The 143,061-nt window shown below is 45.3% G+C and overlaps 4 protein-coding genes across 5 annotated transcripts; 1 reads left to right on the top strand and 3 right to left on the bottom strand.

The window, feature by feature from the left end:
• Window positions 1-5,122: 5,122 nt before the first annotated feature.
• SLC35B1 (solute carrier family 35 member B1) lies at window positions 5,123-12,180 on the bottom strand. The gene is made up of 10 exons (XM_090044701.1): window positions 11,994-12,180; window positions 10,071-10,328; window positions 9,894-9,997; window positions 8,859-8,989; window positions 8,311-8,341; window positions 7,792-7,952; window positions 7,323-7,449; window positions 6,292-6,398; window positions 5,841-5,994; window positions 5,123-5,452 (listed from the first exon to the last, which is right to left on the bottom strand). The coding sequence occupies exons 1-10, from the start codon at window positions 12,032-12,034 to the stop codon at window positions 5,400-5,402; spliced, it is 1,167 nt and encodes a 388-aa protein (XP_089900827.1). The 5' UTR covers window positions 12,035-12,180; the 3' UTR covers window positions 5,123-5,399.
• Window positions 12,181-15,061: 2,881 nt separating this feature from the next.
• Window positions 15,062-50,504, bottom strand: FAM117A (family with sequence similarity 117 member A). Of its 2 annotated transcripts, XM_090044699.1 has the most exons (8): window positions 45,863-50,498; window positions 24,974-25,140; window positions 20,575-20,670; window positions 19,797-19,910; window positions 19,295-19,429; window positions 18,054-18,276; window positions 17,526-17,646; window positions 15,062-16,803 (listed from the first exon to the last, which is right to left on the bottom strand). In XM_090044699.1, the coding sequence occupies exons 1-8, from the start codon at window positions 45,987-45,989 to the stop codon at window positions 16,494-16,496; spliced, it is 1,293 nt and encodes a 430-aa protein (XP_089900825.1). In that variant the 5' UTR covers window positions 45,990-50,498; the 3' UTR covers window positions 15,062-16,493. The 2 variants fall into 2 exon arrangements, with proteins under 2 accessions (XP_089900825.1, XP_089900826.1); XM_090044700.1 differs by lacking the exon at window positions 20,575-20,670 and having other exon boundaries at window positions 45,863-50,504.
• A 13,617-nt stretch (window positions 50,505-64,121) lies between these two features.
• On the top strand, window positions 64,122-80,112 carry KAT7 (lysine acetyltransferase 7). The gene is made up of 15 exons (XM_090044698.1): window positions 64,122-64,444; window positions 65,672-65,819; window positions 67,498-67,674; window positions 67,886-68,125; window positions 69,268-69,350; window positions 69,567-69,656; window positions 70,641-70,739; window positions 70,911-71,021; window positions 73,320-73,511; window positions 73,878-73,967; window positions 74,805-74,945; window positions 75,297-75,390; window positions 76,404-76,550; window positions 77,585-77,691; window positions 78,268-80,112. Exons 1-15 carry the CDS (start codon window positions 64,430-64,432, stop codon window positions 78,367-78,369), a joined length of 1,836 nt encoding a protein of 611 aa, XP_089900824.1. The 5' UTR covers window positions 64,122-64,429; the 3' UTR covers window positions 78,370-80,112.
• A 154-nt stretch (window positions 80,113-80,266) lies between these two features.
• TAC4 (tachykinin precursor 4) lies at window positions 80,267-89,231 on the bottom strand. The gene is made up of 4 exons (XM_090044713.1): window positions 89,094-89,231; window positions 86,134-86,233; window positions 82,903-82,956; window positions 80,267-81,739 (listed from the first exon to the last, which is right to left on the bottom strand). The coding sequence occupies exons 1-4, from the start codon at window positions 89,217-89,219 to the stop codon at window positions 81,687-81,689; spliced, it is 333 nt and encodes a 110-aa protein (XP_089900839.1). The 5' UTR covers window positions 89,220-89,231; the 3' UTR covers window positions 80,267-81,686.
• Window positions 89,232-143,061: the final 53,830 nt, after the last annotated feature.

Raw genomic sequence — 143,061 nt, forward strand, 5'->3', positions numbered from 1 at the left:
ACAATACCCTAAGCTTAGCCTTACTTGCTAAATGCCTTCCCAAAGACGAAGGTCTTACACAGCATTTCTAGATGTCCAGGCTTGGGTTCTGGTGGGCATCAGTGGGCAGGGAGACTGGCAAAAACATGTGGAAGACCTAAGGAACTTGGTGCAAGGTTGGTGCTTGCAAACATTTGCTCTTGGCTGCCCTGTCTGAAGTTTGAAGCCCAAACTTCTATTTACTTTTAAGAAAAGCAGAAGTTTGCATTATATATGTACAGTTAAGCACAAAGCCAGACTGAAATCCCTAAGTCATTTAAAGAAAGGTGGCCATAAGATTGCATGATATCAAAGAGGTAAAAATCACTTTATTATCCTGTAACCAGCTGTCATTTGACTAAGGCCTCACTATAGCATCCCCAGAAAAGTTATTAACTGTATACAACTCAGTGTACCCCTCTGAACCATCTGCTTCTACGCTGCCACTTAGCTTCCTTTGAATGTTGTCTCCAAATGTGTGCCGTTTGGTTTTGTTTTTTAAACTCTGCTGATGGAGTTGCAGAGGGGACTTGTAAAGACAAGAGGAAGGGGGGAAGGAAAGCAGCTGCCAAGTTTTTGCCCACTATGGACGTGATGCCTCAGTCAGCTATGAAATAAAACGTCACCTTTCTTAGCTGATACATCAGCCTTTTCCTCCTGGAGGGACAGTAGGCACAGACATAGCAGCAATGTAATCTGCTGTTTATTCTGTGTATGTGCATGACTGTTCTCATCTCCCAGGAACCACCAAGAACTGACAAGTTTCCTAAGAGGATTCTGGCAGAAGCACTTCTAAAAACACTGTGGTGCCTGTAGCTGCTGCTTTAGTGAAACCAGCTGTTTTTGTTATCTGAGGACAAAGGAGCATGTAGATGTACATATACCTATTTCTATAGGTGCTACATGCAACTGTAGGACTGTTGCACTGAAAATACAGTCAGGAGTCAGTATTTGGTTTGAAGACTCATGGTGGCTTATCTTCCCCATTGCATCACAGCTGGGATTAGAGGCTTCATATACAACAGCAATGGAGGAAGAGCTTGATCCCCAAATTTGACTTCAGCTTCCAGCCTGTATACTTCAGAAGTACAATGATAACATTAACTGGACAAGAGCTTTTTTTGTTATCCAAGTGGACCTTGAACATGATTGAAAGGAGAGTTCCCCCTGGTGGCAACTTGCTTTTTGTTCTCAGAGTAAAAAAAACGGACCGTCTGTCCAAAACATGGAAATCAGTACCCACCAAAAGGAAGATGCAGGTTTTACTGACTTACCAACCTGAATCTTGGCTGTTTTCTGTCTGCTGTTCTGTCACTTGTCTAGTCATGAATTTGTCACATCTTCTAGGTAAATCTTTTTTTCTGTTGAAAAAAATTTTTTTTTCATTCCCAGCCTCTTGCTGTCACATAGGGAAACCCTTAACACCTTTGACAAATAAGCCAAGAGGGCAAGGGTTTGATTTCCAACTACTAGTGCTCAAAGTATCTCCAGCACTGAATGGTGATGCTTAAAGTCTTATGGAAGCTTCACGGGTTTTTTATTTGTTTCTTTTGTTTTGTTTTCTAAGAAAATACTCCACTCTCCAGGGGCACGGGAAAGATGCCTTGACAAATCAGGCACATAGCAGTGGCAAGATGAGGAAAGAGGCTAAGGTGGTGTCTGTGCAGAGCCCCTTCCCTGCCATCAAAGATTAAGGCAGAATAGCTCTTAAAGGAATGAGTTTCTCATAATACAGAGAAGCGACAGCCTGAGCTCTGGCAGGACCAGCCAAGCCTAAAGCGGCGTGGTGAAGGAACGTTTGTTCTTCTACTGAACAGCTGCTGCTGCAAGATGCCAGGTGGGGTTCAGGCTGCCAGAGAACCTGGGAGTTGCCCTTGAGAACCTTCAGCCCTGGAGCACAGCAAAAGTACTCGCTCACCTTAAGCACAGATCACAACACACTGCATTCAAGCTGCTTCTGGTTTAAGGGGCGCAGACTTTGCCACACCACTTACCCTTCCCTGTATCTTAACTTGCAAAATACAAGCTGGCAAGCATGGGTCTGGCAAGATGTTTCAGTTGTGAGACATCTATGTGGCCATACCCTAGAGGTCTTAACGCTTCTCATCTACCCTTACTTAGTGTTCTCAACCTGTAGCACATCTACCCGTATAACACGTGTGGCCAAGCTGAGTTAGAAGTGCCTCATGACAACTTGCCAAAAGCTTGAGCACATCTCATTTTAAACACTTTCATTATTTATAAAGAACCATACGTTTACATATCCCTTTACACAAGGCAATAAGGTGCCTGCCTGAAGGAGCTTACAGTCTAATAGAAAAGATACAATACAGAGGACAACAGCATTATTAAATACCAAGTTGAAACCTCCTTCATAGTTTACTTCTTTCTGTTTTTCTGGAGACATGAACAGCCAAGCAAACAAGTCAAGTAGCAATATAAACAAAAGGCCCAGCCAGATGTGGTGGTGACTTCACAAACAGGGCCAAGCTGCTGACAATCTTTTCCGGTTACAGAAACCCCAAGGACTGGTTATGGCAGTTTTATTAAAAGCATCTACCGTTGATTTGACAACAGCATTTTGGAATCTTTTGCTGGCCTCCTCTGGGATCTCTGATGATGTGAGCTCCATGGGGAAGTCAGCAAGCTGTTCAAGGAGCCCTAAAGATTTGAAGAGTGCATGGATGGTTCAAGATCTGCCCTTAATTTAAAAAACCTGCCTGATTGCCCAAGTGAGAGCAGGAGGGGCAGCAGGCAACAGATCCACCACAGGAAGGGCAGAGGGAGCTTAGTACAGATCTTTCCCTCCCATCTGATTTCCTAGGATCCAGGCTCTGCTGTGGGTGCAACATTAAGAAAAGGAAAAAGGGGAAGATATTGGTAACGACAATGCTTAACTCAGAGAATTGGCCTCAGGAAAACAGCATTTATAACTCTCTGAGGCTGCTGCAGAATGGGAAAGAGGAAGCGCAGGTTTGTGGAGCTTAGCAGGAGCAAAAGTATTTTTAATCCAAATGTTGGTCCTTGCTTCAGCTGCAGAGAAAGCCCAGAGCCAAAGTCCTAATTTCTCCTCTGTAGCCCCACAGAACTCCCAGTATGACACCTGAAGGGAGAGAAAAGCCCAATCCCCATGAAGAACAACCTTCAGGGAAAACCCAGGAGGAACCTGTTGTCTTGGCATAGACCCAAAAGTAGCTTGGAACCCCTACCTGCAATAACTGTTTGGCTTTGCAGGCTGCATCCAGAGGCAGAAAATTCCTCACCCCTGGACTAACACAGCAGTAGTGGGAGGTTCTGAAGGTTAGCAGTCCCTTAGCTGCCGATAGCTTACTTTCTGGAGAACTCTCATAGATTAGCTAAATTATGGAATTAGAACTGACCAGGCATAAATCCAGTGCTAGTAAGTGACTGACAGGAACATTTTGAACAGGCCACAGTGTAGTATGTTGGAACAACACTTGGCTGGATTTTGCTGTTTGGTTCAGAAATAAATGTTTTTATAGTGAGTGCTTGCACAAATTCAGTTATATTGGTGCCTGACACCCCAGTGTAAGTGATGGCTTTTTCCAGTGTACTTAACAGCAGTTTTGAAAGGGAAGAGCAAGAGACTCACAGTAACAGAACCTGAGGCCAAACTAGAACTGTTTTGGTGCCTCTTTCTTCCAGCATGGATTTGTGCCTTCTAATCACAAGCTTTTTGGAGGTGGACGTGCCAAACTCCTATGCTTGCTGAGAAGAAGACAAGACAGTTTTGTAGTAGGAGCTGAAATGAAAATTACATGCACATTTGTTTCCCAGGTCTACCATCAGTTCCCTGTGTGATCTGGGCCAATCATTTTCTTTGGCTCAATTCTCCCCACTGTAGCAATGGGGAGAATTCTGTTAAGGGTGTTATCAAAAACTCCCCATTTAATGGAGAGATGCTCACATTCTGTAAAGTACAAGGAATACCAAGAACAGATGCCAGTTGAACAAACTACATCCCATGGAGAACATGGGACACATGGAGTTAAGAGGCAGGAAGGTTTAGCTGAGGATTCTCCATTACAGAAAATGTTTGCTTACTACTAATCAGTTGACCTTTTAAGAAAATACAGAGAGTGAACAAGGAGGAGCTGGTGACATTAGAGAAAACCCTTCCCTCAACTTTAAATATCCTTTTCCTTACCAAGTTCAGTTGTGAAGGAAACTTGCCCTTTGGACAGAGCCATGGGACACAAAAGAGATTAATGAAAGCCAATTTGGGGCCCGAAAGGTTGGAGCAAAGGGGCAGGGGGGGAAGAGAGGGAGAGACTTGCAACAGCCATTCAGGAAGAAGATCAAGATCCCATCTGGAGGGGCAAGAGGCCAAAGCCACAGAACAGATGGAGACCAAGCGACAGCTGGTGGAAACACGCTTTCATGTGTAAAGTTTGCTCTTTGGAGAATTTTGCTCTCCAACTTTGAAGGCATCATTATGCTAATAGCTCCTCCCCCCTACAACACTTGGGAGCAAGCCTGAGCACTCAGGAGCAGGCATTCCAAAGCTCTCAATGAAGCTAGTTAATTAACAAGGGCCCTTTCAACATTTAGAAGCTGCTGTCACACAGCCTTGGCATAGCTTTAGTAGCAGAGGGTCTTGTTTCTTTACCAGCACGGGTGGGGGGGGCATGATGAAAAAGAATTAATTTGGCCCCCAGTGGTAAGGCAGGTTGCTTGCAAGCTGCAGAGCCTGGAACTTTGTCTAAAGTTGTTCTTCTTTTAAACAAGCCCTAATGAAGGGGATAAGATTCACAGCTGTATAAATTGATTAGATGAACCAGAAAGTGGGACCCTTTTTACTGCTCCATCATCCATGCTTTGGGGAACTATTCTTCTGAAGCATGATGGGATTTCTGTCTTTGTCAGGGTCACTTAATCCTGGTTTCATCCAACACCACGATAATGAGACACCTAAACCTTTTGAAAGCTAAGGAAACAGACTGACCCTTCCCTTGGAGCAAGGTAGAAAGAGGAAACCTATTTGTGCTACTTTTACACAGAGTTGGATGCTACAAGGTCTGCAAAGAACACAGCTTTTCTAAGATCAGAAAACCAACTGAAATAAAAGGTCAGAAGCAGCAACTTGTTTCCTTTTCCTTTATTAAAGGTAAAATGTTTCTCCCTTTTAAGGCAAGAATTTCTCCCTGCTGCCGGGATCCATTGATGCAGCTTTGAGTACAGAAAAAAAAGTTAAACTCTTGATTATTGTTAAAACTAAAATGTTACACTGTAAAACAGTTCATAATTAAAAAAAGAAATCCCATTTCAAGCACCCGGACTAAGTCCAGTTTCATAGCAGATGCTGAGGTACAAGACAATAAATTAAAAGTTCCTTCCAACCGTAGAGCTCACGGTTCTTCCTAATGTGATGTCTTCTTTGTTCCTTTCCCAAATTTGGCATCGAGTCCAAGACCTGCAGAAAAACAAGAAGGATTTGTGCCCGAGGAAAACTTCAGTACTTTCCACAGACAACTACAAACCAGTCTATAGCCCCACATACTGATCAGCACTTAATTACTCTAGAGCCAGTGGGTGCCACGTAAAAATTTTGGCATAAACAAAAATCCTTTAAGTCAGCTGGGTCCGTAACTGGAGTAACACCCTCCAGTAACTACCTGAACCTTTTCTCCCAAACAAGACTAGAGACATACTTTCACCAACAAATCTGCCCCAAGACAAAAATAATCCATTGCCCTCAGTCCTTCCCTTTCCTCCCCAACTCTCCTCCCCAGTCAACCACCCATTTCCATACTCCACCACCATGTAATAGCCAGAGCAAAGATTCTGAAATTAGGACTTACCCAAGAATACTAGGATAGTCCCTACCCACTGCATTGTACTGATTGGGTTGGCAAACAGAATGACAGAGGCTAAAATGGTGAAGAATTTGCGGGTTGTGGTAATGATGGAACATGTCAAAGGTCCAAAGTATACCACAGTCATGAAGATGAAACTCTGGAAGAGAAACAGATTTGGTGTGCTGGAGGAGACTGTCTTCCTAGATGCTAGATCCACCTTACAGTCTTTATAGAAACTGAATTCCAATTACATCTTAAAATCAGACTTTTATGGGAAGATTTCATGCACAACTGTGAGCCTATCTACAGTTGAGAGTGTTGGCTATACAGTAAGTAGGGTATAATCAGAAACAGCAGGAAGATCTGGCAGCTTCACCTTCAGTCATCCAAGTAAAGGAGAAATCAGGAGCGCTGCATGAAGGGGTTTAGAGTAAGAGAACAGAATGTTATCTACCTGACCCAATGCACTCGTCAGGCCAAACAGCAGGATGTTGTAGAGGATGCTGGGATAACGTTCTGCAAAACTCAGGAACTCCCAAAGCTCTCCCGTGAACAAGATCCCTGGGGACGGTTTAAGGACAGCATGAATTCCTGGCCCAGAGACACTCTGGGCAGTCAGCACCTCTCCAGTCACGCTCATATTTCACATTCACTACAGCTGATAAAGAATCTACTACGAAAGTGAAAGCAAACTCCACCCAGAGAAGGTCAATGGAAAAGGATCTGTAGTTACTGGTCCATGGCAGAGCTTCTGGTGGGAGGCAAAATATTAAGGAGGCTAATCCCTTAGGATTCAAAGGGATTAGCATCCAGCTGCTAAATCCATTGTGCAGCTACAATTCTGTTCTCTGTTGCTTCCCAGCTCTATCTCACTCAACCCTAACTTACTGAGCCTAAAGCCAGAGTAAGGGGTGTCAGGAGTTCAATGAGAGGAAGTGGATGCTACAGCAGAATGCAAGAACTTCTTCATTTGCAAGAACAGGACCACTCCAGAAATGGTCTGCAGTTTTACATTTGGACTCAGTCAAAAAAACATCAAGTGAAATGTCACCCTCCTAGTTACTCTTGTTGATTGCACCTTTCATTATTCCCAGTTCCCAACACATTAATCACGAGCACCATTTCTCAAAAAAAACAACACACTGCTACACACAAGGCAACCTCATTCCCTGTTAAAGCAAGGCAATGGTGGCAGAGATTGTTACTCAGTCCCCAGGCCCAGCCTGAAGGCAGGAATTTTTCAGAGATGCAGATGTACTTGGGTGACTGAACTGTGTGAAGAACAGTGTACTCTGCTGGCCATTTTAAAAAATGCACCCAGATAAAAACTGGGCAGGTAGGAGATTTCCCCACTCTAAAAAAGAAGGAAGTTCTGCAAAGTATGCCAGGCCCTTTACAGAAGGAGAGACAAGGTCCTTGGCTCAGAGGATGTTCCAAGTCAGTCTTCATGCCAGATCACTTGGCCTCTCTCAGCATGTTCCTTACCAGCACCAAGGAACAGTGTGGACCACAGATTAACATTTAGCATCATGTGGTTGGAACCAGTCTGGTAATGAGCTCTCATATGGTCCTGTGACACCCCAGTCAGTCCATCCAACGTCAGTGACAGCAGCTAAGGAAAGAAAGGGGGTCATAAGAGATGACAATACAGGACCCTTGTCAGCTATTTCCTCTTTAATGCACATCCAAATCCAATAGCCTCGTTTCAAACCGTTTATTAAATGGTAATAGATGAACATGAATTCTGGAGGTGGTGCCCGGCATGCCTGTGCCAATGCCCCATCCCACCTCACTGTGAGGTAGGGTGGAAGAACCACCCCTCCCAGGGCCTAGCAGACAATTACCCCTTTACCATCTTTCTACTATGGATTCTGGAGAACCCTGACGGTGGAGTAGTCTCCACCACCCACACAAACCCTTGGGATTCCTTGTACTGCAGTAGCCTGGTACTTACCAGGAGGAGTTCTCCATAGCCAAAGATGTGGTCATCAGCACTCTCACTTCCTTTTTTAGGTTTGTACATGAACAGGGCCACACCTGTGACTATCAGCAGGACGCAGAGATATTTGGCTAGTGGGTACTTCTTCCTCAGCACAGTCACGCCTAGAAGCATGACTGCAGAAAGAAGAGGGTTTGGGAAACTGCTCCAAAAAAACTCTGCTAGAAATTAAATGATTCTGTGCCACATTCTGGGTGCAACGGACAAGCACACAGCTATTCTCTCCACTCTGGCACAACCAGAGCTGCCCCAGGAGTAGAATCATAATAGGGAAGAAAGGGGCCTCAAGGAGGTCACACCATCCACTCACTCCCCCAAACACCTCAGATAGGGTCATCTATGCTTAGACACAGACATTTGTCAAGCCTCTCAAAAGCTCTGAGTGGAAATGTACTGTTTTTTATAATACAAAAAAACCCCAAGGGACTGGTTCAAACCAGGGTACAGACTAGAAAGCATATCATAACTGCTTACCTGGAATGGGTTTGCAGGACTTGCCCAAGACCTGTAAGTGAAAGAGCACCTTAACTAGCTGCCTGCCGCACACTACCCACAACCAGGCGAGGTGATCATAACAACGCAGGAATTGCTAGATGGGATGAGATCCAGACTCCCTCCACCCCCAATAGTCTTAAGTCCTGGAGTGTGAAGATATCCCCCCATAAATTTAGTTTTCATAGTTGACCATCATTCTGGATATTCCTGTTCTTAACTTTGTGTCTTTGTGACAAGGTAATATAGCAGAATTTACAGATTCATTGGAATCTGACATGGCCCTGCTTATAAGCGCTTCTGCTGTGGCCTTGAACTTGCAACTTCTGGGCTGTCAACCATGGGCCTTAGCACCTGTACCACTCCAGCCCTTAATCAGTGCGTCAGTGCATCCCTGCACTGACTTAACATCTTGGTACAAGGATGACAAGCTATAGCTTGCAACGGTCCTCACTAGGGAAAATGCATATCTACAAAGGAAAATTTTATAACTCAAGTTTCTTGCTGCAGACCAGCCTGCCTCTCTTCACCTGAGTTGGATAATTGACGAATTGCAGAGCTGAGTTGCTGGAAACCATTGCACCCAGATAGGAGAGGGAGCAAGCTGCATACAGCCAGTTCCGAGTCCGATCCACCCTGACAGTGTCAAAGAACTGGATCACTGGGGAGAAGTACAAAAAATACAGGTTGTCACCGGACATTATGGCATTGTAAAATAGATTTCTGATGCCAGAAGTACACAACACCCAACACAGTTCAGCTTCTTATCCACAACATGGATGAAGAAAGCTGTTGTCCAGATCTCTAGGGCTTGAGCGTCTGATCTGAAGAGGTCGAGGTAAAGGAGAGATGCTGAATTCCTGATGCCTGCTGTGACAGATGCAAGATGAAGAACAAGGGAACCTGTACCAGCACCTCTTACAGGAGGCAACAGCTCAGTTGTCCAAATACTCCTCTTCTCCTCCCAAAGGAGAAACTGCAGTATTTTAGCAGACATTATTAGGCTCTTTGCTTTGCTCCGCACCTCTCTCACAGGCTCTCTCAAACTGAGTGAGAGCCTTTGGGTGCAGCTTCCCAGTTAGCGGCCCCGGCTTGGGGAGGTGACATGCGGGGGGACCGTGGGGGTGGGTCCCAAGACTCCATGGTGTTGCCAGATCTGTGTGATCATTTCAACTCCTGTACAATGTACCACCAATAACAATAAAAGCATACAAAACATACAATAATTTCTGAGGCAGCCTATGCAAAACCCAAGTCACTCTCCGGGGGTCTTAGCCAACTTTTGGGTTTGCCGTCAGCACTTCCTTATGGCTGCTTGCCTCGAAATGAGAAACACTTTAGTTTGGATGATGCAGTTCTTGCTCGCTAGATTTACAGTGAGCAACATGAAGTAAATAAGAAAGAGGTTTATTTGCATCATATATTTTTTCAGTGTCGAATAATTTTTCACCAAATACGGCAATTTTGAGCATCCAAAGCGATCGTTTCACACTGAAGACCTGGCAACCCCGAGTCCGCCCGGGGCAGGGAGGCAGCAGAGAGGCCGCGGGACCCGGGGTACGTACGCAGCCGAGCGAAGACAGCGTTGATCACGCACTGGATGAAGACCAAGGACAGCGCGTACTTGAACGTCTCCTGCTGGGCGCCCTCCCCGTACTTCCCTCGCGTTCTGCAAGGAGCACAGCCACAGTGAGACGGTAGCCGGGCCCGGGCCGGGGGGAGGGGAGGGGGGTGGTGCTCACATGCTCTCCTGCAGGATGCCGTAGTAGAAGTAGCAGGCAAAGACGCCGAGGAAGCAGACTGGCAGGCGCAGGCGCTCGGGCGTCAGGGCCCCGCCCGCGCTCGCGCCCATGGCGGCGGCTGCCGCGCTCGCAGCCGGCGGCACGTCCAGGCGCACGTCGCGCGGCGGCGCAGGGGGCCTCATGCAGGCGGCCCGCGCCTCGCTGCTGCCCCGAGGGCCCGCCGGCGCCGGGTGCGGGCTGCCCGCGGCATCGCCAGACCTGCGGCGGCAAAAGCGAAGCCAGGCAGGGAAGACCTGGAGCCGCGGCGTGAGCCAGAAAGGCTCCGCCGCTCGCTCTGGGCCGGATACCGGCCTCACTTCCTTTTGGGCCGGCGCGGCGCCACCGCCATGCAGCCGCTTTGTGGCCAGGCACCGGCGCGGACTTCCCCAATGCGGGGGCCTTCCTCACCACCGGCGCCTCGTCTTTAGGTTTCCCAATGTGTAGGATGCGGATTGGCTCCGCAGCTAGGAGGCGGGGCGTAGCCCGGGGCTTGTATTCCATTGAAGCCAGCTGTTCTCACCTAACGGCGGGGTCAAGAGCTGCCGCACGCATGCGCCTTGCAGCGGCGGTCGGGGCGCGCTGTTCCGGTGGCGTGACGTCTCGGCCCGGCCCCGCCCTAGCCCATGCACCGCCCGCGGGGCTAGGGCCTGCCCTGAGCCACGGCCCGGGTCACCGCTTGAGCAGCTGCGTGCAGCACCGTGGCCGTGGCTGCGCTGGGGGCGGGTAGAAAGAGACCGCAGGCGGAACAGAGAGACCAGCCCAACTCATGCAGATTGAGGGATGAGCAAGGGCAAAGCCCAGAGCAGTACGAGTCGCTCCCATACCCCTTTAAAAACTGAAACGTGCCCCGAGACAGAGCAGCGGCCCTGCCAGCTGGCGTGCAGCCGTGCCGAGTCCGCCCGAGAGGGGGCGCTGGTTCTTGCTGCCAGGAGCAGGCCGCTAGCTTGTGTTGAAAAGGAACTAGAGGCAAATGATGACCCTGAGCTTTAAAAACAGGAGTCCAGGTTGTAGCCATATTAGTGTCGAGGAAAAAGCATCTTTTATTAGACCAACAGAATTTTTTTTAAAAATATTTTTTAATGCCAAGCTTTCAGGCACAAACACTCTTCATCATACAAGCTGTGAACTGCCTGCCCAGAGGAACTTTCCACCTATTGACTCCTCTGTGAAATCCTATGATAAAAGGAATTTTCATTTCTACCCAGAATTTTTACTATCTTTTCTCTGATGCCTGAGGAAGGGTGTTTGTACCCAAAAGCTTCCAACAAAATTGTTGGTCTAATAAAAGGTATCATCTCTACTAAAAACCCTGATTGCTTTAAGCTATAGGGGAGGTTCATGGTTATACCAGGACCACAAAATAGACAGAAGGCAGCCCCTGAAAATAGCCCCAGCAGCAGGCACCGCACTAGTTCTACAATCTGTTGGACCGGTTGGTAGAAGGGTTCCCAACACAGCCTGTTCTTTAGCGGTTCATAAAGCCTACTTGCTGCAGCATTACCTTACAACAGCTGACAACTGGTCTCATCCTGCATGTTCATCCCTCCGACAGCGTCAGGGTAGGATCACCTTCCCCACCCTTGGCCTCTAGCCCAGGGAGGAGTTACCCCCTCCCTGTCACCTCCAAGTATAATCAACACAGTCTAAAATTTCACTAGCTTTCAGCTGGCTCCTTCCTCCTGCTTTGGAAAGAGCACATCTGCCTCTGCTTGCTTTCACATGCACATGGGGGAGGGAAGAGATTTCCTCCCCTCCACCTTTTGTTAAAAAGAAAACCCACATCCAACAGGCACCTCCCCTCCCCACAGACCTGCCACCACTCTTAGTTAAGCTGTGGTTCCTCCCATAAAATGCAGTTTGGCCCATAAGCAGGGGGCACCTTACCTGTGTGGAGCAGAGGCTGGCTGGGGTTGTTCTGCAGACATTCAGCTCCAAGGCAGACTTTCAGAAGCCATTTCAGTAGTTTCCTGGGACTGGTGTCTTGCCAACTTGCACATTCAACTACTTGTTTATAAAGGGTAATTATAGCAAACCCTCTAATCTGCACTGCCCTTGCTGCCTGGCAAGAATGCTGACCTCCCCCAGGCCTGCAGCTCTCCCATCTACAAAAACATTGCATTTTTAATACTGCCTGCAGCTGAGAAAGGGATCTAGGCTTAAAAAGGCAAACCCAATGTGCATATTTGGAAAGAACACAGACCCCAAAACAGCATGCATGGAGTCTGAATGGGCTTACTTTGATTCGTCAGCGTGGTCATGCTGTTTATTAAAGCAGCACAAGGCTGACTGGTTTAGATCTAACTTTTATGGTTTGTAAATAGCATCGTATTACCAAATTCAGGAGCAACAACATTGGCTCCATAAGTTTAAACCCAATGAAAAATGTGTTTAAATATAAACATTCCTTTCTGTGTTTGCAACCCAAACAGTGCAGCACTGTGCTACCATGCAAGAATCAGCAAGTTACACTGACCAGAATATTTTCATTATCCAAGATGAATAGGCTGTGGGTGTGGAAAGGCATATTTATAAAATTCTGCTAATAATAAAGGGAAACTGCTTTGTTATTTTGGTAGCAACAGGATTCCTTTAATTTAGTCTGGCCTTCTAGCTTCTGGGCCTAGCCAAACAACCAAAGGGACTCCATTATAATGTTGTGTTTTTTTTTTACAACGAAGTGGGATGGAAATATGGATGCAGCAAATGCTTTTGAAATGTTGCCTGTCCCCGGTGTCCTCCCCTCACCTCCCCCAACCACAGACAGTCAGTGCTTGTACTTTATTTCCACTCATTAAAAGACAAAACAAGTTCCTATTCCTAACAGTTCCAAGATGCTGGTTCTACAATTGCAACTAGATTGCAAGTTAGTCTAGCAGATTCCCACTACCCATAGCTTTCTATTTCCATTGTCAGCCAGACCAGAAATAAGATGCTACTAAAAATGTGAGTCAGTATTTTTGCTTTAGTTATCTAAAACTACCATCTCTTGTCTGAACAGAACATAGCTCCCTCTTTTAAAGACTCTTAACCAATTCAGCTCGGATCTTTTTGGATAGGTATGCAGAATCTAAACATTTTACCATGTCAAAAGCTACTATGAGACAGCCCTGGGCTACTAGAAGGCTTTGTGTTCTTTTGTATGAAACTAGCACATGAAACCTCCCCTTCTCCTCTATGGTCAGAGGCAGGGATGATCAAGCTAAGTGGCTGTAGAGTTTACAGCTGATGAGTATACTGCAGGAACAGGGCCAGCTCTAACAAGCCAAACACAAAGCACCTTGGTTTTAAATGCAGGTCTCTTCTGTAGGCCTTTATTCCTCCTTGCTTCTGTCCCTTTCAAATGGTAGGGTTTTTTGTTTTTATTAAAATAATCCCAGACTTGACTGGAATGCAGGCTGGTGAAGGAGTGCTTCAGCACAGCATTACCATCAAGATTTAATTGCACCCTGCATAGGGGAGGGTTGAAGTATGTCATTCAGGCTGCAAGCAGGGGGTGCAGAGAGATGAATACAATAGCTATTTATGAAAAGCTTAGGGTTTCATCAGGCCAGATTTTTCCATTTTGCTTCCCTGGCTACTATGGCAGATTCATAACCCAGGGAGGGCTCACTGTGGCCACAATATCCAAGGTTCCTCCTGTTTTAAGGAAGAAGATACTATGCATTGAACAGGAGCAAAGTCCCAAAAGATTCATTGTAGACACCCTTCAGAGTAAACAATGAGTTTAAAGTCACATTCCCACGAAGGCTTTTCAGATGGCAGCACATGTACAGTTAAATTTCCTGGTATTTCAAACTGAGGCATAAATTGCTGTTTCTACTTCAATAGAACACAATACACAGCCTTTCCTCCAGAACCTGCAGGAATCACAAGTTGTGACATTGGCAGAGCTGTGGATGGAGATTTGCAAGATATTAATTGTATTCTAATTGACTTTATAAAAGAGTACTCAAAAATGCATCTTACTTCTAGGCATGCTATCTAGCATGTTAGTTTAAAGGCTCTTCCCCATCTTTCCCCTGCCAAGAGAGACCCTCAAAGTCTTAATTTTAGAGCATTTCATAAGAAGGTGACAACAGCCAAGGAGCTGGGAGCAGTTTGGAACTCCTTTGGGTAGGACAGCATTTGCTTGCTAGAATATGAAATCCCAATTTCAGGGCAGCTGGGCAGAGACACAAGGTTATTAAAAAGCTGGCACCCTGCTTGGTGCTTTTATCTAATCCAATTCGTGTGCTCCAAAATGGCAACTCCAGCCTGAAGCTTCTCCTCTACTTATACTTCAGTAATGTCTTTTTCTTAGTCCTCTACCTGACCAAGGGACTTCCTTGTACTTTAAGAAGCTGTTGGTATCGAAGCCTGCAGAGCTCCCCCACTACAGCACCAGGATTCAATGACTAACCTCAGGGGTTAAAGTGAAGTAGATTGTTTTGTAGCTCATACTGTAGGATGAAGCAGAGTTTATGTATGTAGGCGTTTTCCTCCCAGCCGGCTGCATTTCCTTTCCATGGCCTAATTTAGAAGCTGTATTCATACTGCTAAAATGAGCACATCTTTAATACATTAGAGAGAAGTGGTTTTAACGCTTGCTGCAGAGCTCAGCCTTGCTGAACCTAGTTGGCTACAATTTAGGAACAACCAATCCTAAACTTCAGAAAGAATAATGTAGGGACCACAAGTCTGTCAAGTCTAAGCTCAACTCCAGAGCAAGGACTATCAGAAGTCAACTACAAACTGGCCAAACAGTATTAACCCACTTCCTTTGCGGTACACACAGCAGTGGGTCTAAGATAGACAGTATTACAGTAGGAGATACAGGCTATCCAGCCAGCCTACTCTGGCTGCAGCAGCTGTCTGCTAAAGCCTTTAGAAGCTTTAGTTTCTAGTGACTACACTCAACCCCCAAAGGAAGGGGGGGCGGGGAAAGAGATAAAGTATTCTGGATGCCTGTAATATTTATTTTCTCACTGGCAATACCAGGATCTGCAAAAAGAAAACAAAACAACAAAAAACAAAAAACCCTCTAACAAGAGACAAGAAGAACTCCAAGGCTAACATTCCTCTTTTAAGCTCTGCAATACATACATAAAATACAAACTTCAAACAGCTGCAAAAATAGTGTCTTTGGAAGAAAATAGAGTTTCTACATCAGATACAAGAAAATAGGCTTCTTCAATACAACCCAGAGCCTTAGCAACAGAACACAAATCAAAATACTTTTGTTTTCTAGAGGCATTGCAACCAAAGTTCCCCATGTTAGTTTCACCTTGTAAGGCTTTGTGCTGGGATAAGCATTGCTGGATCTCAGACTCCTGCCCAGGTGCAGTTTCAATAATCTTATACCTGTGCACATTTTTCTGCAGTGAAACAAAAATTGTTATGAACTCCAGCTGGCCCACCCACCCCTCCCTCCAAAAATCAGAATCAGTCAGATTGTCCAGGGCATTCATCTGGAAAGCAGCATTCTAACATCTCTACTAGCAGCAACCTTCCAAGAGTGGAGATATTTGTATGCTGCTCTGATTTTGGTTTCCACCACCCTTTCACTGAAACAAGGTGGAGACCCTCACCTACCCACAAGGAAACCATGCAGCAAATCCCTCTTTGTTCACTCTCTATCATGTAATAAGCTTTCCAGGGTGCAGGTCTTCTGCATATACAGGTCCCTGAAGGTGCAGTGGCAGGTATCTATCTGTTCATCTGCATTCTCTACCCCTGTAGAAGCAAGGCTTTCCAAGATGCTCCTGAAAGCTGTGTGGTTGTTTCAAGGGGTCGGTTGGCCATTAGTGGCACTGTCTATAATTCATTACTTCTAAATCCCTTGTCAAAGCCTGGGGGCTGCAAGTGGCTCAAGCCATCTTCTAGAGGGTGCAGATACATTCAGACAGCTGGAGACAGCTGAAGCCCAGCTCTTCCAGTCTCCCCCAGAAGCAGCCAGTCTGCAGACCTCCCTCACCTTGGCAGAGGCAAGGAGTCCAGGTGACAGCTGTAGAGGGTGAAAAGTGCTAGGAAGCGCCATCTAAATCCCTTCAGCAAGGACCCTCATTGGCAGAGCCAGGTAGCTCAAATTTCCATTCTGTTCACAGCAGCAGAGCTCCAGCTGTGCTTTGACAGCAAAACAGAGGATAAAATGACTTTCAACACAGGAAAGGAAAGTGCTTGAGTATTGGGGGCTCCAAGAAATGAGCCACCCAGTGGTGAAGAGTCCTGTGGCACATTGTACTTTACAGTCTTCACCATTGCAGCGAGAACCCCTCTGGTGGTTTTCCCATCCCAGGGCTGTCCCTTTAGCCTTCAAAAAGTTCCAACTTCAAGGCACTAGTCTCCACAGGTTAAGATGCATTGAGGAGCCAAAGATGCTTTGTTATGCCAGGCCTCCCAAAGGCTTCAGACCATGAGGGAGCTGTGGAAGAGGACATTCTCTTCTGTCTGGTTGCGTTTCCAGTGTTCGAAGTTCAGGGGAGGTGATTTAGAGGCCTCGCTAAAGCCATCTGCTGCAGAATCCTTCCGTGACCCAAGAAACATACCTTGTGGCACAGGACTGGAAGTAGCTGGGAAGCCTCTGAACAGAAAACCCATGTTTGGAAAGAGAGGCTTCACCAGACTGACTGGGCAAAAGGCGGAGCCTGTTGGGTTGAAGTGGACTTTGTTCTTATCTGGACAGGAGGGCAGAAAGTTCTGACTGGGACTGGGGGACCTGAAGGAGAGAGAGAAACAGACCCAAATTAGGAATGGGTACACCACCTGGCTGCTAAGGCAATTGCAGCTTTAGAATATGCCAACTCCTCAGAGGACAGAGTTCCCAGTTTAAATTCTCCTGTATCAACCCTTTGAAAGGTGACTATTTTCATCATTATGAACCCCCGTGAAACAGGTTTTTTTCAGTAGCTACCTAGGAAGCATTGTGCCAATGGTTACTGAGTTATGGGCAGCTGAGAAATCAGGACTCTTGTCTGAATAAGACCCAGATCCTCCCCCTACACTGGTAAGCCTTCCTCACTTCTAGTGGAAAAGCAGCAGGCAAGAAGAGACTGGGAACAGAGGAGCAGGCTGAACAGGAAATGTGGGCCAGTAGCAGAGGTATGGTAAAGAACCCCATTCTGCTAGGAGCTGGAGAATGCAGATTCCGTTTCTCTCACAGTTCAAGAAGTTGTGCTGGCCATGTAAGCACATCAAGTTCTTGATGTTTTAACAGCACTCAGCTTTGCTTTGGCACAGACACAGAAGCCTCTGTCTGTGGGGGCCCAAGAAAATCTGCAACCTCACTGCTGGTCAAATATAAAATTGAGAGAGAGCAGAGTGCCCCAGCTTTGGGAGAAGGCATGCCATCAACTAGCAGTAGTTCCACTGCAACATGCTGCCTTGGTACTAGACTCATGTAATACACCCCCTCCCCACACCATCCCAGTCATCACTTACAAAGCTTCTTCAAAAGCCCGGACTTTCTCACATCCCTCAGGTGGCTCCCGTTTAAACATGTAGCTGTGGTTGGGTCGAGGAGATGAGGCAAAGGCCAGGACTGGTGAGGGGCTGCCATCCTCTAAGAGGGAAGGAAGACTTTGAGAAGATGCTAGAAGGATCCAACATAGCCACATCAAATCAATACATGACAAGCTTCCCCAGACCACTGTAGGCTTCACACTTGCACTGGTGTCCTAAACTTATGGCCTGAGAACTGCCTTCACTTCCCAGCCAGCAGTTTCATGCAAAGGCTCCCTGAATGCAGCAGAAAGCAGCATACAGGTCTACTGAAGCTCAAGTATAGCTCAGCACATATGCAGGATGCTATTAGAGCTTCAAGGGCGTCACAGCAGCCCAATCCAAAACATGCACTAGAGGGAATGAGACCTGTGAGAATTCATTGGCATTGTGCTACCACCCCTGCCCCCCCCCCCCAAGTCCAAAATCCAGAGCAGGCCTTTATTTAGCCTCCTAACTACAGTTTACCTTTCTCCTTAGGATCAGGCAGTGGCTCTTCCACTGCAGAAGTAAGCTCTTCTGAAGCCACTCTTGCAGGGGTGTGTGGAGAAGGTCGGATGGGCACAGAAGGAGAGGGGGAAAGAGAAAGGCTGCTGCAGCTGCTACTGCTGGGCTCCAGAGTTAGAGAGACGTCTCCATCACTTCTCTGGGGAGGGGCAGGGGCTCTATGGCCATCTGGAACATCCAAGATCTAGAAATAAAATAAATATTCATTGGAACAGGACTCAGCCTCAGTTCCCTTTCACACAAACAAAAGGAGTTAAGAGCATTAGAGCTCAGTCAACCAAAGGAACCCCGTTTTCCCTAGTAACAGACTTTAGTACTGTACCCAGGCATGGGCAGGTTGTGAAGCCACTGAGAATTAAGGAAGGGTACTGAATTATGCAGCCAATTCTCTACTAGCTTTTAAATTACTACTCTTTCCCTACTAGTTTAGTGCTGCACATCTTAAGCAATATTTCAACTGCTAGTGCAATAGTATCTGGATACTGCACTTACAATGGGGGCTTCTTTCTGCAACAGACCTTGGACACCCAGATATGACCCTCCTTCTGAAGGGTACATGTAATCTTAGTGGCAAAAATACGAGGAACGTGTCATCTGCATTTGCAGTGCAAGTGACTATTACACAGTACCATACCATGCTCCTTAAAGCTGCAAGCAAAGTACAGTAGAACAAGGATTCCTCATAGGTCTAGGCTCCTCACCCCCTTGCAAAGATGAAGATTTGCAAACTGACGAAGGGGGTGGAAGGTAACTTGTATATACAGCCATAGGGAACAGCTGTCTGGGACCACACAGTGCTCTAGCAGAATAGAGAAGCAATGCCCTTTGAAGCAAGAGCCAAAGCAGACAGCCAAGTTGCTTGTTCTTACTTCAGCAGTTCATTCTGAACCAAGCAGATTGTGAACCACCTGGGTTCTACTAAGTCTTCTCTGCCCACATACCCTCAAGCCATAATTATCTGATTTCTTATAGGTGTCGCACCAGAAGTGGTTTTTGAGGAGGCATTTGGCAAGGAAAGGCAGCTGTCTTTTGCCTCAACTCAGGGAGGATTCTGTGAATATACTGTAGCTTGGAAAGAGTAGTTATGTGGAACTGGAGCCAAGAAGGAAAGAAGATAATGGAAACGTCCCTGGCAAAACAGGAAGTAAAAATTTCAGAGACCATCCAACAAGTTAGTGATTGACCCTTGCAACTTCACTCACCCTCAGCAGCTCTTCCTCTCCTTGTTCCTTCACAAACACCTCCTCCAGCTCCTGGTTTAAGCCTTCAAGGCTCCTATGTAAGCAGGGGCTGAACCTCAAAGCAGGAGAGGCAGGCAGGAATCCAGAGGGAGAGTCCTGTAACAAGGAAGTCAAACAGAACCTAAGCTCCATTGTGTCCAAACAAACTCCTGCAGTTTTCCCAGCACAGCTGAATCTTATCCTACAACTCTGAAGTTTGTTCAGCCAAGGATGTTTAAGGAGTCTAACTGATTAGAGAAGGCCTTGACAGGAGTCTGCATTAAACACATCAGTTGCTGACCAAGGCATTCAGGGACAAGCAAAGATGACAGTTTTTAAACATCAGACATGAGAACTTAAGAGCACAACAACATGGATAACAGATCATCAATTCAGCAGCATAAGCTAGGAGGAGTAAGCTCGTTTCTTACGGGCACATTGCAAAACTAGGCTGGGAGGGAGGCAAAGGAGATATGGAACATACCCTGACTGATCCAAGGACAGCATGATTTCCCTGCAGTGGGGAGCTCCGCTCTTTCTCTTTGCCATTTCTTCCATTTAGCTTAGTTCGCTGGAGCTGCTGCTTCAGTTTAGCAATCTAGCAAACAAAATTCAGTTGATATAGAACCAGACAAGAAAACAACATATCAAGCTATAAAAAAGAAAGAAAGAAAAATAAAGGTCAACCTTCCCTATTGCTCCCCTCCAGGAAGTTCTAAGACAGAGGGCCATTTTTAACCAAACTTGAATAAACCTTGCCTGTTTCTCAAAAGGTAGGAAGGAAGTCATTCTGAGGGTTTTGTAATGGGCTCCTCTCCATTTTAGAATGGTGTAGGCAGCTTTCCCTCCCCAGCAGTCGTGGGCTATTAGTCTGCCAGTCACAATAACAGCTTTGAACCAAGTCACAGTGGAGCCTACACTGAAAGGCTCCTGTTACACATATGGAAACTCTGAGTGATGCACAGACCCTCCAGAGAAACACCTCACAACAGAAGCCAGCTTGGGGAATTTGCTTCCAGCTTGGCCAATAAGGGTGGTGCAAGGGGAAGAGCAAAGTTGACTTGCAGCAAAAAAATCTCTCTAAAATGACAGCACTGGCTGAGACTCCACAGTCCTCAAACTAAGAGATGCACAAAGAAGTCTAGTGTCTCCATTTCAACAGCTTCCTCTCCCCTGTGTCCCCACCTCCTCAAAACAGCAGGCCCACTACATACCAAGCAATTGTGTTAGTTGCCAAGTAGTGGGGAAGGGTCTGTTTTTACCTCTCTGCGGTGATCTGTGCTACCCCAAGATGCAGAACGCTTATGAGTACTGGAGCTGGCTTTCCCCACTTCCACTTCATGCCAGGACACTGGAGTCTGAAGGCAAGAGAGATTATTTAGGGTGTCACCCTCTAGATTTACTGTCTTTTAGACATGACAGAGCCCTAAGAAGGGGTGAAGAACTACCATCTATCCACACTGTTCCAGTCTCCCCTTTGGTTCTCTGGATATGCCCTGGATTAATGGTTTTGAGTCTCAGCACTATGCCCAGTAAAATGCATTAGAAAACAGAAAGCAAACAAACCACAGATGAAGTAATGTGTGTCTGAATTTGTGGTTCTTAAAATGCTTCTCCTAGTCAGGGACTCTGCCACTGTAAAACCAGTAGCTTCATCTTATAAGAGATTCTGATAAGGCAGTGATGAGTAAGAATACTGATAAACCTTTCTAAAGATAAGTTATACTTCTGCCTTTATCAGTCTCAGATTTTGCAATGTGACATAAGTTTCTTTTGTTTGTTTGGATCCAGACTGACTGCTAGCCTCTGTGTTCCAAAGTTGATAATACCACCAGCCACCAGAAGATGCTAAACTTGACAGCAGAAGAGATGCAAACAGAAACAGAACTTGGCCAGCAGCATCAACTGCTGAATGTGATGTTGTTGGGTTTTTCTATTGCTCACCCAGCCTGAAACTCAGCTTGCATACTATCTTGCACTGGTAGCAGTTAATACATTGACCAGATCAAATCTTGAGTGAAGGAAAACAGAACCTCAAATGCCATGGTACCATCTGTGTTCCAGGAGAAGTTTTTTCAGTTATCAGTAGAAATCAAAAAGGATTGTCAATCTTGGGTCAAGCAAAGAGCATAAAACTTTCACATGATGAAGTATATAATCATCTCAGTTCTCAGATAAGACAACAGGATCAGAATGAAGTCCCAAGGTATCTTGCTTTCAGATACAGCACTGGTTTCTAGTCCCATCTAGGCTCATTTTGCTTCGTCACCCCCCCAAGTCTACCATTTCTATAGAATGATGTTAACTTCCTCTTTGGTCCTCATCAGACAAGCTGCCAAAAGGTACAAGGGCCTGAGAAAAGTTTTTCTCCAAGCAGTGAACTGACCTCCCCAGAGGGGTCACTGCAAAAAAACAGCAGCTGTTTTAAAACAGCTTTGAGTCAGTCACACTGCAGAATCTTTGCTTTCCAAAAAGCTGCTTAAAAAAAAAAAAACAGTCTTGTCCTTCTGGCTGAGAGAAGCAAGAGAAAGGTGGAAAGTTTTCTGACAGATTAAGCTTTGTAACTAGATACAGCTGACTTGCAGGTAGTGCTCCAACTTTCTGCTGAAGAGCAGACACTAAAACTAAACCCCTCAGGACACCAACTGCTGGGAGTTTAGCAGGTTGATTCCACTCCTCTCCACAAACAAGTTTGCAGTTTCAAGAAGGGTCAACTTAATACAATGGTAGTAGCAACAGCATTTTCCCCAGGTGTCACTTAAATGGGGATGGCAGTTGCTTTCCCAAGAGTTTCTGAAGCAAAGTGCCCCCCCCTTGTAGGCTTATTATGTCGGTAGGTCTGATCCTTTCAGCCATCTCAAATTAGTGGAAGAAATTGTCCTTTGGGATGACTGAAACTGTTTGGTTTTTGGTGATTTCCATCACTCTAAATTCTAGTGGATTGTATCTCCCCTCCCCACCCCATCAAAAAGTCTACAGGATGCCACTGTGTTCATTGTCTTTGCAGAAAGGCCAGGGACTATATGGGCACAAGACTCAACAAGCCCAGAGTCAATACAGCAGACCAGTTTATAGAGTACCTTAAATTGCAGCTGCCAGGAACACAATTCCAGGATTAGTACAAGTCAGTTTTAGAGTCAATAGTCACCTTGTGAATACATGCTCAAACCAAGGCTGAAGTAGAAGTTTAATGGCAATTTATTCCAAGTCGTTTGCAAGACACCATTAGACCTCAACTCTGCACATCTAGAGGGTCATAGGCCAAAAACTCCACTTGAACCTGCTTTCTGCTCATCTGCTGGATTTCCAGTACAAAGACTCCCCCACTCATTTAGTTGGTTGAGCTTTCTACATTAGGCTACCATACCCACCACTGCTCAAAAGATAGTTGAGACCAGATCCCATAGTACTGCTCTAAAGCTTGCACCAGAAGAACAGAGCCTAAAAAGGAAGAAAACAGAAACCTGCAGCAGTGGGAAGGCTCAAAGATGGAGCCTGCATGTGCCTATCATCTCTAGGACAAGCCCATCAGCACAGAAGGAAATTACAGAACTTTTTTTTTTTTTTTAAACCAACTGTGGCAAAACCACTTCCTCAGAGCAAGTAGGGGCAAAACACTAGCACAGCAAGACAGATAAAATCACAAGCTCCAATCACATACTGTTGCCATCCTCACTGCTACACTGAGCACCTGCAGCTGTGACCTCTTGTTTAAACACCTAAAGCAGGCACACCATTTTGCACAACAGCTGGTCAATGGTTGTACAGGAGGAAGACAGATATGCCCTGGCTACCAAAGAAGGTCCCGTGGGCAATTTCATAATGCCTGAAAACAATGAAGAAAGTCTTCTCTGGCAACTTGGAGAACAAGTAATCTTGCAATGCATCAGAAGTCAAAATAGGGTGAGAAGCAAGAACACGTGGGCTTTATTTTCAGAACTGCCAGAGAGCTCAGCTCTTGATCCAAGGCAAGACATTTAATTTATTGCTGTTTCCATACCTATGAAATAGTGAAGGTGTCACTTTTAGAAGTCCTATGATAAAAGTCAATTCATAAATGTTTATAGCAGTAATTCTCAACCAGGGTGCCAGGGAACCCAGAGGCCCCACTAGATCCTCTAAAGCAGCGTTTCTCAGCCCAAAAGTGGATCACAAGAACATATGAAAGGGTCACGAGCAAACTTTAAAAATGCATCAACAAACTTTAAAAATGGATTATACTTTAAAGAAGATAAATGTAGGAAATGTTGGCTTCTCCCTTGCAGGCTGGAACAGCCTGCAAGGGGCTGCTTGGGGCCCTCCATACACCCACCTCCCTGCCCCACCCACTGGGGGCAGTGGGTTGCAAGTAAGGGGACTGGGTTGGGACTGGCCACTGATGTTTACAAATGGGTCCTGGTACAAAAAAAGGTTGAGAACCACTGCTCTAACAGGTGCTATGAGATGTGAGGAAATAAGCAGATAAGTAGATAAACTGCAGGCCTGAACTTGTCCCTGCCAGGCTGATTTCCCTTCCCCCCTCCCCCAGGTAAGCACTAATATATATGTTTTTTTAAATTGGGTGCCACAATTCATAGAAGTTATTGAGGGATGCTAGTAAGTCCAATGAGCCCACAGAAGTCCAGTGAGGGGCGCCTCAAGTCCAAAAGGGTTGAGAACCACTGGTTTACAGAGTGCAAGCACAGTCAACATGGAAGATACCATTAACCCATGTGGTATAATTCTCTTTAGAGATCATATTGGTCAAACTGATACTGGACAAAAGGGTCAGATGTGGCCCCAAGAGAAACATACAAGGATCTTAGATCCCCATAAGAGAAAGGCACTAAAACAACAGACAAAGGCCTAAATGCTGTGGGATGAAGCGTCCTTACTAGTACCCACCTGCCTGAAAACGCAATCTGCACTCATCTCCCTGCTTAAAAGCACAAGGCAAAGGAATGCCTTCCTTTTTGGGTTAACATACCCTCCAATCCCAGCAGAACTCCTGGGCCTGGGCATGTTGCTGAAGAGACAACAACAGGCAAGAATATATTTGCAAAGAAGAATAGAACTTAAAACCTGGTGAAGAATTTCCTGCAAAAAGCCCAGTGAGTAATAAATAGCTAAAGAGCAAACACCAAGTTAGACAGTTTTAATGGGCTAAATAAATGGCCGAGTAAGTGAATGGATGCTTTTCTCCTGAATTCTTATACCTCTGCATATGAAGAACCAGCATTTGCTGCCACATAGTAATATTTACAGGTTGCTAAGAGTTCCTCGAGGTCTGGAGCCATTCCATTCTCTAGAAGAGCACAGTGGTGTTCGTGAGTCCTTCTGTGGGAGCACCCTTGACTTTTCACTGTGTGGCACTGAGCCCGTGAGTGTTATATAAGAATTTGGCCAGAGCTGCAAGCCAGCAATACAAGTTGTAATGAGCCAATACTGAAGTGAAGAGCCAGAGGCCATCTGACTCCAAACAAGGATGAGGAAATTCTAACTGCACCAAACTGGAGCGAAATGAGGCCGAGAAGCAAAAGGAGGGGACGACCTTCTTCCTAGAAAGTTGCAGCTGAACAGACTGAGCTTGCGGTGATCTTTCCCTATTTCCGTATGCATTTACCCAATCCAGAAGTTTATAACCCCCTCCTATCCCAGACCCTTCAAAGGTAGCCTCTGTACCTGGGTAGCTTTGTCATTCATGCAGGAAGGAAAAGCTCCATCAGCATCCCGTGGCCATTGTCCGACAAGGTATGACCCAACTATGGTATCTAGAGAAGATGTGCGCCTCACTCTGGGCGGTCGGGTGCGGCACGTCTTTTCAACAGCAGTGGCACATGGAACGCTAGCTAGAAAGAGGAAAAAAAAAAAAGACAAAGATTGAAGCTCCTATAACAGGATAGCTACATTCTTCCAGGTCTTCATTTTGAAATGGTGCTGCCAAGACAAAACCCATTTCAAGGAGCATTGCACAAAAAGGAAACCAGAATATACAGACAGGGATAGAGAAGGTCCCAGAGGAAAAAGAAGCCCTATTGCTCCTAATCAGTCTCCTGTGGTGGCAGAAGCTCATCTGCTCTGACCAGCTGTTTCCCAACACCATTCAGAACTGTTACTCAGTTAGCTATAAGAGTCAGCACAGTTGCTAGCTACATGGCTCAGCAAGAGCAGGGAAGGGCAGTTTATTCACTCCTGCCCCCTGTACTACAGTACTTCATGTTAATATTTCCCACAGGAAGATTGCTTCTCCAGCACAGCACCTTTTATTTCAGTGAATGAGTGCTTTCTTGCAACTTACTAGACATTCCAATCAAACTTAGAGTTCAATGTAGTCACCACACAACATTCCTGGATCTCTAATGGTTTCGCTAATGTTGCATTGTACAGTCACTGAGCCTACAAAGCAATACTTTCTACTGGCTGATGCACATTTGATCAGCAAACCTAGGCTGTTATACAAGTTTAAGCCTCAGTCTCCCCATCTATATAAAGGGCAAGGTTTACCTAGGTCCACAGACCATTCTGAGGCCTGACATTCATGAAGTATTTTAGTTCTTTCCACTGGAAAATCCCAAGTGTAAATGAGATTAGTACATGCCTATCCCCATTTTAGAACGAAAAAGGAATTTGCTCATTGTGACAGCCAGTTGTTGGCAGAGCTGTTTTATGTTCAGTCCATTAGGCAACCATTCTGCATATATTGAGACAACAGTACATGCACAACTGCAACTTTGATGGACAGGAAAGCTTCCTTAAATAAAACCGGTTCAGGTTATATCCTTAACAATGCACACAGGACCTGCTTCTGTTTCATGTCAACAGCACAAAGTACAGAATGCCAGATTTTTCTCTGGGTCAAAACAGGAGGGATTAAATGTACACACTCCCACCCAAGCAGATTACATTCCTGTTCCAAAATGACTTAGGTGTGCTCCATGTGTATAAGAGTGGATAAAATGAGCAGTACAGTCTCCTTCCTTCAGTAACTGCTCTGTGAAGACAAAATTGAATGCTGGCAAATGAGCATTTTCCTATTCTATCAAAAAGCCAACTCCAGCCAGCATTAGGGTGTGTCTGTATCCAATTTTGATTAAACATGTAAATTAACATGCAAATAAGAAACAGTCATATGGTCTGTCGGCAAAATGCCAATGAAGCCTTGGACAGCTCTCCACTAAACCATTTACATAGACCACCCCTCCCCCCCAGACTCAGTAAGGAACAATTACACAGCACTTCAGAAATCAGCGTTAAAGTCCATACATGCATTCTGTTAACAAAATGATTCAGGGTATAAAGCCTTGCAGCCCTTGCCACGTGGCACTCCAAGTGTCAGGAACAGTTGCCATGTATTTACTAAGGCCGTTTCCAAAGAGATTACCTATCAACTTAATCCCAATAGCATCTAAAAAGTACTTATAAGGAAACTTTGTTTCTGTTTCTCAGGGGGAACTCAAAGCCACTTTGTCACATAGGCAAGTGGGAGGGCTGGAAGAGACTATTTACACTACAGTAGCATTTAGGAGCACTAGAAGGATCAAAGCCTTGCTGTGACTGGCCTTGCAGCCGCATGGACACACAACCCCTGCTCCAAGCCTCTACCAATCTTAGAGGAGCACTACCGTAATTCCAGTTCAACAACCCACTAGTGTTAGCAGCTTTTCTTTCTGACCACTGCATCACTGCTCTATAGACTTATCTGCATCTCAATTATGTCCAGCTTCAGCTGCCTCTTCTATCTATTAAACACCATGTCAACACTAGACAGTTTCACAGCTTTAGCTAGCAGATTTCTAGCAGAACTAAAAAAATGCAGTCCATTATGGAATGACCTACCACCTCACAGATTATTATATCCAAGAGAACCCAAAAAATCTAGGTACAATTCTACCCAACATCCTCTTTCACTTTAGCCATTATCTTTGGATCCATGATTGATGACATCCAACTGCAAACAGGCTACTGGTAAGCAACAGCCCTTTGCCTTCCTAATGTGACCTCAACAACCTACATATGAAATAAGCATAGGCATGGACATGGTCTCCCCATTAAATACCGCTATATGTGGTACACAGAAAGTTGCACAGATACCAGAGTCCTGAGGAAGAAGAGTCTTTGTCACTGCAAGCAACAATGTCCCAATTCCTTGTGTCAGGTGGATAATGCCATTACCAGAGAATCTGTAATGGAAGAGTCTGGTTCATTTGCAAGCAACAGAAACCCAAGATGGGGGAAGGGTGTGGATTGGTCAGATACAAAGAAAGAGATGTTTAGCCATGTTTAAAGTCAAGTAGATGGCAAGATAAGGGTAGATTTGTACCTTATAGACTACAGCTATAGATTAGATAAGCATTGACCTGCTTCCAGTCAAAGTGAACAAGCCTAAAAAAGACTGTAGACTGTAAAATAATGTTTCAGGCATGACAAAGAGGGTGCACGAGAAGCTGGGGCAGGGTGGAGTGTCCTGTTTACAGCATAGTTTTATTAGCATCCTACTGCATTAAGCCAGAACAGCCTTGCCACCTGGCTGTAGGCTCTGGATTTGGTCCAAGCTAACTGCACAGATGAGAAGTGCCAGGTTTTGGTGCTTTTGCTTTTTGTGCACCAGTAAAGCTGCTGAAGATAACAGAACTGTCGCTGTATCTCAGAGGACCATTTGGGAGTTTCTTGCGGCTGCACTGGAACTTTTGCACTGCTCTTGGTGTTCCCTTTCCCAGGTATAATCTGATCTGAGAATACGGAAAGAACTTTTCCAGTTTGCTTTAACGCTAGAGGGTTGGACTCCAAGCGCTTGCTAGTCCTTCCCTTTCACATTAGCATTGAAGCCTCAGCTCATCTGGCTTTTCAAGGAAGTGCAGGCAGAGAAAATAAGTGGTTCATCTTTTGTATTTGGACAGGAAAGACTGAATCTTGAATAAACTTGCTCAAATGCCATTAGAGTACAACTCAAGCTGATATCCCTTTAGCTAATGAAGAGAAAACTTCCAAATACACGTGCAATTTAAGATGGCAACAAACAAATTATCAAAAGATTCCCAGTACCTTTTTCATTTGTATAACAGTCCATTTCCAATCCCCCTGTAACTGTTTCTCCCTTGCTGCACTGACAGTTAAATATAAACAGGTGTTGGGGGTGATGTTTAAGGACACACACTTCAGATACAGGCATCTCTTGAAATACCAGCTTTTAAATTGGATGTCCCTTTAAATATCTATCTTAAAGCATAGATAAAAGTCAAAAGTTAAGGCTGAATTTGTTCTAAACACCACAATATCTAGCTGAGGAAGTTTTAATTATGTTCTGCAATACTCAGGCATATTAAGACGTTTCAGCTCATTTCTCAATTAAATACCTCAGAGAAGAGCCCAGCCATTTACTGTAGTTTGATGTCTCTTAAAAGGATCTCATATGAGCAACAGATTATCCATTAACTAACTGAAACCAAGTTGGAGCCCAAGCAACTGTGATCAAGAATGGATTTCTACAGCACCTCATACTCCAACATCCCAAAGCAGGCAGCAAGCTTTATTAGTTTCATATAAATAGATCAATTCACACACCTGGGTAGCAGCTCCATGCTGCATACAGCAACTACTCGATCCAGCTGAAGCCACAGGAGGAATTTTAGGCAGACAGATGCAAATACCCAGCTGGAATATCACTTGAAAGCCACAACAGGACTCTGGTTACAAGATGCATCTGAAAGACCCCTCCACATCACAGTGAAACTTAACACAAAGCTGGGTCACTAAAGGAGGATCCGAGATTACCTCTTGCTGAATTCACAGTTCCACTTCCTTAGCATCTATATTTTTATGGTGATCTATTAGAGGCCATGTCTACACTAGATAGTTTTGCAGCTGTAGCTAGAGCAGTAAAATTGAAATGTTGTAATGCCAACCTACCGGGAATCCAGTACATGTAATAAAAGGTGTTTTATAGAAGTACTGTATAGCTTCCTAGATGAAGGAAATAACATAATCAAAAAGGTACCTTTTGCCACTATAAATATGGCTACACTAGCTGTACTGTCATAATAATCGCATCCTTAACCAAGATGGTTATTGCAGTTGAAAAACTGGGTAGGTGAGACCTTAGTTCCATCTCCATCCTGTGCTGTTTGCAGTCCAAATGGGATGCATGCTCAAGAGATTTTGGGTAGAGCCAACTAAAATCTGCAGAGACTTCTTCCCAGGTAAAGTATACCTAGATTTTTGTATTAAAAATAAGTAGATAAAGAGAGGAAAACAAGATAGATGGAGGGCTGCCAGTGGACCACACTTTAGAGGCAACTCAGACACCACAAGTCAAATGAAGTGTTGCTTGATGTGACATCATGATTTTTCACTGCCTTCATTATACCAGTGTAAGAGTGATGGCCCTGCAAGACAGATGTCTTACAGTGATATCTTTTATTGGACCCACTGTGTCGTTAGAGAAGCTTTCAAATGCAAGCCATTTTCTTTTTGCATTATACCAAGATGGTAAAATATCTGATAGTCCTAGAGGACATCAAGACAGCCACTGAGCTAAATGTTTTATTTATACATTGCTAGTATAATGATCAGCAGTAACAGTGTTAATATTTTAATAATAAACGAACCAAGCTGATGCCAGTTTTACAACCTCTTAAATTGAAAGGAAACACTGATCTCTCATTTCTTGGCAAATTCAGAGCAGTAGTGCATCAGCTGAGCGATGGAGGCCTTTGCCACCAATAGGAATACACCACTTTGTAACAGCACAGGCTTATTCTCCATTTTTATTTTAAATGTTTTAGACTTTGCAGGCTTTGAGCAGGTACAAGGAAAATCCATTACTACATTGGAGTTCTACTGCAGTGCTGGTAAATGTTGATGTGAGCTGATAGGAATATCCATCAATTCTACTAGTTCCATCTATTATAAGAACAGAAACTAAATGTATTACAGGGGAGGAAAAAATTAACATCTTTCCTTCCTTCCTCTCCATCTCTTTCTTTTGTTATCTTTTTTTGGATTCTAGAAGTGATAGCAAATTTGTAAGACAATATGTTCTCCACCACTAACTTGTCACCCATGAGCTTTAATATAAAATCATTCATACACTGATAAACCATGATACGCTACATTAAAGATTCCTTTTTCTAAATTGCTACCAGACCACACCTTGGATCCAAGCAACCCCAAAACAATTTAGTGCCATACAGTGAACAGGTCTTTTGTTCTGGGAATCCCAAAAGTTACAGCTAGTGAATCCCTTAGTAATTTATTTCACTTTTGTTAAATTCGTCATCAAGGTTAAAATGGAGAAAGTTCTAGAAAGCTGAAGCATTTCATAAGAGCTTAAGACAGGGCCAGGAGCTGAAAGTCAAGGCATTAGGGCAGCGTTTCTCAACCAGGATGCTACTACAGCCTGGGGTGCTTGAGATCCTTTTAAGGGTGCTGTGGATTGCAACACAATATTAGCAACTGTTAGGTTTGGCAAACACAATTCACAACAAACTCAGCTATCTCAGAAAAAAAAGTTCTATTTTTCTGTAGTTTTTACTCTTTTTTTTTTTTGACTAAGAGCTGGCATTTTCAGAGGGATACTGAAAAAGGTTGAGAAACACTGGACTAGGGCAACATTTTTAGACTCAAGTCACCCTTTGGAAAAAGTGACAGCTCTTAGTTTTCATATGTTTTTTGATTACAGAAAATAGAACAATTCTTTCTGTTGCAAAGAACTCAAAGATCACATGTCATAATGTAGTGAACACTATCAAACCCCATTTGAAATCTCTTGGTTTATCTTGTAAACCATATTTGGTCACCTAACAGCACTAACACTGAGTGACACACCTGTAAAACCTCCAAAATGATCTCAAGGTACCCTAGGGTGCTGTGGCATACTGACTGATAATCAGTGGGTTAAGGTAAAGGGATCACAGCAGTCTCCAATATTAAAAACTCACATATCCCACAGAGAAGGCCAAGTTCTGTCCATGAAAACAGCTAGTGACTGGCCTTCCTAAGTAAAGAGATTTAAAGCCTTCACCAGACATGGAAGAAATAGTTATAAAAAGAGTATGCTGGACAATTTGGGTTCATGCTCACCCAGACCTATCTAGATAACGAACAACTAAATATTAAAGGACCTATGGCATGATGAAGAGGATCCATTAGGGCAGGTAAGAAGGTGATTAACTAGCAGGAAATCTCTTTGTTCTGAGAGCTGAAAAAGCAGTGAAGCAGTCCTATTCCTAGGGAAAGGAAAGCCATAAATCACTAATAATAAATTAGTGCAGGTAAGGTCCATAGGAATCCAGGTAGTCATAAGTTATACCAGATGTACAAGCAATAAGGGGGGGAAGGGTAAACAAGACGCCAAACTGAGTGGGAAGGGGGCAAGGGGCTGAAGAGACTAGTTCAAAAAGACAGGTTAAACCACTATTTCATCATCTCCTTCAATCCACCTGGATTATTCTCATTTCCCACCTCTCTTCAGCCCCTACCCCCCAAATAGCATTAAGCATTTCTCTGCAACACAATCACCTGAATCCTTCAGTGCCTCTTGATATCAAGTTCTCACAAACTAAAATCTCTGAACAGAATAAAAATGTTTCACCTCTTCACCTTAGCCAATATTTTTATAAATTAAAAATTATAATTCTAAGATTTATAAGTCAACAGGGTGAATTTGCACACATACCAGAGCTACATGTCAGAGCCCTTTGTTCTATTTTAGTAAACATTTATACAAACTGCACAACCCTCAAAGCTGAAATCTACTGCATCTTCCGGTGCACAGGCAGAAGCTGTGGTTAAACCACAGCGCCCCTCATGATTCTTGCACAAACTCTGCGCACACAGTTCAGGACACCCAGAAGAGTACCCTCAAAACTCAAGCTCCATAAAATAAAAGCCTGCAAATGCCCTTCCAGTCATCTAGCCCAGGAGGTGAGGCTAACATTTCACACTGAAAGCAGCAGCCCAACCCCTTGGATGCCAATCATGTGAAAAAAGTTACTTTCACCCATTTCTTAATGCAAGGAGCTTGACAAGGCTAGTCACCCCACCCCAACCCAAAAAAAATCAGCTTGCCCTATAAGGATTGCTGAAGTGGGCTGGAGTTTTAAGACCTGGCCCAAAAGCAAAATTAAAGAAATTCCAGGCTTTGTAATCATTTCCCTGGTTACAGACTGCATTAGAGTGCAGCTGGGGAGAGCCATCTGCAGATGTAACTGAAGGAAATTATTCAATAAGGGGTATTAACATTTAGGCTTTTTCTGTTGAACTTCGAGTCCAAAGAGTGCATTTAGGAGCAGCTCCCCAAAACCATTTAGCATCCAAATTGAAGCTAAACTCCCAGTTACAGGAGGAAACAAACTGAACTTTTCATCTGTATCATGATTATCTAAAGCATGGGGTTTGTTTGTTTTTTTTCATATGATAAAAAGCTGGAGGATTTCAGCCAAAGATTTGAAGTTGGAAGATGTTAAAGGCATTTTCTCAGGCCTGGCTAGGCACAAGGGCACCACTTCACTAAGGAGTCCAGGCAAGCTCATCTGAACCAGATACATAAGCATAGCTTTTCTACCAAGTTTTACACTTTGTAAGTGAAGGATGAGCTACCAAAACAGACAAGTGGTGTCAGCCGCTCTTCATGACTACTGTACAGAGACCACCCAAAATGGATGCTTCAAGGCAGTCTTTCACTAGTGATTTTTAACATTCAGGTCTCATTTACTCAGTTTTTACCTGAGAGACTACAGGTAATCAAAGAATTAAGAGGCTTACCAATATCACACACCAGGAAAGTGAAACCTAAGCAATGGAGACAGGAAACAATGTGTAGTCCATTAAAAACAGTGGGTTATTTTGTGTTAATATTTAATGAGACTCTATTTCCTAGTACAGGATTCAACATCAAAGTTAATTCTCAACCCTCACTGAAAAAGCTGATGAAGCCCCAATCCAATTCTCTGGTTCTTGGAAGTGGTTTCAGTAAAAATAAACAAGATTTGAACAAGACTCTAGGGTTACAAACAAGCAGCAAAAATGCATGAGACCTTCCAGGCCTCCCTTTCACTCATAACATCCAGTTTTAAGGGCAACCTCATTTCTCCCATTACTGGTCACCTTTGTTATTCTTACTGGGGTTGGGGCATCTGTTTTTGGGGTCTGACATGAAGTAGGTGAATCAGTTTTTCAGGGTGAGCAGAAACTTCAGATACAGCAAGACAGCTGTGCAAAAAGTACAAAGCAAGCAATTACAAAATAATGTTACTAAAACCTTCCTTGTGGCTTTATTAATTTGGGGAGAAGGAAATGGAGGCCAATAAGGTCAGGTTGCTGTTAAGCAAGCAACTAGCATAGATTGAGTAGTTCAGTATTTTTTTTTACCCATTAAATGCCACAACATTACATAACATGTATTACAGTACTGCCCAGAAGCCTCAAGTGAGCTCAGGTCACATGGGTCACTAGCGTGCACACAAAATAATGCCTCTTCCTAAGCATCCATCTAAAGCAGGGGCGCAGCCTGCCAGACCGTTCTATCCAGCCTGCGGGGCCCCTAAAAAAATTTAGAAAATGAATAATTATCTGCCCCTGGCTGCCTGTCACGCAGCCCTCGATGGCTTGCCAAAAACTCAGTAAGCGGCCCTCCACCCAAAATAATTGCCCAGCCCTGATCTAAAGGGACAGGGCATGAGACAAGAAAAACAGAGGCCCAAGGAAGTGAAATTACATGTCCAAGAGGTCAGTGGCAGAAGAAGGAATGCAAGTGTCCACTACTCCTTTAACTGGGGCTAGTCACAGAGCTAGGCCACCTTCTCCAAAATTTTCCTTCATTCCTCTGTACTCACTGTAGACTTCCAAGCAGCATGAACATGAAAACAAATGCACCTCAAACTGTTCTGGACAATCTAATGGAGGGGTTGGCAACATTTTTGACTGGAGTGCCAAAAACACCCCATCCACAGCCCACACCTCGACTTGGCAAGCCAGAGGCAGATGGTGGGGGAGCCGTGAGAAAGGAGCCTGACCCTCGTTCCTGGTGACAGGTGCATGTGCGCCTCCAAACAGATGGTGAGGGAGGGGCTGGGGTTGCAATGCCCTGGCCTGTTCCCTGCCATGCACACCAAATTATGCATATATCCACTGCTGCCATGGAGCCAGTGCCTGGACTCCAGACCCTAGTGCAGCTGTTTGCAGCCTGCCCACTGCCTGCTGTAGTTGCCCAGAGCCTGGGCCAGCTGTGGCAGGAAGTGGGCAGGCTGCAAATAGCTGCTCTGGAGCCCTTTCTGGGCTCTGCAGTGGCTGCATGGGCACCTCAGGGAACACAACCTGGAAGATGTCTGGGGCAGCACAATCCCAGTGCCATCCTCACTGGGCACAGTGCTGCTACCACACAGCCTGGCTGGGGCTCTGAAGCCCAGTGCAGCTGTTTGCAGCCTGCCACAGCCAGCCCAGGCTCTGGGCAGCTGCAGCAGACAGCCAGGAGACTGCAAACATCTGCACCTGGGTCAAGCTCTGGCACTAGCTCCATGACAGCAATGGTCCTGAGGCATGTGGTGCAGCCAACAGCAGGGGAGGGGCCAGGGTTGTACTGCCCCAGACCCGTTCCTGGCTGTGTGCCCCAAGGCAGTCGCTGCCACCACGGAGCCCAGCCAGGACTCTGGAACCCAGTGCAGCTGTTTGCAGCCTCCCAGCTGCCTGCTATTGCTGGCCTGGGCTCTGGGCAGCAGCTGCCAGTCACAGAGCCCAAGCTACTTGCAGCAGGGCTTGCAGCTTCCTGGCTGCCTGCTATGAGCAGCCAGGGCTCCCTAGCCAGTAGCAGCTGCCTAGAGCCCAGGCCAGCTGTTGTGTGGCTGAGCCAAATGGCCTTGCAGACCACGCTCTGACGCATGTTGGGGGTTGCCAATCCCTGGTCTAATGTAAATCCTACCACGGAGTATATTCTCAGGTTCAAACAGGTTGCTTTGCCAGCACACTTCACTTGTGAACATGACTAAACTGCTGCTTAACCATCTTAGCACCTTATATTAGTAGCCACACAAGCATCAAAATCAGGTTGTGGCAGTCAGTGTGGCTTAGCATTTTTATCATTTATGCAACATTTCAGCAGCATAAGTCTTGCATAAAGATGTCCTTCCACCCAGAGTGCTTCAAGTTATTTCCATTCGTAACTCGAGGAAGAAGCTATGCACTTTCACGCTGTCACATTAACCACATCAGAAAATGTAACAACACCTGCATATCATTTGTTCTTTTCTGCAGTTTTCACATGGTCACATAGACTGATACCCCACTGCTTCTGGTTTTATACTGTACCCACTGCAAAGTTACTAAAACATGTTGATCAGACATTCAAAATTCATTGTATAAATACCAATTGAAAACAAATGAACAAAGTATCTCTTCCCCTCCCACCTGAAAGCAGGTAGACTTACATAACTTGTACAGTACATCTTTCCTTCAGGGTGCACACTGGGCAAGAAACAGATCTCAAACTTACCCTACAGAAACTAAGTTTTAAAGATTATTGCCTGCATTTTTAAGGCAGGGAGGAGCTCTTTTTTCCACACTGAAATGTCAGTACAAAAGTCAAACAGTGATAGATGGAATCATGTGGCATTTGTTTCCCTTCTCCCACACCTATATACAGAGGCCAACAAGCTGAGAATAGCAAGTTTAGACTGAAGGTATGATTCATATCAGCTGAAGACAGCAATACCGTGAACAGGCTCCTATTACCCCTGTTCATGAGAAACTCTCTGCTGAATATAATGCCACCTATGTTTTGCATTTGGCCTCAAGTCAGAGCCTTATATTCTATTTAGCCATACCTTATGCAAGATAAAGGAAAGAGATTTGATGCCACAGGACAAAAAGGTGAATTACTTGCAACTACAACAGCAGCAAATTTGTCAAGCTTGTCTGACATCTCTTCATCTTCATTCCCATGTGCAAGGGAATGCCTTTTCCTCCCAAAACAGCTCCCTATGCTCCAGTTGTCAGTTATATCAATCCATGTAATCTTAAAGTCTTAAAGGGAGATAAAAGTATCTCATGGTGTTTTTGGTAATAATTCCATTTCCCTCCTATAACTTAGATGATCAAATTTTGCTGAAGTGACAATCTTCGTTGTCTGACATAACAATACAAGATAATTTATGCTCTATTATTGACCACTGACCTACAATTCATCCTATGACCTCAGTCTTCAGTTACCCTTTATACAATTAATGCCTCCTAAGGAGGAACGGAATACCCTATATTTGTATGGCTGAGGCAACCTGACCTGTTAACCACACTTGCGATATCCCTCATATAATATGGAAGCTGACAGGCAGGTTTTCAATTAGACTGATATGGCCCCCTCCACTCACCAACCCTGGGTGAAAACTTATATAAACCAAGGTTATTTGGGTAAATCTTATATCTTATTAGACCAACTCAAATAGTTGGAAAAATTCTTCTTTGCAAGCTTTCAGGTACAAATACCTCATGCGTCAGGCTGAGGAAGTATATGCAGTTGGTAAGAGCATAGACCAACTGCAGACACTTCCTCAGCCTAACCAACGGTACTTGTATCCAAAAGCTTGCAAAGAAGAATGATCCCAACTATCTGAATTGGTCTAATAAAATATATCAGGGTTACCCAAAGAACCTTGTCTGCCTTTGTTCTTAGACCAAAACAGTTACAACCTATACCCCTGACGCATAAAACCATTAAACTTCACATCCCCTGCAAGGCAGGATTCACTCTGTAGCCATTAAATTACCACGTGATATTTTATTATTAAACCTACCTACATGGACATGTTCTACTTGACAGTTACAGAGCCATAATAGATAACAAATAAAATAATAGAAGGGAGTAATGATTAGAGGAGGTTTAATTAAGATTAGTAAGATCCTAAGATTCCCAGCTACGTCCAACAAGTTATCAACATCACATTATGTCTTCCAGGGCACACAGGTACAAGGTACTATAGATTTAAATCCAGAAATCCTTAAGAGAGAATACTCAAGTTATCAGATGACCTACTAATTCCAGGGCTGTATGACTTTTAGCCAGCCTGCATTAGAACAGGTCACGCAACTGGCCACAGCTCCCAATTAAAACAGTAAGATCACAGCATGCACTGTTTTATTCGATCCAAGCAATCACACTCCTATGGAACAATTCTTCTGCATGGTGCAGATACCCATTTAAAAAAAAGATGTCTGTGAATGCCCATCTTTGGTCATTTGCATAAATGCACCCAGAAAGCTGCAGGTGTTAAAAGCACAAAGGAGAATTTAAGAAAAAAGACACCACAAGCACCTGGGCCCACTATTTTGGTAACAAGAACCTTATACATGTCCACACAAGAATTTCACTAGATATAAACTGCTAACAAACAGCAAAACCTGCTACAGTTGAGATGTGCAGATAGTAAACCCAGAAGACAGAGGGCCTCATGTTCATTTTCAAACTGCTATGACAAAGGAAAAAGGGAGGTAAAGGAGAAAAACAAAATTGAACACATACACATCAGGCTTTGCCTTCTCTGTAGACAAGTATACCCACAAGACTTAAGTGGTAAACAGGCCCTTTTCAGCCTGAATTGCATCAAGAGCATCCCAATGAGTCCACATCTACAATATACACCAGAAGAATGTTTCATGCAGATACCAGATAAAGACTTATTATGGCAAGCCACTCATTTATAGATTTCATAGACATCAGGGCTGGAAGGGACCTCAGGAGATCACTGAGTCCAGCCCCCTGCCCAAAGGGCAGGAAGTCAGCTGGGGTCATAGGATCCCAGCAAGATAAGCATCCAATTTACTCTTGAAGGTGTTCAATGTAGGTGCTTGAACCACCTCTGCTGGCAGACTGTTCCAGCCCTTGGGGGCTCTGACAGTAAAGAAATTCTTCCTTATGTCCAGCCTGAAACGGTCTTGCAGGAGTTTGTGACCGTTCGACCTAGTCATCCCTTGGGGCGCTCTGGTGAACAGACGTTCCCCTAGATCCTGGTGGTCACCCCGATAAACTTATAGGTGGCCATCAGATCACCCCTGAGCCTGCGCTTTTCCAGGCTAAAGAGTCCCATGTCTCTCAGCCTGTCATCGTAAGATCTGTTTTCCTGACCTCTGATCATGCGCATGGCTCTCCTCTGGACTCTCTCAAGCTTCTCCACGTCCTTTTTGAATTGTGGAGCCCAAAACTGGACGCAGTACTCCAGCTGCGGCCTCACCAAGGCCGAGTACAAGGGGAGAATGACGTCCCGGGATTTCCTCGAGAAGCATCTATGGATGCAAGCCAGCGTTTTGGTCGCTCTATTAGCCGCAGCATCGCATTGCAGGCTCATGTTCATCTTGTGGTCAATGATGACCCCCAAGTCTCTTTCTTCTGTAGTGCTATCCAACATAGCACTGCCTATAAGGATGCTGCAGGTTTTTCCTCCCAAGGTGGAGAACCTTGCATTTTTCGGTGTTAAACACCATCAGGTTCTCGTCTGCCCATTTGCTGAGCTTGTCCAGGTCAGCCTGGATCACCCGCCTATCTTCTGGTGTGGATGCTTTGCCCCAAAGTTTGGTGTCATCGGCGAACTTGGCCAGTCCACTCCTGACTCCAATGTCCACATCTTTAATGAAAATGTTGAACAGTATGGGTCCAAGGACAGAGCCTTGAGGGACCCCACTGGTCACAGGGCACCACGATGAGTGACTGCCATCAATTACAACCCTCTGGGTCCGACCACGGAGCCAATTTCCCAGCCAGCGGATCGTGGTGGAGCCAAGGCCACAAGTGGCCAGTTTGGCCAAGAGGTGATCATGGGATACCAGATCAAAAGCTTTTTTGAAGTCAAGATATATGACATCAACCTCTTCTCCCTTGTCCAGGTGACAGGTCACCTGGTCACAGAAGGAAATGAGATTGGTCAAACAAGACCTACCCGCAACAAACCCGTGCTGGCTATCCCTTAGGATGTTAGCCTGGGCCAGTCCCTCAAGGATGGCCTCCTTAATAAACTTTTCTAAGATCTTCCCCAGGATAGAAGTCAGGCTAATGGGCCTGTAGTTAGCCGGATCCACTCTCCTCCCTCATTTAGTTCATTGGGTTAGCAGGACATACAAAGCAGGAGGACCTGAAGCAGGCAAGTTCAAAGCAATTAGATCCTTGCTAGGCAGGTCACTTCAGGCAACTTCCTAAAGGGTTAAAATGTACTTTATAGTTTTATAAGCTCGCAATGCTCCAGAGAAAAAAAAAAGAACAGTGATACAGTCCCTTAAGCTAAGGCTTAGGTGGAATATAGGACTTGGAAGAATGCCATCGCTAACCAGCAGGTCCTCCCCATACATGCTTGCATCTTTACTAGACAGAGCTGTCCCTATCTGCACTTCCACTGCTCCCTCTCTCAGGCAGTGCAGCACCACCAATGGTCATCCTTCAGACCAGACACCCATCACACTCTTGTACCTCCATCTCTGCTGGCTTTCCTCTTCCAGTGGCCCAAGAAATTTTCTCCTCCGAGACCCTCCTTAAAAAACACCAGACAATTTCTGGGCAATGGTCGGCTAACCATTCAGCCCCAACTTGCCAAATGGGCCTTTAATACAGGTTACAGTATGAAGACATTTCATTATAAGCAAGTTTTTAATTAAAATCCTTGGAATAAGACAAACGTGAACACACTTTTTGATGCACCCCTCCATCTTCTCTTTTTCTATGTGTTCTCCAATTCAGAAAACCTTGTCTCTACAGTAACTTTCACACCAGTATTACCACATAAATTAAGATCCGAGGTCCTGTACAAGTTAGCCTCCTAAATGGTTGCCATTTTTACTGGTCAGTCTGACCTGGAGAAAGCTTAGCAATCTCAGCATTTTACTTTAGAAAAGTAGATGCCAAATTTAAGCCATCTGGTGCACGACCTATGAGCCAAGACCATTTGTTTCTCACTCCAGTAGATTCAAGGGCATGAATCATGTAGAAACGCTGTTCATGGGTCCCTGTGGAACTGAGAGTTTGGATTCAGAGTAGGGAAATTTTCTAGTTAATGTGGAGTTTTGAGCAGTCTTTACAGGAAACTGGAGCATCACACAGCACAGCATTGTGTACAGTGAACAGAAATAAACTTCAAAGTTTCCATGGAACCAATTCCGCCTTTGTAAGAACACAGGTTCTTGACAGTGTTGCAGCACCCGTGGAATTTTGATTGCACCAGTAATTCTCAGCCTGGTCGAACGGAGGGAGAAGGGGTGGATCTGGCTCCTATCTGAATAGGATCTTCAGAAAGGGGTGGTAATTGACCTGCCGTAACTGCACAAGCCACATCATTGAATAAAAATCATCATCCCTATAAGATTCTTATTTATAAGTCAGTCGAGGTGTGAGGATTTTGAAACACCAAGGCAGACATCTTTACAGTAGCCTCAGAACTGCTGTCTTGGCTCCTCTACTGCAGATCAGCTATGCATCTTAACAGAAGCTTTTTAAGGGACAGATTCAACAACTGCTCCTTATTTCATTTCAGCAGGATTTGAAGAGAAGAGAGCAGCTGCAAAATCAGACTTTGGGTCACTAAAGATTCTCTCTCCAACCCAGCATTTTGGATTCTGGGCGCACCAATCAAAAGCTCTGAAAACATAACTAATACTAGAGAAGCTGCCAGAACTAAGCATTTTTAAAAGCGTCACCCCCTCCTTCCTCTGAAGGCCAGCAGCCAAGCAACTCAAGAGCAACCCAGTAAGGCAATGCAAGGGATAAGGAAAAATCTGGTAACACAACAGAGCTCGACTCCAAGCTTCCAAAAGGATAGACTGCAAGTGTCAGATTAGGGAACACCTCAAGATTGTCAATTAAGCTGTAGCTAATTCCTCATACCAGTTCCCACACATACAGGTGGTAAATTGAGGGTATGAACAGGGACAGAGGCAAACAGTACTGGACTTACATGCTGTACATGAAATTTGTGCAATAAGGGTGGGGGGTGGAACTCCCTTGAGCTGCTGCACTAAGAACACAAGGCCAGAAAGAAAGGACAGCTAGCAATTATAAGTCATAAATGGATTGTCAGAGGATTTTCAGCCTTCTAACCTTCAGAAAAACCTAGAAAGGAGCACTTAGTGCCATGTTACAGAACAGCCAAAGCCACAAAAGGGACTCATACCAAGCTAGCATACAGACATGCAGGCTGGCTTTTAATTTCAGTTAAGTTTTGCGTTAATTTTCTTCCAGTGACAAACTACCATGTTCACAGCAGTCTCACTTCAGATTCAGATTTGTTCTTGTGCATGTGAATGTTGAAGGGAAGCAAGTGCTCAAGGAAACGTCCATTTATTTCATGCACTTGTTTCAGGAGTAAATTGGGCAAAACACTCATTTAATGGCTGCTCTGATCAATACTAATTTTGTCAGTGGCAAGAACAACACTGCTATCACTGTAAGCCTCAAAATAATGAAAGACAACACTTTAGGAATGGTCATTCTCACTTTAAAGCAGGGGTGGGAAAAATATGGCACTCGCCTATGGAGTCATTTTGCTTAGACAGTGGCAGGTCCCTCAGCCCTGCCAGGAGGCACCCCATCCCATGCCAGCCTGCAGCTCACCCTAGCATGGCTGTGCAACAGTGGCAGCCCCAGCCCCACCAGCTTGGTGTGGAGCATAGCGGTAGAGGGGCAGTGGCAGGAGCCCTGGTGAAGACACTGCACCTAGGGCCACATCACTACGGATACCATGTGCAGCCAGGTGGGGAGATGCGTCCGAGGCCTGGGACCAGTCCCCAGCCCTGGATACAGCACCCCACCTGGCTACGAGCAGTCTCCAAGGAGACTGGGCCCCGGAAACAGCATCCTCACTGGGGCTCCAGCTGCTACTCCCATGCCATGATGCCCCCACCAAGCCAGTAGGGCTGCAGGGTGCCACACTGGCATTCCAGGGCAAGCTGCAGGCTGACATGGGACAAGGTGCCCCAGTGCCACCCACCTCCCTGGGCCCAGTCCTGGCCTCCGCTGCCAAATGCATATGGGACACAGCCACTGCCAGATCCACTCCACTGCCTTGCCCACCTACACACCCTAGGCTGGGAAAAAGGAGAGGGGCTAAGTTCCCTCCCAATGGTGGGCTTGGCAGTGACATACAGCTGTCCTGTGCCACTGCCACCTCTGCTTGGCCTCCTGAGCCTCCTCCACAGGGGTCACACTCTTCCTCTCCCTCTTGTGGGTGTTGCAGCCTCCCCAGTGATGCCTAGTGCAGCTTCCAACCCTCCCCTGGCCCTGCGCTGTCTCTACTCCATGATTCCGGACCCAGCCCCAGATACTGCTCTAGGGAGTGGTGCGGGCAGGGTGCGCAGGCAGGTAGGGAGCTGTGTCTGGGGCCAGGGCCATGGGGCAGTGATAGCACAGGGCCAGGGTAGGGAAGAGCTGCAATCTGATCCCTGCATGCCCCTGCCTGAGGAACCTGTGCCCACTGCAGGGGCATGCATGCAGCAGATCATGGCTGACCCAGCCCCAGCTCTGCAATGTCATCATCCTGTGACTCTGCCCTCTGATCCCAGCCTTGCCTGCCCTTCCCACTCCTGAACATTATTCCCCAGGACACCATCCCACATAGGGAGTCTTGGTTAGTTGTTGCAGGGTGCTGCCCCAGCCTGCAACAGCTCACCAAAACAGCTTATATGGCTCTTGAGCCCAACTAATTGCCCACCCCTGAGTTAGAGGATGGGTTATAACAATCACTTCTCTAAGGCAGAGAAACAGCTAGGACATGAAACCATTTTAAAATGGTGGCTGTCAGGCCCAACATTTGGCCAACACACCTTTCTATTTGATAAGTCTGTGTAATCCTGTGGTTAGTCAAAAACAAGTGTTCCACTGCTCTTTTAGTGTTTCCTATAGTAAGAAAAATTTCAGCAGCAGTCTAGCACTGGTGAGCAATCCTACAAGTAAACCAGCAATTGCATGCATGGGAAGGAGGGATGGAGCAGAAAAAACACCCCGCATTTCTACATGCTGCAAAGAAGCCTCTAAGAAGGTCAGACTTGTATTTTTCCAAGAGGTTAAAAATAGAGCAGCAATACAGTTTTGAGACAAATAACGATTTATTACAAAATCAATTTAAATCATTACTTCTACATTGAGCCAAGTGACCTCTTTAATAGGATGAGCCATCCAATCTGAAATGACACACTTTTTTCCAGTTTTAGTTGTATATAGCAATGGGGCTTTAATCATGACCTATAGTCACCTTAAATGAGGCAAATGGTTGCAAGAGAAAGTCTGCTGCAACCCTGCAAATGTAGAGAGGAGCTCTGTTGAGCTCAAAAGGCCAAAGATCAAAAGTCACTATTTGCATATAACTGGAATGCACAGACAACACTTTAAACCTATCCCACAAGAACTTTAATGTAGTTTAAAAAACATCTTTTAGCTTAGCTCATTCTCTTTGCCCCTCTTCACTAACCACCCCCACAGATTTCCTTGTGCTGTATCTCACCTCTTCCACATTCTCCTATTTCTACTTCCTCAATTTCACACATTCAAGCAATCATTTAATGTACTTTTCCACCATAAAAGATTTCCCTCAGTGAACAAGCTGGGCAACTTTTCATATGTCACAGGTGTGGGAATCATCATCTCCCTAAGATCACCTCACTGGTTTAATTACAGCACAGATTTCCAAACTCCCCACAGCTGTAGCCTTAAGACCAGTGGCTCTCAACCAGGGGTGCCGCAGGGCACGTCACTCAATGTTAGCACTGGCAGGTGTGCAAGCATTATTCACAAGATAAACCCAGAGCTTCCAAAGAGGAATTTATCAAGTTAAAAACATTCTGACCTGTTGCAGTCTTCTGAAGTTCTCTGAAACAGGTGAATTGGAGTATTACTTTTCCATACTCAAAAAATCAAGTGAAAACCAAGAGCTGTCATTTTCCAAGGGGAGCCTCAAGTCTAAAAAGGTTGACAATTACTGCTCTAGGCGAGGCTACTTCCTTGATGCAGAGAACAAAGAAAATAACTATGAAAAGTATTGATATAACATTAATGAATGATATCCTAAGTGGGCCTTCTGGGTACCACCTTAATACAAACAATGACAGGGTGGTCCCAGTAAAACAATTCATCCTGGAGTATTTCACCCAGAGAAAAATTATTTAAAAAGCCTCTCAAGCACTTCTAATGTTATCAGAGGCTGCTGAAGCCTGCAACTTGTTTTCAGCTTCAGTCTCACAGTTGCAACGTCGGCCATCTGAAGAACTCTAAAGTAGTTGTGGCTGGTGCCAAAGGTGCTCCCCACTCAGCTTGAAGATGCAGGAAAAACGCAGGGCTTACAGGCCAAGTTCCACCAAGTGGACCAAATATTTACACCAAGATGCATTTGCTTCACACTTTGAGTGTAGCACCTGCTTCTAACAACTCAAAATTTAAATTTAAGCTTTGATTTAAACTGAAAACTAATTATGCCGCTGAAAAAGGAGGTTGTGCAAGGCCAACCCACAAGGACTGGTGTTATAATGCAACTAATCCAACAGAATCAGGACACTGGATATTTGACCCCTCATAAATTGACAGCCCCTTCTCTCTTCCCAACAGATATTTCTGTAGGAGATAGTACAGGTGGTGCAGCTTGAGCCATATGCTAGACAAGATCACTAGCTAGTTTGCTCTCCATCTTGCTTGGTTGATAGTGGCACTCAGTTCAGCATTTCACCTCCACAACACTTCACAGACATTAAACGACCCTCCCATCCATCCTAGGAGAGACTGAGCCTGGCTTCCATTTTAAGAGTGAAAGCTGAGCAGAGGTGAGCTGCTTGCAAAGATCCCTCCCTACAGCAAAACTAGGGTGAGAACATAAATACACATAGCTGGTGTCGAGCTACTAATCCAACCCTGGCAGCTGGCATGGTGCCGCTCTCTCATGCCCCTTCCTGCAACCAGCTAGGCACCTCATGCTTTCCCCTCTGAAGGGGTTGCACCTGAGGCAGTAAATGAGGCGAGGCCGGTTGGACAACAAAGATGAGGTGCAATGGGCTCTCGCATCAAGCAATTGCAACAGGAGCTTTCTTGCCCCAGCCTGAAGGGAAAGATTTGGGCAAACAACCCAGATGCCACACCACATTTGTGAGGCGGGGGGAGGGGGGCAGAGCCATGGACTAGGGCTGCCTCACATGCTTTGTTTACCGTGTAAGTGAACGTGAGAAAAGTGCACGTGGGGGGCAGTGTGCGCGCGCGCGTGTGTGTAGAGGGCAGTCTGCATGTCCATATGTGTGCGCCTGTGAGAGGGGGGAGGAGAAGTGTACGTGCGAGAAAGACAGAGAGGAGCCAAGGAAGTATGTGTATGGGGGGGAGGGGGTCTGTGTGTCTACGTTTGTGCGCGTGCGTGTCCGTGTGAAGAAGAGAAAGCGTGTCCGCGTGGTACTGGAGGACACCCGTCGGGCAAGAAGCGCATAAGACAGTGCGGCGGGCCCGGCCGACGCCCCCCCCGCGCGGCAGGGGGCGGCGGCCCGGCCGAGGTGGAAGGGGCAGGGGAGGACGGCCCGGCAGGGCTCCATCGGCGGGGCCGGGGGCAGCCGCTCGCGCCCCGCGGACCGCCCCCCGTCAATTACCTGCCCGGCAGCTGGCGTCGCCGCCCGCCCCGCGGCGCGGCTGCAGCTGGAAGGGGACGGTGGCTCTGAGCGGCTGCAGCCCCCCAACTCCGCCCCGGCAGCAGGAGCCCCCGGCTGCGCCCGCCATTCCTAGCCCTGAGCCCGCGAGCCCCAGCTGCAATAACCCCCGCCGTGCGTGGGCCCTTATCAGGACTCCGGGGGCCGAACTGTCTGCCCGGCCGCGCCACCCATTGGCGGACGCGGCGGCCAGCTCCGCCCCCCGAACAATGGGAGCCCGTCGTATCCCTCGCTCGGCTCCGCCCCGTCCGCAAGCCTCGGCTCGGGGGAGGGTGGCCTCTCACGACCAACCACGAGAAGCTATGCCGAGGGAGGTCCCGCCCCTTCTCCACGGCTCCATCAGAAGAGGAGGAAGTGCTAGCGGGCTACACCTCTTGGGCCGGTCAAGGGCGAATCATAAGGACGAGAGCTCCCTTCAAGGACCAATGACAAAGAGAAGCGAGACGAGAGCCCAGCCTTCTCCGGATCCAATCAAAGCGCCGCGCCAAGCCTCCACGCCTTCGCCCCGGCGACCAATCGGAACAGCGAAAGCTGTTTGTGTACTATCACCCCCCCCCAACCCCGGGAGGCGGCCAATCAGGGGAGCGGGAGAGACTGGGCCCGCCCCTTCCCGCGCGTGTTCGTGCAGCTCTAAGCGGCGGGACCATGTGGAGGCGGAGGAGGCCGATGTCCCCCGGCCAGTAGCGGCGCGGGCGCAACTCCTAGGTTGGCTTCCGCTTCGTGCTCCTTCAGCCGTGGCCGAGCGCCAGCGCTGCTGGTTGGGGAGAACAGGCAGCGCCTCGGGTCGGGCGTTGGGGACCGGCAGAACAAAACGAGAGTGTCAACCTACAAAGCAGACGGGGAGCTTGGCCTGTCTCCCCCTTTAAAACAAGGAGACGTTAGTAGCTAAAAGTTCCTGAGCTCACGTAGTGCTGTGCCTGGCTATGCTTATCTTGACCAAATGTCTAGTGCCATCGAAGCTGCCCACTGGCAGCCACAGGCCTCCTTTAGTACAGCGGTGGTAGTAAAGCAAATCCTATTGCCAGCCATGCCTTTATTGACAAAAGCAGCTCAGGAAGTAATGGGCCTTACAATAGGAGGCCTTGGGTTGGCAGTTCAGGAAGATTTTACTAATAGTTCCTGCAGGGCCTGGAATAAAATGCAGGGGAAAGAAGCAAGAAGCGATTGTATATTGTCCTGATTATTCTGCTGTGTGAAGTCAGAGCTGAGAAATAATGTGGCTGGACTATTTTCTGAAAGGACTATATGAAATAAGTGATATGGAATAGTACCTGTTGCTGAAACTTACCATCTTGAATTGGATTTTTGGTGTAAAAAGGAATACTTGTTTCACAGTACTCCTTTAATTGATGTCAACAGCAACTCTGAGTAAGGATAAAAAGCAGCAGTGGGACTATTAGAGCCAAGGCATTCACATAGCTGTACCCAATTTCATTTTTTTCTACTGAAGGGTTCCCATGAGATGGTAGGTCAAGAGACTGAAGTACTTTGTTCACAATGCAATTGCAACTGACATCACAGCCTCCTTAACTGCTGTTCTTGCCCTTGAGCCTCTCTGAGCAACTACCACAGAGTTCAGATATGTCTGCAGTACCATAATGAGGACAGTGCACTGGTATGAGGCATACTTGCAAAGGAGGGGAAGCAACAAATCAAATAGAAGTAATTACATAGTAATGGGGGGGGGGGGGAAGGAAATGTTCTGCACATAACCTGCACTAGGCACCAAACTGCCTGGCTGTAGACCAGGTACAAATAGAGCTCTTTCTGAAGCAACTTGCCTACTACTAATTCTATACAGGTTTGCCTCACTTTATGCTGTACATACATTCCTAGAAAACAGTGCATAACTCAAATTTGTATAAAGGGAACCCACTTTACAATGTAACAAATAGGGATACGTTTCAAAACCTTGATTATACAGACCCCCAGACCCATTTCTACCACTTTAACAAGACACTTTTGGTACTCACCAACAGCAGACAATACACAAAAGCACAAGGCACTATCATAATGGGGATGGCAAGTACAGAAACACATGGTCGCAGACCACGAGTGAGGAGCACAAATCCACACAGGAGACTATATTTTGGTGCATGTCACTCCTACAATGCACTGCACAAAGCAGCTGACTGCGGGCTTCCACCACACCCATGGCATAAGAGTGAATTTACCTCACATATAACAAATCGTGGATATAGAAAGGGTCATTGCATAAGAGCAATTTCACACATACAGAACCTGCATAAAGTGAGGGAAACCTGTTGTCACCTCTTACTGAAATTCAAAAGTAGGGAATGGAAAGGGGGGTAAAAGCTTAAAAATCTTTTTAAAGATACCTATTCTTAGAAACCTTTTTTAATTAAGAAAAAAACAACACTCACAGGAGGTTAGAGCCCACTTAAGCCCATCTTTTGTACCATGTTTTATCACTTGCAATATCACATATTATACTTTAGTATTTTCTTACAAGGAAGTCATTTTTTCATGCTGCTAAGCATCGTGAAATAGCATAATGCCACATTAAAATGATCATCAGTACTTCCTAGCACTATACTCTCAGACAGAAATTGAAATAATAGTCTAAGCACTGGCATCCAGATACAGGTTTTTCAGTAAAACAAGCCAAATAAACCCCACAACCTAAGTTTGTTCAGGTAGTTTTACTAGCTGTTAAAAACAAAGATTTCTAAAATGGTTAGGCTGAGTTGTCACCTACTGGTACATAATGGGTTGCTATTTATGAAAAATATAGTGTGCAAGAACAGAAATACCTAAAACTCCTTTTTCCTCAGAATAATTTTCTGGCATTTTGTAATGGGAAAGAAAGACAAAAATCATTCCTACAGCATCTGTTAACTGCAGGAAATCCATTTCTTAAGATATTTTTCTGCATCTATTTTAAGGACTTGTAGAAGTGTTTTATGAACATTCACTAATGAAAATACACTGTACAGTGCTTTGAAACAAACCATGATCCTTTCTGGATGAAGGCTTCTGAACATTAGCATTTTTTTTTGTTTATTTTTTTTTAAAGAGTTGCCAAAACAGAAGCAGGAAGATTTAAGATGGAGGTGCTCAAGGTCTCTTGGCAAGTTAGCAGCCAGGAGTAGAATTCAGAAGGTCCTGCTAATGTCTCTGTTCAGTCCATGGTACGACACTACCTCTTACTATATGGCTGAGGTTGTCATAAGCACTCCATTTTAGGCTAACTCCATTTTAGTTGAAGTCAGGAGGATGCTTATAATTGGTCTTTAAACTAGAAAAACCTGCTGAGGAGCAATAATAAACCTGTATTATAAATTATTAGATGGACCACAGATTTTTTCCCTTTGTCTAGCTGATATCTGAGACTAAAGGCCTCCCCTACCTTAAAGTAATACAGTTTTAAAAATTGTGCTGGCTGGCAAGGAAGAGAAGAACAAAGGAGAAGCTTAAGAAGCTATTTTGGATTTATGCAGCTGCCACAGTGATAAGCATGGCATAAATACTTTCATTAGATGGGCTGGAAGTAAAGCTCTGTGGGCTTGGACGATAGATTAGGGCTGGTCTGTTAGGAAAGTGCAAACCCTTAGCATAAATAAACCATAGCTGAAGAAGACTGCACTTCAACTTGGAATAAAGGGTTTAATTCCTAGCCTAGATTTTAGGTTATGATCCAGCTCCTGTTACTATTGACTTCAGTGGGAGTTGAATCAGGCCTTTTGCCCCTGCGGTCCCAATCTTGTAGATTCTGAGTCCTATCCCATATTGAGAACAGCTTAAATTAAAGAGGTGTAGAACTGAATCTCCCCAAAATGTTTTTAAATTAAATTCATACGCCACAAGATACTCTGCCAGTTTTAAAACCTTATGACTACAGATACTGAAAAGGACTCAAATAAAAATGTAGAAAATGTACCAAGTCTCCACACTGTCATCTCTCCAGATCTCCATAAGGGGAACCTGTCTTACAGTAGGGCCTTGAGAACAGGATGGTTAAGCAGAAAAGCCCCACGACATACTACACACAGAGATGCCTGGATAGAAAAGGAAAATCAAGCAACCACATATGGGGATAAGATGCATAGATCAAAGATTAAAGTACTGTTAAGATTTAGGATCAACCTTAACAGTACTTTATTTCAGCATCACCTAACTGCCCCAGCATTTCAGGTATCAAAATGTACAAGTATAATGCCACACCAAAAACAACATCCTGTAAATAAACCAAAAACATAGGGATAAGCTGACTGTGGCTAAATACACTGAACCAAATTTAGCCCCTGGTATAACTAACTGCAGTGGATGGACTTGATTAATTCTGCTTTATGCTACCAGGTTAGTGTCTTTGTCTCCTCCTTAAGAGACAGAAACAAATATAGGAAGTAAAGTGCTATTTTAAGATTTAGTCAAACAGCATTAAGAAACTATCAACCTCACAAAACTCAGCTCAACCTACAAAAGTCAGTTGAGGGACGGACTCTGTACTTCATATCTCCATGGACAGTGGTACTGTAGGAATTCTTAAGTAGTGAATTTTTTAACCCAGAATCTCCCAGCAATGATACTCAAAACACAAAAGGAAGGTAGGTTTTGAAACACAACTTCATTATGAACTGAAAATGTTCTTCCTGTGCTATAAGGTTGAAGACAAGTCGGGCCAGTTTGCTATGCAATGGCTTCTTCTTGTACCAGTTATCCACTTGCCATTTGTAGACTGGAATAATCCAATTCCCTGAAGATTGCTAGGAGTTCATTTTCTTGGAAAAATACTATTCAGTACAAAATGAGGCTTCAGTCCTGCAATTCTATGCATGCAGGCCCCATGCACTCACACAAAAGCCCAGGGATTTTGCATGGATGAAAGTTTTGCTCAGTAGAGTTAGACTGCAGAATTGGGATTGAGAAATGCACCCAATTCACATTCCTTCTCTCATTTGGACCAAAAATTTGAAAGAGCTCAACCCCCAGAGTAAGTACCAAGTTTTCCAAGTTGCTCAGAGTTCAGAATTATTTTTAAAAAATGTGTTCAAGTGTCACAGTGTGATCTGCTGGCTGCCAAAAATCTAACCCACCAGTTGTTGAACATTTGGAAAATCGGGCCCTGAGGTAGTCTGAAAGTTTGGCTCTCAAGCTAACCTCATCTCCATTCCTTCCTGCAGTCTGAGCTATTCAAATGCAAAGGAGAAAGGGCCTTGCATTTCCCACGGCCTAGAAAAGCCTTTCACTATCTCTCTGCCTCTGACTTTCTGCCATTCTCAAGTAAAATTTGGAATCATCTTCTCTCTCTTTCTTCCATCTGAGTTTTGTAATAATACCATATGGCAAGGCTTGTATAAAAAGAATACTACACAATGTGCAGCTTAGTCCTATTCCAAGCTACAAATGTAAACATTTAATTTGACCAATCCTCACTGCAAAAGGCAGTTATAAAAACCTAGAGGCTCTTGCAGTTCTCCTCCCTGCCTACCCTGCAAGCAGATTCTCTCTTTTATGGATACAGACATTTTTCTGCTTCCAAATGGGTACAGTTGTAGGGGAGGAATGGTCTGTCCTACTACAATGGGTGTGGCAGGCCTATTTCATACACAAGCAGCAGAGACTGGGCAACTGTGGCTTAATTAGATAAAGAGATGAGTGGGGAAGGAGTGAGGTGGCAAAGCAGCTTGGGTTCTGTGCCAGCCTCACTTGAGAACAGCATTTTGGGAAAGGAGTGAGCATCTCCCCTAATGGCTATCACAGCAGTACAGTACTCCCTGTTCTCTTAAAATATCTTAATGCTCACCAGGCCAGGTGTTTCAATTTGCATGTCATCAGAGAGCAGATGGGGTAATGCTTAGATGTGAAGACTTCATTCAGCCCAGTCTCATTTTGAGGCAAATTCTCTTGTAAGGCGTGTGGTGCATACACTGTAATATTTCAGTTACTGAAGCAAAGCAACACATGCTATTTATCTTCTGATATAATCAGACAGGAGATAAGGGCTATGATTCTTGTTACTGGAGACAAAATGCTACTCCTGCCACCTTGTAAAAAATGTAATAGTTCCCTCTTGCTTAGTTAGGAATTCTGTGGGATGACTCCCTGTGCAGAAGTTCCCAAGATGCAGCACTAGGACCACATTCACAATACTATTGTAAGGGGGGGGGGGCGAGGAATATTCTGAGACAGCAACAGCTTCCATTCAAAGAGAAATACAGGCTCTCAGTTCATCCAATACCTCACACCTGTATTGTAACTTCAGGTGCAGAAGACAATTTTGAACCTGTTGTCCTAGCAAACTGTACTGTCCCTTCTGTTCCACCAAAATGTAGGTATTAAAAAGTACATTTGTGCTAAATAGTCTAATTTGGATTGTTGCTGGATTTATGTAAAAAAAAAGTCTTCAAAAATAAGACTATTTTCTTCCCTGAAATAAGTCTTACCTCTTGAAAATCCACAGGGGCTAGTGAGAAAGGAACAGGAGATGAATGTGCTTGGCTAGGGACACTAAATATAAGAAAAAGGAAAAGGAATTACTATGGTGCACCTGGGTAAGAAAACAGCTCCAACATAAAAACCCAGTGAAAGATGGAATTATGAATGCCAGAGATGCAGCTACAGCTGTATTTTCTTGTTATGGAAATTAACTGACTAGTAGCTTCAGTGCCCACCCCCAACCCTACTTCCCCAGGCTTTTAGACCTTTCCATTGAACCCCCAACACCTGCCATTGGACAACTAAACATGATTGGTTCTCCATGCTTCTGCTTCACTCTGACATGAGAGATTAGTACAAATGCATCTCAGTGATTGAACTGACCAACTTTCATGCTATAAATACAGTCAAGGAGGGTGGCAAGCTGCCATGGGATGGAATAGAGCTTTGCTACTTTGAGAAGCACCATTCCAGACTGAGTCTCCAATCTGACCTAGTTTTTTCTATATCCAGTTGTTTTTCCCTTCCCTAGATTCTTAACTAAGAATCTCCTGGGTCTGTGACCTTGTTCATTTGGGCATTGCTTGCTGCTGGCAACTCTTTCAGGCAGAGCTCCCCAAGAACAGCAGAACTGAAGTGTAAGTAGATGGTACAGACAGAGATCAAGCCAGTCACTGGCAAGGCTGACCACATCAGTTCTTAGTTCTCTCAAAAGGAGATTTTGCAGTTAGCCCACAATGGGACAGATTGTCAGCTATTAACCATCCAGGGGGCTACAGCCATCTTAATCTCAGCCAAACACTGAGCTTCCCAACATCATCCAGCCTGATATTGGGTACAGAAACAGGCATTTGTACGCTGAATATTCTGGTACAAAGCTCAAAGCTCTCTTTGAGAGCTTGCTTCCCACCCCCCCAATTTTTATTTAAAAAAAAAAATCACTATGCTGGCTCTGAATGTGGCAGAAGTAGAGCACTTACATTTTTCATGTGCTAGTTCCTAGATACTGCACTCTGTTATTGCAGAGAAAATGCAGTCATCTCCCCATTAAGGCGGTTTCTGAATCCTGTGCTGTAAGATAAAAGAAGCAATAGTCTTGTGATAGCCATAGGTTAAGAACCCAACTTTTATTTATCATGCTATATCTGCTTCTTCCCATTAATCTTGCCATTACAGCCACTGTAACCCTGCACAGGCAAGCAACAGTACAGATCTATAGCAGACAGCTATGCAGAGAGCCAACTACCCACCCAGATCTGTGTTCTCAGACTACCAGAAACCCTGCTGCCTCATTGGTCACAGAAAATGCAGCAGAGCTTCAGAATCTACCATATCTGTCCTGTGGCATGTGAAGTAGATTGCTGACCTAGTCAATAAACTCCAAACAGAAGCCTTTTTTAAAGACAGAGTATATTGTGTGCTATGCTAAGCACTTGCATTCTGAGTGTGTAGGAGAATCTATTTATGTGCAACAAGTCCCCCCACACTGCTTTGAGTCACACCTTTAAAAAACCCTCCATTACATGTCTCAATTCCACTATCTGCTCTTCTTCAGCTCTGTCAGTATTGCTTGAGGAACTGAAAAGCAAATGGAAAACATCTTAGGACAAAAAAAGATCTAGCTACAATTTAATAATTCTGGTCCATCACTCAAAATCTAAAACGAGATTAAGTAAACATCTTGCTGTTTACTATGGGTGGGATGGAGACCAAGCTTAGGTTTTAAGGGGCTGAGCATAGAAGTGATAGATCAAAGACATTTTTTGTATGAACCACTTTCTGTACTCCCTGTATCCTTGACCAAAATTCTTACTGTAAACTGCAGTGTAGGAATGCCTCATTCCCTCCCCAAGCCCCTAGAGATGGTTGCTTCAGGTGAACCAAGAGAATGCATCATGCATCTAAGCTATTTCAGTACCTGATCCTGATCACAGTGAGATCAGTGGCAGTTAATGCCATCTACTTCAATACAAGCAGAATACAACCCCTATCAAAAGCAAAGACTTATGACAGGGACAGCCTGCACTTAGTCATGGAGAGGCAGCCCCCTCCCCTTATGGAATGTAATACAGCAGAAAAGGAAACTGCATTCTAGAAGATTAACTGAGGTTCAGTATGGCTAATGAAGTAAAGGAGCATGTAAATGAGGGGCAGGGGCAACACCAATGACTGGAAGCCAGTCAAGCACTGAGGAATCAATCCTGGATAAAGGAGGGATTCAGAAATAAGAGAAAGGGCCTGGTAAAGGAAGCAGTGTGGCAGTGCTATAATTCAGAATGATCCATGCATGGATCCTGTTCCTAGCTCTACCACTGCCTCCCTTTCAGAAAAAAATCTGTTACTCTTCCTGTATCACAATAAAATGGCTCTAAATGTCACCCTATATTAGATGCTTATCTAAAGTTACAATGCTTTGTAGTTCCCTGAAGGGGTGAGGGGAGGTGTAAAGAGAGAAACTACATTACATACAAAGTGAAAAAACATAACTTGCTTAACAAAAAAAAAAAAAAACTGAACAGTGGAAGACACATAAAAGCATTACATGCCTGGAATGGAGAAAATATTGTGTATGGCTTAATTTACAAGAGTTTATTTTTAATTAAAACTCTGGTCAACAGGGCATTAGCTGTTGGCCTGCTGATCAAATGGTGATGCCTTTGGTTGCTGGATACAAAGAAATTGCTAAGAAGTTAAATGTGCATTAATACTTTTTTGCTATTACTTTGCTTTATGTGGCACAGAAGTGTTATTTATCATGAAAGAAAGGTGGTCCCAGGAATTCTGTCTAGCAAGATGGAGTTCACATTACAAAAATAGCCCAACAACCCACAAAATTAGGAAATAATATAGAGCGAGCTGTTTTAGTAACTAGTAAAATTTAGTTATGGAGGAAAAAAAGTGGATATCAAAGGAAGAATACCACATTCAGCCCAGCTCAACAGTCTAAGAGTTCACAGTAGAAGTAATTTTTTTAAAGCCAGAAATAAACTGAAAAAAGAAAAACCTTTCAATTCCAGCTGGAACCTGGTCTTAAGGTAGCCATCATGCTGATGAGCATTTCTGGCACAGTGCAAGCAGAATGGAAAGCAGCATAATTGTTTGCTCACGTGCATTAATAATGGCTTGACAATAATAAGGTCTATAGCAGTGCAGCTAGTTATGCTCATTCAGCACTGCTCTGCCCTTCGTAGTCATGCTCATGGGTACAAACTCACCATCCCAATTTTGTAGCATTTTACCAATACAAAGTACATACAGATAGATGGTAGCAAATCAGAATGACAATGTTTTGCACACACTTTGTCCTAATGGGAATAACTTCACAAGGTGCAGGACAACAGTAAGATGGAGCTGCTGTTTAAGCAATAGAAGAGAGAAAGCCAGATTTTGCCTACAGTCATCCACCGACTTCAGGGACATGACCAGATATAATCTGTTCTTACAGCTTTTTTTACTAGTTATTATTCAGATTAGTTGAAAACTGGGTTACAGCCTCTACAACTGGTTGCCAACTTTACCAGAGTCAGTTTTAATGGAAAATAACTGCCCATGAGACAGGTTCAGAAATGCTTAGCAAGATTACATTTTTAACTTCACTTCCCACATGTCAGTGTCTTATTCTTGGTGACAAATGCTTCTTACCCTAATGAATGTTTGTGCCATTGGGCTGAATAAAGTGACCCGAGTTTTCCTTTAAAGAAGTGTGCAAAAGGACTTGATTGATTAGGAAAAAAGACCTCAACATCAGTGCCAGGCAGTTGGAAAGCACTGCTGCCTAGACTGGAAAGAATGTATTAAAAGGAGTAGGTCATAAATCCAAAATCAGCCAATATGATAGCAAACCCCCATTCAAACCTGAAGTTTGGTACAGCTGGGGCAAGGGAGGCATAAGAACACCTGGTCTAATAAGAAGGTTTTAACTCTATTTAAAAAAAATATTTGTGTTATGGCTTTATTTAATGAATTCGATTATAAGAGTAAGCACTTAAGGAGGGGGTAGGGAAGTGATTCAAGAAGTCTTGCTATATTCAGCTGTAGTTAAGTGAAAACTTTTCCGCTTTCAGCAAAACCCAGACTGGACTGCTTTCCGCTACACTAAAAAGTCAGCTGGGCCAAACTAGCTTGACCTTGTTCCTCGATGCCAGAAAATGCTGGCTTTAGTTGACTGCCTGCATGCCAGAGCCGCTGCAGAAAACTGACTGGAAGGATTCTTTTGGAGTTTACTGCAATACCTTTGTCCACCTAAAGCTAACTGAGTTCTGTAAACCTTCCAGCTCAGTAAGAGGTACATGGCCAAGACAGTCATTTAATATTGAAGCTTTTGAAGCTGTTGTTTACATTGCATGCCAGCATGCATTCAAATTCAAACTGGCTTGAAAAAAGGAAACTTGGGTTTGCCAGACAAGAAGATTCTGTGCCGTCCTGTGTTCCATGGGAGATCAGAGCAGGAGGGAATGAAAAGGGGCATCTTTCCATCCCAGCCAACTGTTTGCTGAAATGACTGTAGGCACATACTCCCAAAACCAAAGTCCCCTTTGCATGCAACAGATGATGAATATTTTAATGGCTAAATCCACTAGAATAGTATATTGTGATGATAAAGAAACAAATCCAGCAGTCTAGATGGTCTTTACCACTGCTACAGTCTACCTGGGTTATACAAGTTCACTCACATTATGTTTGACCCAGAAATGAACTAAGACCTCTTGAGAAGTTCTTGGCACCCCTGATTTCAGCATAAGTGGAGGCTAATGCATTTGCAGGGCCATGCATATTGTTATGAAATCTCATCTCCCCTTAGTCCAAACTAGATTCTCTACTACCTTGCACTTCCCAGCATTCATTTACACCCATGCAGAAGGGATGTAATATGCTACCAAATCAGAATTCCACCAACACAAATGCCACCAACGCAAGATTCAAGGCATAAGAAGCAGATTCAAGATGCCTAGTCAGCTGCGTCCAGTTGGCAGCATCAAGGCCTCATCATCTCTTACTGCAGTGCTGCTTTTGTAGAAGATGGTGACCACTTGTCACGTACAGCTTGATCTCAGCAGGGAAAGAAGAGCTGAATGTGGAAACTGTCCTCGTATGTGCTTGGGTTGAGAAGCTTTTCTGATGCTGCTCTGCTGGCCAGAGGTTTTGGCCAAGAGAAGAGAAGGACAGATTTTAAAAATGGAACTCTAGGAAGCTGGAACAAAATGCAACTGCAACCATCTGGTACACATTTAGGGAATTTGCGTAAGCAGGAGTGGGAAGCCTGTAGCCACTCCATATTCATAGCCGTAATTCACTGCTGTAACTCAAGACCATAAAAATATAGAGATAATGAACAATCAGTGAGGTTTGGTCTACGTGGCTGTTACACTAGAGCTTTGGGTAAATCACTTAATACTCTCATAGTAAGTATGGGAGGCCTCTTGCCCTAACCACTATCTATCAATGGCCCTGGTTATTACAAAGGCAGGTTTTTCTGATCAGATGAGCTACAATGTTTTACCAACAGAGCTTTCTTCTTTGATGCCCTTTTAGTTGCTTGTGCTGCTGAGATATGGACAATAGATCACTTTCAGACTCATTCAGGTAACATTACTGCCCAAGTCCCATTGGTTTTCCAAGACCATTTATGCTCCTGAAGCCTAGAGCAGCGGTTCCCAAACTGATAGATTGCACACTGCCAATTTAACATGATACAACCTTAAGTATCACCAGCAAATTTTTCAGTTCAACCTCAAGTACCATCAGCAAATTTTTGTCATATAAATTATAATAAATCTGTTAATGCGTACCACTGACGGGGTGTCTGCATACCAGTGGTGGTAAGCATACCACAGATTGGGAACCAGTGGCCTAGAGCAAAGGCATTTAGAAGTCTTACTCCTAAGCAAAGTGATGGGAGTTAAGCTCCTAAGTACTTCTGAGTATGTAGGCACTTAAGTGCCCAAGTCACATTTCTATTTTCACTCTCCAAAACTAAGTCAACTAGGTACTTCTAAAAACACTACCCAACATGACTCAAAAGTTATTCATTCTGGGCCCTCTTCATAAGATTCAGACCTGGTTAATGGAATAAAGCGCATCTCAAGAACCTGATAAATCCTTCGGTAAAAAATGTTTTTCCTTCATAAATAAATAATTCAACTCTCATGTGTGGAGGCAGATCTAGCCCCTTTAACTTCAGCGTTTCAGAGTGACATCTTGTGGTGAAGTCAAGTCAGAGTGAATGCGACACTGTCAAAGCACTGTTCCTAATTCAGAGGTGATGAAGGTAGCCCTGAAAAACAGAGATGATAAAAGCACCATCTTCATTTTAGACCCAGCCCACAGTTCTGTATGCAAGGAAATTTATTTAAACACAATTCACAGAAACAAAAAAGCAAAAGGAAATAGAGCACCACCCTATGTCCTCTTTTAAATGCATTTTTTAAAAGTCACTCAGTCTGCTTGTGTAAAAGACTGACTGCACTAGGTTGAGACAAGCACAATATGGGTAGGTACGCACACACACTTATATCATAATCTCTCTGCTACTGACCTTCAAAGCTGATCTGTAGCTCTTGGGCCCCTCCCCCACAACTTAACAAACGTCAGCAATGCTGGTGTTTTTGTGATATTGATCCCTGTTCACTAGGACCTGGACAGGAATTTTAGGAATATTCCAGAAACAAGTCACTGAATAGCCATCAGATTTTACCCTCCTCCTGCGATTCCAATCTTGGACTGAATTTTGAACTAGCAAGCTAAGTTGCAACCATTTCTACATCTCATTAAAAATCCATTGAATCACCCTGCCCGTAAAATTAGCACTAACGTAGATGCACACATGTGAGAAAGATTCTGGTAAGCTGTTGAACAAACAAACATTACCCAATCCCATACTCTTCCCAACAGGGGATGAAGCAGTTTGGCAACAAGGGCAACCATCTGCTTTTCTCATCAGGTTCCTGAACAGAATTTACAGGCAGAGAATATGTCCTTCTTTCCCCCTCCCCTCCCACCTTTTGTTAAAATAGGGGTATAAATCCATTTCCTTTAGATCACCTTTGTACTTAAAAAAACAATCAAGCCATAAAACAGTTATGGGTACAGCATACTGAACCACGGGATACTCTTTCAAGTTTTATCACCTCTGACAAAGTTACGGAACGGTATGTGTTTAAGTTTCAACATCTGTCTTCTGTAACTGAGTGTATATTCACTTTAGTCAAATACTCTGGAGATCCCCAACTGAATAACCACGGTGCAGAATATTGATATAGATTGCAGCCTGCTAAACAAAGGATCACAAGAACGGACTTTCCATTTGCTCTGAGTGCTAGGGATATGTACAGGTTTGGGTCCTTTAATTCTAAGTGAATGCTAACTCCAAAATTAAAGAGTAAGGAGAGTCTAATAAACTACTATAACCATAGAGTTTGTTGCTTAAAGATTTCTGTTACCATAACAACAAAATGCAACTATAACAATAAAGCCAGGGCCATCTTAAATATGGAAATGAAGGTCACAAAATGTCCTTTGTTCTCAACTAAACTTTTGTCTCTAGGGAGAAATGAGGGATGTACTAAAACCGGGAAGCACACAGCAATTTTATGAGCTATTTTCAAAATGTTGTTAGTTTGCCATTTAGCTCCAGTGGTTATTTTTAACTTTAGCTAAGCAACTGGAATGAACGCTGGTCATGGTTGGCTCATCCGCTCCATTTATTCAGTAATTTCCCTTCTGCACTTGCACGCCCTGTGAAGTATGCAACGTGACATTTGCAAGAAGTTAACTTGAGTATCATTTTAAAAAATCAAAAGTAATAAAGTATTTCATTTGTATATCACTTTTCATCCAGATGGTCTTGGAAGACTTAAACTGTAACTGATATGCAAGCTATAAAAAGAAACCACCAAGTCACTAAAATGTAGTTACTGGCTGGCTGTGACAGTGTTTAACAATGCACAGAAACATTATACTACAGTTTAGTAAAGTCTTCTTTATCCAATTGAAGCTGTAAGGAATTGGCAAGAGAATATGCCTACCCATGTTAGAACTGAGCCAAAAAATTGAAAATTCATACCTCCACACTTCTCCTGCGAAGACAGAAAGGTGCTATATGGTGTTAAATGATCAGGACTTTTCTAGACTGCTATACCTTTTCAAATAAATCAGCTGTCTTTATTACAAAAAAACCCACCCAGCTTGAGAACCTTGGAAATATGAAATCCTCCAAATCTGATATATTACAATTTTGGGGGGTGAAAAAAAATGCATTTTCCATTTTGTGAGGTTTAAGGTTCAGAAGAGATGGGTAACTCATCAGTATACACTTTAAGGCACTAGCTTACACAGGAAAGGTTTGCTGGTATAGCTCTCTTGCCAATATGACTTCTAATCATTCCCCAAATGAAACAAGCTATTATTATGCCATGTTACCATAGTGCTGAGAAACTCTAGTTATGGGCCAGGACCCTGTTGTACTACTGGCAAACAGACTTCATTGCCAGAAAAAATACTGTCTACATTAGAGCTTCTAGCCAATATTAAAAAGAGAGAGAAAGAGTGACAGAAAGAGTTTTAAAGAGTTGCAGTCTTATATATTATGCTGCCAGAAGTTTCTACTGTGGACTATATCTTATTTAAAATGTCTCACAAAGCTGTTGTGAGACTTTCTTTGAAGCACTTTGAGATCTTTAAACTGACAGAGAGTTGTAGAGCACAACATTATCTGTTATTGTAGTAGGAATAAGCAAATGCTTCACTAAGCTTTTAGCTTATCTGTTTTCCTACCCCATTAAAAAAAGAATGTCTGTAACTGCATAAAAGACAGAATAAGGAAGATGAAAAAGGTTGCAACTTAAAAACCTGCCATTCTTTTTTTCCCCCCATTGTTTCTGGCTGGCGCACTAGTTTTCTGAGAGTTACTCACTGGATTTGTAACATTAGAATATAAAAAAGTAAAGTTTGCATCATTAAAAATATTCAGCTGTACTATGCTCCATTAGGCTAATTCTAAAGAACATGAAACAAATACCAATTTAAGCCTATAATCCATATAGGAAGTAAATGTAAAAAGTATTTAAAAAACAAAGGAGGTTGTTATTTTGGTTCCTTTCTCTGCCCTCTAAAACTCTGTAACTTTGGGTAAAACTGTCAACAGTATCTGGTGACTGAAGTCCTCAACTCCCATCAGCTTGAAAGGAGACTTTCACTCTTACTGGGACTTATGAGCCCGAGTCGTTTAAGCTGCCAAATTTTATTTGTGTGTACTCCTCCAACAAGAACTGCAGACACAGGCCTCTATGATACTGAGTTCATTGCTGTATCGGAGGCCTGTGTTTGTACAACCTATTTTTGTGTGAAAGAAGAATTACATTCTTGTTACAGATAGGTACAAATGAAAACCACAAAAGCCTGGAGCAAAAATTGGATACTTTTCACGCCTCATGCATGTTACTCTGCTTTTTGAAATTACTGTGAATACTCAATTTTAAAAAAAAGGGGGCTTAATACATCTGCAGCCTGGTTATCCTTCCTCTAAGCCAATGTTTCTCAATTTGTGGCTCATAACCCAAAACTGAGTGGCAAGATTTTATGAAAAGGTTGCAAACAAACTTTAAAAATGCAGTTCCAGCCTGCAAGAGGCTGCTTGGGGCCCCCCATGCCCGACACCCTCCCCTACCCCACACACTAGGGGGGTTGGAGGCAAGGGATTAGGACTGAGGGTGCTGGGTCGGGAATGGCCCTTGATGCTTACAAATGGATCCTGATACAAAAAAGGTTGAGAACCACTTCTCTAAGCTGATTCTCCTACTAGATAGTCCACAGAACATTTGCTAGTGGCCCACGCTACTTTTCCTTCAAAGACAGAAAAGTACTATGTGGTCTTTCTATATTTGTTTCTGCACAATAAGCCACATCCAGGACTTTCCCTGGTATTTATTGAGACAGTGCTGCAGATGTCAAAGAGGTCCTATTAGAAGCAAAGAAGGGAAACAGCCACATGCTTAGGACCAGGAAAAACAGCCTGGAGGCAAAGCCACATGGCCCACACCAGGCAGGCACTTGTGTAGCCTGGGGATAGCCTCGCTCCTTCCTCCTCCTCAGTGCCAAGAAAGAACCCGACTGTGGTATCCCAGCAGTCAGCCCCAGTACAGTCAGGTTTATGATAACTATTGTATTTGTACAATAATTTCAACCCTCGTACCATGTATGATCAATAAAAGTAAGTGTTCAAAATGTACAATAATTTTTCAGGCTGCTAATTAATACAGCATATGCAAAAGCCAAGTCACTCTCAGAGAGTCTTAACCGACTTTTGGGTTTGCTATCAGCACTTTCTTACGACTGCTTGCCTCAAAATAAAGATTTATTATTATTATTATTATTATTATTATTATTATTATTGTGTTCCAGGTCAAATTAGCTAAATCAGTTCCAAATCCTATTGACTGAGCAGAACTCAATCGTTCAAGTCCATGTGGTGCTACCACCGATAAGTATCCTCCATGCCAGATCTTCAGATACTCACAAATCCACTGATAGGCACCCTGTGTGTAAGCCCAAGCCCAGAGATCTTGGGGTTCAGATACCCCTGGGGGTTTTTTTTAGTTTTCTGTATTCCCAGTCAAATTGGCCAAATCAATTCCAAATCCATGAGTCAGTCCAAAACCATAAGTGGCCCTACCACCAGCAGCATCCCCCACCTCCATCCAGGGTCTCACATGTTCCCAAAACCCTTGGTGGGCATCCTACTTGCAGGCCTATGCCCAGAGGCTTGGGTGCCCCTGAGCTTTGCCTGCCCCCCAACCACAAGACCCGAAAAGCAAGCCGGGGAGGCGTCCCCCATTTCCATAAAGTGGGCATAAAGCCAAGGTTAATTATGCATTACCTATGCAGGTACTATCCCATGCCAGCAGAGCGGTCTTCCCCAGGAGTGACTAGGAAGCCACCATGGTGATCATGGAATTTCCCCTAGAAAAGCATAGGCTATGCTAAATCTGAGCCTTCAAGAGACTGAAAAGCAGTAAGTACATGTCTACGTTTGATCTGAGCCTCAAAATAACAAAATACTTCAACTTTGATGACCCAGTTCTCACTCACTCACTAGTGAGTTAAAATAAGCCTTATTATTGACTTTATATTGCTCATTTGCATGCTTTTGTATATCTATTTGCATATTTTTCAGCAAATACGATCTTTTTTTGAGCTTCCGATACCATAATGTCATGTTTAAGACCCGGCAAGGCTGCTCAGCCCCTGCCCCACACCCCTCACCGCCCAGCGGGTAAGGCAGCGCCAAGGATCCTGCTGCTCTTCCAACCGGGAACCCACACTTTCCCCGAACAGCATGTGACCAGGAAGCGGGAGGGCGCGGCCCGCGCTGCCCACAGAAATACCAGGACGGCACCTTCCGCTTCCCAGGGAGCCGCCCGCACTTACCCGCGGCGCTTCGAGGCCGCACGAGCCCCTCGGTGTAGGTTCCGGGGTCCCCCACGCACACAGGCTGCGGCTGCGCTGGGCAGCGGGAATCGCCTAAGTAAACCGCTCATTGCTTCTAACGAAGGGAAGGCACCAGATGGGGGAGGGGGAACACTTCCGCCAGAATACAAGATGGCCGTCCAGAGCCAAGCTAAAGTTTGCCCTCGCCCGGCACAGCGTCTAGACTCACTGGTGAACAACCTGCCCCAACCCAAGATGGCCGCCTACGCCTTCAAGTCTTCAGTAGACCCCGTCAGTCGCCTCGTTCCCAGAACCACGGCGGCCTCCCGTCCCCTCGGAAACGCCAGTACCCAAAACCAAAATGGCCGCCGCAGCGTCGTTGTCGCGGAGCCCGACACCTGTCCAAGCCCAAGATGGCGGCGCCCGCTGGCGTGAGGCTCAGTGCGCGTCACGTGATGGGGTTGTGACCCGTGTCCCGGCGGAAGCGTGAGGAACCCAGCGGGGAGCGGGGACTACTGGCGGCTGCGGAGCGCGGGCTGGCGCGCCACTGGCTGTCGGGGACGGAGAGCAGGAGACACGGCTGTCACCACGGAGCCCGCCGGCACCACCACGGCGGCCGCCGCCGCCGCTTCTCGGGCCGGGGGCGCTGGGGACCAGGCGCCCCCGCTGCCTCCGCCCCCTCCGAGGATGCCGCGCAGGAAGGTAAGGGAGACTGCGGGGGCAGGAAAGGCTCTTGGGGAGAGGGCAGGGAGCTCGCGGGGGCTTACTCCCGTTCCCGCCCCCAGCGAACTTTCCCCCAGAGGCACAAAAACCGGGCGAAAAGAGCGGCCTTCAGCCCCCTGCACCCGCCTCTCTTGCTCCCTGAATGGATCCCGCTGGTGTTCGCTGGGCCCCGGTTGGCTGCCATTGCTGTCAGTCATCTCCCCCCAACGGTTACCTTTCTTCCTCCCCCTGCCGGAGATTTGTTCCACCTCCTTGCGGTTCCGATTGGACAAGAGAACGAAGGACCTGCGTGTGTTTGGCTTGTCCTAATGCCTCAGCTGGACGCTGATTGGCCGTTGCGGCTGCCACTCCCCGCCCCCACGATTACCTCCCGCGCGTGCCTTGTTTCTCGTGTTCCCTTCCCCCCAGCCGCCCCGATTGGATGTTTCTGTGGGAGCGAGGTTCTAGCTGATAGGCTGGGGTAGCCTATCAGTCACGCCTTAGAGCCGCGCCTCGCCTCTCTGGGAGTTCTTATTGGAGGGGATTCCTTTCGGCCCTTCCCCTCTCTGATGGTGATTGGTTGATGTAGAGGGAGGGCGGCAGCTCTGCAGCCGCGGGTGCAAAACAAAGCAGCGAGGACACCCGCCCTTCCAGCAGGTTGCCCCCTGTCGCCTGGGCTGCCCTAGTCTTCTCCCTCCTGCCCTGCCCCAGCCTAGCTCAGCTTCTCTGGCCTGCCCAGCCCAGCCCCTGTCCCAGCAGGACAAGGGCAGCAGTGACTTGTCCCCAGCTCTTAGTCCTGGGCTTGTCCTGTCCTCTCTTTACAGCTCAGCACCTGCCTTGCCTTCACTGTGGTGTGCCCACTTGCCTGTCTGTGCCATGGCAGAGTGGGGCTTTCCCAGGCCTAGGGCAGGTGCTACTCCCAGGCTGCCCCAGCTTTTCATTTCAAGTGAGGCAGCCGGTGCTTTGATAGTTCACAAGACTTCCTTCCAGTGAGACTGATGCAACCTGTTTGCATCGGACAAATTTGCAGAAGTCTGGAGTTACTGGTACCGCTCCCCGCAGCTTGTGTTTCTCGTGCTGAAGGGAGGCTTTTATCCAAAACGATCCGCCTTCGAGAAGTCTGAATCTGTTCTATAACATTCAGGCCTCAAATGTTCTTGTGTTAGTAGGAGTGGTATTGAAGTCTTAACTGTTCTCTTGCTAATGTTTGGGTCTGTGGTGCTGCAGAGGAACGCCGGCAGTAGTTCAGATGGCACTGAAGACTCTGATTTCTCTACTGATCCTGAGCATACAGACAGCTCTGAAAGTGATGGCACATCTCGGCGATCTGCCCGTGTGACTCGTTCCTCAGCCAGACTGAGTCAGAGCTCGCAAGGTAATGCCTTTCTTCTACATACCCCAAATGACACTTGGCAAACAGTCTCTATGTTCTCAGCTTGATATACTTAAATACATTTTAGGGAATCTGTTCCTTCAGTTTGGCTAACCCTCATTTGCTGGGTTTTTTTTCTCATTGAGTATAATAATACTAGGGTGAGGTACAAAGACATTGCAAGGATGCATTATCTAAATTAGGCAGCATGATCTAGCATTTTAAACTGGGATTGGAAGTCAGGATTCCTGTGTCCTGGTTTACGGTAGTTAAAGAGGGTCGGAACTGAACCATCGGTTCTGTGCTTAGCTTTGCCACTCATTTTCTGAGACCTTTAAGTCTTGTAGCCTTTCTTACTAGAGTTTCTTAGTGCATAATGACTCTATCTACATGATAGAGGCTTTGTGATGTTTAATTTTGAAGTGTTTAGAGATTGTTGACAGCTGTTATGCAGAAGCACAGAATATTTGCTTGAAGAACTTGTGATAAATCTCTGAAGTCATCTTTTGGTTATTTTTATAAATGACTTGTTAATTTGAAAACCTAATTTTCAAAACCTCTGAGCAGCTAATCATGCTTTGGAGTCCATTTTCTGCTAAAACTTCACTGTAACTCCAGTCCTGAAAACTGTACCTTTAGGCCTTTTCTCTTAAAATTTAGCCTGGTAAAATCACTTGGCTCTTATAGACTGTGCTTGTCACTAAAGTCTCCAAATAACTAAACCAAAAGTAAAATGTGGATAGTTGAGGGCTTTTAGGCTGTATAAATATGAAAGTTAGATGGTTGTGTTACGGGTATGAGATGTTTTCATATCGGTGGGGTTTGTTGTACAACAGTATGTATCCAACATATTGGCAGTTGAGTTCATGTTGCATGTTTTTACGTTTTGACATCCAGATTGTTAAAGAGGGGTTGTTGTGCTTTTCCACCTCCTCATTTTCTTGATCTGAGAAATTTTCTTGGCCGATAGTAATTACTGTAGAAATCAAATTCCATCTGTTTGTCTAAAAAGAGAAATGGCAACAAAGGGGTAAGATCTTCTGATTCCCTTGTTTTATCTGTAGGCTTTGCTAAGAGAATTTTTCAAACAGTTTTCTTCCAGGTAAGAAATTCTTGTAGTTCTTGACCAGTTTTTTTTTTAGAAAATAAGTTATTTTTGATTGGCATCTGAGGCATCCCTGTTTTTCAGCAGAAGAGAAACACTTTTTCTGAATAATTTGTTATAGACTCCAAAGTGGTAACAGTTCAAGACTACATGCAGGGTGTTAGATAATGGCATGTGCCAAAAGCAGCTGTAGTACATGCAAAGCCAGTCTAAACAGTATTGATTCTCATTCAGACTTGCTGAACTGGAATTGTTTAGTAAGTTCTGGATAAATAACGGGAGTTCAGAGTAGTTTGATTTGGTCCTTCATTCTTTAGATTGTTAGTAGGTCCTAGTGGCTATAAAACTGTCAAAGAATATGGCTCGGAATAATGAAACCAATCTCAAAGCTGGTAGATACACCTGTGGTGTGGAAGAGAAGACTGCATTTGGCATCAAGCTGCCATATATTATTTGATAAGAACTAGACCTGTAGTACCAAGAATTTGACCTTGGGATCAGACGGGAGACAGATCTGTGACTCATGGTGGTTGCCCTGAATGAAGCTGACAATTGGATCAACTGTTATTGACTTAGATTCCAGCCCTGTTCGGAATCCACCATCATTTGGGACAGAGGAGCCTGTATATTCTACCAGGAGGGTGACACGCAGCCAACAACAGCCCACTCCTGTGACTCCAAAAAAATACCCACTCCGACAAACTCGCTCTTCTGGATCAGAAACTGAACAAGTGGTAGACTTTTCTGATAGAGGTATGGAGGGGGGAGGTGTGGCTTTAAGTGGTTAAAGATATTCCATAAGCTTTGTGCCTTGTCTGTGAGGGTTGGGGGCAGTTCCCTAAGTGTGAAGGTTTGAGTTATGAGTGTAGGTTTGAGTTATGAGTGTGTTGTCTGAATTCACATAAGACATTTCTTTGTAAATTTCCATTTGTGCAAAATTTGTAACATCTCATCTTTTATTCAGACACTAAAAATGCAGCAGATCACGATGAGTCTCCACCTCGCACCCCAACTGGGAATGCCCCTTCTTCAGAGTCAGACATTGATATTTCCAGTCCCAATGTGTCCCATGATGAGAGCATTGCCAAGGATATGTCCATGAAGGATTCTGGAAGTGACCTTTCTCACCGCCCCAAACGCCGCCGCTTTCATGAAAGCTACAACTTCAACATGAAGTGTCCTACTCCTGGCTGTAACTCTCTAGGTAAATCCTTGTCCAAGAGAAGTCTTCTTTCCCTTCCTGCTGTAGCCTGCGTTTCACTGGGTGGAGTTGCATATTTGAGTATCATGGGTTTTAATGGGAATGGAATACAACAACAGGTATATGCTTTCAGGATGTTTTTTGGCAAGGAGCAATTGGGGTCATGCAGAAGACAGACAGATTGATGACATAATAGGACAACACAATAGGCTCCTTTTTCGTTTTTTCCAAGCATCCCCTTCCGTATCCAGATCAGTGAACTGCTTCTCTCATGCTATATCACTGTTAAAAAGCCCTGAATTTATTGCTGAATTCTACGGAGAACTGGCCTCGGAAGGTCAGCGTGTTGAAGTCTAACTGTAAATACAGCAGTTGAAATCCAGTTAGTAAAGTCTTGTCACCTGATATTTCTTTGGACTGTGTGGCAAAAGTTTTCAATCTTGCTTATGTCCCCAAGTACAAGACCACCAATTGCCCCTTGCTACATCTCACATAAGCAACTGAGTGAGCTAGGAAGTCTGAAAACACCTTACTAACCTGAAGTAGTCTCTGCCAGTTAAAACTAAGGCAGGCTAGTGTTGGTGAGCTTTGTCCTCCTGTTGTCAAAGATGAATCACTTATGCTGTTTTGCTGGCATCCTGAAGTATTCTGGGCAGCAAATCAGTGGAACTTTTTGTTTCAATCCTTGTAAAATCTGTGGCATTCTTGCATGCAGTTGGGGAGACAAAAGAACAAGGAGATGTGAAAGGAGTGTAACTCAAAGACAGAATGATCCATCAGTAAGTAGATGGGTCATTAATGTAGAGATTTGGGGAAAACATTGAGTCCTTCAGTTAAGCTGCCAATCACTATCAGAAGCACAATACTTGGAGGAAAGTTGATAAAAGCCAATAGTATATCATTCCGGTTGAGGAGGAGCATGTAGATTTGGGGCTAGAGTAAGAAGAGCCTCCATCTTGGCCCCTTATGAGTTGTATCACAAAGCATGTGATTTATTTTATCCTCTTATAAGGATGATGCATTTAGTTAGCCCTTTTGTTTTTGTTTTGTTTGTTTGTTTTTTTGAAAGGCAGGCACATGCTATGCTGTCTTTGGGGTTTTTTGTTGACTTAGAAGCTGAAAGGTTTTTTTCTGATTCTCCATAGGACACTTGACAGGGAAGCATGAGAGACACTTTTCCATATCAGGATGCCCACTGTATCATAATCTCTCTGCAGATGAGTGCAAGGTAACATCCCTTCAACTTCTGTTGCCCTTCTGCTCCCATAGTACAAAATGTTGAGACCTGTTTATGACTTGGAACTAAACTTAAAATTTGTTGTGCTCCAGGTGTCACCATATCTGTTAACTGCATTCTGTGATCTGAAACTCAAAAGGGAAATCAAAAAGGCTTATATGCTTTTAGAGCAGTTCATTGTGATACTAGTTATGTTCAAATTTCCAGGTGAGAGCGCAGAGTCGAGATAAACAGATTGAAGAGAGGATGCTGGCCCACAGACAGGATGACAACAATAGGCATGCCACCAGACACCAGGTAGGCATTCTTTCTGTAGTGATGGCTGGCCATGTAAAGGAACAAGCCTTAGACTGGGGATTCAGGCTTTTGTGACAAGTACTAATGTTCTTCTTTTGAAATTGGCTTTTGTGCTGGGTCTTAGTACTCTGTTACTCATCACCTGCAGTTTGTTTGGTCATGAACAAGTCATTGGAGCAGTCCAAATCTTGAGTTGCTGGTAAGAACGTGGAAACTGGAAGGCTATGAGAGTTATGTGAAATGTCAGCCAGTGTCAGTTAAGAACTGTCTAGAAGAACTTATTGCTGTCCTGAGCATTTATTTTGTATTTGTGTTGTGAAATAAGGCAGGGCCGTCCAACTTCCAAGAGGCTGGGGCTACATCAGACTCTGTGCTGCACCAGGGTGAGCCACAGGACATACCCCACCCCCTTCCCTCCAGTGCACTTTCATGTCTGTGCCCTGCCTACCTCCTGCTGTACTGCATGCCCGTGATCACTGTACAGGCACCCCACCACTACACCATACACTTGGAACCCCTCTCCCCCCAACCCTTCGCTGTATTGCTTGCCCCAGACTCGCCACCAGCTTCTAACACAAATTCCTAAGGTACTGGCAGGGGGAAGCAGCAGCCGGAGGAAAGACTGGGAGCCTGGATATTCTGACCGTTGTGCAGCCAGAGCAGTGGAAGAATCAGCAGCTGGGCAGGTGCCACAATTTAAGTCCTTGCTAGTTGGACAGCCCTGAAATAAAAGGCAAACTGACCTATCCTTTACAGAATCAAAAGAAGTGTTTCTGTGAGATTATACTTCATTAGCTCAGGAGACTTGGGTTCAAATGTGGATGAGTCTGTTTGTAACATGTTGGAGCTCTTTTGGAGTGAATACTTGTCTACATGATACAAGTAACAGGAGACAAGATACAGCTTTTCATATTAAGATTGAGGTGTGATGACACAGGTGCTGGAAAGTTGGGGAACTTGTGCCAACTCTTCTGTTTTTTCCAGGCACCAACAGAGAGACAGCTACGATACAAAGAGAAAGTAGCAGAGCTGAGGAAGAAAAGGAATTCTGGACTGAGCAAGGAGCAGAAAGAGAAGTACATGGTATAGAACCATTTACTTTAGTTTTCTTTTATCTGGAATGAAACAAGTCAATGGGCTGCTGACCTAACAAGGCTGTAAAAGCCAACAGCCTTATGTTGGTGTAGATTTCTTTTTTCTTCCTCCTTCCCTCCTCCTTCTTCCCTCTAAGCTCCTAATATGTCATTATTTTAGGAACATAGGCAAACGTATGGCAACACCAGGGAACCCCTATTGGAAAACCTGACCAGTGAATATGACCTAGAGCTTTTCCGAAGAGCACAAGCACGAGCCTCTGAGGACCTGGTAAGACTCATAACCCTTAGCAAGTCTGCAAGCAGGTGCCTTTGTTCAGAGAGCTGAACATTCCTCAGGCCTGCAGTGCCAATAAACTGAAAGTTCACAAGAATAGGAACTCTGTCATTCACAACCCATGTTGTTCAGTAAAATACAGGATGAAAGATAAGAACCAAGTAATTGAATATATGCCAGGAATTATTCTGCCTGCATTTAGTTTCAACAAATATAGGGAAGTCAGAGGTGTCAGACATCCAATGAGTTTGCCCAGGGTACAGCTGGAGCTGTGCATCTCTAATATATATTGGATGCTGCAATAACTGAGGAGAGGGAATGAATTGGTGCCAGTTCTGTTTAACAGGTGCTTGTTCTCAGCTTTCATCATGTTGAGAAGATCAGTGTACCCCGAGCAGATTGGTCAGCAGCTTCATATGCTGAGAGCAGAGCTAAGAATTGATCCAAGTGAGTTTTTAAATCCTGTGTAATAGACCAGCCTGACAGTACACTGCTGTTGTAAAGTGGAGTTTGCCTTAAGATCCCTAGATTTATACAGTAGTGTTAAAGTGATAGTATAATTGTGATGGTCCATGAATTATGCAAGAGGCAAGAATTTGGGTAATAACTTTTATTGGATCAACTGCATAATTGGAAGACTTAAACCTTCAGATTGGAGGCACACCAATATATCGGTCCATATAATTTTGGTACCGATAAAAGGAAAATTGACATTAATCGCAATCAGCTTTTTTTGGCTGATGTGGCCGATTTTTAATGTCACTGATAAATGTGTGTGTGCATGCAGCCACAGCATGTGCGTGGCCAGGAATGCAGTCCAGCAGTTTGGAGAGCAGCATCCAGCCAGTAAGTCTGGGGGGCAGGAAGGAGGCATGGAGGAGGGAAGGGGGTGGCTGACTGAGGCCCCCACGGTGAGGGAGGGAGTGGGGCTGGGGTGCGGTACGGGGCAGAGACACGGGCAGTTTGTCTGGGGGGGTGGGGTGCGGAGGGGACAGCTTCCCACCCTGCATGCAGCCTCGGGAAAGGCATAGAGGGCATGTGCTGCCAATTTATGTGGGGCAAGGGCAGGCTGCCTGCTGCTGGCGCAGAGCTGGAGGCTACGCTGGCCTCTTTTCAGTGGGGGTTGTGGGTTGGGGCTGGGCAGGTGGCAGTGACACTGGGAGAAGGGGCTACAGCAAATTTGGGGGGGGGGCTATAACTCGCCCCATAGGCCCGGTCTCAGCACTGCCACTGCCCACCCACCCTGCCCTGCCTGCACCCACCCCAATTGCAACCCTGGCCCAGCTCCACTGCCAGGAAGAGGCTGGCACAGCTCCCGGCCCCAGCCCACAGTGGGCAGCCTGCCCTTGCCCCATGCAGAAATCTGGGAGGCATGTGCCCCCTGTGCCCCCCCTGGGGTGCTCACACAGTGATGGGAGCTGCTACCTGCCCACCCCACAGACATGCTTCCTGCAGCTCTATCCTGCATGCCACCTTGCCCTAGCTGGACAGAGACCCAGCCCCATGCCTTCCCTCATCATGGGGGGCCTTGATGTGCTGCCCCCCCCCCCCCCCAACTTACTGGCTAGACTGCATATCAGCTACTGGGTTGGTATTGGCCAGTATGCCTGGTTAATAATCAACCATCAGTATCAGCCAAAAGAATCTTCATTGGTGCGCCCCTACTTCAAATACAAGATATTTTTTTCAGGCCTGAGGAGAGTGTCAGTATAGTAGTATATTGCTAAGGGCTTGTACCTCTCATCCCAAAAGTTGACCTCAGAAGCAATTCTGATGGTTTGGAGCTAACTGCACATGAACAACCACAATGAAAAATGCCCCTTTCCATGTAGGCAAGGAAGAACTATTGCTTTGAAATAGACGATGTAAAGTGGAGGACCCCACTGTTGGAACGCTGCTTTTGCAGCCCCTATTCAAGTTGCACCTGCTTGGGTCAATTCTGAAGACCTTATTGGATGAAAGGAAAGTTTGATTACTGCGCAGTGTCCCGATTAAACTGATTTGCCAACTAGAGTTTGAAAGAAGGTGAAGAAAGTGGATGCTTATTGAGGGATGGAATGTAATTGGTGTAAGCTCATCTAGTGTAAAAGTCTGAAGAACCTTCTAGTGTCCAACTATGAGAAGCATGTTTAGATATTTTCCATCCCCTAGCCTAGCTTGACAAAAACTTCTTGGGGATCTTCCTTCTGTGTAGAGTCTCTGAAAGAGATTCTGAAGCAGGAAAATAAGTGGGGTGTATGCATGTGTGTGTTTTTTCTGTTTAATTAATCTCCTACTTCTTCCCCTATTTAGGAAAAGTTGCGGCTTCAGGGGCAGATCACAGAAGGCAGTAATATGATTAAAACAATCGCCTTTGGCCGCTATGAGTTGGATACCTGGTACCATTCTCCCTATCCAGAGGAGTATGCTCGACTGGGGCGTCTCTACATGTGTGAGTTCTGTCTCAAGTACATGAAGAGCCAGACAATACTACGTAGGCATATGGTAAGGCCTGGTTGGTAGTTATCTAATTACTGAGACAGATATTGAACTCATGTTAGTGTCATTTCAAAAGACAAAGTGCCTGTGTGCTTCAGTAGTCCATCTGTTAGCCTGCCCTCCTAAGTTGAGAAGACTTTGCAGTTTTGAAAGGAAGACCATTTTTATGACATTGTCTTGATCTCTGGGCTAGCTGGATGACCCTTGTGGAATAGAAGCCGAGGCTTGCAGTCTAATTTATTGTAGTTGAGCAGGATTGAATGTTCCTGCTAAGAGCATTTATTCTGCATGTAGCTATTGTTACACTACCTGTCCTTAGAACATCTGATGGAGATGTAATATTACCGTAACTTTAATATCATTCTTCTGCAGGCAAAATGTGTGTGGAAACATCCGCCAGGTGATGAAATTTACCGCAAAGGCTCCATATCAGTTTTTGAAGTAGATGGGAAAAAGAACAAGGTAACTAATTGTGATGATAGATCAGTCTCGATTCTGAAGATCACCACTCATATGCACTGTGCATGTCAGTGCCTTGTACTGAAGGGAAGCAGGAGATATGGTACTCTTTGATACCCAGAGGGGTGTCAGAATTTGTCCTGTCCTTTCTTGCAGTGCTGGCAATTTTATTATTGTGCATATGACGATTGTCTGTCTGCGCCTGCCTTGTGGTGTCGGTTCAGTTTTCTCCCCGTCCTCTGGTTTATGTACCATTATTGGCAGAGTAGCCTTTGAGTTGTAGATCAGACTCCCTTTCTGAAGATGAATAAGAAGCCTCCATGCTTGGTCTCTGTGGATCAGCACTGTCCAGGTTTTATTTGCTGGGAATGCTCTAAACCAGTGATGTTCAACCTTCTGGCCCCATAGATTGGATGAGGGCATGGGGATGGCTCATGGGCTGGATAATGTGACCCCATGGACCAGAGATTGAGCGCTAATACCCTAAACATCATTATAGTATTACAGGAGTATAGAGTATGCTAGCTTCTTGCTGGTTAGAGCCTCTACTGTTGAATGGGAGGAGTAGGGCACTAGCATTAGCAGATACAGCTGTGACTTGATTAGTGGCAGGGTTTCTCTGAAATGGCTACCCATGATTTGTCCCAGAGGACCTGCCTAATTTACTTATAAACTGGGAATTTGGGTATTTGTTGTTATGCCTCAGTGATGTAGTTTTGAGAATGTGTGTTAACAACAGATGTGCTTCATTTTATTGCAATTCCCATACTTTCAAAAGTGGGATTCTGATTGATGCTGCATCCTGACAGCCCAAACATGTAACTGTCCCCTTGCTTCTAGATCTACTGCCAAAACCTGTGTCTGCTGGCGAAGCTTTTCTTGGACCACAAAACTCTCTACTATGACGTTGAACCCTTTCTCTTCTATGTCATGACAGAAGCTGACAACACTGGCTGTCACCTGATAGGATATTTCTCCAAGGTTAGTTGAAATACAATACTAATATTTCATTGGAATAGATTTTAAGACTAAGGTCATCAGCATGAACTCTCGTGTCTACGTGCAAGTCCCAGCCTTCAAAGGGCAGGCATAAAATATGAGCTCTTCCTGGAAGCAAAGCTAAATTACAAAAAGCTGTAAGATATTTTGTTAGGATACCTTCATGGCCATGTTGTTGTTTAATGGCTAATAAAAAAAACAAACTTGAAGCCACTTTGATGTCAGGAAGATGTTCACTGCATGTTGTCAATGTACCCTGATCATGGTATACTTGTTGCTTGCATGGATCTTTTGTATGGATCTGATAGACTTTCTCTATGTTCTTGCTTCCAGGAGAAGAATTCTTTCCTCAACTACAATGTATCTTGCATCCTGACGATGCCTCAGTACATGAGGCAGGGTTATGGCAAAATGCTCATTGACTTTAGTAAGTATAGGGGGAAAATTATGGAAGAATCCTTCAAAAGCATCTGCACTGAGGCATACTGTCTTCAGGAGGTCAGATGTTCTGTCTGACCTTCAGGAGCAGAGATGCACAAATCTTTAGGATATGATCAGTTAAAGGAAAGCTTGCACATACTGCATCAGTCCCCCAAGCTTCCAGGATAGTTCTTTGTCACAAGCTTTTGCACGTACATTTGCCGGTAGGTTTGTTGAACAAACACATTAAAAACAGCTGATCAAGGGAGGAGGGGTCTATAGCAGTAGTACTCAACCCCCAGGGCTGTATCATCTGACCCACAGGTCTAGAAATCTGGTGACAGAGAAGTGGTGGCAGCATTAATTGCAGTAACTCCCCGCTGGCAAGTTTCTCAGCCTGTGGAGAGCACCACAGGCCAAATGACAGAGCCCTTTGTGCCCGTTTGTGCAGGGTTGGTCCATGGCTGGTTCCAGTGTCTGGAGATAGGCCAAGGCTGGCCTGCAGCCGGATCTGACTGGGTCCGCATGCTGGATCTCACCCATAGACTGACCCCACTTGTGAACCAGCCCTGTGTTCCTCATCCAGCTTGTTGCAGGGCTGGAAGGCTTAGCACCACTATAGCATAGTTCAGATGCAGGTGGTGTCACTCCCCTAGAAGAGAATTTGGGCCAACAAAATCTCCATGTTTGCCTCTTGTAGCTCTTTCCAAGTATATCTCAGATGGGACTGATGTTAAGTCAGCAGAATTCACTGGATGTCATAATATCTGTACATCAGCAAACTGGCTGCAGTTAATTTGTTTCAGTGAGAATGGATTTTGGACCTGCTTTTTTCCAGTGGTGCATGGAAGAGCATTGTTCAGGAGACTTTTGTTATCCCCAAGAGTCTAATTCTTAGTGAACTGGTATAATGCTTATTGTGTTGCTTTTGGGGCATCATTATTGTTATAATAGTGTATAGTAGTGATAGATGTAAGGAAATCTCATTGTATTTGAGCAATTATGTTGTTTTCCTCACAGGCTATTTGCTGTCCAAAGTGGAAGAGAAAGTTGGCTCCCCAGAGCGCCCTCTGTCTGACTTGGGCCTTATCAGCTACCGTAGTTACTGGAAGGAAGTTCTTCTTCGTTACTTGCATAACTTCCAAGGCAAAGAGATCTCAATTAAAGGTGAGGTCTGGTTCTAAATGAGTTTGCAGTAAATTTGTTCAAAAAGTTTTGGTGCCTCTTCTCAATCCTCTTTCCCAAATCTGTGGCAACTGATGTTTGGTCAATTTTTTCCTTCAGAAGCAAGTTGCTAGAAGTGGAAGTGGTAACATCTAGAATGCAACTGGTTGGGCTTTACTCTGCTGTCTGAGCCCACAACCATCTTTAAGCCCAGGCTTGGTTTTGAAGACTTATAAAGCATCCTTAAATAAATGCATTTTTATTTATAATAAAAAAAAAAAAAAAGAATGAGCAATTAGATTGAAGCTCCAGTTTCAAGTTAATGCCATTCTAAATAGCTCCTGCACATGTCTCCATAAAGAGCAAGATTGAGACTGGCCAGTGAGTCCCACATTCAAAGTGTTACACTTACGGACCTATGCACATCTAGATATGCATACAGCAGACACATGGACTGCTGCGTAACTCATGTCCACGTATTCAGAATGCAGCCTTTTTATTGCTCCATTATCCAGCATAAGTGATCGGTATTTTCTCAGTTCAGAAGGTGGCATGCAACAGCTGTTTCATTGCAGAGAGGTTTCCATGCTTAAAATATTCAGAATATGTAGATGTCTGTTGGAGTTCTTGCCAGTCCTTTGGCATCTGAGGTTCTTTCAGCAGTTTCCCCCCAATTAAGTATCTCTGCTTCTCTGTAAGAGAGATTCCTGTTTCACAGATGAGGAAACAGGTATGGAAGTGATATGACTTTAAGTATGCCAACAGCAGATACAAAAGGACTCCTGGTGGCTAGTAGCTGCCCTTACTACTACATATTCTGCCTCTATAATCATTGTTGGCCATGTTGAACCTGCTAGATAAGTTTTAGTATCAAACTTAAAAAATTGGTGTACATGAAGTATTTTGTGAGTATAATTGAGGGATTATGTATAAAACTTGTCACTTAACTGAGCAGTGGTAGGCTGCTTCAGTCTTAAAGGAATACCAAGATGATTTTTTTGCTTCTCTTTCAAATAGATTGTGTTACTGTCTTGCAGAAATCAGCCAGGAGACAGCAGTGAACCCTGTTGACATTGTTAGCACTCTGCAGGCACTCCAGATGCTCAAGTACTGGAAGGGAAAACACCTGGTCTTAAAGAGACAGGTAAGGTTGCTGTGTGTTTTTGTTTTGTTTTCCTGATGATCAGACATGCCCTTTTGCTTTCTTACAGCTTAGCTCTCTCTGATATTATAATATCCCATAGACCTCCATGTAGGCTTTTCTTGCGTGTTGATTATAGAAGGGAATATTCTAATTCTGAAGGATAACACAGTACCTGATGAAGTCTGAGGTCTGTTTCCAGGCTGGTTCTTGAGTAGCATAGAAACCTGCTGTGTTTTTTACTCTTCTCTGCTATTTCTAACATAGAATCACATTGATCATCTTAAGTAGATTGTAAATCCCCAAACACTAGTCATTTCCCTTCTCTGCTGTTATTTATATCCTTCTTCCTAGGGCTTGTCCTACTGCTGAAGATAGCCTGATCTGTGTTTATCAGAGATTCCTAGACAGCCATGTGGACTGTTCTATTTATGTAGTGAGGTGACATCATCTGGTGGTGCTAAGCAGACAGTGGGCAGTTTATGTTCAGTGCTGGACTTGCATGTTTGTCATCCCATGGCTTGTTTTCTTTTATTGAAGACTTTGGTTTAACCTGCCCTTTCATGCTCTCTTCCTCAGGATCTGATTGATGAATGGATAGCCAAAGAGGCAAAAAGATCGAACAGCAATAAGATAATGGATCCCAGCTGTTTGAAATGGACCCCTCCTAAGGGAACTTAACTACCTGCTACTCCCGAAGTCAATGAACCCCAGCAGTAGGAAATACCCTAGGGATCTCTGTTGTATCTGTTGCTGTTGTGATTGGCTGGTACAGTACCCTCCAGGAAGATCAGTTCCCCTTGGTACTGTTCTGGCCCAGACCTTTTGTGCACACCGCAGACGCTGGTTCTGAGGAACTTATGTTTCGGCCTCAATGAGGTTGCAAGGATTGGATCTGTATAGGACCCAAATGAAGCTACTAGCAAAACTGGCCCAAGGAGTTCTGATATCTGGTACTGTACCTGTCCAGTCACTGGTTCTACCCTCACGTTCTTATTCCAATGAGGTTGTGTTGTGTCCTATAATCTGTCTCTTCCTTCCTGAAGGCTCCTTGCCCTCTGAGTAATGAACGTGACCACTTCTGTGGCCTTTGAACAAGGTCTAATGCTTGATTGGGAAAAATGTGTAAGTGCATCCAAACAGGTTTACCAACACATTGCCATTGCACTCATGTTAGCATTTTAAACTAGACCTGACTGATAGACTGCCTGGTCCCAGGTATCAGTTATTTTCAAGGAGATAGTAAGCCACTTATTTAAGCAGTGCTTCCCACTTAATGTAGCAGTCTTACTTAAAATAACAAATTGTAAATGGTGCTGTACATTCTGAAGCTTTCACAATTTCCATCTGTTACCATTAATGTTATTATTCAGGAGTCAAGATTCATAGTGTAAGGCACCAGGATTTGATATGCTTTCACAAAATAGCCCTCAGTGAGCTCCATTCAGGTTAGCACAGTACCATGTCAATTGCCCAGTCTTCCTAAGTCAGGTGTCTGTTTAGCCTCTTGTGGAGTTGATGGCTTCCTTTACACACTCACGCGCGTGTAGACATTCTCCCCAAAAGAGTTTTTCCTTGAATGGTAGCTTTTCTTTTGGAAATCTTTTCTTTCGGAAATCTTTTCTTTCCATATACTAAGATAATAAAATGTTAATTTTGAAAGGATTTTTGTTAACCTTGTCCAAACTGCCACAGAAAGTACAATGCAGTATCATCAGTCTTTGGATTGCCTATGGCATACATTTTGTGCATTAATGGCAGCTCCAGCTAGCTGTGTGGATGGTTTGCTTCTCTGAAGTGCACCCTGTTTGTCTTTGTAAAACAAAAATGCTTTTTTACCCCCCTGTTCCCTAACCATCATCACCAAAAAAAAATACCCTCTGCAAACTGGCTTTCAAGTATAACCACTGTCCTCTAGCCACAAGTCTTCTGTCTCTCCAATATGATTAATAGGGAGGGGACAGGCATGGGGTGAGTGATGGCAGCATAATATGGTGCCCATTTCAGTTAGATCCTTTCAGTGATTTTTTTTTTTTTTTCATTGAGTAGTGTCTGAACTAAAGCATTTACAGTGTACTGGTAGGTAGGGGCTATTTCTTATTAACCACTGATCCTTCCCAGTGTGGAGAAGTTCTCTGGTCCCTCTCCTGGTTGGCTGTGCCTCTTTTTGTCCCCTTAAAAATGTTATCTCAGTACAATGTATTTGTCTGTTTGGGCATTACTGAGGATTGTTGTCACATGTCATTGGCTCCTGTATTGTAGCTGAAGACAAATGCTCTTGAAACTATCTGGCTGGGTGGATTTTTTTTTGTGGGGGTAGGGAAGAAGGCTGTTCTTGAAAAGAAGCTGAACCCAGTTTCCCTGATGTGGTAGAATGTGCTACTCCTGTATATCTACTTCTCAATAAAGCATGTTCTCTGCTCAGTTTATGCCTTCCTTTTTGTTGTTCTGTAGGGGGGAGGGTTATGTTGGCTTTTGCAGTTGAGCACAGTTGTCTTTACCATCCTAGAGAGAGAGAAACTAATTTTGATGCCCTTATGTTGTCAGGTGTAGTGAGGACTGAAGCAGACTTTGGATCAACTATGATAGATAATACATGATACAGGACATTTTTCATTTAGAATTGATTCTGGAATGGATATTGGTGTAAAGAACAAAATAATTCTGGCAGGCAGAGGAGCAGCCTAAAGACTGTACTTGGAATTCACATATTTAATATAAAATCAGGACTGGTGCTGCCCTCCCAAAGTTTTTGAAAAAAGGAATGAGCTGCTCTAAGAAGTGATGATCCTAAAATTTAGCCTTTGATCTTGCTGTGCTTGCATGACCAGGCCTGCTTCTTTCTGCACTGTGTGAGAATTTGGGGTAGTGAAGTCTTTGTCTTTTGAAGATCAAAAGTGTGGGGATTTCAATACAGACCTCAAAGATTTTGAGCCTTTGCTACAATTTCTGACTCAAACTAGAACCTAATCAAAGTGTGCTGGCTGCATCTCTATAGATGCTCCCAGTGGGGAGCAAGTAGAGTTGAGTTCCTTCAACTCTGCTTGGGATGAACATCTCTGCACTTAGTCTGTATTGCCATTGGGAGCCAGTAGCTTTTCATCAGCTAATCCATGGAGAGGAAAGCAACAGTTTGAGGAGGAAAGCTTTGATCAGCAAGGAGAATATATGAGACCTTGATGATTAGTGCACTGCCAAATAGTTGTGCTGTCATTGCTTTCTCCAGCCTTAGAGAGTAATGAAACATCCTGCACCAGTGACGTGTAATGCTGCTGCCATAGAAAACAAGCATCACAGAACACGATCAGTCTCTTGTCTGATCCAAAGGGCTAACTGAATTTTGTAGACAGACAGCTGTAAGGACGCTGCCTGTGTGGCCTGCATAGTGCTAGTCACACAGTAGACACTTCTCAAATAATGCATCTAAACGGAGGTGAAGAGCTACAAAGAGTTAAAATAATGGTGCAGTTGTGTAACAGCTGGCTCCCTACATCAGGTTATTACCAGAATTATTTAAGAAGCCTGCAAAGTGAGCTTTTCCTTCCTATGTTCCAATTTTAATAAATGATAAAGCCTGAGATTTACATGAAGAAATTCTAGAAATCCTGAAAAATGATTTGGTGAGGAAATAAAGATATCTGGGGTTAACAAACCCTAGGAGTACATGGGTGGGGTAGCTTGTGTTGTCTATAGTGATGCGGGGAGAAGAAAGATGCTAACTCAGCCTGCTCATCTGATTTTTGGCCCCCCCACCACCAAAAAAAAAAAAAAAAGAAAGCTCTGACTCCACAGCAACAACCATACATTTATACGTGGCAGCAGTTCGAAAAAGAGACAGCAGCAGGGAGAAGGGGGGCATGTGGCATGAATGTATTTCTCTCCTAATAATGCATCTGATGTTGCATGTTCAGGGTGTGTGTAGAAATGAGCAGGCATAATTACTGTAAGCTAGAGCTTGTGAAGGAATGGAGCAGGTGTTGGTCACAGTAAGTGTCATGCTATGGCTCCCACATAGGATGTGGCTGGCTGCTGTCCCAGTCTTGCGTTGTCTCTGTAACAGAAGGAGGGAAATCCATGTGAAGAAAGTCTTTTTGCAGTAGTTCATGTAATGCATGTATTACTTGGATTCCATTATCTTCTCTTCTGATCAGAACCAAAGGACTGCCCACTGTAAGAATAGCCTTTAGTTAGGTACTAGGCATTGGGAAACCTGGGCTCAGTCTGTAGCTTTACTCCACAGTTCCTTTATCACCTTGGGCAAGTTACAGTTTCTCTCTAGGCTTAGTTTCCCATCTGCAAAACTGCATTCCTTTTTTCCTATCCATTATTGGTCTTATCTATTGGAATTAAAAAGTCTTGTGGCAAGGATAATCTCTATGTAGTTGTATAGTGTCTGGCATGTTGTACTAAGCATCTGGCAGAAGGCAGGATAGATTTACACCTTTTAGACTGACTAAATTGGAGATTCATAATTTCATAAGCAGCAGCTGAATTCATCAGATGTTAGGAAAAGACTCCTAAGCCTCCGGGCCTCAAATAGCTTTCTTTTCTGCTCCAGAATTAAGTAGGGTACAAAGGCAGAAAATAGTGAGGTAAATATTGATCTCTTCCCAAAACTATAACAAGCTACATCTTTGAAATACTCTATAGAAAATAAAGAACCTCTTTATTGGAGGAACGTGGAAGGAAAGGGATGAAGGCTCAAATAATGATGTACAATAGTTATGCTTAATTTTTAGGTTATAGCCACATATCCTTAAAGTGGGAAATAGCCTTTTCTCATGTCCTGATCTTTGGGAATTGATAACTTTTGTTTAACTGCTACATTTTTTTGGGTAAGAAAATAGGATGGAATTCCCAAGTTCACTAATACATTTCATGTGGCTGATTACTTCTTCCGATGTAACTGTTAAAAGCCATTTGTATGTTTTGATAAATGGCTAAGAGGAAAGCTTTGCAGGTGAAGGGAGTGGAGGTGATGTGCAAGAGTGTTTAATGAAAACTCTGTGGTGAAAAGTAGAATCAGTGAAATGGTGATACAGCTGTGGGGAGGACTAAGCTACAAACATATAGGTATAAATGCCATCTAAACAGCATCAAAATCAGTAAGTGTGTTAGCAGTAAGCAAGGTTCTTGTACCTGTTAGAGCTGCTGAATTATATAGTACGTGCAGGGGGAAGATGTGGGAGAAGTATTAAGTGCAAGTTCACCCACCTCTGCTGGAGGATCTTCGGCCCATAAGTCCTATGAACATCTCTCCTTGATGCCCTAGCATATTAAAGAAAGGAAAATGTTGTCAGAGGCAGAGTAGAGTGGCTCCATGCCTGGGACAGCTGCAGCGCATGGGTCAGTGCCAACTGTGGTGCACATTGTGGCAATGCAGTCAGCTGCCACTGCGGTGGTGAGTATATTTGGAGTCCTTTACCCCCTCCCCCCCAAAAGCTGTTGTCCCAGGTGCCCCCCTCAGTTATGCTACTGGGTTGTCAGAGGTTTATAGAAGTAAAATGGAAACTGTTGTAGTCAGGAAGATAAGAATGGGACACATCTACATTCCTGCAACTGAAACAGAGGTTTGTCACTTCAGTCTCTGGCACATCCGGTGTATGCAGTTTTTGTACTAATGTAACTACTGTATTTTCTCTCTCTCTCACTTTTCCCCAAATTACCCCAAATTGAGGCATGTGTTGGGGGGGGTAATGTCTTAAGTGGGGAAACTCATTTTCTGTTCAGAATAGAAGGAAGCACCCTCCCCCCCACCTTTGATTCTTTCTCTAGCCAAAATTTAAAATCAGCTGTGGGAGTCAATTGAATTAATGGCTCATTGTCATTACTCTTTACAGGTGTTAATGACTCTCTCCCCTGTAAATCAAGGTCACTAATCAAGCTGACTTTTCTTGTGGCAATTTTGCTCTCTGCTAGCTACTCCTGCTCTCTCCTCCTATTCACAGACTGTTTTTTAGCTTTTCAAATTCTTAGATCCACCCATGAAGACCAGTCTTCAATAGCAACTAAAGATTTAGAGCTTCTGGCTAAGTAGGAAAGGGAGGGTGAATGAGCTGGAGATTAGGTTCTGTCTCACTTTTATAAAGCCATAACTCTGGAATAATCTTATTTCTTCACTCTGCCTTTTCAAAAAACAAGGCAAAAGTCTCATTCAGGGGCATGTGGGATGGGAGAAAAAATACAGTATTTTGGTGAGAGAGGACTGACTCTTCTGCTAAGATGCAAAAGCAGTAGAGCCTCTAGAGAATTGTGGCTGCAGTTATCCTGGCATAAAACACTTCTGTATTAGCACAAATTATTCCTGGAAGTGTAAATTCCTAGGAATTCCTACAGGAATAAGCTATACTGGTGTACCACTTATGCTGGTATAGCTGTACTCATACTGGTGATAGTTGATTGTTACTGCTATAACATAACTAGACTTGCTTTCAAACAGATATATTTAAAACGGTATGAAAACTGCTTAGGCACACCCCTGCTATGTGGTTTTATGTCTATGCTATTATGACCCTCAGCCCATGACCAAACACCCACGTTTAGAAGTCTACAGAGCTGCAGTAATTTGGGCCTTAAGTCACAAGCCTGGAGGTGGAATCCTAGCTACTCTGCTGCTAAACAAGGATCGTCTCTTAAACTGAAATATGTGGACTGGAAAGAATTGAGCGTTCCTGATCAGAGCTGGGACTGAGGGCCCAGAGGTAGGTGCTAAGGGTAATCGACGCAAACCAAGATTCTTTGGGGCAAGATAGCTCCAATAAAGGATTCAAGACCTATACACATCCTCCTCCTGTTCTGAGAGAGAAATTTTTTAAGAATGTGAGCATAAGACTGTGAACTAGGAAACTTTGAGTTCAAATGTCAGTTTTTCCTGTGATGGTGGCAGTGGGCAAGTTATTTCATCTCCCTGCCTTAGTTTCCCTGCCTATAAAATACATCTTGAGTATTGTATTTCACTGTGGTTTTTGTTTATTTCAATGAATCTCACTAGTGGCATTTCTCCACTCCTTGGAAACAGCTTACTGCCCAGACTCCCAGTAGAACTTGGGGGTGAGAGTGCTGATCTACCATTTTGGGGAATAGTGGCAGGTGACAGTGCAAACTGTACTTCCCACCCATCTCTCTGTTGTGGGGGGACAGTGAGTGGGAGTGCTTGGTCAGCATGTACCACTGAGCTCTAAAAGCAGAGACAAAAACAAGCAAACAAAACCACTCATGCCCTGTTGGCAGTCTTCGGCACCCCTGTAACAAGGAAAGAAATTGGTTGGACTCTGCTGCCTCGTTCTTTTCCGTGTACTTGGCTATACAAAGTTAGACATGGTTAATGTATTTTGCTTAGATTTCTGCCTGTATTCAGGACGAATGTACAAAGTTGCATGTTATCACTGCGATGGTATTTCCTTTTGGGTGGGCCTTTGGTATTGCATGGGAAGAAGCAGTAGCTTAAACTACATTGGTGGTGGGGGGGATAGCTACATGAAAATTTTACTGCACTGTAGACTAATCAGCTGTGCAGTAAATATCTTGCCATCTACACGTGTGTCTCTAATAGTCGGGAGTAAATTAATTTACCCCCAAGCAGTGCATGTGTAAACACTGCCCTGGCTGGCTGGGGCATGTGGGTGCTTCAGTGCAGGGGATGCCTGCTGACTAGCCCTTCACTGAAGCACCCTCATGCCCCAGCCAGCCCCTCTACAACATGTTGAGCCCAGGGGAGCAGCTCTGAGCTGGCAGGCTGACCCCTGCCTGGGCCTCCTGCCAGCTGAGGCGGCTCCAACCTGGCTCAATGTGCTACGCTCTTGGGCGTATGTTCAAATGGCATCAAACTCCAGAGTTCATTGCTTTGTATTAATTGCACATGTATACAAGCCCTGTATTCTCTAGTTTTAGCCTCTTTGTGTTGAGACAAGCTGGAGCTAGTCTTGCTGGATAGGCAGTACTTTGCAGGGAAGGATCTGTTATTTCTCAGAATGGCTGTTTGATCTAGTAATCTGAGCAAAGGACTGGGAGATAGGAAAGCTGTTCTGCTCTTGCTGCTAACACGAGTTATTCTGCTTCTCTGAGCTCTGGTTTCTCTATATATAAAATGAGGATAACAGTATATACATTACTTTCTGATTATAAGTACAATTATTATGAGACCATGGATCCTTTGGTGACTGGCACTGAATCTCAGTTAAAGCTCAGGAAATGCTCTTATGGAATCATAAAGTGGTTGTCACAAAGCAGGTCAAAAGTGAGGGGAAAAAATCAGGAATGTTGGCTGTTTTCATGCTGAAGCCCTAGAAGTCCCTTTTTTCTAAAAGTACCTCCCCACCCAAAAACAAAACAAAAAACCCAGCTTCCTGAAGAAGGACAAATGCTAAGTATTTGCTATCGTAGGAGTTTGCATGCATTGCTCTGATTGTCTGCACAAGGGTTGATTCCTGTAAGCATTGCACTTACCACTAGCCCGTTTTCCCATCAGGCCATAGAAGTGCTGGAATTTTCCCCTTTTCAGCAGCTTTGCAAAGCGCTGGAGTGGGCTGCTTTGCAGGTCCTCACTCTAAAAACAAAAAGAAAAATCCTATGGTAGAAGCAGAAATCCCCTCCCTACTGTTAGCAAGGGACAGAGAGCTAAGAGCACTGAGAGTAAAATAGGTAAGAGATGCCAAACTGGTTGAGCCACTCTAGTTGTTTTTTTCACATGTGAATACTAATATGTATGGTAACTTAATAGGGCATCAAAAGATGCATCTTGACATTTGTGCCCCCTGACAGTTAATTTCCATAGCTGTGCTTAGACTGCTGATGTCTCAATCCATCACTCTGCCAAAATAATTCCATGCTGATTCCTGCAACTAGATAATCCAGGCTACGAAATGCCTGTGCATAGCTGGATAATGTTAAGCAGCCCATGATAGTTAATAATAATACAACAGATAATGGCAAAGAGTGATCTTCATTTCTACTCTTTTAAGTCTTCATGAGACAAACAGCTGTCTGGTATATTTATGGCAAGAAGATATAAAAAAGATATTGCATGTGAATTCAGTTTTTCACTGTCCTGTATTATGTAGAGTGGTATGCACACATGAAAAAATGCATACTAAGACCAAGGTACAAAGCAATGAAGAGACATGTTAGCAAATATACAGAGTTCAGGACAATAGAGAACCAGGTTCCATCTGTGCACTGAGAGTCATACAGTGTGGGACAGAGCAAGTGTGTCAGTTTTGGTTTTAAATACCCTCAAAATTCAACTTCTCCTTCATTGCCAGAGATAAGATGCATCTATACTAAAAAATGTCATGAGTCAGATTCTCAAATAGATTCATAGAAATCAGGAATGTGTGTTTTAATGCTAACTTCAGGCCCTGGGACTCTTATAACAGTTAGGTTAGTGTTTGGTTAGGGTGATATGTTAAGAAAAATATATTAAAAAAATAATCGCCAAATATTGAAACATCAATAAGCCTTCCTTATTTGGGGTATATACTAACCTCTAACTGATGGAGGGGGGAAGGTGTTAGGAAGAAAATTTCCCTGGGGAGAAATTATCCTGTAAGTGGCTGTTGCAAGATTACTTCTATTACTTTCAGAGGTAAGGGCCTAGACAGTGCTGATCAGTATGGCTTTTCTTGTGAATTATTACAACAACATAGTCATAAACTGAATAGACTACATACCTAATTCTGTCTATCCATCGCAAGTTTGCTAATATGCATTGCATTTATAGGAGAGTGTCTAGTCACTCTAAAGACAGAGTGGATATAGCTCATTAATCTACGGAGCAAGAGAGAATGAGAATACCAGTTCTTTCCATTCTTCCTTTCCTGACTGCAGCACCTGGCTTCTGAGTGCAATATGAAACCTTTTCAGTACAGTGTTCTTCCTGCTTCAGTGAAAGTGCTGTTACCTGTGAGTAGCCCTTGGAAAGGACACAATAGAGGACCCTCAGCAAACAGGCATTGGTTTGCCTCAGGATGTTAGGAAAATTGAATTTAGTGTATTTAACTAATGAGGGTATAGACGAGCTGATTGTCACGGCTGATGAGCTGGTCATTTCCGACGAGCCCTTCTCTTCAAATTCTCTGAAGTCTTAATTTTGAGGAAGAACTTTTTCAGCCTTGCTGACCAACTGTATAGGTGCACCTAAAAGAGTCAAGCTTTTGACCAGCTTCCAAAGAACTTGGATTTAATCTAGCCGTTGTATAAATGGATTCAATTCTATGGACTTCACTGCCCACTTTGTCTGCTATACCAAGTCTCAGATTTGCTTTAGCAAAAGTCTGTCCCTAAACCAAGGAGTCTTGCAATTCTGCTTTTCCATGGGTGGATGGTTCTCTATTAGATGTACTTATCCCAGTGAATGACAGAATTATTTGAAGGGCAGTTAAAATCAGAAAAAATATGATAAAAATGATATGCTGCCATTCTACATTTTTCTTTCAGCACCTTTCTAGTCATAGCTTACAAATCATACAGTGAGTTTTCAAACTGCTGTGGCTGTCAACTCCTGAGAACTGAGACACCAAGCCATGCTCCGGTGGTGCTGCAACTGGTGATTAGGACATAAGACTGGGAATCAGGACTCTTAGGTGCTATTTATTCCCAGCTCTGCTGCTGCCTTTTGTGTGGGGCCTGAGAAAGTCCTTCCCCCCTTTGTACCTCCAGTTCACCATTTGTAAAGTAAAAATTGATATCATTACTATATGTAAATACTTCAAGAACTGAAAATGAAAAGCACTTTATAAGAGCTAAATATAGTTATCACCAGCAATAAAATATGCATTGGGAGCTCTGCATGTGAGGTTAGATGCTGCTACACAGGACAACAGATTCTCACTTGCTGTCCCTTAACAGCTCTGGTTAATAATAGTGATAGTGAGCTGAGCATCTAAGACTTAAATATGGAACTTTTTTTTAAAAACACAGCCTTTTTCTGCATGCAAGTGTACTTTAAAATGGATTAGCTGTATAGAAATGTGAAATATCCTTTTAAAACAACCTCCTGTCATCCCATTTTAATGCATCTAGTGCTGTAAAATAGAGGCAGCAGCAGGGTTGTTGTTAGGTGTCTTTTCCCTTCCAGAAATAATTCCTTACACATACAGTTTTAATAATGCGAACTTGAACTGAATTCACTTTACCTGTCTGGTCCTGGTTTTCCCATCTATACTGTGCAGATAATTAACTTCCTTCCCTACTGCCTTTGCCAATTATGGTATGAGTATGGACTTTGAAGGGATCAGGTGCTTGAAGTTCAAAGCATTGTTACTAGTTCTTCATTATCCATCTTTACAAAAGTTAAATCAGGTGGTGTTCAAATACTGGAATAACATATTTGCTAAGCCAGAAATTGCATTAAAACACCCTCCCAGCCTTCCAAGTTATCGATAAGATGAAGAACAAGTCAAAGTTACCTTCATGGATGTGACTGTCCAAGGCTCTTCCTCTGAACTGCGTGCTGTTTCTTTAAAACAGAAAATCTGTGAACACAGAAAAATCAGTAGGAAAAGAACCTTAATGTTTTCCATAGTTCTTGACATAGAGCTTTGTCTAATTCTTTATTGATTAATAGTTTGTTTTTTAAATGGATCTGAGTTCAGTGAGAGAAGATTCTTCCCCCCTCTGCTGGACCAGTTTATATTGGAATATTTTTTCTTTGTCACTTCTGTCTAATAGCTATGCTGTAATTCATTGAGATCAGGTATGTATCAATTTCACCAAGAAACTAGCTCCCTAACTCCGCTTCTGTTTTTTCCTGTTCTTCCTCTGCCGTATCAGAGTCCTAGATCCTTTTTCCTTGTACCCAAATCTGAGCTCTGTCTCCTTTATTTATCCAGCCTTCTCAAAGGGACTTGCTTCCCCCAATCCAATTAGTCAACAGCTACTCTTATGAGGTACAAAAGTACCCAATGGTTCAAGAGTAAAAATCTGAGAAGGAGGGCTTTGTAGAGGAGAAGGAGGGATGATTTCTACTCCCCTTTTCCTCTGGTTATTGATTCCCTCAGTTTCCATCAGTGAACCTCAAGGCAGACCACCTGTGCTGCATAGGGAAACCATTCCATTGTTCCTTCTTAAAGACTTCTGAAAACAATTGATTTGGATTTAGAAAGTGCATATTACTTAATTTTCTCCCCAGCCTCCTAATTCATTTTGATGAAGTTTGCACATTCCCTCTGCACATGAAAAATGAACAGCCAAAGCTGTGCCTGCATTTTAGGAAGTGTGTGCATACATGTAAGAATACATATATATCTACGTATGCAAGCCACGTTATCTGCTTGGGGTTTTATTCAAATTGATGCTCTGTTCATGTGGGGTTCCAAGTCTTCTCTTTTGCAGGAATTCAGCAATTTAGCACTTCATCTTCAGTGCTAACTGCTATTTTATCCTTCTTTCTTCCATCCAGTTCATTCTCATCATGAGGGATAGCACCCTCCTTTAAGTGAGGAATTGGTATGTTGGGACTCTGCTCTGAAATCACACTGAGCACAATCAGCAATGGCTTTACAGTGAGTCAATTTGACTGTACAGCTGAACCACAGAGGCACGTCTGATTAAATCTGTCAAGCATTTCTTCCAGCTGCTGATTTCCTCCTCTGTTCATAAACACAATATTTTTCTTCCGCCTTTAAAAATAAAACAAGCAAGTGTCTTCAAACTAGCTGATATATATAGGGACAACCAAGCAGGCACAACCTGATTGCTTCAGGGCTCCTTACCCACCCCACAAAAATGTTCATTTGGCCAATTGTGTAATATTAGCCAGTATGGGGAAAATGGTTCATTTGCTGCTTCCTCAGGTACGAGCCATTGTTGAAGAAAGGGTACTAGTCTATGTGGACCTTTTTACTGCCCTCCTTTAGTAAATTTTATATTTTTTATTAGCTCACTTAACCATGTACATCAGTTGTGGTGTAGAAGTCCTACATTTCCTCTGTGACCTCAACAGTGCATTTTCACATGCCTGAATGGCTTCTGCCAGTAGCGTAACAGGGGTGGGTGACTGGGGCATTCTCCCCAGGCATTGACTTAGAGGGGACACAAGAATGGCAGCTGCTACTAAAGTCAGCCCAGCACCTACTGCTGCCTCTGCTGCCCACTGCGAAGACCCTGGCAATGAATATTAAGCGTCAGTCCCATTTTCTTGTATGCCTTGTTAAAGACATCGGTGATTATCCAAAGGTCTACTTCCGAGTGAACACATACTACAGCATCATTAGCATACTGGAGCTCAGTGATTGAGGTCAGGGTGGTCTTGGTTTTGGCTCAGAGTCAGCTGAGATGAAACGGCTCACCATCCATTTGGTAGTTTAGCTTCACTCTGACTAGAAGCTTGCTGGTGGTCAGATGTAGCATTGCAGTAAGGAATATTGAGACGAATGTTGGAGCAATAAGACAGCCTTGCTTAACTCCCATTTTAATCTCAAAGAGATCGTGATAGATCCATTATTGAAAACCACCCATCTCACACCATCACACCATCAAAGCGGGGAAAGAATGGTGACAAATTTCAGTGGATATCTGTACTTCAGAATGATCTTCCACAGCACTTCTAGGTTGACAGAGTCTAAGGCTTTTGTAAGGTCAAAGGTGGCCATGTAGAGATGTTTATGTTGTTCCTGGCATTTTTCCCACATCTGGCAAGCAGTGAAGATCATGTCAGTTGTGCCTCTTGATGCCCTAAACTAGGGGTGGGCAAAATGTGGCCCGGGGGCTGGATGCAGCCCGCCAGGCCATTCTAACCGGCCCTCAGGGCCCTTAAAAAATTTAGAAAATTAATATTGATCAGCCCTGCCTCTCATGCGGCCATCGGTGGCTTGCCGAAACTCAGTAAGCAACCCTCTGCCCAAAATAATTGCCTGCCCCTGCCCTAAACCCACACTGAGATTGCAGGAAGAACTCTTCAGCAAGTGGAACAAGACTGTTCAGGAAGGTTCTTGCAATGATCTTTCCTGTGGTGGACAGCAAGACAAGCCCTCTGTAATATACAATTTTGGACTTGCCTCCTTTCTTGAAGATTTTCGCAATCATGGCATCCCTGAGGTCATCTGGGATTTCCTCATCATTCCAGATCCTGAAGCTGAGGGCATGGAGATGTGATGTGAACTCCTCTCCCCCCTGCTTAAAGATTTTGGCGGTGATTCCCTCAGCTCCAGGTTCCTTGTCATTCTTCATCTGCTTGATGGCTTTCCTCACCTCATTAAGGGTTGGAGGGATTCTGAGATGGTTTCTGACTGGGTGTTGTGGGATGGAGTTAGCAGCTCTTGTCAACAACAGTCTCTACTGAGAAGGTCTTCAAAATGATCCTTCCAATGGGCATTGATGGCTCCCCTTTCCTTGATCAGGTCTCCTCCATCCTTAGTTCTCAAGGGAATTAGTTCCTGAATGCTTGGACCATAGCTGACTTTGGTGGCACTGAAAGAACTGCACATATTGTGGCTGTCAGTGAGATACTGAATCTTCCTTTGCCTTGTCTTTCCATCATTAGTTCTTCATATCGCAGTTCCTTCTTTGGACCTCTGCCTTAGCTTGTCGATGATTCAGTTTCTTTTGCTTGGAGTTGATGTCATTCTGTCGAGCGCAAAAGGCCTTGCACTTGTGGTCAATCAACTCTTGGATTTCCCAGTCAGCAAGCTCTTAATGAGAAGTCCTTAGCTCTGGTAATTCAGATTCACGGTAAGACTCTGGAGATCACTGAGTGTTTCCTGTACTTCAGAAGCCATCTCTCACAGAAGGCTCACATTGATGAAGAAATCCAACATCGCCTCAAATATACAAGTGCAACCTTCAGATGTCTGAGGAAACAGGCATTTGAAGATCACCACATGAGATCTGAAGCCAAGCTTCTGGTTTATTAAGCAGTCATGATCCTCACCTTACTGTACGGAGCTGAGATGTGGACAATGTACAGGATATACCTCAAATAGCTGGAGAAGTACCATCAGTGCTGCCTGCGGAAGATCCTTCGAATCCAGTGTGTAAACATGCACCAACATTAGCGTTCCCTTGCAAGCAAATGCCACAAGCGTTGAGGCAATGATCATCCAACATCAACTTAGCTGAGCCAGCAACATTATCTGGATATCCAGATTCCCAAACTAAGTTTTATTCTTCCAGCTTAGTCAAGCCGTACACTCAAGAGAAGGGCAGAGAGAACACTTCAAGGACATCCTTAAGGCACACTTGAAAAAATGCAACATCAATATCAGCTAGTGGGAGATTTGCCCAGGACTGCTCCAAAAGGAGGAAGAGTCTGCTGCAAAATTCTCATGGCTTTGAAATCTTACGATGACAAGAGGAGCTGGAAAAAGGAGAGTGGCAGAAACAGCAGGTCCTGGACCAAATCAAGAACTCAGAACCACTCATCCTACACAGAAACATGTACCTGAGCTTCAACAGAGTCTCTTGATCCTGAATAAACCTCATTGTCTTATATGTAGCTCTGAAGATGACAAATCATGGAAGACAATCATCCTCAACTGTGAGGGATTGCCAATTGATAATGGACCCTCATAGTTATGGCTCTGGCTTCTGCATTTCAATTGCAGTCTGACTTCCTTCTGACCCTCCCAGGCACTAATTTTTATAGCATCTTGCCAAACCAAAATCCCTGAGAAAGAATTAATAGTGGTGCAGCACTTAACTAAAACTTCCCCTTCTGTAGTTTACAAGAATCTCTCATTGCTAGGGATCTACACAACTTAAGGAGATGGCTGTCTGATTTCATGGGCAGACCATGAGGCCAGCTACCATTTTTGAAGGTTTATTGTGGTGGGGCCCCCCTACACCTCTGGTTGGGCAGGGCACCCTGGTGGCGCTGCCCCTGTCACTTATTGCTGGAGAGGGCTGTCCATCATGTGGCCTCACCCCTCGCTGCTCATTTGGCAGAGAGGAGTGGGCTGCACAACAGGCAGCCCTCCCAGCCAACCAGTGGTGAGGGGCAGGGTTGGCAGCTGTCTTGCTAGCCACCCTTCCTGCTGGCAACCCCCCTCCCTTCTTCCCTCGAGCGGGCCTCAGTGGCTGGGAGGCAGCATTTTATTTTTAGTAAGTTTTTTTTTCCTCTGCAGATTTTGTGATTTCTGCAAAACCCCCGCAATCACAATTTCAGACTAACATGGCTACGTCTGCTAAATATCTTGCCAGCAGGGAGAGGGAACGAACTGAAAAGCGAGGCCTTGACCCACCATTCTCCATGGCTGACTTCATGCACTGTGTAGGAGGAATTTTTAAAAATCTTCATTGAAAATAACAGCACTCTGAAATGGAGTGAGATTAGGAAGAATTAGGTTGATATTCACAGTTTCCTTAATCGTCTATGGTATAAAGCACTTCAGTAATGTTTTTCTACCACAGAAAAGATTTTGCCTTGTCGAGGAGCTGGGAAATCAGGCCTACTGGGTTCTACTCGTTAATTTGCTGTGCAGCCTCAGGCCATGCCTACGTTAGGAGCACATTCCTGGTCTAGAACATTTTTTCCAACTATTTAGTTGGTCTAATAAAAGATATCACATTTACCAAAAGAACCGTTGTCCTCGTAATTCCTAGTAGACTCCACCAATGCAGAGCTTCCAATGCCAACATAGCTATGCTAGCCAAACAGTGCTTATACAAGTCAAGTGAAACCACTCCCATAGGTGAGACAAGCTATATTGGCAACAGTGATATTTTGTTTGTATAACTGTGGCTAACCTTGGGTCTTCTTCTGTCCCCAAGGACATACGAAATTCAGGGCAGCTGGCTCCTGATTTTGTGGGCAGGACGCGGGGCCGGGCAGCCGTTTTGTGGGCAGAGCACGGTGGTCCCATACACCTCTGATTGGCCAAGGGACCCTGGTGGCCATGCCTCTCACCACTGATTAGCTGTGAGGGCTGCCTGTCATGCAGCCCCCCCCCCCCCCCACCAATTGGTGGAGAGGGGCACGGCCATATGACAGGCATCTCTTGCAGCCAATCAGCACTGGGGGCAGAGGTGGCAGTCATCTTGCCAGCAGACCTTCGAGCAGGGAAATCCACCCCACTCCCCATGGGCTTCTGCAGTGCCCTAAGGACTGCTGGCTTCCTCTGGGGAGCCAGTGTTTTCTTTTCAGTAAGGGTTTTTTTCCCACTGATTTCGCTAGCATTGCTGAATATTGGTAGGTTCCTGGATATAATCCCTCACCAGTGCTAGCAGAAATTTGCAAGATAACAAACACATGGCTTTAGACCAGTTAATTAGCCTCATTTTTCCTTGTTTCACTATTTGCCATGGAAAAGCAGATTTATCAGCCTGACTAAAACACAGTAATAATGCTGGTATAACTGCTAAGTTTTTTTTTGCACATAGATAAGCCCTCAGATGAAAGACCCTGAGAAATGCAAAATATTATTAATATTGAAACAGCAGCTTTGGGTTGTATTAACTGTTTTAGGTGACACAAATTTATGGTTAGATATTTTAGTGTTAGGTATTTAGGTTTCTGATAGGAGGCGACCTATGGGGGGAAAGACTTGCATAAAGAGAGATGGAAAAGTTTAGAGTTATCTGTCTTTAGAAAGATGATGTATAAGAAAAGATGATAAAAATGTGTGAGATAATGAATAGTCTCTAGAGGGTAGATCTGGAGTTTCTGTTCTCCCTGCCTTATAACACAAGAATGATATGACATTGCTGAAACTAAATTTGGAAATCCAAAACTAAGAAATACATTTTCACAGAATACATAATTACTATTAGACTACGAAACTTGCTGTTGCAAAAAGGCAGTGAGGCCAAGCTTTTCACAAGAGGATTGGACATTTATGTGGATAACAAGAATTTCTAGCATTACTTTCACAAAGGCAAAGGCTATTAAAACTTGGTGCTTCAGGGCTTAGGAGAATTTCTGGCTATTAGGGATAAGGATGAGACCTAATTATGGAGACAGGTTAGCCCACATCTGGCTGTTATGTGGTTTTTACACCTTCCAGAAACATCTACAGTACTACTAACCATTGCTGGACTCCGGATACTGGACTGGGTGGTGTGATGCAGTCTGATAATTCATATAGTCCTCTGATATAGGTTTCTTTGATTTAGGGTAAAGGATGTGAAGGGAATCTCCCTGACTCTCCTGGTACTCATTTCAGCCCTCTTTCTGGATTTTGCTAAACCAGGTTTCTTCACTTGTGGATCCAAGAAGTTTTGATCAACCTGACTTCCCATACTGTCCAAAGAAAGGAAAGTTTCCACCTAGATCAAAACTAGATGGGAAAAGAACTTATAGGCTGGTGGTTTCAGTAAAGGAAGCAGTATTAGCCATCCTTGCTGGGGCTGATTCATGCCTAGCTCATAACGATACTTCTGAAGATCAAATTTTGCCTTTGAAATACACCAGGTCATGTGTGTTTCTCAGAACTCTTTCTGCCTCCTGGGCTCTGCTGAAAGGGTGTTGTACATCCTATCCCCGCTCTCCTTACTTTGATATTCTTGGAAGTTGGGAGCTTAGTATTGCATTGCTTTGCTTTGTAGCAACTGGAACTTGGGGAGCATAGCCTGCTTTCTGTATCGCTGGGACTTGGTGGGTGCAAACCTACATCAAGGGGCTGGTGTTATGCTCCTTTCAGAAGCTTACAGGCACTAGCAAAAAAAAGGCACTGCTGGGAATTTCTCTTAGCCTGTTGCCTGAAATTTAGCAGCAGCAGGTTCAAGCCACTTGCTTGGACACTCCTTCACAGGAGTCACAAACCTGCCCACTGCACAGCAACTCCACCTCAATTAGTGGGCTCTGCAGGATGAATAATATTTTGAAATTAACTGGTTCTCAGCAGGGAAGGAGAAATACACAGCAGGACTCTGTGGTTAATAGCAAAACATAAATAAGCAGCTGTTACCAATCAAGATGCTCCTTTATATCCTCTCTTCTGGTTATAGTCAGCTTTAAGCACAAGACATGCCTTGGGTGTAATGGTTTCTTGGATCAGCTATAAGTAGTCCTGATCTCCCCTTTGGGTGTTTGATTCTGAATTTTGGAGTGCTTGGGAAAGATAATTATTCACACAGTACCCTAAGGTGTGTTTTTTGCACATGTGTTAAAAGTATGCAGTGAAACTGGGCCTTTTCCTTTCAAAGACAAAGATAAAAGTGGTTCCCCTTTCCCTGTATGATTCCAACCAGTATGCAGAAGGCTGTATCAGCTCACAGCCCTCTTATAAGGAAAAGGAATGGAGAGAAGGGCTTGTTAGAATAGAGATGGGTCTTGTTACCAGCATCTTTTCTGACTCCCGATGCTGAAACGAGGAGAAAAAGATGGGATGCTGCTAAGAGCCAGGCTATCTTGCCACCTTTCACATGGTGACAGAGCAAAACATCATTTAACTTTACATACCCACAGATGGCAATTACTCAGCTACAGTTTGTGATCCTGCTGTGTGTGCAGTGTGGATTTGTGAGCATCCACACACCTATGGAGCACATGCAGTAGGCTGTGTTCTGGTTGGGCAGGTACATGACTCTGTCTGTGTGTACCTGAGAATAAATCTTGAAACTATGGTTCAACAGAAGCCAGGAGGAGGCAGAGTACTGTCTTGCCTGTTAGCCCCAATAGCTGTGCAGTTAGGTCAGCTGCCCAAGCAGCAAGAGATGCTGCTTATAGGCCCCTTCACATATCCAGTAGTGTAATGAGGGGTTGGTGAATGGTGCCTAGGTTTAGGGTGCTAGAACGGAAGCAGTTGGGCTAGAAGCTTCAGCTGCATGGAGCAGGGGTAGGAGTCCCCTCACAGCTCTGCATTTTCCCCCCCCAATCCTTGTGTGAGATTTCTTATTTCCCCCCCACCCCAGCATTTTTTTGTTTAGCCAAATTCAGGATTGTAAATTGTTGCTCCCCATGGGAATCAGTAGTGGCTGCTGTGTTAACCCTGTAGCAGCTGGCCATGCTAACACATTCCCCCAAGCAAGCTGATGAAGGGACTCCTACCCACCAGTTATACCTCTGCCTACATCTCACCAACTTCCCAGCACAGTGCTCTAGCCACTGGAGCAGTGGTCTCCAAAGTGGGGTGTGTGCAAGATGATCCATTGGGGTGCAGGAAGAAAATATTAGAACTTCTATTTATATTAATTTTTATCTCATCCTTTTTAATTTCTATTTTTGTGTATGTTTTATAATGTACATAATAGTACAGTAGTACATGTATATAATTTATAAATAAATAAATATACATATATTGGGGGTGCGTGCTCAAAAATTTTTAATGATAGGGGTGCGCGATCAAAAAAGTTTGGAGACCACTGCACTAGAGCACAAGTTAGGCCCAGGCCCTTCTGAAGCTGAGCCATTGTACCCTGCATTTAATTGTCATTGGATAATATGGATGAAGAGCATTAGGAAGGTTTCTGCCTCATGGAGAACAAGGGCCCAGGCTGGAATCTGGGACCTCCTACTTTTTAGAAGGCAGTTTCCTTGCCACTGAGCCACACACACTCTTGTTCTCTTCTTCTTGGCCTCGTACCTCTTTCCCCCTCTTGGCTTCCCAGGAGGCCATCTTCAAAAGAAGCTGGATAATGCCTATCCTGTGGCTTGGTGGTTAACGGTGTAGGCTAAGAAAGTGGAGAACTATTGGTTCAAAGCCCCTTTTGGGTGAGGGTGGCCTAGAACTTGAGTCTCTTGCTTCCTGGTTAAGTACCTGTTGACTATTGGAGCTAAAACATGGAAGTGCTTGCCTCCTTTTTACCCGATGTGTGACAGCCACTAGTCAAGTGTACCCAGTAGCATAACTGCGAGCAGGGCAGCAGCACCAGATGCTGACTTGGAGGGGGTGCCAAAGGTGGCTCACTGGGGAGTACATAGTGCTGCAGTGGCAGCAGTCCTGCAGCATGGCTATGGTAGTAGCAGCTGAGTGTAGGGGCTCCACACTGCTGCTATATCAGTAACAACAGCCAGGACTGGACAGAGTGCTCACCAGCAGCCAGGGACTTTGATGTCCCCAAAGCAGACAGGAATAACCACTCCCTGCTCTTTGGCACCTGGCATCCCCTCCCAACAGCAGGGGGTTTACCCAGGGCTTTTGCCTCTCTTATCCCAAGAGGCACAGAACTAGCTGAGAACCTGCTAGTTATGTCTCTGTAGCTCTGTCTACACACACGCTTTGCTGCAGAGTACACTAATGAGCTACAGAATAAAGTGTCATCATCTACATATGTGATGTTATTAGGCCACAGTAAACTAATGCTGCAGTAAGGATAGTACTGCCAAGGACAGTACTATATTATGACAGAGTAATTAGCTGCAATGAAACGCATGTGTAGACACCGACCGCAGGCATAAATTGCGCCTAGTCAGCTCAGCCAGTTGGCGGTTAGACTTCTGCTTGTTGAGCCATATGGTGCTGCACTTTCAGCACACTTGTGATCCAGCCAGCCTCTGCCATCTGATGCCTCTCTGGAGCCTGGGGCTGACCCCCCCACCCTGCTTCTTGCCAGCCTGGGCCTATTCTACCCTGGCTCAAATTGCTGCTGTCCCAGGCACACGTGTAGATGCTGCATCCAGGAGTAATTTACTCCAGCTCAAACTGCTTTGGAGTTTATTGCTTTGCATTAATTGCACATGTAGATGAACGCTTTGTGTACAGATGGTGCGGAATACGATCACATTTAGGCACCTAACAAGGGGAGTAGGATCTAGCCATAATTCAGTCTTGTCTATTTACACCACAGGCTACTTTGAGGAGCCTTAAACATCTGTGAGGTGGTGATTGTCTCTTACTGTATGTGTCCAGTTCCCTGCAAACTGGAGTCCCAATTTCAGATCAGACCTGTAATTAAATAATGAGTCATCCAGCTACCTGAAGACATCTGTGGGTAACCAGATAGTGAAGAATCCAGCTGCTCTTAATTTTACCCAAAATTCATTCACAGCAAGTACAAACATGCAGCTGCAACTATTTGCAGGTGCAGTTACTGAAGCACACCTAAAATCAGGTCTTGTCTCAAAATCCAAGTGATGTTGGGCAGGAGGGAAAGAGCTCCCTAGATGCATGTATTTCTACCTTCTTTCTATTCTTCTTCCTAGTGCTAAAAACATTTGCACTAGGAGCCTGAGCCAACAAAACAAGTAGTTTAAACGCACGAGTAATCCCACAAACACGCTTTGCCTGATGGTGCCTTGGTATAGACCTCTTTGCTGCTTGAAATTTCAGTGGTCCCAGCTAATAGCCCTTCCTTGTTAGCTCTGCTTGAACCTTTCCCCTTAACCCAGCCATCTCATTCTATTTTTTTTTTTAAATGACCTTACTTATCCCTTCTTTCCTTGGCTTGCCCCCAAGTTCTTTCTGCTTCCTGTCCTCTATCAAAGAATCTTATTCTTAGAAACAGCAACAGATCCCATAGATCCACATTGCATGCAGGACTCAACAGTGGGGGACAGCGTAGGCTTCCTATGTCCCAAAAGCCAGATCTGACTGTGGAAATGATAGCAATATAAATCAGACAAGATCCTGAATGCCAGTGAGGACTGAGCAGCAGGGGCAGACATAACCTCCCAATAGACAGGCTCTTTTTAAAGTCCCAGTTTAAACACCCAGGATCATCCAGGAAACATGTAGCAGAACCAGATAAAATCCCAGGTCTCCTATTGTTCTATCCTAATGCTTTAACCTCAAATCCATTCTCTTTTCTTTAGGTCCACATGTCAGACCAAATGTTTCTATCCCTCTGATGCTATCTATGCCTCTTGTCAATATCTCTCCATTCATATGTGGAGATGCACTTTCTGAAAATGACATTTTCCTTTCAACATGGCCAAAGTTACAAAATCCCTATTGTCATGCATATTCCCTTGCTGTTGATGGATGAAAAATATGTTCTGAGACTTCTCGGGGGAAGGATGTGGTCATTGTATGTACTTACATAACCACGTTGGTTTGTATTACATTCCTTTCCCAGGGGGCTTCTCTAGGACTTTTGCAAGTTTGCTTTGGCCTTGGTGTCACCCTACCCATTTGCTGACTTTACCAGTAGTTTTCATCACTGTTTCTCGTTGTTCACTTCCCTCTCTATTTCTCTTTCTGTTCCTCTTGCTGTCCACTTGGGTCAGCTCATGCATCCTCACCTTACATTTTAGTCCTTTACAAAGCAAGGGTGCAATACACAGAGTATGGACAGGTGTGAGACAGGCAAATGCTTCACAAAGTTCTTCCTACACACCTTTTACCCTTCTTTGAAATATGCACAACTCTTCCAGCCCTAAGTCCTCCTCTAGCCACAGGTACTGCAGATCAGGCAGAATTTGGACAAATGCTGTTTCCCAGCATAGAAATTTTCCTAGTGCCTAGATTGCATGCACTGGACTTGTCTCCCTTAAATCAGAGATGAGAAAGCAATTTATTCATTTAATTCAAAACCTGCTATCTCTTATCCTCTTCCAACAACACCAGTCCATTAATGTAAGATAAGTTTGAACCAGCCCTCTAGGACTTGAATTACTCACTCTATTGTCCTGATTTTCAGTTCCCATGCTTAGAAACAGAAAGCGCCAGACTGATCAGGTCAAAAGTCTTTCTTTCCAGTGCAGTATCCAAATGGGGACCAACAGACTGATGATGGCTCAGTGAGTGTGTCCATGACTTGCCAATGTTGAGGTTCCTTAGTCAAGACCTGTTTTCACCTAAGATGTCTTCACTGGCTGCTTGGCTCCCTCTTACTGTTTAGCATGGTGGCTTGCACCTTTTAATTCCCCCTGATTTCGGAGGCTAAGGCTAGCACATTATCTAAGCTCAAGAGTTCTGAGCTGCAGTGTGCTAATGTCAATTAGGTGTCCGTGCTAAGTTTGGCATTGATATGGTGATCTCTGTGGAGCTGGGAGTTGTGTAAGGATAAGTAAAAACAAAGCAGGTCAATATTCCTGTCTTGGCTAGTAGCCAGAATCAAATTCTTCTTCAGAAGAAGTAAGAATCCCCACAGTAGCAGATGTGGGATAATTTCCCTCCTTTCTATATATGTCTCTTCCTGATCTGTAACAGGAGCTGGTTTAAGACCTGAAGCATCCGTCCAAAATGTTGGTTTCTGTTCATTATAACTCTGCATATCCATATAAGTCAGTAAACTCATATACATTAGCATATTGATTTGTGTTATTAGTTATGAGCAGCAATGGAGACGAAAAAGCTTAAAACCCATTTTTTCCTATCTTTAAGCACTCTGTATTCTGGAGCCATGCAGCACTCCAGTAGATGTCAGCAGTTATGGGGCTTCTCTGACATGTACCCTACTTTCTAATGCTTCTGTGGGCCTTGCAAAATGGAAAATAGCCACAGTACATAGTATTCCAGCCACCCACCACCCCAGTGTCCCCAGTGCTGGGAGCTGAATGGCTCTTGAGACCTTACATAAGCTCTAATCTAGCTCTGCAGAGGCAACATTCTCAGGGAACTATTTTTATCTACTTTAAGGCTCTTTTATGTAGGTCTTGGTATAACTGAAAACCAGGCCTACAATTTTTTAGAGTTTTCCACTTGAAGATGCCTATTATCTTACCCTTTTGAACTTGGACACAATTGAATTAATTTCCCCTCTGAATCTCATCCAAAAACAAAGGAAATTAAACCACTCCAAGATAGAGACCTTTCAGGCTGTGCTTTTGCCCAGGGCAAGTTTTCACAGTTAAAATCCTTGAAAAATGGAAGTTTCTAATGGACAGGAGGACAGACCCTTAACTCCATCATCACAGAGGGAGCAGCTTCACATAATTACTTCAATGTTTGTGCTTCAGAGATCCAATCTCTGTTAATAATCAGGCTAGCTGGAGTCTAGTTATTCATGTCAAGTTCTATCAAATCTTCAGGGGCTTGCGGCCGAGTAGACAACCTACTGTTCCCTTACATAGGATGTTGTGATTTTAGCTCTGACTTTATCCTTCGTCCTTGCAGACTGTGCAGTAAGACATGAGGCATGTTGCTTCACTGAGTCATTTCTGCTGGGATCTGGGGATCATGACATAAGGCAGCTGAACGCTGCCCAGGTCATTGGAACACATGAAGCTATCACACAATATAGACATTCTTTGTATTTCTGTAGCAGCCTGAATTAAATTTCATGACTGTATATGTAAAATATTATTAACCTTCATTATACAGATGGGGAAACTGAGGCACAGAAATTGAGGTCACCCAGGTTTAATAACCAAGGAACAGAGAAGCTGCTATTAGAACTCCTGATTTCCAGTTCTGTGCTGTAAACTCTTAGGGCTAGGAACAGACATTACACATAAACCGGTTTAAGTGATCAGAAACTTGTTTAAACCTGTAACAGAACAGACATTCAGTGCACATAAACCAGTGTGACAATGGCTGAACCAGTTTGAGATAAACCTGGCTGAATGTAGTATATCAGACTTAACTGATTTGGCTCAAACTGGTTTATGCAATGTCTGTCCCAGACCCCTTGTGGGCTTAAGTTAAATCAGACTCCCCCAGCATCCAAGCACACTCTCTGGGCTGGGTAGAGCTCTGCTCCAGTGAACTGGGCTGGGCCCCCCCTCTACTCTCTAGCCTGAGCAGGGGCAGGGTGTGGCCAGATGCTGGCCTGCCATGGCCTCAAGACAAATTCCTCCCTCTGTCGCCTTCCCACCCCCCACCTCTATTGGTAAACCCTGGGGACCTCAGCTGGGGTTGTCAGCCCCAACTGCAACTCCACAGCTTGCCTGCAGCCAGCCAGGGATGGAATTTATTCCTTCCTCTGTCCCTGCTTTCACCCAGAACCCCCTGGGATTTGGCTGCAGTCTCTGTGGCTTGCCTGCAGCCAGGCAGAGAATGAAGACCTGAAGGACCAGACTGAGAGGTGGGAAATGTTGGCAAAGACCTGACAATCATCACACATGCTGGAGAAGTAGTTAAGGGATGTTGCCAACAGCTTCACCAAAGAATGCAGAGAGCTACATTTACATTATAAAGCAGAATGTGTAAAAGTGGGAATATCTAAACTAAGCCTTTCTGAATGCCTGGCTGTAAGGAGGTGTAGGTTGTAGCCATGTTGGTCTAAGGACATAGGCAGACAAAGTTTTTTATCTTTTATTAGACCGACTTAAATAGTTGGAAAACAATTATTAAGCAAGTTTTCAGGTTCAAAAACCCTTGGTCAGGCTAAGGAAGTTTCTGCAGTTGGTTTGTGCTTTTTCTGGATGGAAGGAGTGAGAACTTTGGAGGGCTGAGAGCCTTGGAGGGGTCTCTTCCCTCCCCTTTGGCTGGCAGGCATGTTCTAGTGCCCCCAGCTTCTGGCTGGAGCCACTGCAGGCATGTGGCTGCATTTCCTGATTCAGCCGAGAATGTCTGTCTAGTTATTAATCAGTTTAAGCTGTGCAGCTTAAACTAACCTGCAAAGAGTGAATCAATTCAAGCTTGGACTTTCTGAATGTCTGTCCCTAGCCTAGAGAAAGAAATGATGCTGCTGATGATTACTGCTATTACTGCAAATTGCAAAACATTCTTGGTTGGGAATGCAAAGTTCAATGGGCCCATGAAACGAGCATATGGGTGCTTGGAAGAGTATATGGGTGCTTGGAGGAAATAGTGAGGATGCCTACCTTGGGTCTTAGGCTTTGGAAACATAAGGAAGTCTGGGCATTGCACAGGACAGGGAAGAAACTACATCTCTTCTCTGAATGCCTGGGGGATTGCTCCACTTTCCATTAGCACTGCCAGATACTGTTCAAAAGCTCAGCATGTAACTCACATTTCCTACAGTTTCAGTTTCCTTTAGAACAGTGGAGGCCAACCTTTTTGGCAGACACGCCACAAGTTAGCCCTGCACCCCTCCCCCCCCCGACTGCCATTCCAATCCCATTTTTTCCCTGATCGTCAGATCTGCTTTTTGCTCCCAGCCCTACCTGTCACTGCACTACCTATCCCCTCCCTGTTCTGTCACATAGAGAGGCTGCCTGTGCCACTTGTGGCATGCATGCTTCAGGTTAGCCATCCCTACTTTAAAAAGGGGGAAGAAATGTCATGACTGCAGGATCATGAGGTTAGCATGTAACCATTCCCAGGAATTTTGATAAAATAACTGATTTTGTGACAGCTTAGTTTTTTGGCTCCATGGATCAGATAAGTGGTGCAGGTCCAGTCTGCAGGTGGGATGAGACTCTGTGGACCAGGATTTGATCTGCACCACTTCTGTTTAGCCTTACACAGCCCTACTTGGCCCTATACCATACTGCATAGCACTGCTCAGCACACCACCCTGTGCCATCCTGACTGGGCCTGTGCATCCTTGCACCATCCTGTACCACCCCAGTTGACCCCTCACACTCAACCTAGTGCACAGGGCCTATTCTACTTATACTATTCTACCCACAGGTCTTGCCTCAGGTCCAGAAATTTGACAGCAAAGGAACAGAAATTGACTGCCACTGCTTCCCCACCACCAAATTTTTGGACCTGTGGGGAGCCCTGAAGGCCAGTTAACATGGTTTCATGGACCAGATCTGACACACAGGCTGGGGTTTGAGCACCCCTGCTTTAGACTCTGAACTCAGTATCACTGGTGAAAATCCAGAGTAAATCCACAGTAAATTATGAGATAAAAATCTGGCCCAATGTCTCTGTGAAGATTAACTTAGTTTAGAAAGAGAGAGACCGAGAGATCAATCTAATGAAATTTTCACAGAGACATTGGATCAGATTCTTACAGATTATCTGTCTGTCATGCATTTAAACACACAAATTAGGAAAAGAACAGTTAAAGTTATCCTAGTAAAGGAACTCTCCCAGAAAAGAAAGGAAAAATTTTAAAGAGGCCATTCATGAAGGAAATGAAATGATTTCCTAATATTCTCCTTTGCCATGATGCCTGCAAAACACTTGACAGTGGCTAGGCTGGCAGCGCGTTGCAACCACTCTGCGTCATGCTGCTGGGTCTTGTCTTGCTACCTTGTGCTCCTTAATGGGTCCCCCTGCATCATTCATTTTTTGTTTTATGCTTATGCTGCGAGCAATTTTTGGACAAGGACCACTTTTTTGTTCAGTTATGAGCCATGATTGGAGATCCTAGACATGACCACAGTACAAATAATAATTAAAAATAATGAGGGATTTCTAGAATTTTTCCCTATTTGCATCTAGAATATTTTTTTTGGCAGCGGGCAGTTAAGACTGGGTAGAATACTGCAGCTCAGGAGGGCTAATCTAAGTACACAGACCGGTACCATTTGGTTATTGGGCCAGTTCAGGGGTGCTCTATCCCAGTCTGCAAGCTAGATCTGGCCCCTGGTGCTGTGTCATTCAGCCTCTGGGGCTCCCCATAGGTCTGTGGAAAGCCCCATGGGCTATGACCCTGCATGCTAGGTTAGGCATGCAGAGCAGAGTGGGTCTTGATCCCCACACATGGGACCAGAGACCCCCAGGGCCCAATCCTGGGAGGCTGGGGCAGCACAGGGCCCTGAGACCTAATCCTGACATGTGCAGTGCAATTCGGCCTGTGGACCAGTCCCACACCCTTTATCTAGACCCTGGGGCCAACAGGTTAAGTGCCACTGAGCTCCTTCAGTTAATTGTGAAGGAAGTGTCTATTAAAGTTGTCTGGAATTTATATTAAGATGGAATTGCTTACAATCATGCAGCGTTTCCTAAGCCAGGGATTCTTTTCTTCTTTGTCTCAGACATGGCCTTTCCTCACACTGCAGGATAAGGGAACATGCATACTAGCCCTGATGTGAATGGTGTACAGATCAGGTAGGCAATAAGGAGATGGGGAGCTGCAGGAAGCAGCAGTCACAAACCCTTGTGGGCTAGCTGGTGCTTTGGTCTTGTCATGCAAATTCACCAGCTCATGAGACAGGAAGCAGGCCTGAACAAGTAAAGAGTTTGACTCTTGCAGGAGGTTAATGAGGAGGCCAGAGAAGCAGATGGCAGGAAGCGAGGGACAAAATAACTAACAACCATGCTTCGAGCCAGATGGCTGCTCAGTTCCACGTGGGCAAGTAGACAGGCTGAGATGTGCAGTTCCCTTTGTAACATCTATTCAAAATTTTCAGTAAGCACTACAACAATAACATTGTTCATAATGATAAATCCACAGGGCTGTTTACACTGGAGAAAGAGGATAACAGCAGAGTCTGTATGAGCAGCAAACACAGTAGATGTTACAGGTGACACCCATAATGCTGGGCATGTGGGAGTGAACCGCAAGCCAACAGGACTGGACCATACTTAACTCTCTTCATAACTTTCTTTTTCCTTCCTTTTCTTATTCTCTCATTCTTTTCCTTTTCCTTTCTCTCTCCATTGCTGTATCATTTGGAAATACTAATTCCTTCCAGACCCATATAATATCTGCACAGCAAGATTTCAATTTTTACTATTATGGGGCAGATTGGTGCAGTTTGCACAGCTCCTTCGTCTCCACCAACACACTGCTCTGCTTGCAGAGCCCCAGGAATCTGGCCTTTGATGTTCTTTTCTCCCACGGAGCACTGAAAACGCTGCTGAATTTGTTTTGATGTAATAATTTGGGGCAGGATGTGGTAATGATGGAGCCACACAGACGATCTGCAGAGAAGGAATAGGTGGCTGATATTCCGAGAAAGAACAGCGAGGAAAAAAACAGGAGACAAAGGGAAAAGCAGGAAGGAGGACAAGCTAAATATGTGACATTACTTCAGTCATTTCTATTCTGAATGCTGTTGAACACTGAGTTCAGTTTAAACGCACATAAAGTAGTCCATCAGCCAGTGACTCTGCCTCCCTCTTCTGTCATTCCAGTCCCAGGGAAAAAACCAATCACCTACATCTCACACCAGCTTAAAAAGAGGAGGGCAAAAGCAGGTCTATTTTTAAAAGCAATCCCATCCAATTAAATCTCCTCTCCTCCCTTGTTCTCCTGCCTACATACTACCAGCAAGCATCCAGGATGATAGCAGAGGAGAGGAAAAGAAGACAACCCCCTCCCAAAAAAAACCCCAAAACAAGAAAAACATCCTCAGGAGTTGAATAACTCTCAAAGGTTTTTCTCAATTTTTATAGTAAAGGGTGTTTTGCTTTGAATAAAGGAGTGCTGTTAAGATTCCTAGGTCTAATTTAGCCACCCCCTGCTGTAAGCATGAACACCTGTGGTTGAGAAGTGGTGCCATTCTGATGCATGCTCTTGTCTGTACTTTTCATAGCTGTGTATAGTTTTACAAGATGCATACATTACAATAATACTACACCACGTGACTGCAGTGGGAACTGAAGCAAGGGCTTTCAGAGTAGCTACATATTTTGTTAGCTGCTGGAAGCAGTGCATGCCACTTATGTGGATGAATACTTAATACATGCTGGACTATGTAATGCAGTGAGGTTGTCAGTGTCTATGTCTTTTAAAGTACATGTCCTCAAATGTGCTACTAATATCACTTGGACAGTTAAAAAGCATCTGCTTGAAAATAACTAGATAGTGTTTTTCTGACCACCTGTTCACCACACTACTTGGATAGGGGCACTTTATTGGCTTCTTCCATTGTTGGGCTCTTCCACTCTAGCACAAAGTTTGTGGTGGGGATTTTAACACTGGGGGGAATTGTGTAACTAAAGACAAAGAAACTCCCTACCCCAGCTTCTGTTTTAATTGAAATTACTGCCCATGAGACTGTTTCTATTTACATTTTTAACTCCATGAAAGGGCAGTTTCTATACTGCACCTTGTAAGCAAAGCATCACAGAAGATGCAGCCTGGGGAAGTGAGGAAGGCAAAAGCAGCTCTAAGCTTGGTTTTGGTCTTGGATGTGGGTGAGAGGTGCCACTGCCGCCATCTTAAAGATAAATCAGGGTTGCAGTGGCACAGGGCTGCTCTGGCTTCCCCAGGCTGCCTGTAGGCTATTGGACACAGTACTAGCTGCCATCTCTCTTAGATCTGCATTTCAGCCCTGGCACATCCCCTTTTGAGCCCACTTATACTAGTGAGGGATTCTGTTGTACACTGGGGTAGGGGTAGGCAGGAATTCTCTCATGGCCCTATGTAGCTTCTTAAGCTTCGTTATGCACCACCAGAATATAAATGGGTGTGGGGTCCAAAATCAGTCCCTAACTCTCAGTCTGGGGCCTAATAATTTTATAGTATTTCCAAGGTCCGAAGTATTCACTAGGGGAGTAACATTCACCCCTGGATAGACAGCTAGTATGAGCCTAGTACTGAAGTACCTCCTAAGCCTTCTCAGGCTTGTGTTGATTCTCAGATCAAGAGTAAATTTTGCATAAGTGTGCAAAATCTGGTCCAAGGATACAGCCCCAGTAAGCAGGCTCTTCCCAGTGTAGAACTGCAAGAGTTAGGAAGAACAGATGGCATCCTCCTCCAGCCTCAGGCTTCAGAGCTCTGGGACTGCTATGCCTCAGCCTGTGGAGGTGGAATAATAGATCCACTGACCCATCCTGACCTGTCCTTTTGTATGCTGGAACACAGGGAGCCTCTGCAGAGTGTTGTTCTTGGGCACAAAGTCAGGACAGCAGTCATTGAATGGGAAGCATTACTTCAGATCTGTCCTTAACAACCTCCAACACCTGACAAACTCATCTGGTACTTCAGTTGCCCCAAGGCAACTATTGCCAGAACAAATTGAGGGTACAAGCAGAGTCCAGCATCAAAAGCAGCAACCAGGGGCTCAACCTATCATTCAGTGCTGTCAACAGGAGTCCTGTTCCCCTGCCCCCCACCCTGTTAACATTGATAGGTGCTGGATTGATCTCTAAATCCTGAAGATGTGTGGAAATGGTACTACAGGGCCTACTGCAAAGTGAAGAGTCCAACTCCCTTGTGTAGTGCAGACAGGCATTTTATTTACAGATCTCTTCTGCTTTATTAATGCAGATTTCCTGATCCCTTCAAAAGAAATTAGCTTCAGCTGAGTGCTGCCATTACTGCTAAAAATACAGCAGAAGCAGGTTAGCAATGAATGCCAAAATTGGGTAACCTTCACTGCCTGGTCTAACAGACTGAGGCAGATCATCTTTTATAAACCCAGTAGCTTGCTTCTCCTTGGAGGAAGACAGCAGAAACAGACTTCAACTTAAAGGAAAGGTGATCCCTCATATATGAAATGTTCAGTGTATTTTGATACGCCCTGGAGACTGTTTGGAAAGAGGGAGCAGTTTTACTCATCTCTGCCAGGTCCAACATGGTAGTCACCAAGGCATTGTAGAGAGAGGCAGTTAGCCTGAAGTTAGGCAGAAGGCAGGGCAGGGTGGTATCTTAGAAACTTGTTAGAGAAACAGGAGCTTTTGCTTGGTACACTAAACACTGCAGTGTTAGCTGTGGTGGTTAATGTATTATGGAGACCAATAGAGGGAACTAGAGGGCCCTTGATTTACCTCTTGCAGTTGCCTATCACCCCAAAGTGACCAGAGCTGGGAGCAGTGTGTTAAATTACAGGTGTCTAAGAGGGGCATAGCTGTTGGAAATGTGAAATGGAGTGTGTGTAAAGGATAGTCTCTGCCACAAAAAGGCCTTGGGGTGGAAGAAAATGAAAACATTAGAGCTGAGAGGGATGGAAAGTGCTTTCCCCTTAGGCAGAATTTATCCATCATCCATGAGGGTTTTACTGAGCATGGTAGGGAACAGAAAAGATATCAAGCTGTCAGAGCTGAAGGTAGGAGCCTTTGGTAGAGCAAAGTCAGCAGTGCTGTCTTCAGGCTGGTTTCAGAATCCCAAGTGACAGGGTGTCTCTTAAGAGACTCTTCCAGGGTCTGATAGATTTCACTACTACATAAGTGGTTTTTTTCTTATTACTCCACCCAAATATGCCATTTCTAACTCTCTTTGAAGACATTCTAAAATATTCTTCTACTGTTTAGTGTTTGCTTTTTCCCCCCCTCTTTTCTCTATGTTTCATTGTCTTACTGACTTACTGCTATTTTACCAGCCTCTGGAGTTGCATCACTTTTTGAGGATATTAGCTTTCCCTTGTTTGAAAAGTTAGGGCAGAATTGTATTGCCCTTTATGTGTCTAAATGGCAATTTTTTTAACTGTCTACCTAGTCAGTTTTAGCCTTTGGCTGTAGTTTTGGCTGCATAAGTTGGCACTGAGGATTCACAATAGGTCTGTGCACATACCCAGATATGTAACTGTATACCTGATAAGTCCTAGTATGCATGATCTCCCATGTTTTAGTCCCAGTCACTGAGTAGTTAGGGCCCCAGGAAGCTAGAGAGCTGATTTCTAGCCCCCTATCACCCAGAGCTGGCTTCAACCTAGAACTCTTTAACCACCACACCACAGGTAAGACATTATCCAGACTCCTTCTCAATGGTATGCCACTGCCCCTTGTCAGTCAGTCAGCATGTGCATAATTGCCAAGCCATGGGATAGCATCCTCAGTGGCCATGTGTAGTTCCTGTAGTTCACCACAACTTAGTCAGCAGGCAGCCATTGACAGTATGCCTCATGGGGTGTGTGTTTTGTTACAGTCTGGCTTGTCATGAAGACCCCAATGGTGGAGGTTGGCTGCACACAGGCCTTGCCTTCTCCAGAACCTATTCAACAAGGCCCACTGACAATGTGGCAGGTTGAAGCCAGGTGGGCAGACTGTAGGATCTATGGTAAGAAACTTGTTTGGTGGTGATGTCAACCTCCATTCTTCACACCAGAGGGTCTCCACTGTGCGGTCCTGGTGTGGCAGTTTGGACCACAGTAGGTATCGTGATGGTAGATATGCACTGCCCCTTATCTAACCCAATGACTATTAATTATGTGTGGAGGGTAGTGTAATGGCAAAGTTTCTGCTCCTTTGGAAACAAGGCTCCATTTGAAGTCAGCAGACATGTCACTGAACCACATACCCTTTTGCTTATAGCCTCCTTGCCCCAGACGTCTCCCTCTCTTGACTGTCTAAGGGGGTGCAACTTCCAAAGGAGCACCAGAGAAGTATTTAGGTACTGCTTGAGCTGTGATGGGCTAGAACCCTGTGCTGGGAGAGAAGAGGTGTAACTGGACAGTTCTGCACCCTGGGCTGTGGCCTCATGATTTTCAACACTTGGGGTTAAATTATTAAAACTTTGCCCATTTTACGTATAGCTTTGTGCATAGCTTTGCCAACCTCAAACTATCAAACATTGAGATTCAGGTGCCCAAAACTCATGATATTGTTTCAGATCATAAGATTTAGAGATGATAACATATTTGGGCTTCTTTTTGTTTGACTTTTGGGTTCCAAGCTGTTAAAGCTCATGTTCTTTGGGGAAGAGGTCTTTCACAGGATTTTAGACATACTTGGCTGGAAGGCATCTCTGGAACTCATCTGGTTCCTCTCCCCATAGAGGTAGGAATAAGCACATCAACACTACACTTGGCAGATGTTTGTTTAGCCCAGGAATGCTCAACCCCGGCCCATGGGCTACATATGCCCTGCGGAGCCATGCCGCCCAGCCCACAGGGGCCCCCAAGGGTCCAAAAATTTGGTGGCAGGAAAGCAGTGGCAGTAGTTGTCACTCCCCTGCTGCCAAATTTCTGGACCTGTTGGAAGCCTCACAGGCTGGATAGCATGATAGATTGGCATGCTGAGGACCCAGTCCAGGCATACAGGTGTCTGGCTGGAGGTGGTGTGGGGAAGGTGATGTGGGGCTAAGAGAGGTGGCATGGGGCTGAGGAAGGCAGCAGGAGCTAAATGAAATGTCATGGAGCCCCAGGAGGCAGCGTGGGGTCTGATCCTGCCTCATGTGGCCTGATTCGTCCCGCAGACCGGCCCTGAGCCACTCATCCAGCCTGCACCAGCCAAATGTTGAATGCCATTGGTTTAGCCTGTTCTTCAAACACAGAGACTCCTGTCAAGATGATGAAATTTGACACCTCTATGTTTAAAAGGACACCTAATTGCAGGACAACACATTTAATGAGCAAACTGACTTACGAACCTTGGTCTTTGCAGTAATCCTGTCTCTCTCTTGTTAGTTGTGACTTCGTCAAACAAGACACTTTTAACTCCGTAACCTTAACCTTCTCTTCGTCTGTCAATCATCCCTTCCAGCTTCCTCTTTTGCATCTGGTGTAAAGGCTATCCTCATGGCTGACCTATAAGCAAGATCCTCCATAGCTAGCTGTGTGAGTTGGTACAGCTTGAGCTAAAGTTTTTTACTTGGGCCTTTGATGCAAGTTCTGTGGAGTGACAGAAGAGGGACCCCTAACACATTGATTGATATTTTTTTTTTCCTTTCTCTAGTCTAACTCAGCTTTGTTTCTCATCATGCCAGTGCCCAGATGTGAACAGAGAATTCATTCTTGATCTGGAGCGAAGACACCTTGACACTGCTTAACTGAAAATAATGTAGTGTGGAAACTAGACAGAAATGGGAAGGTGAAGGCCTGGAATCAATTAGACTGATTTCTGCTGCTGATATCAACATGTGCCCACTGGAAGGACTGTTTCTTGTCTTGCTGTAGGGCTTGATCAGCTAAGGAGTGGGAGGAGAACCATGATGGACACCTGCAAGGGTGGATTTCTTTTAATCATATTGATGGAATCCTTATTTTCCCTCTTCCATGATGCTAACACAGAACTGGACTGTAACATGGCCACCAGGCAAAAAGGCATCAAATTGCTCTCTTTTGCAGTGGAATAGTTCTAATTTTCCACTATATTTTCATATTTATCCAGGATGCTCATAACAACCAGAGATCAAGAATCTTTCCAGAAGAGCAACAGGGAACATGGAATTGTTACATAACTAAAAGGGCAGATAGATGGAGGCTGAATTCTGGATAAACTTATAGTCATTGATATCATACTGATTGCTTTTCATGGTGAATTTGTTTTGTAGATGTGGGGTGATATTTTCAAAAGTGCCTATAAAATATAGGAGCCTGCTTTCTATTTTCAAAGCTGAGACTTGAGACTACATCTCACTGGAAACAAATGGAACTTGGGTTCAACCTGGGCACTTGTGAAAAATGTTACCTGTGACTAAGTTAACATTCATGAAAACCCTGTTGAAATGTTAAGGCTTCAGTTATATCCTAGTTTTGTTTGTGGAGGGGGAAACTTAGTAAGAGGGACTATACAAGTCACCCAGAAGCCAAAGAGGAGGCTAGTGTCAGCCAGGAATGGATATAATTATTTATTTCTATTATAGTTAAGATGGGACCCTATTTTATTAGACACAGTACCTATGTATAGATTCTGTTTCAAACAGCTTACAAAAAGTAAGATAGAAAATCATGAAATGGGAAATCTTTATATCATAATAGCCAAATGACCCTGCAAAGTAGGACACTACCAATTGTTGTCATTTTATGGCTCAGTTGTTCACAATCATGCAGGGTTTTTCCTAGTAGAACAGGGACTCAGACCCATGTCTACAGTATGACTTTTAACATACATACTATAGAATGGGCCTCCTTATCTTATAGGGTAAAATTTTCCAAGTGCCTAAGGCCAGATCTACACTAGACATTTTTTTCAGTAAGGCTATGTCAGAGTGATTTAGGGCAACATTTCTACAACAGCAGAAGTCTAGGGTAGATGCAGTTACAGCAGCATAAAAGTACTTTTCCTGTTCCAACTTTTTTTGCTCATTGACATGCTACAAATTTGACAAGCCCAGGCACTTTTTTGCTGCTAAAAACAACATCTGCACTAGCAGGGCTTTTCAGGCTTAGGTATTTTGATATAACTGCACCAGCAAAGCTTCTAAGCATAAACTAAGTAACTTGGGAACCCAAGGTCCATTTTCAGAATAATGTAGGCATTTTAGGAGTCTGCATCTCACTGAATAGGACTTAGACTTCATGCTGACTTGGATACTTTTGTGATGTTACTTTCAGCATCCACTTGCAGAAGAATTTTTCTTGGTCTCTAGGATCATAGGAACATAGGGCTCGAAGGGACCTCACAAAGTCACCTAGTCTAGAAGGCAGGATCATCCCGGACTAAATCAAGTGTCTGTCTAACCTGCTTTTGAAAGTTCCAAAGCATGGAGAGTCCACAACATTTCTAGGTAGCCTATTCCAATGCCTGGTCACTCTCTTAGAAAGTGCCTTCTAATCTCTAGCCTAAATTTCCTCTGCTGCAGCTTGAGGCAATTGCTCCTAGTCCTGTCCTCTACAGCCACAAAGAAAAACCCATCTCCAGCCTCTCTATAAATTCCCTTTAGGTAGTTGAAGACTGTTATCAAATTTCCTCCCAGTCTTCTCTTCTCTAGGCTAAATAGCTCTAGTTCTTTCAACCTTTCCTCACAAGTCTTGCCCCCCAGTGTTGCCTCATTTTTGTTTCCCTGTGTTATCTTTCCAAGCTGTCCGCATCTTTCTTTAAGCATGGGGTCCAAAACTGGACACAGTACTCCAAGTGAGGTCTCGCCAGTGCCAAATAGAAGAGAAGAAAAGCTTCTCTTGATTTGCAGGTAGACAAGGTACTTTGGGTAAATCCAACATCTTTTATTAGACCAACTGAAATAGTTAGCAAAATTTTTCTTTGCCAGCTTTCGGGTACAAATTTTGTCGGGCTGAGGAAGCATCTGCAGTTGGTCTGTGCTCTTCCTGGGTGGATTGGAATTGAAGCCAGAGGCTGATATGCATGCAAGAAAGTCAGTCAGTGAAAATTGTAAATTGAGGCAGTCAATGAGCGAGAGACGGGTGGGGGTGGGAAAGAAGGGGGTAGACCTGATGACAGTATGGCTGATAAGTAGTAAAGAGGTTACCTGGGGTATCGGATTTTAGGTAACTTATAATGTGTCATAAATCCAATGTCTGTATTTAGTCCATGATTGATTTATTTATTTTTAATCCAGTAGGTTGATAAAATGAAGTTCATAGGCTCATGTGCAAAAGGTGTTTTATAAATTCCCTTTTGAGGATTAGAACTGAGAGGTTGGAGAGAAAGTTGTTTTCTTGTGAGACATGTGTCCCCACTGGTAATTGGGTATTCTTCTCTTAGATTTTTGGTGTGCATTCATTCTGGTACCCAGTTGTGTTGTTTTGTTTTTTTCCTCCATATTTTCCATCAGAGCATTTAGTGCACTGGTTGAGATATATTACATTTCTGGAGATGCAGCTGTAGGATCCAGGAATGTTGATGGTTCTGTTGTGGAGTGTAGTTATTGTGGGGGTAGTGGAGATACATTGGCAGACTTTATATGGCATGGTCTGGATTAGGGCTATGCAAAATTTCACCGGCCATTTGATTCCAGCACTGTTTCAACCAATTTCGAGGTCAAAACAGCAAAATTGGAACAAAACAAAGGCCAGTGAAATAGCCTCGAAACAAAATGAGGCTGACTGAAATGTTTTGAAGTCGAAATGTTTTGACCATAGATTGGGGATGGGAAGTCAGTCCAGCTGGCCTGACTTCCCATCCCCAGCGAAAGATCTGGCAGGGGGTGGGAGGCAGCCTAGTGGAACTGCTTCCTGGTGCCCTGTGCTAGATCACGCCGGGGGCAGGAGGCAGCCTGGCTGGGCTGCTTTCCTGCCCCCAGTGCGATGAAGTGCTGGGGTCGGGGAAGCAGCCCCGCTGGGTTGCCTCCCAACCCTGGCATGATGAAGCCCAGGGGTCGGGAAGGCAGCCCAGCTGGGCAATCTAGCGCTGGGGATGGGAAGTCAGCTGAGCTGGTCTGACTCCCCGTCCCCAGCAAAGCTCGAAACAGTGGCGAAACAGCCTTTCTGTTTCGATGGAATTAAATGGAACAGCTGTTTCAACTCAAAATGAAATTTGAGATGAAACACTGTTCTGGTGAAAAGGCAAAATGGAATGGTGCTGTTTTGCACAGCCCTAGCCTGGATCCATTTGATGTGTTTTGGGCTGTAGGAAGTTTGCTTCTGGGGATGAGGTTCGATGCTTGTTTAGAGGCTAGGGTGGGTGGTTCTGGAAAGATGTCTTTAAGAATTAGGTCTTCTCCTAGTATGGGTGTGGGCGAGCCTTCGCCCCGATAAGCCCCGGGAGCAGCAGAGCAGGAGCCGCGGTGGCAATAAAATGCCGGCGGCCAAGGAGAGTGGGGCATGATGCGAGCGCGGCGGGCCCAGCCCAGTGCATGAGCTGCCAAGCAGGCACGGAGACGGGCGCAGGCCACCCACAGAGGGCGGGCTACTTACCCACCCCTTCCAGGTGTGCGGCGGGGCCGGCGGGCTCAAAAGCCTCACCGGAACGAAGAGGGGCGGGACCGGAAGTGCCGACTCAACAGACGGACACTGGTAAGCACGTGGAGGGGAGGCTGCGCACCGCCCGAGGCAGCACCCGGACGTTTTGGAGCAAGGGTAAGGCTCCGGCGAGGAGGGAGAAGCAACGGCGGTCACCCAGACCTGGCAGGTGTGGACTGCAATGTCCAGGAGCATCCGGCTCCGGCGGGCACAGGGCAGAGGAGAGCCCCAAGGACAAGGGGAGGATGGACTGTTAGCCGTGAGCCCACTACAGTAGGGCATCAGGCGTGCCCAGAGAGAGGGGGGCTGGAGACACCCATTTGGGAAAAGCCACACAGGGGAGAGTGGATCCCCGCTCTGGGTAGGAGCTTGGACTCCAGATATAGCAACTCCAGGCAGGAGCTGCGTTTTCATTTTCCCTTCACTATTCCAGTGAGACAGGAGCTTGGACTCCAGATATGGCAACTCTAGGCAGGAGCTGCGGTTGCGTTTTCCCTTCACTATTTCAGTGAGCCTCTGAGTGAAAGGCTGAACGGTGGAACGGGTCCTATGTGGAGGCACGGGCGAGGGTGTAGGGGTGGAGGAGCCCTCAACTGTGCCGGGCCCAACGGGTGCAAGGTCTCACTTTCGGACGTGCACGCGCCAGACGGTCCAACTGAACCGAGGAATCATCAAAGACATGGCAGGCGAGTTTGGTGTGTTGTCTGTACAGTGAGCATCTTGCATCACCGAGGAGACCTCCCGACTGGGCAGAACAGGTTTAGGTTAGATATCAGGAGGCGCTACTTCTCTTGGAAGCTGGTTCCAGACCCTAGCCGCCCTGACTGTGAAGTGGTGCTGGCCCCTACCCTGTGGGTCTTTAAGAGGAGGTTAGATGAACACCTTGCTGGGGTCATTTGACCCCAGTATTCTTTCCTGCCATGGCAGGAGGTCGGACTAGATGATCTGCTCAGGTCCCTTCCGACCCTAGAAACTATGAAACTATGAAACAACGTAACGGGACAACGTGTTCACATTTTGGTGCATTGGCCGGGAAGTCGACGACGGCCTCCTAAGCACCTGGTATCGGCACAATGGAGCACCAGGCAGGTGGACAGATGGCGGACCCTATGCACCAGTTACTAAGTATGGTAGTATAGCTGCTTCAGCAGCAACAACAACAGTCTGTGAGACAGATGACCTTACAGGAACACTTGATGCAACAACAAACATGGGCACCCGGGGCAGCTTGGAGTGGCACATGCCGAAGATGACGCTGGAGGAAAACCCAGAGGCCTTCCTCGAAATTTTTGAGAGGGTGGCCTTAGCAGCGGGATTCGAGAAAGCGAAATGGGCAGGCCAGCTGGGCACGCTGCTTATCGGACAGGCACAGGCGGCATACAGGGCCATGACGAGGAGCAACGCGATGAACTATGAGAAGGTAAAGGGGGAGATACTCCGCCAGCTACATATCACACCAGAGAGGCGTAGGCAGGCCTTTAGGAAGAGGAGGGCGGCTGAGGTAAGGACGCCCCGAGTTTTGTGGCAGACCCTAGCGGACCTGCTGGGCAAATGGCTCAGGCCAGAAATTGCCTCCAAAGAGCAGATAATAGATCAAGTCCTGATGGAACAGTTCATTAATGACCTTGAGGAGGAAACCCGAAACTGGGTAAGGTACCACTGCCCCACCTCCTCCCGAGAAGCGCTCCAATGGGCTGAGCAGTTTGACACCGCCCAGGGAGATCGGCACCGTATGAGTGGCCTAAAGGGGCGGACCCTGTGTCTAGGTGGGCTGTTGAAAGTAAAGGGAATAAGAAAGGTGGAGGACAGGGTCCCACCTGTTTCACATGTGGGAGGAAGGGGTATTTTGCATGAAACTGCCCGCAGGGGATGTGAGGGAGTTCCCTTAGAGAGAGGTACCGTCAGGATGACCACCAGGCCTCAGAGGTTGTGCTGGAGGTGGAAGCAATGGACTGTGGGGTGGGCAGCCATAATCAGGCCCACATCCAACCTTTGCCTAAGGTACAAGCGTGGGTGGAAGGAGTTCCCATCCAGGCAGTAGTGGCCACTGGGTGTACCCAGTCCCTGGTTAGACCCTCACTCATTAGATGGGAACAGGCCCCCCGATGCGAGGGCATCAACTTGGTGTGCCTGCATAAGGAGAGAAGCTACATCGAGCGATGAGTGCTGACCGTACGGGTAGGGGAAACCCAGCGAAGAATCCCAGTCGGGTTAAAAGAAGGACTACTATACCCTATGATCCTGGGCCGGGATTGGCCAGAGATCCTGGATATCCTTGCGTCGGGAAGAGGGCGCCGGAGTGAAGTAGGTGGCCTGCTTGGGGAAGAAGGTCGGGAGATCGACGACTTGCAGATCGGTGAGATGACCTGGACGGAGCCGTTCCAAAAGAACAGGGGACAGACCCAGAACTGCGCGCCTTCTGGGAGATAGATGCTCGGGAAGATACCTCCCAGGTAAGCCCCCCGGGTCGCACCGAACGCACCCCGCGCATAGAAATAAGGAATGGATTACTTTACAGGGTGAAGTGGGGGAGGCGTGAGGGAGAAGAGGTGGCACAGTTGATAATCCTGCGCACCTTCCGGGAGCAGCTATTATGGCTGGCCCATAAACACCCCCTCGGAGGGCACCTGGGGAGGGACAAAAAGGAGGCACGACTGACTCGCTGGTGTTTCTGGCCCCATATTTATGAGGACGTAGACAAGTATTGCCGCTCGTGTCATGCCTGCCAAAAAGTAAGCTCACACAGACCCCAAAAGGCCCCACTCAGCCCATGCCAGTGGTGCAGGAGGCTTTCTCCCACGTAGCGTTGGATGTGGTAGGTCCACTCCCCAAGAGTGTAGCCGGGCACCAGTTCATTCTTGTGTTGATAGATTACACCACCAGGTTCCCCGATGCTATCCCTCTGAGGGTGGTGACCGCCAATAAAGTGGCAGATGCATTAATGCATTGGGTGACTCTGTTTGGGATCCCGCGGGAGATAGTCACAGGCCAGGGGTCCAACTTTATGTCTGCAGTCCTAAAGGCCTTTTGTAAAGTACTCCAGATTAAACACCTTCAGACAACTGTATATCATCCGCAGACCAATGGGTTAGTGGAGCGGTTTAATGGGACACTAAAGAGGATGCGGAGGCGGTGCACCCAAGAGGAGCCCCGAAAGTGGAGTCTAATGATTCCACCTCTGTTGTTCGCGGTAAGGGACGCCCCCCAAGCCTCTCTAGGTTTCTCCCCCTTTGAGTTAACGTTTGGGCATCGGCCCCGTAGCCTGTTGGATGTTAAACGAGAAGGATGGGAGGCTGGGCCTGAGCACGGGGGAAGAATGAGTGAATATGTTCAAGAAATGAGGGACCGACTGCAGGCAGCCCAAGATATCGCGTTGACTAACCTAGGACAGACGCAGGTGCGTCAGAAAGAGAGCTACGATAGTAGGGCACAAGCCCGGGAACTAAAGATAGGGCAGAAAGTGTTGCTAATGTTACCAGATGCCACTAGCAAATTCTCAACGCAGTGGCAAGGGCCCTTCTCAGTTGTAAGAAAGGTAGGGCCAGTCAATTTATGAGATTCTGTGCCCCGGGGCCAAGCGAGAACGTCAGATATTTCATGTTAACCTGCTCAAAGAATGGCGGGAACCTGAGGGACTCCTGATCTCATCGGAGCTAGGTGCAGGGGAAGAAAGGTGGCCGGTGACGGAAGCCCAAGTAGCCCACGCAGGGTAAGAGAGGTGCCCATAGGGACACATCTTGGGATGTCCCAGAGACGGCAGTTGATGGGGTTAGTTCATGAGTTCCGTGATGTCTTTACAGAATGTCCCGGAGAGGCGAGGGGGGTGAGGCACCAGATCATTACTAAGGAAGGGCAAATAGTGCGGGAACGGTGGCAACGGATCCCATATCATAAGCGTGTGTTAGTGGAAAAGGAAATTAGAATGATGCTAGAAAGGGAATCATAACTCCCTCCCGGAGCCCATGGCGTAGTCCAATAGTACCTGTAGAAAAGCCAGATGGGAGCCTGAGACTGTGCATAGACTTCAGAAGATTGAATGAATTGATGCAGTTCGATGCATTCCTGATGCCACACGTGAACGAGTTGGTGGAGTGCATAGGTCAAGACAAATTCATTTCGACCCCCGATTTGTCTAAGGGATATTGGCAAATCCCGCTCCAGGAAGAGGATCAGAGCAAAATGGCTTTTGGCACGCCGTGGGGACTTTTTGAATTTAAACGGATGCCCTTTGGGCTTAACGGAGCCTCTGCAACCTTCCAGAGGTTGATGGATTGGGTCCTGGCACCCCACCAAAGGTACGCGGCAGCCTATATCGACGACATTATCATCTACATGGACACTTGGAAGCAACATTTGCGGGCCCTGTGAGCTGTGCTACTAGAACTGAGACAAGTTGGGCTGACGGCCAACCCGAGAAAATGCGCACTGGGAAAGCGCGAAACCAAGTACTTAGGCTTTCTAGTAGGACAGGGCTGCGTTCGGCCGCTGAAGGACAAGGTGGCAACCATCAGAGACTACAAAGCTCCTACAACGAAAAAACAGATGTGAGCATTCTTGGGGTTGGCCAGCTATTACCAACGCTTTATTCCTTGGTTTGCGGAAATTGCTGCACCTTTGGTGGAGACCACCAAAGGTCCCCGGTTGGGAATGATTGAATGGACCCAGGAACGACAAAAAGCCTTTGAAGAGGTAAGAAGAGCCTTATGTCAGGAGGTGGTCCTACATACCCCCAACTTTGCTATCCCGTTTACTTTACAGACTGACGCGTCAGCGTCCACTCTTGGGGCTGTACTTTCGCAGGAGGTAGACGGGGTGGAGCGGCCTGTCGCGTATGCCAGCCGAAAACTAAATTACCTGGAGACAAGGTACTCCACTATAGAGCGGGAATGTCTGGCAATTAGGTGGGGGGTGGAGTATTTTCGGTATTATCTTCTAGGCTGCGAGTTCAAGTTGAGTACGGACCATGCGCCACTGAGGTGGCTACATACTACCAAAACTGATAATGCGCGCATAATGCGCTGGGCTCTAGCCCTTCAGCCGTATCACTTCTTGGTATCTTACAAACCGGGTAGAACAAATACGGTGGCGGACTTTTTATCCCGTTGTGAAGGAGAGGAAGGGGGGGAGAGTGTCGGGAGCAGACAGCCAAAGCAGGAAAGATAGGAAGAACGCCTGGCGGCATCTTGGGGGGCGGGGTGTGTGGGAGAGCCTTCGCCCCGATAAGCCCCGGGAGCAGCGGAGCGGGAGCCATGACGGCAATAAACTGCCGGCGGCCAAGGAGTGCGGGGCATGATGCGAGCGCGGCAGGGTCAGCCCAGCGCGTGAGCTGCCGAGCAGGCATGGAGACGGGCGCAGGCCACCCGCAGAGGGCGGGCTACTTACCCACCCCTTCCAGGTGTGCGGCGGGGCCGGCGGGCTCAAAAGCCGCACCGGAACGAAGAGGGGCGGGACCAGAAGTGCCGACTCAACAGACGGACACCAGTGAGCACGCAGAGGGGAGGCTGCGCACCGCCCAAAGCAGCACCTGGACGTTTTGGAGCAGGGGTAAGGCTCCGGCGAGGAGGGAGAAGCAGGGGCGGTCACCCAGACCTGGCATGTGCGGACCGCAACGTCCAGGAGTGTCTGGCTCTGGCGGGCGCAGGGCGGAGGAGAGCCCCAAGGACAAGGGGCGGATGGACTGTTAGCCATGAGCCCACTATGGTTGGGCATCAGGCGTGCCCAGAGAGAGAGGGGCTGGAGACACCCATTCGGGAAAAGCCTCAGAGGGGAGAGTGGATCCCCACTCTGGGTAGGAGCTTGGACTCCAGATACGGCAACTCCAGGCAGGAGCTGCAGTTGCGTTTTCCCTTCACTATTCCAGTGAGACGGGAGCTTGGACTCCAGATACGGCAACTCCAGGCAGGAGCTGCGGTTGCGTTTTCCCTTCGCTATTTCAGTGAGCCTCTGAGTGAAAGGCCGAGCAGTGGAACGGGTCCTACGTGGAGGCACAGGCAAGGATGTAGGGGTGGAGGAGCCCTCAACTCCGCTGGGCCCAACGGGTGCAAGGTCTCACTTTCGGACGTGCATGCGCCAGACGGTCCAACTGAACCGAGGAATCATCAAAGATGTGGCAGGTGAGTTTGGTGTGTGTCATCTGTACAGTAAGCATTTTGCATCACCTAGAAGACCTCCCAACTGGGCGGAACAACGTAACGGGGCAACGTGTTCACAATGGGTTGCAATTATTTGAGGATTTCCTATATAGGTTCCAGGGAGGGATGATATGTCCATAACTAGGTGTATGCAATTCATGGAAGGTTTTTTCTGTACCACAGCAATTCTTCATGTGGTATCCAAGTGGCTTTTTCAAAAGTGCAATCTATCTCTCTGGAGGAGTGTCCTTGTTGAGTGAAAGCCCTTTTGAGATTTGTGAGGTGACGATCACAGGTGCTCTCAGTGCAAATACAGTGGTACTGGAGGGCTTGGCTGTAAGTTACAGCTTTATTGGGGTGTTTAGGGTGATTGCTGGTTCTGTGTAGATATGTACGTTGGTCCCTGGGTTTCTTGTGGTGGTCTGTATTTTACCATTCTGGATAGTGATCATAGTGTCTAAAAAAGGAATGCTGATGCTGGAGTATTCAAGAGAGAGTCTGATGGAGATGATTGTTGAGTTTGGATGATTTTTGAATTGTTGGATGATTGTTGAATTTCTGATGGAAATCAGGTGATGCTCCTGTTAATACAACTCTAGTCAGTTACGTAATTCTTCTCTGGATGTCTTCTACTTCTGCTAGCTAGACTCTTCTGAAGAGAGAGAGATTCAAAACTATATATTAAAGTTATCAAATGTATATACATACTTTGCCTACACTGGAAAGCATTCTGTCAATTTCACTTCCCTGAAGGATCCTGTGCTGGGCCCCAGCCTCCTTTGGGTAAGGGAGTGATGGGAGTGGCCCCCCACAGCACTTGGCTATCCCTCCATTCCCATTCCCATCCCAAATGGGCCTGGGACCCTCAGCACAGGGTCCCTGCAGGGAAGGGAAATTGCACCAGAAGACATTTTGTCAAGTCTTGCAATAACAAAAAAGTAGAGATCTAGGGGAATTCCTGGAGCACCCAGTCCCCTGAACACCATAAGAAGGAGGTCACACAGCTCCCCCAGCACGTGGCAACCCTTCTACCCTCCACCATGCTCCCACCTTAAATGAGCCTGAGACCCCTACTAAGTGGGCTCCATTACCTGTGATGGGATCCAGACTATTCCCATCCTCTCCAACACACACCTGTGCACCTCCAGTCAACTACATGTCTACATAGACTTTGTAATGTGTAAAGTATTTTTATTAAGCTCAATCAGTGCTTTTATCTCAGAGTTTTTGAGAAGGCGGAGCAGAACATTGCAATTGTAGGCAATGAGCTTTTCCTCTTGGCCACCAGCCAATTGTAGCCTCTCTCCCCTTCTAAGGGAACCCTGGAAACCTCTGGGCACTGAACCCTGGAAGGCAGGATGGTCTGGATATTCTACCAACCCCTGGTGGTCTTCTTGTGTCCTCATAAATCAGACTTTTTTTCCAGAACCGTGCACAAGCAATGGCTCTTTCTGTTGCTGCAGTGAGGTCCTCCTTCGTACAGGTCTCACCAAGGAGTCAGCAAATGAGCAGGTGCTCTGTGGTCTACACTTAATCGCACTCTCATGTATTTGTGTCATTAGTAACCCCATTTAATCATGTTTGTTTTTGATCTTCCAGTTTGCACGTGCAGGTAGTTCAGGGATCGCAGGTTGACCAATCTGTATCAGCTCCTCCAGGAAGGTCCATCTGGGGTTCCAGGTCCATTTCAGAGCATGTTTCCTTCTATAACTTCAGCCATCATGTCCAAAAGCATAACACTGGTCACAAAACTCTTTTGTGCTTTAAGCTGTTTCCTGACCATGAAATGGATGCCTGGGGTCTTCCATCTACTGTGATCTTTGTTTTTGGCTCACTACCTTTCTTCAGATATCAGGTGGTGCAATACCAGTCAGTAGTTTCATAGTTTCTAGGGTCAGAAGGGACCTGAACAGATCATCTAGTCCGACCCCCCTGCCATGGCAGGAAAGAGTACTGGGGTCAAACGACCCCAGCAAGGTGTTCATCTAACCTCCAAGTACAGACTATCCTCTGGTGTTGGATTTAAACATCCTGTTCACGTCATGGCCCCCGTCAGATTCTAACAAATCTATGAATTCTGCTAAATACTATCTCATCAACAATCTCCCCTGGTTGTGTGTTGGCAGCAATGCATTCCCTAGAAGGTAAGGACTCTACTTAAAATCCTTAGCCATAAACCCATGGAGACCTCTGTCCAGGGACCATTGTGTTCCTGTTCCCAATCAGTGACATTCTTTGAATGGTTTAATTCTTATGTCTCTCTGCACCCTCGGTGTCTAAAAGCAATTCAAATTGTTCCTTCCAATTGTGCACGTATCAAAAGTTAGATATAGCGGTAATTATCACTGCTTGTTTCCAGTCTGGTAGCATTTTGTGTCTCCTGAGAAAAATCAGTCTGCCTAAGCACCTCTAACCACTGCACTATTGCTGAGAGTGCCTGGCTAATGACTACAAACCCCTCATAGCACAGACTTTGGTTAACATAACTTTCCAAAGGAAATTTCCCAAGGACATTCACTAAATCTGATCTTGGTGTAAACCTTTGGGAAAATGTTGGTTTTACTCCAGGATGCCTGAGTTCTCTGTTACCTAGAGGGAGTCTTTGTGGGGCATCTGGAAATTCTGTGAGGAAGTATATTTATCTATGGTCCATCTGGAGTGAGACAGTGGGATATCTTTGGCTGTCCTCCAAGGTGATGTATGAGGTATGAAACCGTATAAGTAGTGGTGCTTTTCCTGGTGTTTCTGAGATTAATTCAGTATACCTAGAATGCCAGCAGGAATGGGATACCTCTGTTCTGTTCCTGCCATTTCCACAGCTGCAGTTTGCTCCTCTGAAGAGAAGGGGGTGTTATCAGGGCACTCCAGGGGGCAGCATTAGTCTGAGTGATGAGCTGATGCATCGGAGCAAAAAGCTTGACCAGTCCTGAGCAGATCTGTTACAGCTCCTTCCAATGAGATAAATCACCTGCTGCTTTAAATGCCTTGTTTGCCACTTAATGCCAGACAGGAGATCAAAAGGCAATAGATAGTCTTAATGCAGGCAGGGGCTCTGCCAAGTTGGGGAAGAGAGGGAAAGACAGGATAATACTACCAACCAGAGAGTGAGAGAGAGAGCAGTTTCATAGTTGTTAGGGGCTGGAAGGGACCTTACAGATCATCGGGTCCTACCTCCTGCACCTGGGCAGGAAAGACTGCTGTGGTCAAGTGACCCCAACAAGATGGGTGTCAAGATGCTTTTTAAAGATTGCCAAGGTGGGTGACTGTACCACCTTTGGGGGGAGCCTGTTCCAGACCCTCGGCACTTGACTTGTAAAGAAGTTTTTTCTTTACCTCACCTGGAACTGCAAGTCAATCATTTACCAAGCGGAACAGAACAAAATTATTAGGGGGAAAAAACTGCCTTTTCTCAAAAGCAAGTACCCATCGCATCAAGCCAAAGAGACTCACCCACCAGGCAGGTGGAGGAATGTTGACTTCTCCCTGCTAAAAAAATCCTAATAATGAAGAAAAAACAAGCATCCTTTTCCTTTCCAAAAATAAAAAAAGGTCTATCGGAATATCATCTGCTGAAGTCATTTGCATGAAATAAAGAATGAATGCCATGGCCTAGCACAATAATACTCAAACTCTGACTTATGGGCCAGATCCGGCTGGTAAAGCCATGTCATCCATCATGTGAGGCTCCCTGTGGGTCCATAAATTTGGTGGCAGGGGAGCTGTGGCAGTGTTAATTGCTCCTCTCTGACTGACAAATTTCTGGACCTGTGCGGGTATTGTAGACTGGAAAAATGTGGCCCTGCCTTTGTGCCTGGGGTTACTCCATGGCAGGATCTGGGCATGTGGGGTTTGGCCTGTGAACAGCTACAGCCAGGATCACACCTACAGATTGACCCCATGCACTGACCCCACACAGGATCCAGCCCTTGGACTGACCCCATGCTTATCATCTAGGCTGCAGAGCTGGAAGAGAGGGCAGTACTGGCCTAGTAGGCTGAAAGGGTAGAGTGAACTCTAACATCAACCACTAAAACAGTCAGTAGATGCTGACCCCTGTCACACAAGTGGTGTTTGCTTTCTCTAACGCTGACTAATGCCATGTGTCTGGGCCCAAGACCTATAGAATAGCTTCATACCAGCACTCAGACAAGATGCACCTTTCTTACCAGTGCATCTGTGCCATATTCAGCTGGTGGACACAACAGGCCATTATAGTTTGAGTGCCCAGCACCATTCTTAATTCTGGAGATACACGGGGAAGAGCTTTGCAGAACACAGAGCTATCACTTTCCTACCTCTTCTGTTCCTGGATATGCCTCTCCAGTGCCCTTCTCTTAGGTGCAGACAGCAGTGACACTTGTTGTCTGATCAGCTCCTTGAAATCACTCTGAACACATGCCCAAACAGAAGAGTATTGTTGCGGAGCCCTCCGATCATGCAACAAATTAATTCTCATTGTATGAGGGTCCAAATGAAGCCACTCCTAAGCGGAGCGACTTCGTTAATTTCTGTCTGCTGTGCTCAACAGCTACCCAGCTTGAGCTGCTGTCGCTGGGAGGGGGAAAAGGCAGGGAAGGGAGGTCGGTTCTGGGGTTTTCTCAGCCCCACTGGAGTGAGTGGGGGTTGGATTGGAGCCCCTCACTTGGGGGGGCTCCAATCTACCTGCTCCCCACCACTCCAGCAGGACTGAGAACCCCAGAACCTACAGGCTGGGGAACTCCCTTCTTGCCAGTGCAGAGGCAGAAAAGGATCTAGGAGTCATTATTGATGCCAAAATGAACATGGTCTGACAGTCTGGGGATGCGGTCAGGAAGGCCAACTGCACCTTGTCATGCATCTACAGATGCATCTCAGGCAGGTCCAAGGACAGTGTCTAGGCGACACTGGTAGGGCTGCAGTTCAAGTACTGCGTCCAGTTCTGGGTGCCACACATCAGGAGGGATGTGGACAGCATGTAGAAGAGTCCAGAGGAGGGCCACTTGTATGATCAGGGGGCAGCAGGGCAGGCTCTATGGGGAGAGGCTACGGGACCTGAACCTGTTCAGCCTCCACAAGAAAAGGCTGAGGGGGGATCTAGTGGCTGTTTACAAACTAGTCAGGGGGGACCAACAGGCACTGGGGGAGTCCCTGTTCCCCCAAGCACTATCAGGAGTGACTAGAAATAATGGTCACTAGCTGGCAGAGGGTAGATTCAGGCTAGATATCAAGAGGCACTACTTCACTGTCAGGGCAGCTAGGATCTGGAACCAACTTCCAAGAGAAGTGGTGCTGGCTCCTACCCTGGGGGTCTTTAAGAAGGAGCTGGATGAACACCTTGCCAGAGTCGTTTCACCCCAGTACTCTTTCCTGCCATGGCAGGGGGTCGGACTTGATGATCTGCTCAGGTTCCGTCTGACCCTACCAACTATGAAACTGTAGTTAGGAGAACTGTTGGACAAGCTTTTGGGCATCAGGTATCCTTCCTCAGGTCTAAGGAAGAGGCAGATGCAGGCTAAGTTAATATAAGAAGTCTTCCTGCAAATGCAAACAGTCTGCTTGGGAGGATGGAGGAAAGCTGTGGACTAGTGGTGAATCATAGAAAATTAGGGCTGGGAGGGACCTCAGGAGGTCATCTAGTCCAGCCCCCTACTCAAAGCAGGGCCATCCCCAGCTAGATCATTCCAGCCAGGGCTTTGTTGAGCTGGGCCTTAAAAATCTCCAAGGATGGAGATTCCATCACCTCTCTAGGTAACCTGTTCCAGTGCTTCATCATCCTACTAGTGAGAGAGTTTTCCTTAATATCCAACCTAAACTTCCCTTCTGCAGTTTGAGACCACTGCTCCTTGTTCAGTTATCTGCCACCACTGAGAAGAGTCTAGCTTCGATATAAGGTGTTATATGGAATCTCTATATGAGACAAAAGTAGTGCAGTAAAATAAGCAATCCAGTTAGTGGTAGAGTGAGACCATTCATGCAAGAAGGTAGTTATTTCAATAATTTTCAAAAAAATTATTATCTCAGCTGCTCACTTCAGAGCCTGAAGCATGGACAGAGCCATCTCAGTGCAAATGCCCCTTCTCACAAAGAGACCCCTGCATTCCCTGGTCTTCATCAGATACACAATGAAGAAGCATGGAAGCGCTTTGCCCATCAAGGAAAGTAAGCATAGCTAACATAACCTCCTTTCCCAACCTAAGCTAAGGAAAAAGCAGATTTGGGACAGCTCTACCGAAGTCAACAGAATTGTAAGCAAAGGGGTTGGGAAACAGGTTTCCCATCTCACAGAAAGGTTTATGATTTTTGAAGTTGTTTCTGTTCAGTACTGGAACAAAAAGAATTTCCCAGCACTGTGTCCACTCCCTCTGTGACTAGACAACAGTTCAGTCATTAGGACACTCATTGCAGATGTGGGAGATCCACCCTCAGGTCCTTGCTCTGCCTGAGTCAAACCAAGGACCCAAGCATCTTTTTCCTGCATGCAGGGTACCTGGCATATCCTCTGGATGATGGGGTCAGTCTCCGTCACTCTGACCCAATAAAACCATTAGCCTGCAGGATGTGTCCCATTTATCATATACTGTCAAAGGTTATAAGGAGGGCCCAGCATGATAAACACTCCTTGATTTCCTTCTTAGTTTAATTTTATATTTTATTGGACTTAGACTCTGAGCCCACAAAAGAGAGTGGAAATCCCTTTTGAAATGTCAATTGAGTCCCACGGCTGAAATGTTGTTATAGCTGTGATGGCCCAGGAAAAGACCTGAAGACAAGAACTTTTGTGCCTGAAAGCTTGTCTAATCATTCTCCCAGGTATACAGCTGAGCCAATAAAAGATACCACCACAAAAACAAAACAAATCCTTGCTTCAATCAAGATCAGGAAGTTTTACAGCTAGATGAGGTTCATTTTCAGCAGACAGCAGAGGGCGCTTCATTTCCATAGGACAGAGGTTCCCAAACTTTTTCTTACTGCATACCCCCTTCCAGATTTATCAGCTGCCCTCCACCCAGCATATTTTATATTTTAACCCCTTAAATGCCAGTTATTATAATAATGAAAATTAAATCTGCCATTACACAGTTTCTCCCATGTATCCCCCAGAGATGTCTTGCGTACGTACCCCCAGGGGTACACATACCACAGTCTGGGAAACCCTGCCATAGAAGAAACCCTGCTGAATATTTGCATTGCTGAGTATCCCATGGTGACAGAACCACTGGGAAAACTGGCAGTTGGCCCAAATGTTTCTTGCTTGCTTTCTCACTGAAAAAAAGACATTTCTAAAGAAAAAATAGTAATTTTTCGAAGTCTGGGGCAAAATGCCTTTGCAAGGTATGAGAAGCAAGTGTGTGTGTGTGTGTATGTGTACGCGCATGTGTATGTGGGTGGGTGGGCGGGTGGGTGTACCAATTGCATAGTTAGTAAGAATGCTAGATGAGCTTTCAGACACTGTGTGTTTGTCTTCAGCCCCCCTCTGGAGCTACTAGTGCATTTTATGCCTGAAAGCTAGTTTAACAGCTCTCCCAATTATACTGATGGTCCAATACAAGATATTACCCCCCTCCAAAAAAAAATCCTTGCTTCTCATATTTTCTGAACCATCATGACTACAGTAACACTCCAACCCCACTTTTGCAGGATGTCATTTTGAAAGCAACCATCCCTACCATACATTGTGTATAACGTGCTTCAGAGGACACCCATTAGCACACTATGCATGTTTTAGAAAATACCCACCTCCACAGAGGACTTGGGAAACCTGGGTTCTCTTCCCATTTTGGCCACTGATCTACTGAATAACCTTGGACAAGTTGCTGCCATCTGCCTCAGTTTCCATAGCTGGAAAATGGTGATAATTATGCCCATCTTATTTGCAAAGCACTTTGAGATTTACTGATGAAAAACATTTCCTAACAGCTAGACTGGGGAAGATAATTAATCTGCAAGCTCTTCAGGGCAGGGACCACTTTCATAGTATCATAGAAAATAAGGGTTGTACAGGACCTCAGGATGTCATCTGGTCCAACCCCCTGCTCAAGCAGGACCAGCCTCAACTATATCACCTCAGCCAAGGCTTTGTCTAGACAGATCTTAAAAACCTTCAAGGATGGAAATTCCACAGCCTCCCTGGGTAACCTGTTCTAGTGCTTTATGATCTTCTTGTGAGAGAGTTTTTCCTAATATTTAACTTAAACTTCCCTTGCTGCAACTCGAGACCATTGCTCCTTGTTCTGGCATCTGCCACAACTGAGAACAGTCTCACTCCATCCTCTTTGGAACCCCCCTTCAGGTGGTTGAAGGCTGCCACTAAATCCCCTCTCAGTCTTCTCTCCAGATTCAATGGGTGTTTATACACATAATTTTTTTTGCTGTGACCCACTGGAGATCCAGCACATCAGAGCAGACTCGATTAATTTAGTCTGCTCTGCATGCAAGCTGATGTGCACCATGCTGTGTCGCTTACAGTTGTATAAGCAGCAAAATGCACTTTTGAATTAAAAAATCTTCTATGTGTTGTTTTAGTTCAAAAGCAGGCTGCTGTCATTTTCTATGTGCTCATGCACATTTCACCACTTATACAACTATATGTGTCACAGCACCAGGTACTTTTCAAAGCACATGACACATGCATGTGTAAAAATGCCCAATAAGCCCAGTACCCTCAGTCTTTCTGCATAAATCATGTGCCCAAGCCCCCTAACAGTTTGATTGCTCGCCACTGGATTACCTGTAATTTGTCCACATCCCTTCGGGTGGGGGAGGGTGTTCAAAATTGGATGCAGTACTCCAGATGTGGCCTCACTAGTGCTGAATAGGGGGAAATAATCACTTCCCTTGGTCTGCTGGCAACACTCATACCAATGCAGCCCAGGATGCCACTAGCCTTTTTGGCAACGAAGGCACACTGCTGCTGACTGTCCACTGTAACCCCCAGGTCCTTGTCTGCAGAGCTGCTGCTTAGCCAGTCAGTCCCCAGCCTGCACTGGTTCATGGGATTGTTTTGTCCTAAGTACAGGGCTTGCATTTGTCCTTGTTGAACCTCAAGAGATTTCTTTTGGTCCAATCCTCCAGTTTGTCAAGGTCTCTCTGAGTCCTAGCCCTACCTTCCAGCATATCTACTACTGCCTCCAGCTTGGTGTCATCTTCAAACTTGCTGAGGATGCACTTTATTTTCATCTTGTCTTGTCTTTACAACACCTAATACAAAACGATCCAGGTCCATGACTGTAGCACATAGGTGCTAGTGTGATTAAATACATCATGATAATTAACATAGAGTGTGCTTTTGGTATATGCATTCTCCAGCCAAGTTAGTAAGAACTGCAGCAGGATTAATAACTAGAGATTAACAAGGAAATTGTGATTTCTGGTAGGGAGGCAGGTAGAGCTGGGCTCTTGGCAGAGGTTAATAGATCCTTTGCTGATGGTTCCATCATCAGAGGCCTAGAATTGCCAATATGCATTTCTGTAAGTCATTGTATTCCTGTGATATAGGTGTCCTTTACCCAGTACCTGTCATAGATGGGAAATATAGTTTGCTCCCCCTGCCTGAGGGCTGTTTTGGGAGTTTTACTCAGGTTTATTCACTATTTGAGAGTTTTCAAGTGCAAGCAAACCAAGCAGATGCATAAGCTGTACTGGTAGTCAGTGTCATGAGGCCCTTCTGCACGGAGAACTTGTGGACAGCTTGTTGAACCTTCCAGTTAAGGCAGATCTGCAACGTCCCTCTATCTGGCTGGAAGGATTCCTGGCTTCTTCCCTTTACATTTTCTGGGTCCTTTCCTGCTCTCAAATGGTATAATTTCCCATAAATTCTCCCTAGAGTAAGAACAGTTCCTGAACTCTCTCTCTTCTTCTTCACATGTGAACAGAGCTGTCAAGGCAGGATGTGGTCTTTAGATGGCACTGCACCTCCACCAGTGGCTCTTTTCAGTGCCTGCATACATTGCCCTGACCAGAGTTTAACTCTTTAATTGCCAGCAATGCCTACATCCCAATCTTTCTTATCTCACCCCTTTGGGTGATGGACAGGTAATACAGTGACCAAAGATTCTACTAGGGCATTGCATGCTGTTGCTTGTAAAGGCCAAGTTGTACACCCATAGTAAACTGATGCAGTATGTGCAAGCTGAAGCAGGAGGTGAAGAGAGGGGTCCCTCTGCCTGTAGCACAAATAAGTTTGAATCATAGAAGCAAGGCTTTTTGCATTCTCTAGTTTTTGCAAGAATCAATAAGGTTCTTCCCATTGATGCCTAAAGCATTCCCCGAATTTATGGATCAGATGATTCAGAATTCAGAAGCTGTCACGTTGCATGCAGAGAAATGCCAATACGCTGTGCGTAGGCAGGGCCAGCCCACAATTTTTTGGGTCCCCCTACAATAAATAGTTTTGGGACCCTCTCCCCTGAAGAAGCTGACAGTGGCAGGGGTGGGGGTGGCAAGTGGTTGAAGAAGCTGGCTGCGGGGGTGGGGAGGAAGGGGTGGGTGGCAAGTGGCCAGTTGCAGGGGGGCCCCTTAGTTGTGGGCCCCCCTGTGGCCACAGGTTTCACAGTCTAGGTCAGGCTGGCCCTGGGCATAGGGTCTTGCTATTGCTCAGGCAATTATTGTTTTATTTGCTTATAGTGACAGAGGGAAATTCTAAGGTGCATGTACAACAGTGAGAAACAGATCCTGCCCCAAAAAGCCTACTGTATGAGTGGACAAGATAGTAAACAGGTGGGAAGGGTAATGGCAGGAAAGTAACTTGTCCAGGGTTGCACAGCAGGTCAATGGCAAAGTGAGGAATAGGACTTAGGCTTCAATCCACTATCCTACATACAATACCACATTGCCTGATGGATGCCATACCCGCCTAGAAGATGACTCCTGTAATGCACAATTAGTTTTGGTAACTTCTGCAGATGTTTCTGTACTCAGGAAAGAAAGGGAAAAAGGGATCAGCAAAGTGTCCCAGAGGAGAATCCAGCATGAGGTCTAGGAGTCTTCCTATTTCTGCCTCTCGAGAGGCACAGATGAGCACTTCTACTTGGACAGGGCATAGCTCAGGTCATGCTATTTGTTAGCCTTAGCTGACAGGCCTCACCCAACAGGACCATATTTTAGGAAAAGTCCATCCAGAATGGTGGTGACCAACTTGTTCAGCCTATGGGCCAGGTGCCCAGTGCTGGAGGGTTCCAGATTCTGTCTACAGGCCTGATCTAGCATGTGGGGTGTTTAAGAGGAGGTTAGATGAACATCTTGCTGGGGTCATTTGACCCCAGTGTTCTTTCCTGCCATGGCAGGGGGTCAGACTAGATGATCTGCTCAGGTCCCTTCCGACCCTAGAAACTATGAAACTATGTGATCCTTGTCCAGCTGGGACCTGATGCCTTTGTATCGAAATAGCCTAGCTGCGGCTGGGTCCAATGCAGCCATGGAGGGCTGGAGGTCCAATACCAATGTGTAGAAACAGCCTGCCTGGGACCCAGGGCAGCTATGCGGGACCAGGGGTTTGATGCTGCTATATGGGAATGGCCTGGCTGGGGCCTGGTGAAGCTGAACAGGGCTGGGTGCCAGTTGGGCTGGCCCGCATGGTTGCACTGGGGCATGGCTGGCCCCACACAGCTGAATCAGACCCCAGCTCAACCCAGCCATGTGGGAGTGTGACCTGATCCTTCCCCACAGGGCTGGCCCAGCTGGGTCCTAATCCAGTCACATGGGGCTTGGAAATTTGGCAGCAGGGTAGTGGTGACATTGTTAAATTCTGCTGCTCCTCCACCACCACATTTTCAGGCTCAGGGGGAGCCTGTGGGTTGGATTACATGGCTCTGCAGGCCTACTCCGCAGCTTGCATTTGGCCTGTGGGCTGGGGTTTGAGCACCCCTGATCTAGAGCAGCAGGGAAGATCTGGAGTAAGAGATGTGGCTGCTTTAGGTACAAGGGCTTGTGCTGAGGTGTCAACACAGTGAGTTTCAGTTCAGGAATAAGCTAAAAGTTGAAAAGAGCTTGGGTAGCAAGAGGCTGAAGGAAAGAGAAGGGAATCGAGCAGGGGTCATTCATTTTGGGCCCAGGCCAACCCCCATAAGTCCCACTGCCTGAGATGTGGTGCTGGCCCAGTGCAGTGGGTGACTTTCAGCTCTTCAGCACCACAAGTTGGCTCCTCTTCATCGGTCTTGCTAGTTAACTCTACCCAGGTCAATGGGGATCCTGAAACCCAGCCCTAATGTGTGATTCCAGCCTTCCCCCTGGTTACCTCTCTCTTATCTCAGCCAGCCTAAATGCGTCTGTTTCTCTCTGCTTCCAGTAGCTGTTATTAACTTGGTAACTCTTCTTTAGAGGAAGAAATTTCCTAGGCACTACCACAAAAGACTGGAGGGGAAATCCATCAACAGGGCTAGGATTTCACATTGGAAGCCAGAGCTCTCCTTCCTGATTCTGTTACTCGCTTGTTAGGTCACCTTGGGTAAATTGGTTAGCTCTGCACCCTCAGAAATGGTTACCCAGCTGGAGAACCCTCCATCAGGACTTGGAAAATCATTTAATCTCTCTGTCTGAGTTTTCCCTCTGAAAATGGGGGGAATAGCACTATCCTATGCCACAGCGGTGTTGGGATATGCTCAGTTGCCACAGACATTAGTGTTGGGTAAATAGCTTAGACCAGTGATTCTCAACCTTTTTAGACTCAAAGCACCCCTGGATGGATTCAAGACATCCCTTGGAAAATACCAATTCTTAGTTTTCTTTTTTTTTTTTTACTGTAGAAAAAAATAGAGCAATTCTGTTGTAAGGAACTCAGAAAACCCACAACAGTGTTTTCAACATTGTGGATTTCTATTTGAAATTTCTGGGTTTATCTTGTGAATCGTGTTCACAAACCTAACAGTGCTAATATAGTCTGGTCCCCTACAGAACCCTTGAAAATTTCTCATGGCATCCCAGGGTGCCATGACACCCTGGTTGAGAACCACTGGCTTAGACAAGCAGGGATTCATTAATTGTTCCCTTCTACCATGAACCAAATTTAATTTTCCTCAAAGGCTATCATTTTTCCTTCCCACTTTCTCCATGCTGGAAATTTACTCTTTCCATAGACTGGGAGCTCTTTCATTTAATCCTACAGAAAACCTCTGCCCTTGGGCAATCATTGGGTAGGAGACTGAACAAAAACGGACAGTGTTAGGTTATGGAGAAAGAATTTTCCGTTTAAAGTGATCAGTGGAACATGTCACTGTTCATACAGGCAAAGTGTCTGACTCGCTATAAACTACCACCTGAGGCAGCCATTTACACCACTGCAAAATGAGTGTATCGCCTTATGCCTAAAAGCTTGCTAAGAAACATTTTTCCAACTATTTGAATTGGTCTAATAAAAGATATTGGATTTACCCAAAGAACCTTGTCACCTACTACGAGCATTCACCAATGTGTCTTGAAGCACTTGCCAATAGTTCCAGGGCAATGTTAAAGACATAGTTCCCTTCCCTGCTTCCACCCCCACCTCCCACTCACAGACAGATCCTGCCAGACTGCCTGAGGCAGCAGCAGCAGGGAGTCAGACCTGCTCTCCTGTGGTGGGAGACAGAAAGAGACATCACTCTGCTCATAGTAAATGTAACAAGGGAGAGCTCTGAGCCTGCCAGAAAGACCCAGACAGCGCACAGTCAACAGGCAGAACTTCTGTCTTGCCCACACAGACAGAGGTTATGTAGGTTGACAGCAGGGGAGTGGTGACATTGTTAAATTCTGCTGCTCCTCCACCACCACATTTTCAGGCTCAGGGGGAGCCTGTGGGTTGGATTACATGGCTCTGCAGGCCTAGTCCGCAGCTTGCATTTGGCCTGTGGGCTGGGGTTTGAGCACCCCTGATCTAGAGCAGCAAGGAATCACCAAGATTCCTCAGGCAAAGCAGGAAAAGGGAAGGAAAGATGCTTTATGAGGGTAACACTCCCTGCCCACACCTGCTCCTGCTCCCTCTTCCATTTCTAGGAAAAGTCAGCGGAAGCAAGACTGCGCCCCAAAGAGATAAATGGGGGTGGATGTTACAGCAGGCTGTATTTCCTAGTAGATAAAATACTGGGAGCCAGGAGTTTGATAACTCGAACCACTGACCTGCTGAGGATCTTGAACAAGTTATTTCTTCACAAGCTGTTATTTCCTCTCCTGTCCTTTTCCTGCCCTGTCTGTTTTGATCAAAAGCCCCATGGGGAAGAGGCTGTCTCTGTGTTTGCACACCTAGCACTGTTAGGCCTTGATCCCATCTGGCACCTTGCAGGTACTACTATCATACAAGTATTAATCGTAGTGTGGATGCTTAACTTGAGAGCACCCATTTGGAACATCTTGATCATGGATCCATTAGATAGGAGCAACCCTGAGAAAAGATACGCTGGACAAGCCCTAACTCATCGTCAGGTCGTAGCCTGTGGCCATGCCATCTCATGTTGGACCATGATACTGTTGGCTCATGATACTGTAGTTAAGCAGTATTGGGCTAGGTTGATTTTTGCATGTGAGTTCTCCAAACAAAGCATGCTGGTGCAGGAAGTTATGCTGATGATTCTGTTCTGAGTCACTGTTGAATGGGGTGAAATGGGAAAATATTCTTCCACTGAAGGTGCCCTCTGTCAGATGACATGCAAAACCAAGATACTGAGGGTCAAGGTCATTAAATATCCCATGGCATTTAATTCTCATCAGAGTAATTTCATGTCTTTGTTGCTCTAAACTCTTTAATCGTTTTAGTGGTTACAGTATCCTGGTCTTAAACTGATGGAAGGCATTGCTACATGGGTAAAGTGCTCCACCTTAGAAGAGACTGCATTTCAGTGTGGAAAGGAAAGCATCTAGTCTTGCAGTCCAAGCAAGGGACTGGATCAGGAATCCTAGATTCTACCCCTGTCTCTGCCACTGACTCACAGCATTATCTTGGTCAAGTCATTTCCTTGCTATGTGCCTCACTTTACCCAGCTGTATAAGGAGATAATAATAACTAGTGTGGAAGTCTATGAGAGGTCATCTATTAATGTTCAGGAGGTGTTTTGATAAAGGGATGGTTATATAGCAGGGTAGTACCTACTAGATAATAAAATGTCCATAAACTAGACCTAACAATCTGAAGTGCCAATGAGGATGTGCAACCTCCAGAGCCAGAGCTTGTCCCCCTCCGCCTTTCCCCTCTCCCCCTCCCAACATGTCCAGCATTGGCCTGCCCGGGCATGCGTGCCCCTGGCATGCCAGGGTGAACCAGGTCTCTGTTACTTGTAGTGGGTGGAGAGATGAATGGGGAGCCAAACCAGGGAGAGGGTGCCTGCTGCTGGTTCTGCACCTGCTGCTGGATCTGCAGGGTGAGACAGGTCTCTGTCAGTGGCAGTCTTGAACTGGGACCTGGTACAGTGCTGAGTCTGGGATCACCTATCAGCAGATTGTCAGTCTCAGTTCCCATGCTGCACCAGAGTCTTGAACTTGTGTTATCACTGTGGAGCAGTCTGACAATAGTTGAACATCTCTAGATTATTTAATATAATCTCACTTAGCTTGTGTTTCACTGCTTGAACATGCAGATGCTTGTGTTTAAGGGCAGTTAACATGTAATGTTTCCATCTCCCTGCAGACTGAGTTTCCAAACCAGGAAGGGCATCTTGAGACCATCTGGGTCAAGATACAAGGAGAACATGGGGATGGGGGACTTACTTGTAGGAGTCTACTATAGACCCCCCCACCAAGAGGAAGACCTAGATCAGGAATTCAATAGAGAACTAGTCAAAGCGACATGTTCCCAATGTTTGATCATCATGGGGAACTTCAACTTCCCTGACATCTCTTGGGATGAGCGCATGGCCAAATCTGACAGGTCACATAGCTTTCTCACATGCATCGATGACCTGTACCTAACCCAGGAGGTCTATGGACTGACTAGGGGAAAGGCATTGCTGGATCAGGTCCTGGCCAAAGGGGAGCATCTGGTGAGTGATCTGCAGATCGAGGGGAAACTTGGTGACAGTGACCATGAATTGGTCACCTTCTTAGTTCACCGAAGAGTGGGCAAACCCCTCAGTAAAACAGAAATCCTTAACTTTGGGAAGGCTGACGTCTGCAAGCTGAGAGAACTGGTCAGTCAAGCAATCAGAGGCTGTACCCCCCAAGAAAAGGGTGTACATGAGGAATGGTCATTGCTCAAAAACATAATCTTTGAAGCACAGGGCAAAGCCATCCCTTCTTGCAAGAAATGCAGTCAATGAGCAAGGAAGCCCCTACAGGTGAATAAGGAACTGTTGGACCTCATTAAGCTCAAAAGAGTAGCCTACACCAACTAGAAAGCAGGAAACATTACCAAAGAGGATTACTCTGCACTCGCTTGCACCTGCAGAGAGTGGCCAAGAAAAGCCAAGGCACAAACCAAACTTAGGCTAGCTATGGGATCAAGGACAACCATAAGTCCTTATTTAGATATGTGGGAAGTAGGAAAAGGAACAAGGACTGTATTAGGCCCCTGAGAGATCCAACAGGGCAACTGACATCAGATGCTCAAGAAAGGGCCAATCTCCTAAATGACTTTTTTGCATCAGTTTTTCACTCTCCCACGAGGATCACACTGCCAGGAACAGCACAAACCGATTTGGGAGCGGGTGATGGGCCCAAAATCGATATGGATCAGGTGAGGGAACACCTTGAGAAACTGGACATTCACACGTCTGCAGGCCCAGATGGAATGCATCCGAGGATCTTGAAAGAGCTGGCAGACACCATTACATCGCCCTTGGCAGAGATATTTGAAAAATTGTGGAGCTCAGTCTCGGATGACTGGAAAAAAGCCAACATGGTCCCTATCTACAAGCAAGGGAGGACAGATGTCCCAGGGAACTGTAGACCAATCAGTCTGACATCCACCCCTGGAAAAATCCTGGAGAAAATTATCAAGGGATCCATCAATGCCAGACAAACGGAAGGCAAGTTTCTGAGTGCCAGCCAACATGCCAGTCTTGCCTGACTAAACTCATCTCCTTCTATGACCAGGTAACATATGCCCTGGACAAGGGAGACAATATGGAGGTCATTTATCTGGACTTCGAGAAGGCCTTTGACCTAGTTCCCCATGATGTCCTCATGGTTAAGCTGGGGAGCTGTGGCCTTGATCATCATATGTTCCAATGGCTAGGCAACTGGCTACAGGGTCAGACCCAAAGAGTACTAGTTGAAGGGACCAAGTCAACATGGTGCAGGGTTACCAGTGGAGTCCCTCAGGGCTTGTTACTCAGGCTAGTATTCTTCAACGTTTCCATCAATGTTCTAGATTTGGGAGTCAGATGTGAAATGGCCAAGTTCGAGGGTGATACCAAATTATGGGGGAGGGCCATTGCACTGCAGGACAGGTTGGGAATACAGGCCAACTTGGATGCACTCTCAAGGTAGGCCAACCAAAATGGGATGGCCTTCAATGCAGAGAAGTGCAAGGTGCTACACCACAGCAGGAAGAACTCTCAGGTCCCCAAGGGATAACAAGGTCTAACGGCCATAAACCCCAGGAAGGCCAATTTAGACTGGATATAAGAAAAAGGTTCTTTACAGTGCGTGTATCCAGGATCTGGAACAAACTACCTGCAGAGGTGGTGCAAGCACCTACTCGGGACTCCTTCAAAAAACAGCTGGATTTATTTCTTGCTGGGGTCACTTGATCCCAGCTGACTTCCCGCCTATGGACCCGATGATCTCATGAGGTCCTTTCCAGCCCCTAATGTCTATGAATCTATGAATCTGGCCATTTATTTGGAAATCCCCTGGGTGTATTTGTGTGAGAAGGCACAGAATCATTTTCTTTCTCTTTGCTCTACTTTATCTTGTAGGTACAGATAGGGTCAGCTGGTTCAGCTTTCCTCCTCACAGCATGGGGTAGTCGCCTGTGCTCTTCTCTCATCAGTTGTGGTTGCTGTTGTGGAGGAAAATGTCTTTTTGCAGGGTTGGTTCTTTGCCAGGCTCAAATGAGGCTACATACTCCAAAGAGGACCCAAGTGGCCCTCTATCCAGTCCATGGCTTGTTCTTTTGCTCCCACCGTTGGTAGGAACTTCACTAATACTAATTCCCCCTGCCAGCTTTCAAGGGGACTTAGCCTCCCTATTGCTATTAGGTATCCTGATCCAAAAGCAACAATGATCAGTTTTGCAAGGGGTACCATCCATCCATCCATCCATCCATCTATCTGTCTGTCTGTCTTTCCTCAGCTCAGAAGGCAGACTGGCTTTACACCTTGTGTAACCGGGGGAGGGACTCTTGATGGAATGACCTAGGAGCAGCTAACTCTGCTATCACTGGGGAGTCTGCTGTGGATGACAAGAGAGGTGCAAAGAGAGCTCCCTGTTTGCTCATGAAGGAAGAGGATGACAAGCAGGTGCATTTGTTTGAATGGAGGTCTTTTGGGATGTGTTGAGCTGGAAGAAGCACTGCCTACAGGGCTAGAGAAGTAAAGCTGGCATCCCTGCATGCCACAGGACACCCCCTTTGGTTATTTGGATGTGTGGGGCAGAAAGTAGCTACTGAAATCTCAGATACTCCCAAGAGGTTTCTATCTACCCATATGAATAGTAAGAAAGAATGGCTTGAGCCTGGGGCCTCAGTTACTAGTTCTAGCAGAGCAGAGAGCTCTGAACTCCAAACACTCTTCCCCTCTGTAATTACATTTTATTTTTAGGTGTCCCTTCCTTTTTCTATTTCAAGTTGCGTCCTCCGCAGTGTAAACCGGAGAAGGTGCACTGAGCCGAACCCGCGGTGTTTGGGAAGCAGTAAAACGCGGCTTCTAAACTGGGCTACAAGGCGTAGGAGCCATTGGCGAAGGCTGGCAGGGAGCCCTGGCACAGCACAGACCACAGCTCTCCCTGAACAATGCTGCAAGAGAGCAGGCTGCTCAAGTGGTTCAGAGTGGGGGGAATGAGTGAGATGGGCCATGGCTTGCTTGGAAAAACATAGCTGACTTGTATCTTAACTGAACTTTGAGCAGGTGGAACCCTCTTCTAGTGTATTATGCCTCTCAACCTTTGACTAATACCCAGATGATGTGCACAGAGGTCCCAGCCCTTTTTCTCAGGTTGTAGAAACTAATGCTGGAGGTGCCCAGTTCAGTCTGTAAATTGTGGCTGATAGTGGCTTTGTTTACTCTGTTGAAAATATGTCCCATCGTATAAAACAACTGTTCCATTTTCCTACCTTTGTTCCCATACCACCTCACACTTGACTTGCTCAACACTTCTGTCTGAACAACACAGAAGCAGTAGCAGAGGGCACAGGGATGGTAGAGTTTTGAGAGAGCTTGCAACTATCCCCTTGTTCCCTCTACCAAGTATGCAAGGTTTAGGTGAGACAGGATCCAGATTTGCCAGCATTCAACTGTGAGTTTTTGCAAATTCAGACCTGCCTTATGAAGTTTTGCAAAAGGAAAGCCTGTCCCTGACTGTTTCCTCACTTTAAAAATAGCCTCTAAGAAATGCTAAGGTAAACATGTCTTCTATCCCAGGCAACCACTCTCTCTCTCTGAGTGAAGAGGAGATTTGATCCTAGGCTTACCTTGTACCACCTTAACATAAGACCCCCTGCCAAAGCATCCCCAGCAAGTCCTGTCCAACATCCAATTACCATCTGGCTGTTATAACCCCTACACTAACTATTCAAACCTCAGGGCCATTAAGATGGGGCCTTATCTTTTGTATGCCTCTGTAAATGGATCTGCCTATAAAGGGAACTCCCCTGAGGTGGATTATAGAAAAGTTAAGTCTGGATCCAACAAAAGGCAAGTCTCCAAACATGCCACTTCCCTACCCTCTGCCTTTCCCCTCCAGAGACAAATTCCTTCTCTGTGCCTCTTCCCTGCGTTTACTCTTGTCTCCCAATCCCTGCCAACAAAAGTCAGCTCCTTCCAGCCCAACACCTTTTGGCTGCATGCTGCCCTATTGCCAGGTGCTCTTTCTAGCGCTTGCTGTTGGATCTGGGATCCTGTCTCTTTGGCTTTAGCCTGCTCAAACTATCCTCATTGTCTTGCAGCCTCTGAGTTCATCTTTCAATAGCAATGAGAGTTCTCTTGTGGCTCAAGTCCAATATATAGTGTATCCAAGTCCTACTATGCTCATATCTAACCAAGCTATAACTGCATCACTGCAAGTTGTTAAGTGACCAGACAGGTCCTCAAATGTTTCTGTCCTATCCAGGCCACCAGTTATACTGCAAACTGCTCAGCAGCCAATGTGTGATTATTAGCTCCTGGGCTCTTTTCAGAG

The sequence above is a fragment of the Crocodylus siamensis genome, chromosome 4 (assembly GCF_052110815.1).
Source record: "Crocodylus siamensis isolate JL-2025a chromosome 4, ASM5211081v1, whole genome shotgun sequence".
Lineage (NCBI taxonomy): Eukaryota > Metazoa > Chordata > Crocodylia > Crocodylidae > Crocodylus > Crocodylus siamensis.

Excerpts from the sequence above, each read along its gene's own strand:
- SLC35B1 (XM_090044701.1), bottom strand. The coding sequence starts at position 12,034 with ATGTCTGCAGAACAACCCCAGCCAGCCTCTGCTCCACACAG. Across the intron at positions 9,998-10,070 it reads GGCATCCTGCAGGAGAGCAT|AACGCGAGGGAAGTACGGGG; the intron begins GTGAGCACCACC and ends TGCTCCTTGCAG. Across the intron at positions 5,453-5,840 it reads GACTATCCTAGTATTCTTGG|GTCTTGGACTCGATGCCAAA; the intron begins GTAAGTCCTAAT and ends GTTTTTCTGCAG.
- FAM117A (XM_090044699.1), bottom strand. The coding sequence starts at position 45,989 with ATGGCGGGCGCAGCCGGGGGCTCCTGCTGCCGGGGCGGAGTTGGGGGG. Across the intron at positions 19,911-20,574 it reads GCACAGATCACCGCAGAGAG|ATTGCTAAACTGAAGCAGCA; the intron begins GTAAAAACAGAC and ends TTTGTTTGCTAG. Across the intron at positions 18,277-19,294 it reads GAGAGGAAGAGCTGCTGAGG|ATCTTGGATGTTCCAGATGG; the intron begins GTGAGTGAAGTT and ends TTTTATTTCTAG.
- KAT7 (XM_090044698.1), top strand. Across the intron at positions 65,820-67,497 it reads ACTGAGTCAGAGCTCGCAAG|ATTCCAGCCCTGTTCGGAAT; the intron begins GTAATGCCTTTC and ends TTATTGACTTAG. Across the intron at positions 74,946-75,296 it reads TGATAGGATATTTCTCCAAG|GAGAAGAATTCTTTCCTCAA; the intron begins GTTAGTTGAAAT and ends TCTTGCTTCCAG.
- TAC4 (XM_090044713.1), bottom strand. The coding sequence starts at position 89,219 with ATGTCAAGAACTATGGAAAACATTAAGGTTCTTTTCCTACTGATTTTT. Across the intron at positions 86,234-89,093 it reads GGACAGTCACATCCATGAAG|AGTGAGGACCTGCAAAGCAG; the intron begins GTAACTTTGACT and ends TTTTGTTTTTAG. Across the intron at positions 82,957-86,133 it reads GATGGGAAAACGGGCTAGTG|GGCATCAAGGAGAGATGTTC; the intron begins GTAAGTGCAATG and ends TTAATATGCTAG.